General features: G+C 42.6%; 1 protein-coding gene and 2 long non-coding RNA genes across 4 annotated transcripts; 2 read left to right on the forward strand and 1 right to left on the reverse strand.

Annotated features, from left to right (window-relative positions):
* Positions 1–47,225: 47,225 nt before the first annotated feature.
* On the reverse strand, positions 47,226–73,919 carry LOC118021114. Its single transcript, XR_004682111.1, has 3 exons — positions 73,555–73,919; positions 47,846–48,474; positions 47,226–47,644 (listed from the first exon to the last, which is right to left on the reverse strand). It is a non-coding gene; the product is annotated as an uncharacterized LOC118021114 (long non-coding RNA).
* A 16-nt stretch (positions 73,920–73,935) lies between these two features.
* Positions 73,936–101,949, forward strand: BPGM (bisphosphoglycerate mutase). 2 transcript variants are annotated; one of them, XM_035021143.1, is made up of 4 exons: positions 73,936–74,051; positions 86,722–87,383; positions 99,818–100,001; positions 101,346–101,949. In XM_035021143.1, the coding sequence occupies exons 2-3, from the start codon at positions 86,783–86,785 to the stop codon at positions 99,997–99,999; spliced, it is 783 nt and encodes a 260-aa protein (XP_034877034.1). In that variant the 5' UTR covers positions 73,936–74,051; positions 86,722–86,782; the 3' UTR covers positions 100,000–100,001; positions 101,346–101,949. The 2 variants fall into 2 exon arrangements, with proteins under 2 accessions (XP_034877034.1, XP_034877033.1); XM_035021142.1 differs by lacking the exon at positions 101,346–101,949 and having other exon boundaries at positions 99,818–100,809.
* A 6,924-nt stretch (positions 101,950–108,873) lies between these two features.
* Positions 108,874–111,116, forward strand: LOC118021390. Its single transcript, XR_004682152.1, has 2 exons — positions 108,874–110,015; positions 110,254–111,116. It is a non-coding gene; the product is annotated as an uncharacterized LOC118021390 (long non-coding RNA).
* Positions 111,117–144,179: the final 33,063 nt, after the last annotated feature.

Raw genomic sequence — 144,179 nt, forward strand, 5'->3', positions numbered from 1 at the left:
GACCTCGGAGTTATTTTCACAAGAGACAAGAAAAAAGGACGTATGCTCAGGAGGCATCCCAAGGTATTCTGGGAGGCAGCCCCCTCTCTGCTGAGAACCACCAGAGTGGTGGCATTTTTCAGAGCCCAGCATGGTGAGCGACAGGAAGACTTGCTGGTGGGAGAGAAGGCACTGGAACCTCAGTGGTGCACACGCCGCCTCACACAGGGTCCCCAGGTCATGGCTCTGCACGACGAGGTGGCAAATCTCCTTCAAGGCGAGGATGGGTGACCAGTAGGGGCTTCCCCACATCCTGCCCAGTACCTCAGTTTGGCAAAAATGGCTTCTTGGTCAGAAGGAGGGGAGAAGGAAGTAGGGCAGCCCCTGCTAATGATTTTTAATACGAATCATCCTGGAATAACCCAACCGCGGCTGTCTGCAGGCTTCCTTTGTCAAGAACAATGCTTGTGATGACCACTGAGGAGCCCTGGGAACCTACCCTGGGAATTTTAGTCCCAGGGCTTTCCTTTAAGAGTTACTGTAGGAGACAGCAATGGAAGGGATCCGGAAAAAGGCCCTCTCCTTGTAAGTAATACACGCAATAGCCTTCCAGTCTCCGTCTTACAAGGGAGGTGACTTCATCTGCGATCCTAGGGTTTATGCAGGTAACCCAGTTACTAGGGAGACTGATCAGCAGGCTGCTATGGGGAGTATCAACTGGTTTTGGGAAAAGGATCAAAAAGAAAAGCACAAGACAACGTGGTTACTACTAGTCAAAGAGAAAAGAGGAGGGAAAAAAATGGATAGGTGGGGAAAAAATCCAAGAGGCCAATTCAGCTGTCTGTCCTTTACTGCCTACCCTTCTTTGAAATCATTTTACACCTTTGGGGCCTCTTTTACTCTACGGATCATGTCAGCATCCTTGCTACTAACCAGCTCCACGGCCAGACTCCTCTGGGGGCCTCACCAACACTAGGGGCAAATCATGCATAATATCACGAAGTACATTTCTTGTTTCCATAACACAGTTGAGGATAATCCCAGGCCTACCAGAATTAACTCTTAACAACTCATCCCACCTCCTGCACCCGCCCTCCATGCCACCCCAATCCATGGTCAAAGCCTTTTTACAACAAAGCAATCATTCCTAGTTTGACAGCATTTACTTGTCTCATGACATTGCCTTATCGGATGACATTGAAATGTACGTACAGATTTTTCCAGATTTTTTTTTTTAAGGTTTTATTTATTTATTCATGAGAGACACAGAGAGAGAGGCAGAGGGAGAAGCAGGCTCCCCGCTGAACAGGGAGCCCGATGCGGGGCTTGATCCAAGGACCTGGGATCATGACCTGAGCCGAGGGCAGACGCTCAAACATCTGAGCCACCCAGGGGCCCTCCAGACGTTTTCAATAGCCAGGGAGGGGTTGGTTTAGATTTAAACAGATAGCTAACGCATCCCATAATTCTGTCACAAACTATCTCATATTTTTGTAGTAACTTTACAAATCTTTTGCTTCCCTGCTCTATAGCTGTCTGCACCATATGCTATACATCTGTTGTGTAATTAAGAACCATAATCAATCACTAAGTAAATCTAAATCTTCAGGCCAAGTCTCTCCCATAGATACAACATCCTGCAGGGGCTTTAATTCAACCTCGCGATAAATCTGATCAACATCAGTATTATCATACGTTTTATCACCTTTAGCAACATTAATTTTTTTTTTAAAGATTTTATTTATTTACTTGAGAGAGAATGAGAGAGCGAGAGCACATGAGAGGGGGGAGGGTCAAAGGGAGAAGCAGACTCCCTGCGGAGCAGGGAGCCCGATGCGGGACTTGATCCAGGGACTCCAGGATCATGACCTGAGCCGAAGGCAGTCGCTTAACCAACTGAGCCACCCAGGCGCCCTAGCAACATTAATTTTATCTATGCTTCCTAAATTATAGCAAGCAGTACTCTGGACACACAGTTCCAATAGAAATCAGACATAAATACAGTATGGATACATAAACTGCTCTTTAAAAAACGTATCCATTTAGGGGCGCCTGGGTGGCTCAGTCAGTTAAGCGTCTGCCTTCGGCTCAGGTCATGATCCCAGGGTCCTGGGATTGAGCCCCGCGTCGGGCTCCTTGCTCAGCAGAGAGCCTGCTTCTCCCTCTGCATGCCGCTCCCCCTGCTTGTGTGCTCTCTCTCTCTCTCTCAATCTGACAAATAAATAAAATCTTTAAAAAAAGAAATTTACTGAAGCATATTTAAAGAACTGTCTATATATATATATATATATATGTTTTAAAGTGTAAACAATCCAAATATGGGGCGCCTGGGTGGCTCAGTTGGTTAAGCGACTGCCTTCGGCTCAGGTCATGATCCTGGAGTCCCAGGATCGAGTCCCGCATCGGGCTCCCTGCTCGGCAGGGAGTCTTGCTTCTCCCTCTGACCCTCCCGACCCTCCCCCCTCTCATGTGCTCTCTCTCTCAAATAAATAAAATCTTCAAAAAAAAAAAAATCCAAATGTGTATTGTTGGGATTAACCTTTGGCATGAGCAAATGCTGTACAAACGGAAATGGGTACACACGAGCTCCAATGGAGCTGGCCATGGTCCAGTTCAGTGGTTGGCCAGCTATAGCCCACTGGCCAAACGGGGCCTGCCACCTATTTTGTAAACAAAATGTTACATAGTCTTGTTTTGTTTTGTTTTGTTTTAAGATTTTATTTATTTATTTGTCAGAGAGAGAGAGAGCACAAGCAGAGGGCAAGGCAGGCTCTCCACTGAGCAGGGAGCCTGACGTGCGGCTCAATCCCAGGATCCTGGGATCATGACCCGAGCCTAAAGCGGACGCTGAACCGACTGAGCCACCCAGGCGCCCCTGTTACATAGTGTTTATATCCATTTCCATAATGTTTATAGCTGCTTTCATGCTACAACAGCAGAGTTGAATTTTTGTGACAGCCCACATGGTCTACGAAGAATAAAGCGATCCTTCATGTTCTTCTCACAGGACAGAGGGCAAAAATGGTCTGCTCTCTTGATTAGTTCTGGCTTTTTATTTTATTTATTTACCTCTTAAAGATTTATTTATTTATTTGAGAGACAGAGAGAGAGCGTGCAAGTGAGAGAGCACAAGCAGTAGGGGCAGTGGGAGGAGAGAGAATCTTACTCAAGTAGACTCCTCAGTGAGCGGGGAGCCTGACGTGGGGTTCGATCCCAGGACCCTGAGACCATGACCTGAGCCGAAGGCAGACGCTTAACGACCGAGCCACCCAGGCGCCCCTGTGTTTATTCTTTTGTAGGTATGAAATATGGTATAAATTTTAAAATTAAAATGTCAAAGAGTACTTTCTATTTCCATATTGCAAGATTCTAACTATGTAGTAAGAACCTTCTGGACTACTAGAACATAGCTTTTGAAAAATAAGTTTTCTTTAGTATTGTTTCTCACAGTGTGTTCTATAGCTTGAGGGTGATCTACTGACAAAGAAGGGTAAGAGTGAGAGGATAGCACTCCGTGATCAAAAAAGCTTAGAACAACCACGTATTATACCTCTACTTCAAGATTCATAATGCACATGCTTAGTGTATTAAAGGCTCTGACAAGTCCTGCAGAAAAGAAACCTATTTAAATTCAGTTAACCCAGAATTTTCCAAACTTTTTTGAATGCACCCATTGTTGTTGTTTTTTTTTTTTTTTTTTTTTTTGTCTTTTTCACATGACAGCTATTCCATGGACCACACTTTTGGAAGTCCTCTCACGCGATCTGATGGCAGTGGGTAAGAGGAAGAATGGGCCAAAGTGAAGCAAAAGGCCATAGCAATGGCCTTGGGTGATTCTATATGGTTTTGAATTGAAGTGGAGGCTGTGGGACAAAGGGTAGGGATTGAAATAGGAGACATTTTAAAGGAAGAGTCACCAATGCTAGAACTATATTTGGATATGAGGTAGGAAGCCGGTAGATAGAGCAGGATCATTGTACATATTTTCATATTGGAGTGACTGGGGTCGGCTAAAATAGGAAAGATCGTGGAGATCCCGTCTGGGCCAGTTCATAAGCTGCGTAGACCAAGGCAGACCCGACAAGACTGCCTACCTGTGTTCCTGCCATTCACGGAAAGGTAGGGAAGTAGCCGGCCTAGAATTGTCGTAGGTCAGTGGGAATTTATTGCAGAATGAAGCAACCTCTATTCTCTTCACGTAGAAGAGAAGGCAAAACTCATTTGTTCTTTTGATAAGCTTGTCATGAAATCTATCACCAAGCGTACACTGCTTTGCATCATGACATTTTATTGATCGGTTATGATCACATAATGGAGTGGCCAAAGAATTTCTCTTAAATGTCCCGTGTTTTATGTTGTGACCCAAGGTGAAGGTTGGTGTTTTATGCAAAATGTGTAATGAGGGGTTTGCATCTGCTAGGTTTTGTCCTTTGTATTTGAGCAGAATGTTGAAAGCGAGGCAACATTCTTTGATGATTGGACTTCAGCGTAGCCTTGACAATGTCAAGCAAGTCAGGTCCCCTGAGCAAGGTCAGGAGATAAGATAAGGACAAAACTATGAGAGAGAAGAAAGTAAATCTGGCGCTCTTGGATCTGGGAGGTGAGGAGAGGGGGCTGAGGATGCCCGTGGGGATGGCCCTTGGAAATTCCCTGACAGCATTGCCTCGGGGTCCAGGCCCCTCCTGCCCTTGGGATGATCAGGACAGTGGCCCAGTGCAGACTGGTGTCCTGAGGGCAGTCTACTCTCTCTTAACCCAGTCCACTTCACGTGATGCCCTCAAGGTCCATCCATGTAGAGCAGAGCCTGTGGCTTTCATTCAGTGAACTGTCTTTGTGAAGTTTTGGTAAGAGTGTCTCAATGAATTCTTGGGGGAAACTATGGAGCTTTTCTTTTTCTGTGGTCCTGGAAGTGTGAAAACGGGGCATTATTCATTTGTTGAAGGTTGGAAGTGAATTCACCTTTAAACCCCTTTGGACTTGCCGTGTTTTAGGAGCTCAGAGCAAAGGAGATACTGTTCTTGGACAAATTCCTCATTTTCTCCATAGTTATTTATAGGGTTAGGTTGTCTATTCCTTTTAAAGTACATTTTAGGGGGTGCCTGGGTGGCTCAGCCATTAAGCATCTGCCTTCAGCTCAGGTCATGATCCCAGGGTCCTGGGATCGAGCCCCGCATCTGGCCCCCTGCTTCTCCCTCTCCCACTCCCCCTGCTTGTGTTCCCTCTCTCGCTGTGTCAAATCTGCCAAATAAATAAAATAAAATCTTAAAAAAAAATAAAGTACATTTAGCAACCTATACATACATACATGTCATAATTTAAGATGGATTAGTATGGAATTATGTCAAATAATTTCAAAAATTGTAGAATTTCCTCTGTATTTCTAGTTATTTTTTGCTTATTTATTTCTACGTAGGAGTATTTGTCACTTCCTTGTTGTTTCTTTATTAATCTAGTGAAAGGTATTGCTCCTTTGTTTTTTTACTTTTTAAAAATTTTTTATTTTTTGAAAGATATTGCTCTGTGTTATCCTCGTTTGTCTCTTAAAAACATGTCATATAGATTTAGCTTTTTTACTGAATTTGATAGGCCTTGATCATGCACTGAATTAATCATATTTATTCAGTAAATATTTATTAAGCGTAATCCTGAAGGGACACCAGAGGGTCGTTTTGCCAGATTTAGTGTCTCACAAGCATTAACACAATTTCAGAATGATTATAAGCGCTCCATAAGGGTCAGTCTGGGTAATAATAAATGGTGAATAAGACAGGGTCCTTGCCCATAAAAACATGGCAGTTTACTTTGACTTTTAATAGGTAAATTCAAAATATTTATATCTATGATAATAAAGATAAGTTTTATCATGTATCTGTTATCTAACCTTATTTTCCTTTCATCATGCTTTCCTGACTTTTTCCAGATTGAAAAAGTTTCCTTTATATTCCTGATGGTTTCTCTTTCTATTGGCTCGAATATTCTACAATCCATTCATTCACTGAATATTTGCTTAAGGAGCAAAGGGAGTCTATGTGAAGGCGGCACTGTTGGATAGTTTTCACCTGCCATTTATTTAACTAAAGTGAGATTTTGCACGCTTGGGTAGCTGTTTGGCTTAAGGCACATTCTCAGACAGTCCTGTTTGAATGGGAGATTTGTCAAATACTGAGATCAAATGGGATGTCGTGACTTTTGCTTGGATACTCCCTCCTTCACCTTTTATCCCAAATTTCTCCTCCGGGAACTTTCTACTATGGGCCAGCCTGGAGAATAGCAGCTGTGTCCAAAGAAGAAATCGGGGCCCAAGCTTGGGGGGGGGGGGGGTAAGTAGTTCCCTCTGGTCATGGGGAAGATGACAAATACTAGATACTAGATACAAAGTAAGCAGATAGAGATAGCTATTGGTTACTTTTAAAAAAAGTGTACTGACTCAAACTTTTAGGTAATAGTTCAGGCTCTGGAGCCTACTCCCTTGAAGACTAAGACTTTCACTAACCTCATTCATTCCTTTGTTCATTCATTCATGAAGTACGTATTGAACACCTCCTATGGACCAGCTACTCTCTCAGGCAATGGGGTGATGGTGGTGAGCAAGACAGACAAGATTTCTTCCACATGGAGTTTTACATTTTGTGATGGGAGAAAGAAAGCAAAACGTGAACACACATTAACTCAGATTCTAATAAGCTGATGGGATAAATCCACTGAATGTGAGGTAGAGAGTTTTTGGGGGGAGAGGGTAGGCATGCCACTTCACTCGGGCTGATCAGGGAAGGAGGCCTATCAGTTCATAGGAGACATTTGAGCTAAGACCTGAAGAGAGAAGTCAGCCCTGCAGAGAGCCGGTACATGATTAAAGGCAGAGGGAAAAGCAAGTGCAAATGCCCTGGGACAGGAAAAAAAGCTTGGAATCTTTGAGAAATAGCAAGTCAGTGTGACACATGATAAGCAAAGGGAGTGTGGCCCAAGATGAGGTCAGAGAAGCAGTCAGGGGACAGAGAACAGAGGCCTTGGAGGCTCAGAAGTCTGTATTTTGCTGTAAGAGCAGTGGGAACTCATTGGTGGATTTTTAAGCAGGGGGAACGTGATCCGTTTTCACTGTGAGAAGTGTATAGTCTAGAGAATGATTTATAGCGGCGGTTTTCAGTCTCCAGCATGTGTCAGAACCAGTGGGGGGTCTGTGAAACCAGACTGCTGGGCCCCACATCCAGTGTTTCTAAATCAGTAGGTCTGGGGTGGGGCCTGAGAGTGTGCATTTCTAGCAAGCTCCTGGGTGCTCTGGTCTGAACCGTGTCCCTTCCAAATTCTGATGTAGAAGCCCTGACCTCCAAAGTGATGGTATTAGGGGCTGGGGCCTTTGGGAGGTAATTAGGTTTTGATGAGGTCCTAACGGTGTGGTCCTCAGGGTAGTATTAAGGTAATAAGAGACATCAGAGAGTGAGTGAGCTCTCACTTCTGTGCTGTTTAAGGACACAGTGAGAAACCAGTCACCTGCAAGCCAGGAAGTGAGCCTTCCCAGAACCCAGCCATGCTGGCACCTTGATCTTGGACTTCTAGCCTCCAGAGCTTTGAGAAATAATTTCTGTGATTTAAGCCCCCTGGTCTGTGGTATTTTGTTATGGCGGCCCCAGCTAAGACAGCAGGTGATGCTGGTCCGGGGCGGGGGTTCACACTTGGAGAACCACTGCTCCAGCGAGAACAGAGCAGGTCCACAGAGACCAGGTAGGAGCTATTTCAGAGGTCTGGGTGAAAACGGGCAGGCAATGCAGCATCAGTGGAAAGGGGACGGAGAGGGCGCCTGGGTGGCTCAGTCGGTTGGGCAGCTGCCTTTGGCTCAGGTCATGATCCCAGAGTCCTGGGATCGAGTCCCGCATCGGGCTCCCTGCTCTGCGGGGAGCCTGCTTCTCCCTCTCCCTCTGCCTACTTGTGTTCTCTCTCTATCTCTCTGTCAAATAAATAAATATAATCTTTAAAAAAAAATAGTTTAAAAAAATAAAAGAAAGGGGACGGAGAGAGAATCAGTCGGCTGATCTGTAAAAAGCATTTACGGTCAGACAAACCAGAAAAGTTAATACACTTCCTAACTAAATTTTACTCTAAAGTTGACAAAGAAATTCTCTCCACCTTGTTTAAACATTAGTCTATTTTTCTTCTAAGTATTTAAAAGTCACGAATTCAAAGGTTCGGATAAAGGGGTGAAACGGAGAACTGAACGTTTTCTCGGACTTTGGTGACAATTCTCAAAGCAGCATCGTGGAAGCATAGGACATCCCTCCTTCTGTCGTCCTTTGTGTGACAACAAATTAGGCATCCATCCATGCACAAGAATGCCAATGTGGCAGTTGTGGGATCCAGCACTATAAGCCACGGGCCCCCAAGTGGCCTCTTGCCCACCTGCGCATCTGGTAGTAGTCAGACCTCAGTTCTAGCTGTTGCCTTCTCCTGGCTGCGGCCCGGGGAGAAACCTGGAGAATGCTGACGTGGGCAAATACCCACGGATGAAAGAGAATTTGTACAAGTCCAGCCTTCCCGAGGGGAGATTCCAGCACGCCTTTGGAGCGGAAAAAAAAAAGTGTACACAGTGGAGAGGGAAAGCGGCACTTTGCCAGCACCAGCCCTCCCCAGGACAGCACAGTGTGCCACTGAGCTAGCCCCAGCTGTGCGGGAAGATGCTGGAGAAACCCATTTCTCTCCAGCAGCACCCAGAGTATTGGTGGGATCCTCCGTGACTAGGCGGGAGCAGGAGATGGGGAGAGGGGCAGCTAAAATACCAAAGCCCTGGCTGCACTCAGGACTCCAGCAGGAAGCCCACCCATGAGCTGCTGGGAGGACAATCTTACCTGGATTGCCCATGGGCCCCAGTCACCCCCAATGCCCTATGTAGTAAACACATATCCCCACTCAGCAGCGGGGTCCTTATGCATGCTCCCAAGTGCGAGGGCCAGGGAGAGTCCGGTAAAGGGGATGCTTTCAGAGAAACAGACCAGGATCTGCAGGCAAGGACAAAACCATGAGCTTGAGCTACGGTACCACCTTCTGAAAAGGGAAAGAGAGGTTTCCAGAGGCCAGCTGGTGAGTTTAAGAACCAGAGAAGACAGGGGCGCCTGGGTGGCTCAGTCGTTGGGCGTCTCCTTCGGCTCAGGTCATGATTCCAGGTCCTGGGATCGAGCCCCGCATCAGGTTCCCTGCTCCGCGGGAAGCCTGCTTCTCCCTCTCCCACTCCCCCTGCTTGTGTTCCCTCTCTCGCTGTGTCTCTCTCTGTCAAATAAATAAATAAAATCTTAAAAAAAAAAAAAAAAAAAAAGAACCAGAGAAGACATAAAAGCTTAAGAGCACTGCCCCAGGAGGGAGCAAGAGGTGTGGAGAGGTGGATTCATACAAAGTCAGAGAGAAAACCCCTGAGGTAACAGTATCCCCTATCTGAAGGCAACTAGTAAAGATTTTAGGAAGTTTCTGCTACTTCAATTGCAAAAGCAGCAATGCAAAACTGTAAGGAACACAAAGAATCAAGGAAACGCCCTCACCGAAAGATAATAATGATTCTCCAACAACCGAGCCCAAAGGCACAAAATCTTGCCATCTAGCTGATAAAGGATTAAAATGAGCTATTTTGAGGAAGCTCAATGAACACCAAGAAAACACAGAAAGACAATTCAGTGGTAGCTGGGGAAAAAAATATGAACAAAAAGAGAAATTTAACTAAGAAATATAAATCATATGGGCGCCTGGGTGGCTCAGTTGGTTAAGCGACTGCCTTCGGCTCAGGTCATGATCCTGGAGTCCCTGGATCGAGTCCCGCATCGGGCTCCCTGCTCGGCAGGGAGCCTGCTTCTCCCTCTGACCCTCCCCACTCTCATGTGCTCTCTCTCTCATTCTCTCTCTGTCAAATAAATAAATAAAATCTTAAAAAAAAAAAAAAGAAATATAAATCATAAAAAAGAACCAAACAAATTCTGGAGCTGAAGAATTCAAAGAATGAAATAAAAAATGCAGTTGAAAGCACCTGCTGCAGAGTAGATCGAATTCAAGACAGAATAAGTTATCTAGAGGACAGGAACTTTGAAATAATCCCTTCAGAGGAGAACAAAGCAAAAAGAATGAAAAGGAGTGAAGAAAGCCTACATGACCTATGGGACCCAATGAAGTGTACAAATATTAGAACAATTGGGTTTTCAGAAGGAGAAAAGAGGGAGAAGGGGACAGAAAGTTTATTTAAAGAAATCATAGCTGAGAACTTCCCTATTATACTATTATACAGGTAATCTGGGGGCTCTGTTACTTAACCCAGGTCTATTTGCAGAAACTTGACTGAATAGAAATAAAAAAATTTTCTTACTAAAATCTTATGTCCTCCCCGTTTCCATCAGCGTAAGAGCATGCACTGGAGGAACATAAAGATGCTGAGTAGTTAGAAGCCCCATGACTTGTCAGCAGGCTGGAGGAGAAAAGGAGGGTTGGGGTGGATGGGGCGCCCTCCCACGGTGCGAGCAAACACACACTTTTCAGAGACAAGTGCAGAGAAAATCACGTGGGTTTTTTGATACCTTACACAGGTGGGCTGGACGTGTAAAACATAAATGCAAGGTTTCAGAAGAAAAATGTTGTCAGAAAAAAACAAGAGCCGCTCTTGCCAGATGATCCAGTGATTATGCTTCTTTGTATTTATCCAAATGAGTTGAAAACTTGTGTCTATGCAAAAAACGTGAATGTGAATGTTGACACCAGCTTTATTTGTAATTGCCCAAACTTGGAAGCCACGGAGATGCCTTCCAATAGGTGAATGGAGAGGCAAACTGTGGTACATCCCTACAATGGATACAGCTCAGTGGGGGGTGGGGGGGTGGAGAGCTACCAAGCCATGAAAAGACGTGGAGGAAACTTAAAGGCATATCACTAAGTGCAAGAAGCCAATCTGAAAAGGCTATATACTGTATGATTCCTACTCTAAGACATTTTGGAAAAGGCAAAACTGCAGAGACCGTAAAGAGATCAGTGGTTGCCAGGGGCTGGGGAGGAGGGGGAGCCATGACAAGCACAGAGGATTTTCTGGGCAGTGAAAATATGTATGATATTTTAATGTTCGACACACATCATTATGTGTGTAAAACAGAAAAGGTACAACGCAAAGAGTGGAGCCTAATGCAAACTCTGGACGTTAGTTAATAATAATGCATCCATATTTTCTGTAAACCCAAAACTGCTCAAAAATTAAAGCCTATTCATGAAAAACAGGCCCTAAGACAAAGGCTGAGGCTGTCACACCTGGAAATGGGCTCCACGCAGGGCCCATCGGAAGCTCGGCAGATACCCCATCTATACCCATGATACTTCCAGAGACCCACAAAGATGTTTTCATTTCTTTCAAGCTCAGTAGAAAAACATGAATATGTTAACGAATATATCATCATAAATCCAGTCTTTATAGCAACGCAGTCATAAAATATGCTTTGGAATATTTTTATGGAAGAAGGAAGTGGCTAGGGCCATAAAAGACATAACGCTCGGCCCCTGCTGTGTGGGTGAAACATAACGGTCAGTGGACTTGGGTGTGGGCCTGCCCCCAAGCTGGGGCTCAGTTGGGAAGGCCTAAGGGCTTAGATGCAGAGCTGCTACGTTAGGAAGAGACGGGGCCCCGGGTGGGTTGTTCCAGGGGAAGCTTGGGCAAGCAGACTGCTGCTGGAAAAGAAGGAACACAAGTCGGAAACTGCACAAGCAGGAGTTGTACTGGCAGAAGCCAGAGTCCTTTCTGATCTGAATAAGATGCTGGGCTTGGAGGCAAACCAACGACCCAGGGAACAGCGAGGCGGGGGCTGGATTCTTACAGGCAGGGACCAGGTGAGAAAGAAGAGTCCTGTTCTCAGGGTGTGGGGACCCCAGAGGAAGAGACTGGACAGGACTGCACATGAGTTCTGGTGTTCGTGTTTCCCAAAGAAGCGGTCAGAAAGGCTTTCCTGGCAGAAACCCGGCGTGTGCTTTCCATCCATTCCTGATAAACTCGGGTCTTGACTTAAATCTGTCCCATGCCTCTCACTTCACGTAAGTAAATGAAACTTATGCTGTGCTGTCAGCCCCAGCGATAAGCAACCCAACAACAGAATGTTTTCTTGAGTTACAACCATTTATAAAAATATGCACATCCTCGTAGGTACCTTTGGGTGACTATATGTTCGCATTTCTGGTGGGTATTCACATGGGAATAGAATTGCTGAGTCCAAGGATTAAGAGTTTGTAAAAAAAAAAAAATTTTTTTTTAAAGATTTATTTATTTGAGAGAGAAAGCGAGAGTGCACACGAGCAGGGTGGGGGGAGGGGAAGGGAGGGAGAGAGAATCTCAAGCAGACTCCCCTCTGAGCTCCGAGCCTGATTCCAGGACCCTGAGATCATGACCTGAGCTGGACGCTCAAGCGACTAAGCCACCCAGGTGCCTTGAGTTTGTAAAAATTTTTAAACAGTCCCCATTCTTGTAGCAAGCTTTCAAAACTAATAATGCTTGAGAGTTGTTCTTACCCGTAAGTCCTCACTGAAGGCAAAAAACCATCGTTCCCTTCAGTGTCTGCATTTCATCAGTTTCAAAAGATCTTGGATTGAGAAGTATTATTGGGTGTGGATTGACTTCTTTGCAATGTGGCCTAATGCAGTTTTTCTTCAACTCTGGTATAAGATTCACCTTGGGGGAGGGGTGCCTGGGTGGCTCGGTCGGTTAAGGGTCTGCCTTCCGCTCAGGTCATGTCCCCCCGCCCCTTGCTCTCTTTCTCTTTCTCTCAGGGAAAAAAAAAAAGAATCACCTGGGGTGGGGGTGTGGTTGTTAACAGTGTAGATTCCCAAAGACCCCCTCCCCCCCCACACACCAATTCTGGTTTAGTAGATGCAGAAATCTGCCTTTCAAACAAGTGAGCTGGTGTGGGTGCTCCTGCAGAGTAGACAGTATTTTTTTTTTTTAAGATTTTATTTATTTATTTGACAGAGAGATAGAGAGAGAGAACAAGTAGGCAGAGAGGCAGGCAGAGGGAGAGGGAGTAGCAGGCTCCCCGCCGAGCAGGGAGCCCAATGCGGGGCTCTATCCCAGGACCCTGGGATCATGACCTGAGCCGAAGGCAGCTGCCCAACCAACTGAGCCACCCAGGCGCCCCCAGAGTAGACAGTATTATGAGAAACATCTGCATGGTGCTTGATATGCTCTCTAGTCTAGAGAAGGCTTTCTCAACTGTGGAGCGCCTTAGGATCCCCCAGGGATCTCTTCACAAATGCCAGAGCTTTACCCTTGGACTCAGCAATTCCACTCCCATGGAAATAGTCACCAGGAAGTCACCAGGAAGGTGAACATATATTCACCAAAAAAACGCATACGAGAATGTATATAGCATCACCACGTCTTAATAGCCCCAGACTGGAAAGATCCCTCATGCTTGCTCATCAAGAGTTGACTACAAATACTGTGGTCTTCTCATACAGTGGAGTGCTATACCACAATAGGAATAAACAAGCTACATCCACATTCGGCAGCCAGGAGCCTGGTGGTTCTAACGGGTCTGGGGAGTGACCGGGAGGGGGCATGAGGGGGCGCGAGGGGGCACAGGGGGCTCCTCTGTCTGGAGTGTTCGGTTTCCTGTTCCCAGTGTGGTTACATGGTAATGCTCACTGTGAAATTCATCAACCTATGCTTCCATTGGGAGCACTTGCCTGGGTGTATGTTGTAATTCAACAAAGTATCTACTGAAGACTTCAAAAAAGGTCGGTGTTTGGGCCCTAGCCCCGGCCACATAAATCTGAATCTCTTGTGTGGATGAGGGTGTGGGTAGGTGGGAGGACCCTGGCAACAAGGGTCAGCAGTTGCCCCACATGATGCTAATGTGCACATCCGCTGCATCAAAGCTCTTCCCCTTACTGGTCGTGTGACTTTCGGTCTTCTAGAGTCCAGAGGCTCCATGACTCACTCTTGGGCTACTCTACTCCCCTCCAGCCCTGTTTCCTGAGTTGCTTTCTTGATCCACAAATGTGGGATGACTGTACTCATTACAGCTAACATCCACTGAGGGTGAGCTCAGAAAGTGCTGACATCCTAAGCCCTTTGCGTGTGTCATCAACTCATCGAATGCTCACAACAGCCCCCAAACTGTTCTAGTGTTGTTCCCCCACCTCACGCTGTTGTGAGAATAAATGGGGGTGATACTTGAAGGCACTGAGCTCCATGCTTGGCACCAGGCTTATTGTTAGCTACCATTAGGAGTTCATTCCAGTGCCCTCAGCCCTGCTTCCTGCCCTCCTTCTTAGCACACTGTTCCAGGCAACTGGATGGAAGGTTGAGGTGGGGTCCCTTCTTGTATCCTTCCAGCACCTTGTGGGGAGTGGTCTGAGGGCACGCCAGAAAAGAATGCCTTCTAAACCAGAGTTCATGCCACATAGTCTCCTTTGTGCTTGTTTTCTCTGCAGGTTGTCTCGTTTGGAGGATTACCCCTTCTATACAGAATATTAAAGCCGAATCTCCTGATAAGATGACCCCATAGATTCTCTCTCTTCACTTTATTGAAGTGTAACTCTCTCTGCCAGAGTCTGACTTTTGCCAAGCTTATCTGAAATCACACTGAGCCTGGCCTGCCCCTAGGCCAGGATTTAGGCAGCGTTGTATCGAGATTGGTATGTTCAACCGGGAGCAGGTTATCACAGGGAGATCTGTCTTAGATAAGCAAATTACAAGGTTCCCACCCACCCCCGCCCCACCCCACTTATTTGATCCCATCACAGGGGAACTCTCAGAACACTGAGAATCCAAAGATAAAAAGAATAAAAAATTATAATAATAACCAAAATGGACTGAGAGTTCACTATGCACCAACGCTATTCAAAGTGCTTTTCTTTTTTTCTTTTTTTCAAAGTGCTTTTTGTATGTGTTAACTCCTTGAATCTTGCAACCATCACGTGTTTACAGAAAAGCAAATGCAGGAATGGAGAGGCCAAGGAACTTGTCCAAAGGCACCCGGGTTGTGAGTTACTGAACCAAGTTTCAAAGGCAAAAAGACAGGGAGAGCTCCCCGTGATTGGTCACCCCTGCTTCTCAAGCCTTTGGTACCTTCCCTCCTTGTCTTTCCCTACTCTTTTCCTTCCTCGTTCTCCCCCTCTGCCTTTACGATGCCCTCCTGCCCAAGAGTCAACTCCAGTGATCCTCAGAGCCTGTAAGACCCACAAAGGTGCCACTCTTCTTTGAAGAAGAGTCATGGCAAATCCTCGGGAGTGGAAGTGGAAAAGGAAGTGAGTCTGAACAAGTAAAATGTTTGTTATTGCCGTTAATCTGGAACTTTTTTTTCTATAATAATTTCTTCTGAAATATTCTAATTATGTAGAAATGCACAGAGTAACATAATGAGCATCTGGCCACTCACCTTATAAATTTAACAAATGCTAACGTTTGGCCATATTGGCTTCAAACTTTTTTTTTTATTATTATTAATGAAATAAATAGTTACCAGTATGGTTGAGGACCACTCTGTACCCTCCCCTCCCCATTCTCCTGACTCCCTTCCCAGAGGTCGTGCCCATCCTCAGGTTGGTGAGCGCCAACCCCCCACGCCCCCCACCCCACCCCTGGCTGCTCACTTGCCTGCTTGCTCCCAGCCCTTACCTCCTTCTATTCGTCATGGGGGTGAGGGGGTGAGGGGTGCCGATGGACTACATTTCCCAGGCTTCCCAGCCACTTTTGCTGGATTTGGTCAATAGGAGTTACGGTCAGGTGATTGGAGGGCTGGAGGAAAGGAGAAGCCAGGTGTTTCTCCTTCTTCTGCCTGGAGTGGCATCTCCAAAAGCAGTCCCATTTCTTCTGTGATCTCAACTCTTGCCAGGCAGCCTCCACTTTGATTCTCTCTCTCTCTCAGCAGAAGACCCTGCGGCTGGGATTAGGAGCATCACTTCCTCCTAGGTGCTCCATCCCAAGGACCGAGTCCTTTCATGCTGTTGTTAATTCCTGAGTCACCTCACGGGGCTCTTCTCCCATTTCATATCCCAGCTCTTCCATCCCTCAGGTAGCCAATTCTTTGAATTAAATATCTAATGTTCAACAAGCTTAGAGTGCATTCTGTTCTCCTGGCTGGACCCTGACTGATACACTTCACATCCACGTTTTGATATTTTCACTATTTATTTACACATCCATAAATAATCTATGGGATTGTTTTGTGTGCTTTTAAAATGGTATAAATATTTTTTCCTTCATGTGATTATGATTTCCTTGATTAAAAAGCTTAGGTTATAGGATAAAAAGATTAGATTCCTATTAATGATTTATATGACATTTTCATTTCACTTACATTTAACAAAGAGGTAAATAAGTATGTAAGAATTTTATGACATTTTCACTTCACTTATATTTTTAAAAAGAGGTAAATAAGTAAGCTGATACAGAGAAAAGAATGGATTCTACAAAAAGGAACTTCCTGGTTATTCCCGATTTTATTTTCCACATTTGCATCTCGAGGAATGAGAACTTTGCAGGCCTCAGGGTCCCTAATCTCACAATTCTGACAAATACAATGAATCCATCCTAAAATCTGTTCACTGTTCTTGGATGGCTGGAAATAAAGCCACTGCAGTCATCAACTAAACCTGTGTCCACCCTGATGGAGAGTCTTATGTATACACTAGAGGTGTGTATTAAATGAACTCTTCCTACTCCATGAGTGTGTAGAGAACTTGCCTTATCTTATGGAGAAAGAGGAAGGGGAGGAGCAGGGGAGGAAGGGATCCAAGGCAGGTGTGGAAAATGAAGGGAGCTTATCATGGAAAGTGGTGGGTCCTCATGTCCCGAGTATGTCTCTCCTCCATCCATTGTCTGGGATTGGGCTGGAAAACGGGGTACCAGCTAACCTGGAGTTCCAGGAGTCACTGCTGCTGTCCTGCAGTTCCCAGGAAGTCTTGGGACTTGACTTGACCCCTCAGTACGTGAGTGAGATCTAGCAAACGCCAGCCAGTGGATGCCAAACTACAGCTGGGACCCAGAGGGATTGGAGGTACTCAGACATATCCCATAATGCCCAACCGCCCAGGCCGGCTTCAGTCGTTCATTAAACTCATAATAACTGCATTTTACCCGATTAAAATTTTGGACCCTACCTATTGCATTATTGTGGGATTTCACTGAGCAAAAGTGGTACCGATTAGAGTCTCCAGTAGCAAATAAGTTTCAGTAAAATTCAAGACCCTCTGAGTTAACATTGTTGGAAATAAGTATTTTTTTGGCTGAAATACTGAGTATGCATGACTATAAAAATGCAAACTCTAAACAAAAACTATGCAAAAATAATGGGCAGTAATTTTGGAAAAAACCATTTATCATGAATGTGACGGAAAACGGATTCGTGATTTTTCTTATGATGAAAGAGCCTTTTCAAATCAGTAAGAAAAGTCTGAGAGAAAGCAAAGTGGATACACAAAACCTGGCCAATTAACCATGTGAAATGTTGTTCAGACCACTATGCAAAAATGCAAATTAAAACTAGCTGTTTTTTTTACTATCAAATCAACAAAGTTTAAAATAAAAGGAAAATATATCTAAAAAGATAGAAATGTAAACAGTTCTTTTTCCTACGTAGTCACAAGTGAATTTTGTTCTTGTTATGATTTTACATAATTTCAAGTTTTCTACAATGGGAAATTCATCTTTACAATCAGAGAATTATTAAGCCTTTGAAAAAATAACAAGGATTCAACTCAATTAAATATTTCATACACCTACACTGTTGCTTGAAATGATTTTCATTCAATTGGCCTTTCAACTTTAGAAAACAAATATTCTGAATGTACTATTCAGTGGAATTTTTTTTTTTTAAGATTTTATTTATTTATTCATGAGAGACAGAGAGAGAGAGAGGCAGAGGGAGAAGCAGACTTCCCGCAGAGCAGGGAGCCCGATGCGGGACTCAATCCCAGGACTCTGGGATCATGACCTGAGCCGAAGGCAGACGCTTAACCATCTGAGCCACCCAGGCGCCCTACACAGTGGAATTTGATCACATACTATTTTAATTCTACCCAGCTTGTTGTTCCCCCATTTGTTGTTGGCAGGGTGTTTTCCCAGAAATTCCAGGAAGTGTCTCACCCTTCAGCTTTATGGTGCTGTCTGCCAACACCTTTCATTGTTTCAAAGGGGCCAATCCCCAGGTAAATTGGGGAGAATTGATGGAGACCAAAAAAAGACCTTAAGAAGACCATCATTAAGAATAACACAAGATAGGTGGTTTGGGCTTACTTACCACTGTGTTTGTGCCCCAGGGCCTTTGCCCTTGCTATTCTCACTGCCTGGGATGTGTTCCCCTCAGATATGGGGGTGATTCTCCGCCTGATATTCTTCTGGTCCTTGCTCACTAACCATCTTCACAGCAAGGCCTTCCATCACCACCTTATTTAAAATTAATCCATTTCCTCTGGTACTCTTTCTCTTCTCTGTTTTCTTTCCCACCATACCATTTATTTATCTAATATATCACATGTAACATTTATTGTTGGTGTGCTTGCTCTATTTCTACCCAATAGAATGTAAGCTCGATGAGAGCAGGACTTCTGGTCTGTTTGTTGCTGTATCCTCTCTGTTCCTTAATGCTATCTCTTGAATAAATGGACCCCATTTATGCGCTTTCTTGAACAGAACTTACTTTTTGTATTAAACTGTTAGCCAAATAGCTAAAATAGGGGCACCTGGGTGGCTCAGTCGATTAAGTGTCTGCCTTCGGCTCAGGTCATGATCTCAGGGTCCTGGGATCGAGCCCCGCATCGAGTTCCCTGCTCCTCAGGGAGCCTGCTTCTCCCTCTCCCTCTGCCACTCCCCCTGTTTGTGCGCTCTCTCTCTCTCTGTCAAATAAATAAGTAAAATCTAAAAAAAAAAAAAGCTAAAATAGCCTCTCAGTGTCATCTGAGTCATATTTAGGCCAGTTTTTTCTTAACAGCCCGTTTGCTTCTGTACGTATCCGTTCTTGTGGCTCCCCACCTGTGTTACCTTACCCAAAGCGAAGCCTTCTCAGCGGGGTTTGTGAATGCTGGCAGCTTCCCCGGCACCATGCTTTTGCATTTGCCAGCTGCTGTTCTCTGACAGCAACCTTGTGCCTCCGGAAGACAGACACGAGCTGCTTCTGCCGAAGAACCCAGTTGCCTGAGGTGACTGAAAAGATTTGCCGGGCCTTTATCCATCTGGCCTACAAGGTATTTCCCTCTCCAGAGCCAGGCCCAGCAGGGGCCATGATAACACACTTAACGTGATAACAAACGAATTAAACCATTTCCTTGGGGGCTCTAGCCATTATCTATCTAAAGGTAGATGTCGAAGGCAGAATTTTAAGGCAGCCTTCAGTGACCCTCTCTCGGATCATCTCCTTCCCTGGAGTGTGGAACTTGTAAATATGATAAGATGGTACCAAAATACTGATGTGATATTGTATGGTAAAGGGGATTTTACAGCTGTAACTAAGGTCCCAAATCAGCTGACCTTAAGACAGGGAGATCGCTGGGATGGGCCTGACCTAATCACATGCGTTGAGTCCTTAACTTGTGGTACTTCTGTTTATTAGACGATCACTTGCACTGAAAATGATGTAGAAGAAAGGAAAAGACAGGGCAAACTGTAGTTCCTTTTCCTTTTAGGACATCCTTACTCATCTGTAAGCCAAATGTAGAGCCAAATGTGGGGAAAATGAGCACGTGTCAAGAAGTGAAATAAAAACAGTAGAGTTAGTTTTGTGCAATCTTCCCACTGTTGTGAGAACTACATATATATGTGTGTATGAGCTCCAAAATATAGTTGTGTAACACTGGTGATTTTGCATATGAGTTAAATGCTCTCATATTTACATTTAAAACTGATACCGCACAATATAAACAGTAAAATTCATACTAATAATTTCCAATTTAAATTTTCCTCTACTTAAAATGACATGAAATAGCAAAAAAAAAAAAAAAAACAAAAACCCACTACGGTTGAGAGAGGCCATGGAAAAAAAGAAGAAAAGAACTTTATTTTTTAGTACCTTTAACAGCATTTTTTCCTGCCAGGGGACAAGGGCTCTGCATTTTCATTTTTCCATTTGGTTCTGCAAATTATGTAGTCAGCCATGCAGTCAGGTTTCTCATTGTAAGAGGTTACAACTATGAAAAGACACAAAACTAGAATGAACTCCATGGAATTGGATTAGGATTAGTGTGGACTCATGGTTTTCCAAATAGGGTGGCATAGAAGATCCATATAGCTATAGATATATATGTGTCGTTCTCCATTAAAAAAAAACAAAACAACAAACTAGGTTACTTGGAGAACTGGCTGACTTCAGGGTAGCAGCAGGGCACAGATTTTTCCACCGGAAAGTGAGGGAGTGCTCAGTGAACGATGGGGTCCTGCCTAAAGGCACAGAGGCCAGCTCAATTAGAGCATAAAATTAATAATGACACTAATGGATTATGACCCACTGAATAAAAGAGGAATTCATGGGACCACACTGAAATGAATAAATGGGACCGAAAACTCTTCCTCACTGCATATTGTTAACTAATATGCGAAAGAAATAATGGACTTAGAAGACCACGATTTTATCAACTGTATTAATAATTAATCCATCCAAGAAATGTCGATTGATACTTAAACTAATAAGTGGGTAAATATTTGATGAGAAATTGGATATTTGTCTAGTCTTAAATCACTTCTTTACAAAATGCTTATTAATTACTATTATGGGTGTCCCCCCTCACGCCGCCCCAAATTCATATGTTGAAATCCTAACCCCCAATGTGGTGGTATTAGGAGGTGGGACCTTTGGGAGGTGATTAAGTCATGAAGGTAGAAGCCTTATGAATAGCATTAGTGCCCTTATAAGAAGAGATGGGAGAGCTTGCTTCCTTTCTCTGCTCCAGCCACATGAGGATACAATGACAAGATGGCCATCTGCAAACCAGGAAGTGGGCTCACCAGACAGCAGATCTGCCCTCACCTGGGTCTTGGACCTCCCAGCCTCCAGAACCGCTGTTCCCGGTAATTTCTATTGCAGCTCAAGCTAAGATAATTACTGGGAAAGAGTAACTTTACAGTCAAGAAACCTGGCAGATACCTCTTGTATCTGTATCTGTGTAACAAATTAACATAAACTTGACAGCTTGAAACATACCCGCTTATGATCTCATTGTTCTATAAGTCAGAAGTCCATGTGGGTTCAACTGGGTTCTCTGTTCGGGGTCCACCAAGGCTGAAATCAAGGTGTCTATCGGCCAGGCTAGACTCTTATCTGGAGGCACAGGGGAGGAATCTACCTTCTAAGCTCATTCAGGTTGGCAGGATTCAGTTTCTTGAAGCTTTAGGAGTGAGGTTCCCATTTCCTGGCTGGCTGTCGGCTGGGAGCCAGGAAAAGTCCCCCGAACCTGGAGGCTGATCACAGTTCTTTGCCCTGGGGCTTCTCTATCACATCAGGTAGACCTTCCTAGAGTTGAATCCCTGTCACCCTTCGAATGTCTCTGACTTCTGCTTCTGCTATCAGCCAGAGAAAACTCTGGTTTTAAAAGACTGATGTGATTGGGTCCACCTGGATAATCTCCCCTTTGCAGTATAACATAGCATAATCATGAGAGTACCACCACCGGCCAAGGTCATAGCACCATCCTAAAATTCTGCCTATCACCCCACCTTAATCAAGTGATGAATCTAATATTACCAGTTATATGACAAATGCAAGTTGTGTACCACCTGATAGGATGCAATAAGAAGAATCCAGCATCACATCTGTGATATTCCTGCCAATGCACAATTTAAATATAAACTTGAGGAAACATCAGACAATCCCACCGTGAGAGACATTTGACAAAAGGAGTGGTCTGTAATCTTTAGAATAGTCAAAGTCATGAAGGTCAGAAAAAGACTGAGAAATGATTGAGATTGAGAAATACAAAAAGACATAAGAAATAAATGTGATGTGTAATTCTGAACTGGATACTTTTGCTATAAAAGACATTACTGGGACAACTGTTAAATCTTGAATGGGGTCTGAAATTAAATGACATTAATAAATTACAGTTAATGTCCTCATTTTGATGGTTGTAATGTAATTATAGGTGTAAGTCCTTGTATGTAAGAATTGCACACTCAAGTATTCAAGGGTGATGGGGCATCATGTCAGAAAGGAAAGCTCTTCCTACTATTTCTGCAATTATTACTTAAATCATTTCAAAAGGGAAAAAAAAGAAATCATTAGTTACCTAATCAAGATAATAAGAAAAGCAGGGTGGATTTCCAACAGAATTTAAAATAAATGATTTTTTAAAAGATTTTATTTATTTATTTGTCAGAGAGCGAGTGAGAGCGAGTGTGCACAAACAGGGGGAATGGCAGGCAGAGGAAGAAGCAGACTCCCTGCTGAGCAAAGGAGCCCCATGTAGGACTCAATCCCAGGACCCTGGGATCATGACCTGAGCCAAAGGCAGATGCTTAACTGACTGAGCCACCCAGGCTTCCCTAAAATAAAAGATTTTGTTAAAATATCTCATATATTCTTTTTTAGAATCCATTTTGTTTTACTTTGGGTATTCAAAAAAATCAAATGAAAATCAAATGAAATGGTCTGCTCCCTTTAGGATATTTGTTTGTAAAAATGGAAAATTTGCTAACTGGGAGGAAATGGAATTGAATCAGAGTCAGTTACAAAACGGGTCTGAGGTTGTCAGACTAATCATGTATCGATATGGAAAAGCTGAAGCTCACAGGGACAGAAAAATGGAGTATTCGTTTCTCCAGTGTGTTGAGAAAGTAATTCACATTTTTAAAAAGATATTTATTTATTTATTTATTTATTTATTTAGTGCAAGCGGGGGAGGGGGGAGGGACAGAGCGGGGAGAGAGAGAGAGAGAGAACCTCAAACAGACTCTGTGCTGAGTGCAGAGCCCGTCGTGGGGCTCAATCTCATGACCTTGAGATCATGACCTGAGCTGAAATCAAGAGTCGGATACTTAACGGACTGAGCCACCCAGGCGCCCCAGTAATTCACATTTTTTTAAGTTGAGCCCTGAACAAGCCAGGTTTGAACTGTAGAGGTCCACTTACACATGGATTTTTTACAGTGAAGTGCTGCAAATGTATTTTCTCTTCCTTATGATTTTCCTAAGAACATTTTCTTTCCTCTGGCTTTCTTTGTTAGACTACAACGTATGATACATATAACGTACAAAATCTGTGTTCATTGACTATGTACGTTACTAATGAGGCTTCCCATCAACAGTGGGTTATTAGTAGTTAAGTTTTGGGGAAATCAAAAGGTATATGTGGATTTTCAACTGCTCAGGTGGTTGATGCCCCTAACCCCTGCACTGTTTAGGGGGTCAACTATGTACAGAAGTGCCAAGAGTTTTGTCACCGTCCTAGGCCACTCCTTGTGGTTACAGAAAGACAATGGCCTTCCTTTATGAAGCAATAAGCAGGGTTTATACTAGGCTTTTTTTTTTTTTTAAGATTTTATTTATTTGCTTGAGAGAGACAGAGATAGCGAGAGAGATTATGAGCAGGCGGAGGGGCAGAGGGAGAGGGACAAGTAGACTCCCCAGTGAGCAGGGAGCCTGATGTGGGGCTCAATCCCAGGACCCCAGGATCATGACCTGAGCCAAAGGCAGAAGCTTAACCGACTGAGCCTCCCAGGCACACCTATATTAGTTTTTTTTTTTTAAAGCAACTAGTATTTATTGATTATTTTTACATATATCTCCTAGAATTCAGCATGTGATAAATATATAGGGTCTACTCTTTTGTTTCTGTAAAAAAACAAAAACAAAAGACAAAAAACACCCTGGCTTCCCCCCCCACCCCCCCACCTTAGCAGCTCTGTTGTCTTCTGCATGTGTTGGTTTCTACACCCTGCACTACCACATCCAAATACAATCTTGCCCATTGTTAGGCTGTTGGCTGAGTTCCCCGACACCATGACTCTGCATATACATCTTCCTCACCCTGTCTTTAGATTTAGGGCTTTTGCCTTCTGTCTGCACAAGACATAGGGTTGTCACTCTCTCTCCCCCAAAAGGCGAGGGCTGTGGATCTCAGAGGGGGCAGGCTTCTGAAGATCGAAAATATCCACAGGCCCCCAGCTCATTCTTTCTCTTAACAACCTTTTTTTTCCTGCTATTAGTTATCGTAATAAAGCAACATACACATGATCCATACACTCTTCAGAATAAATCAAATACCACGTATTTTCTTAAAAGTCCAGAAACTGGTTGTAAACTAGTGAAGTTAGAATCCACAATTTTTTTTAAATTTAAATTTAATTTAGTTAACATATACTGTATTATTAGTTTCAGGGGTAGAATATAGTGATTCATCAGTTGCATGTAACACCCAGTGCTCATTACATCAAGTGTTCTCCTTACTGCCTATCCCCCAGTTACCCCATCCCTCCACCCACCTCCCCTCCAGCAATCCTCAGTTTGCTTCCTAGAGTTAAGAGTCTCTTATGGTTTGCCTCCCTCTCTGTTTTCATCTTATTTTATTTTTCCTTCCCTTCCCGTATGTTCATCTGTTTTGTTTCTTAGATTCCACATGTGAGTGAATTCATATGGTATTTGTCTTTCTCTGACTGACTTATTTCACTTAGCATAATACCCTTTAGTTCCATCCATGTTGTTGCAAATGACAAGATTTCATTCTTTTTGATGGCTGAGTAACGTTCCACTGTATATAGGTACCACATCTTCTTTATCCGTTCCTCTGTCGATGCACCTCTGGGCTCTTTCCATATTTTAGAACCCACAACTCTTGCTGAAGTATTATTTCCATATCCACCAAAATTAAGTTCCCTCTCTACTGCTTGCCTCGGATTATGTCATTCCAGAAAAGGCTCTTCCTGGACCCCGCACTCTCTACTTCCTGGCAACAATATGAAGCTAGTTGTAAAAGGCCCTAGAACCTGTGAATCAATTTCCTTAATTTTTGCTTGAGCTTTCAAAGGGGAACAAAACAAATGATCTCAGGAAAATGAATCCCTCTCCTCCTTTCTTCTTCGATCCCAGAACTTTAAGAGCGCAGTTTCTGTCTTTCAGCTTTGCTTGACTTATTTCTAAACCAACGGGTAATATTCTAAAGTGGGAAATCCTGCTGTCATTGTGTCCTAAGGCCTCCTACCTTAATTCAGTTCCACCTGGAAGCTGGAAGCCAAGAGTCCAGACGAGAATTTTAAACACTTGCCTTATCATAATGACCAGCCTTGCAACATCCTCCATTGAGAATCTACTAGAAGAAAAGCCGCACACTGGTGGCTACGAGCTCTGGGTGCGCTGATAACCGGGCAGGCGTGTGTCCCTGGAGCCACGTCCTGCCTCCGCGGAGAAGCCGAGCGAGGACTGGCAGCCGAGGGGGCCTCAAGGCTCTCGTACAGTTGTGCACTCTGGGCTGTGACAGAAATGACAGGGCTGATTTAGGAGATCACAGGCTATCAGGGTCGGCGGGGCCTTAGGGGCATTGAGGGTCTTCCAGATCTTCGACACCACAGGCTGGCCAGGGCCCAACCGCCTCTCGTGACCAGGAATTCGCTCTTCCCAATGGGTATCCAGAGAAATCTTGTGCTAGAAAGGTCTTTGTTATGCTAAGCGAAAATGTGCTTTCCTATATCTTCCACCTGTTGTTCTCAATTCTGTATGTTTGACCACACAGGACAGGTCTTATCCTAGTCCTCATGGAAACCCTGCTGAATGTTTGATAGAGCTGTTCTATTCCTATGTTATTATACCCAATTGTTTGTGGTAAACATCGTCAATCCATTGATACAGTTTAAACTAATTAAATTCATCTTAAACAATTCAATTTATGATCCCATAAATTAATTTATTGATGTTAGAGCAATGTGTTAATTAAACTCAGTGAATACAGTTTAACATGGACATGGCTTTAAGTTAAGAGTGGTAGCTTTAAGAGAAGGAGGCTCAGGCTGAACTTCAGAGGATGCCAGCCAGAATATTGGTGAGATCATTCTGAGGCCAAGGTCAAGTCTTCAGCACTGTAGATTTTAAAATTCATTCTTGTTAGTTCACTCAGGAGTGATCGGGGTGTGTGGGGGGGTGATCCATAATAATCTAGTTCATAACAAACTGATACATGTGATGGAATTCTCTTTACATCACTGTTCTACGAGATGTGCCCACCGAGCGGACTAGAACATGTGTGTATCTGCTGGCCACACGTTATGTTTTCATTAGATCAAAAGCCTTTGAAAACTACTTGAATATCAGGAGTGATTATAATAAAAAAGTTCAGCCCGAGGCACTTACTGTTTCATCTGAGCTCACAGCTGAGCACACCGACATATGCCTGCCAGCCAGAGAGCAGATTCTCTCTCTTTCCATAGTGCTGGAGGGTGACTCTGACAAATTCTGGATGAATGATTCCTCTTTTAAAATACTCTTTATCTGCCACAAAAATGCTGTATCAAACATTTCTGCATTTGGCAAGATGCAGTGGTTAGGAGAGCCGGCTCAAGTCAGTAAGTATTTATTAGCTGAATGACTGAATAAATGAATCAGAAATCATTGAATAGGACAAGCTCAGTTGAAATTTGCCAGAACAGGATATATTTTACGTCAGTGTGTTAATTTTTTAGTGAAGGGTTTGCAATCATTGCCTTTGCACATAAGATTTGTCAAAGCTGCCACCCCCGGCTTCTTCCTGTGAGTTAGGAAACACTCCAGTCATCAACATTTGTAACTGTCCTGGGCTCAACGTTGGTGCACCCACCACATTCATATGCTGAGACCCTAACCCCCAACGTGACGCTGTTTGGAGATGGAGCTTAGGCTAGTTCACAGGGTTAGGCCCTCCTGATGGGATCAGCAGCCTGATGAGAAGAGGAAGAGAGAGATACATGCCTGAGGAAAGACCCCTGTAAAGGCGTCAGAGAAGGTGGTTCTCTGCAAGCCAGGAAGGTGCTCACCAGCGACCAAATTGGCTGGCACCTTGATCTTGAACCTCCCAGGCCCCAGAACTGTGAGAAATGAATGCAGATTGTTTAAGCCAGCTGGGCTGCCCTGTTCTGTTATTGCAGCCTGAGCTAAAACAGTAAAGTATCTTTCAGAGAAGTACATTGATTCAGAGATGAGATGCAGGATATCTTTTTATTACTTCACATTGAAGAAGGTGGCATTTCTGACATCTTCCCAGCCACCTCTAGAAAGGTCCTGCAGAGGACTCTGTAGGTCCTGTGCTCGGTCTACAGTGGAGGGGGACTGCGGTGGAAGGATGGGACAGATGGTCTCAGTCCTTCAGATAAAGGGGGATGTGAGATTGGGGAGCTGAAATGTGGTATGGGAATTTCAGGGAGTGGAGCAGGATTAGAATTGGTTCCATGAGCAATGCCCAAAGGAGTTAACTAAGGACATATAGAAGAATGGTGAACAGCCTTGAGGTCACCACCGAGGTTATGTATTATGGATGGAGAGTCGAGTAATGTGGAGACCCTGCCAACTTTCTGTAGGAGCACCTGGCTGCCCAGAAGGAGAGAGACAAGAGAGCTGACTTTATTTATCATTGGGGATTGACAAGGCAGTTAAGAGCAAAGGATTCCTGGAGGCTTACTGGCATTAAGTAACAAACCCTTAAATAGAAAGTGCTTCAGAGAAGCAGAGCAGGGGCACCTGGGTGGCTCAGTTGGTTGGACATCTGCCTTAGGCTCAGGTCATGATCCCAGGGTCTGGGATCGAGCCCCACGTCGGGCTCCCTGCTCAGCGGGGAGTCTCCTTCTCCCTCTCCCTTTGCCTGCTGCTCCCCCTGCTTGTGCACGCTCTCTCTCTCTGTCAAATAAATAAATAAAATATTTTTAAAAAAGAAGCTGAGCAGTGAATGTTTCAAAGCAAGGGGAGACTACCCACATGGATAGGTATGAAATGTTTAGTCAATGAAACTGGGAGTGCCCTGCTGCCTCCCCCATTGCTCAGGTCTAGCCACTTCTCTGGTTTACATTTACATGGGGCTCAAGATCTTGTCTCCAGCTGACCAATCTCCCTGTATTCTTTATCTTTTGTTTAATTCCATTTTTGCCCTGCCCCTTCAAACTCAAGGTTCCTGTTATTAATACCAATGATCTTCATGCCCAAGCTGGTGGACAGTTTAGTCGAGACTCTGCTGCCATCTAGTGGTCCTGGGTCACTTCACGTGTCCACGGTATCCAGGCTAGGAAAGAGGCAAGTGAAATCAAGGCAGTTAGTTGAATGCTTGGATATGAATATTCAAGGAGTCTGGAGTTCATGCTGAGAGTAAAGAAAAAAAAAAAAAAATTAGGGGGTATGAGAATGACAGAAGAATGAGAGTTTGTGGCTAAGAGAACTTCAGAGTTTGAAATCTTGATGATGAAGGAATATCACGTGAGGATAATACCAAAGGAGTGGCTAAGGTTGTGTGCAACCGAAGGGGTCCTGAAGAAAGACATTTAAGTTGAAAGTCAAAGAATTGAGGGCCAGGTTGTTGCAAGGGCCCTTTGCATTCTCCACTCAGAGATGAATGTTCCTGTGTTAGAGTCCTTGTCTCAGTGATATTTTTCATCTCCCACACTTCCGGACACATTGTTTATAAAATCTTGTTGGAACGGACTTGAACATTGAAACATCGCTAATGGTGATCATAGAAGATGGAATGGAGATTTCAACCGTGAACTGGTTGGCCTGTACTTTTAGATATGATATCGTTTCAAATATTTGGCTTTCTCAAGCCAAGCGGCTGTTTTCCACCTTCCAGTGGATGTGCCAGTATATCTCCACTAGGCAGAGCTCCCCATACCTGGTACTTGCCAGCTTCATGTATATCTTCTAGGGCAGGAAAATATCCCGGGTGTTGTTGTGTGCTCGTGGTCTGAAGGGGACACCCCACTTTCAGCAATTCCCTCCTTACCTTCCCTGACATTTATTCTCCACTGTGAATTTTCTGTCAGCAAGATTTTCCTCGAGGGATTCTTAATCTGGGGTTCATGGATCCCAGGCTGTGGGGAGCCCCTGAAATCAAATGCAAAAATATATTTTGTGAACACTCATTTATTTTTATTTTATTTATTTATTTTTTAAAGATTTATTTATTTATTTGAGAGAGCGAGAATGAGAGTACATGAGAGGGGGGAGGGTCAGAGGGAGAAGCAGACTCCCCGCCGAGCAGGGAGCCCGATGCGGGACTTGATCCCGGGACTCCAGGATCATGACCTGAGCTGAAGGCAGTTGCTTAACCAACTGAGCCACCCAGGCACCCTTCTCATATTTTTTTTTAATTAAGTTCTTAAAGGAATGTGTGGCCCATGAAGGAAAAATACGACTTGCTTTGGGCAATTTGACTTGCTTTGATCTCAGGCAAGTTTCTGAACCTCCAAACTCCGTCAGCTTTCCCTCCTTTCTGAGTTTGTAAAAGTTTTTGAAAGTTCCTGGGAAGCCTGGGTGGCTCAGTTGGTTAAGCGTCTGCCTTTGGCTCGGGTCATGATCCCAGGGTCCTGGGATCGAGCCCCGCATCGGGCTCCTTGCTCAGCGGGGAGTCTGCTTCTCCCTCTCCCTCTGCCTACAGCTCCCCCTGCTTGTGTTCTCTCTCTATCAAATAAATAAATAAAATCTTCAAAAAGAAAAAAGAAGAAAGTTAGTTCTTCTACTTCGCCATACTTGTCCAAGGAAGTATGGAAATCCTGCATGTCTGCTTACTGGGTAATCTAGCTTCTGGTCACACTGTGATCCGCAAAGGGTAGAGGATTTCTAGACATTTTTTTCATTCCTCACCAAGTGGAGTCTACATTTCTTCCAACTGAGAGCTCACCCAAATCATACGCTTGACTCATTCCTGCTGACCCCCTGAATCTCCCGTGGGGCTCATTAGCTCTCGAGCTGAAACTTGCCGTGGTTCCCCAGGCGCCCAGTGCCTGAACGACTGAATACTGTCAGTCCTTTGAACACTTTGATGAATACTCTGGTTACCTCTTGATTCTTATGACATCTTTGCTAGCCAACATGTCTACCAGGTGGCTTCTTCGTCAGCTGTGGTAACAGATCTCATTTCTTTTTTCCAACTTCTTACTATGGAAAAATGTCAGTCATATACAAAATTAGAGAGAATAGTATATTGAATATAATGTACAGATCACTCAGCCTTCATCATTTCATGACCAATATTATTTCATCTGTGCCCCCTTGCTTTCCACTCCTCACTCGGATTATTTTGAAGCAAATCCCAACAGCATCCCCTATAAATATATCAGTATAAGAAATATATCAGTATAATAAGAATTAATACCACATCGGGGCGCCTGGGTGGCTCAGTCGTTGAGCGTCTGCCTTCGGCTCAGGTCATGATCCCAGGGTCCTGGGATCGAGCCTCATGTAGGGCTCCCTGCTCAGCAGGGAGTCTGCTTCTCCCTCTCCCTCTGCTTGTGTTCCCCTCTTTCACTGTGTCTCTGTCAAATAAATAAATAAAAATTTTTAAAAAAAAGAATTAATACCACATCACATCTAAAAATTAGCAAGAAATTTCCACATTTCATTTAGCGTTAAATAGTAGTGGTTCAAAGTAGCTCTTGTTCAGAAAAAAACCTCAATTTCAGTCTTGAGCTAAAAAAACCCACACACACACAATTAAACTTTACCACGACTAAGTCACCAAGTCAGGATATTTTACTTCTATTTCTGACAAAAATTCATAGAACTGAAGATAAGTGTAAGTCCATCAGAGTGACTAAAGTTCATTTTTGACACCATTGGTTCAATAACACAAAGATTCAAATATTTTCTGCAAAGGATCTGCTGATGAAGAATACAATAAATAATCACAGGCTTTAGCATCTTTTTTTTTGTTTTTTGTCACAAGCTTTGTGAAAATTTGTCCAATTAAGTTTTTTTCTGTTCCACGGAAGTTCTTACCACCAGGAGGTTGTTAGTACATCTTAGCAGATTCCACCTCAGGTTGTACCGCATTATCAATTTTCTCAACTTGTTGCTGTTCTACACAGACTATCCATAGGATCCAAGTCTCCAGTCACTTCAGACCTGGCATTGACACTTCAAGTAAGCAATAGTAAATGAACATTATCAGTGGCATCTGGTAACCCATCAAGATACAAGGGAAAATACTCAGAACCATTAGCCTTGGTTTTTTGGGGTTTTATTTGTTTGTTTTCTTTTAACTAACTGTTGGTGTTGTTCTCAATGTCTTCAATACTTGGACCTGCTGTTCTTACCAAAAGACTTGTTGTCTTCAGCAAGTTTTTTTTCTCTGGACACATTTTCTCAGCTTCTGCCGTCAAACACCATTTAATTGACTTACTTATGGTCAATGGCTTTCCTTGCTTACTACCAAATGGGCCATGTGAAAACTTTGGTTGCAACCTCGTTTCCAATTTTAATTCTTGGGAAGAAATTCTGCTATAATGAGATATGCCATTTTAAATTTCATAATATTTTTGACTGTTACTTTTCTGTGAATTGGGAATATTGTGATGGCTACTTAATCTGGTAATGCTGACATATATTGTGTTGTTTGAGCACAGTTATGGTGTCATTACATAATGAATATAATTCAGTAAAAAATAAACCACACTCTACAGTGACCAGAAAGTGCAACATTTGGAGTCCACTTTTCTTGTTTTGACATGAAGGATATGCAGTGGTACTATAAAATACAGTAAAATTAAATTAAATTAAATTAAACATTATGGTACAATGATATGCTTAGCACTCCTAACACTGTTTTGAGTGAGCTATGACCCCCTGAGCAGCAGTATGAAGTGATGAGAGTTCAACATATGGTCTCTGTTGCAACTTTTCAGCTCTATTGTTGACACTTGAATGTAGCCATAGATAACACGTAAATGGAAGAGTGTGGCTGTTTTGCGATAAAACAAAACAAAAAAATAGAAACTAATCTTTAATTTCAAGTATTTTTCACATCACAAAATACTATTATTCTTTTGATTTTTTTCAACCATTTAAAACTGTAAAACCATTCTTGGTTTGCAGACCATATAAAAACAGGCAGTGGGCCAGACTGGGCCCACCGGCCATAGTTTGCCAACCCCTGGTCTAGATCATTGTACCTCTAAAAATTCCACCAATGTGTCAGGTTCCTGAATCTTTTCATGGTATATTTCCTATCACCTCTTTCTTAGACATTCAAAGTTCTAGCCACTTTCTGCTACCAGGCCCTATTGGCATGGTGTCATCAGTGAGTAGACCAGTGACCAGAATGTCCAGATAACCAAGGTCCATCTAGTCCATGAGCTATATACTTTCAGCAAGGACCAGAGCAGTGAATTGAATGGGTCATCATCAAGAGTATCACTCTTGCATCCTTTGAGTGGCTGAGGGTGACACAAATCACTGCAGGATTCTCTGTTGCTGTCAACTTACTACCTTTGCCTAGGGATAGGGATCAGGGAGGACCTCTGGGATTTCCATTTAGCCTTTCCTACCATGAAGACTTAACTCCACAGAAAACCAATGTGACCATTCTTCCAGTTGCTAAGAATACCACAGCCCTCTGACTTGGGCTTGGACTCCATCTATCACTTGGCCTCTAAACATCTCTCTTGAGTAAGGATGCTGATGCTATTTTGGGCCACTTGGCATCCATGTCAGTCTATCCACAGCCCTCAAAATACCTGCATATTCACTTTCCCCAGTGTATAGTTAATCTGGTAAATGTCTATAGGCTCCTTGGAGGAAGGATTGTTCATCCTTCTGTACTATAACAACTTGCTATGGTGCTTCAGGGTCCTTCCTCAAGGGGACAATGGATTTTGAGACTGAAAACTGCCTGAACTCTTGAAACTAGATAAGAAACCATGATTTTCATTGAGGGTGTGGACCGACTCAAGTTTTTTTGGGATATAGAAATCAAGCAATACCCTCATTGCTTTCCTACATACCTTGCTCCTAGGTTACCATGTCTTATTAGTTTTTGCCACAGATTCCTAAGGGCCAAATCCTCCTGGTTGTCACTGTTGCCCATTAGGATAATTGCATCTACCTGGCTTATTGTGGGGGCAATTAACACAGCCGATTAATACCAGTAATCCCACCTTCACTCTGACAGTTTTGTGCTCTCAACTAGCTTCTGCTATTCCAGAACCCTATCATCCCCATTTTCCCGGCAGATCTCTTACCATCTGCCAACCCTGGCCTGCAGAAACAGACAATATTGAGTTTGTCAAGATGCTAGTGCCTCCCTTCCGAAGCATTCCTTTCTACTTTAGTGAAGAGTGTCTTCTGGGCCTTCCTGAGAACCACTGTCATCTGCTGGTTCCACGGTGTTGCACAGTAAGTCAGTTCTAACATGCCCATCTCCCTGAGCCTTTCACCCCTTCCTCAGCCAAGGAATTTCCAGCATCTCCGCCTCATTTTTTCCAAGCCTTATTTAAAAGATATTTTGAGGGAGCCTGGGTGGCTCAGTCGGTTAAGCGTCTGCCTTCGGCTCAGGTCGTGATCCCAGGTCCTGGGATCAAGTCCCACGTCAGGCTCCCTGCTCCGGGGGGAGACTGCTTCTCCCTCTCCCACTCCCCCAGCCCTCATGCTCTCTTGTGCACGCTCTCTCTCAAATAAATAAATAAAATCTTTTTTTAAAAAAGAGAGAGATTCTGGCAGTTTATTAACAATGGCTCCAGGTATGCTCGCAGGGCAAGCTGGAGGAAGAGAAAGCAGAGAACAAGAAAGTAAAAGAATAGGTCACATATCTTTTTTCCCACCAGTAAGTCCTCAAATCAAAAATCAGTTCTGAGCTGAGGGCAGGGAAACACTTTGCAATGGATGGCAATTTGAAGTTTTTAACTGAATAACACTTTCTAATACTTGAAAAGCCAAACTGTTTTAATACCCAAGAATAAATGGAAAGCAAATGGAGAGTCTTTGGATCTGCCCATGATATCTCCAAGGGACAGGGAAGGGAGAACCAACAGAACCAATCTCCAAGGACAGGGAAGGGAGAACCAGCAGGCAGAGGAAGAAGAAAAATGGAGCTGTTTCCTCATTGTACTATTGATGACTGATGGTTTATTTTATTTATTTATGTTTAAAAGATTTAATTTATTTATTTGAGAGAGAGAGAGAGCAGAAGCAGGGGGAGCAGCTGAGGGATAGGGAGAAGCAGACTCCCCGCTGAGCAGGGAGCCTGATGTGGGGCTCGATCCCCGGACTCTAGGACCATGACCTGAGCTGACGGCAGACGCTTAACCAACTGAGCCACCCATGCGCCCCTGACCAATGGTTTAAACAGCCAGTTACACAAGTGTTGAAGTGCAAAATGGTGCGGCTCCCTTCTAGTTCTCCAAGTTGTTTTTTTTTCCCATTTAGGAAGTGGGTTACAATGAGCCATTATGCAACGAGAAACCTCTAGACATTCCATTTTTATAGACACAGGGAACAAAATACATAAAATCTGCATGCCATGATATGTGAACTGGTCTCAGAGACTGGAAAGTAGCACCCTAGGTGCCCTACAAAAGTCTCAGCCATGTACCATGGAGCTCAGTGAAGGCGACATCTCATCCATGGTGCAGTGGTTGCGGATCAAAGAAGGTTTCACGAAGGAGATGATATTTAAAAGGAATTTGAAGTACTGAGTATGATGTTGAAAGACATAGAGAAAGAAGTCCTTCGAGGGAGATGGGACAACAGGGAAAGACATGTCAGAGTGATCTGAGGGATGAGAAATTCAATTTAGATGAAACAAAGAACCCACGTGGAGACGAAATAGAAAACGAAGACCGAAAAACATGTTTCATTTGTATGTGGAAAGTCCTGGACACCAGGGAGCAGGATTTATATGTCAGAGGGAGGCATAGGAGTGATTGATCGGAATCCTAATACTCTCCTTAGTATTTTTCAAATCATTACTTGGGATCTTCAAGTTCTTGTTTGTAAACTACACTTGAAGGTAGAGTAAGTGGAAGTAAGACTGTGCTAAGGAGCCAGCGGGCAGGGACTTGCTGAATCAGAGCGTTGACTGGGGGCAGCTATCCCAGACTGCTGCATGGCAGTGACCTGGAGAACAGGGAGAGCTCTAGAGTTCTCGTTCTGTCTACCAGCCAGCAGTAGCCCAGGCTGAAGGAGGCAGGTGACTGTTCCTTAGACACCGCTTCTGGTTTTGACCGCTTCCAGTGAATCCCTCTTTCCCGGAAGCCCATATACTGCCTCGCTCCAGTCTGGTCCTGGTCTGAATAAGGAAGAGGATGGCGTACAACTGTGTTGGACCCGATGAGCAAAGGGCCTTTTCCCTCTTAAGTTGATTGCTTTGTCTTCAAGGTGAACACTGGAGTCCAATATCAGTATTCTGTATTTACTCAAACAAGCTTATGCTTTCCCCTCGCTTGATCTTCAAAGGGAAGAGCGTTATTAGAACACTCCTAAGGTGCTAGAAACACACCTTGAACCCCTGTCCCCTGCCCAGGTAGTTGAAAACATATTACATCCCTCATCAATTATATTCCCCTTTCCTTTTCTTTTTTTTTTTTTATATTCCCCTTTCCTGCAGACATTCTTCATATTAGATGGCTCCGGACTTGCATCGTCCCAGCCCCTTCTTCTGGACCTCTACATTTTGATGTCCCTGGATAACGTGATACCCGGCAGAGTACTCAGTTCCCCAGGTACGGGCTGACAAGGGAAGGAGAAGTAAAAGCATTCTTTCACCTTAGCCAGCTACTAAAATTCTGTTTTTCCGGGTTAAGATTTCTTTAGGGTTTTGTTTTGTTTTGTTTTGTTTTGTTTTGTTTGGCAGCAACAACTTGCTGTTGACTCATATTTAGCTTCCAGCCAACGGAAACTGGAATCCTTTCTTTTTCCCTGGGTGATGCGATCCAGCCATCTCAACCCCACCCAGGTCTTGGGCAGTTTGTTTTTATAGACCTGAGTAAGGGACCTCTCGCGTCTGTTAAATTCCATCTTGTTAGGTTCATTTTCCCCATTCTAGCCTCTGGCACGTTAATTCTCCTGCCCTAGACTCACCCCATAAGAACCAGATACATATCTTCTTTAAATTCAATCAATTTTTCAGCGATGTCCTTTACTGAAACTTATTAAAAAGTTTAAACAAGAGCAGAAGCACCAAAAGGCAGCACAGAGCCCTGTGACCTGCCACCAGAAGTTTCCTCACAGATTGAAGGGGAATTCAGGAAATGCCACTCTTTGGGTATGGGCATTCAACTGGATATGAATGCACCTAATTGATCTAGAGTCCAGTTCACATTATTACACATTTTCTAAAATAAATCACAAGGGAACTTGCCAAGTGCCTTGTCCACAGGCACAATTTATGCTGTATTCTTTCCATCTTCCAGTCTAGAAATGCCACCAAAAATGAAATGAATCCACTGTTAAATGGCTTCCTCTTTGTGAACACTATATTTATCACTCTCTGGGGTGTTGCCCCTCCATCATCGCTCTTCCCTACACAACAGTGGTCTCTCAAATGTACTCCTTTTTTGTTTTTTACAGAGGCAGTGTAGCACTTGAAGATCGTGAGGAGTGTGAATCCAGGCTCGAATCCTGCCCCTCCCCCTCAATTACTGGCTGTGTGAACTTGGGCCCTTTGTCTCACCAAACTGTGCCTCAAGTTTTTCGTCAGTAAAATGGGGACAATGATAGAGCGCACATCATAAGGATGATTTGAGAATTGAACAACTTAACACTTGTAAAACATGTAGAACCATTTCTGGCACGTTAGTAAGCAATATGAAAATTCTTGTTAAATAAGTAAGTGGAAAAAAAATAAACCCAGTGCTTTGGTTTGGTGTCTGCTCTCTTTTTCCTTTGTCATATATGCTAAAGATTTGTCAATTTTGTTGATCTTTTCAAAGAACCAACTTTTTTTAAAAAGATCTTTATTTATTTGAGAGAGAAAGCATGCACATGAGTGGGGGAGGGGCTGAGGCAGAGGGAGAGAGAGAGCCCAATCTCACCACCCTGAGATCGTGACCTGAGCTGAAATCAAGAGTCAAAAGCTTAACTGACTGAGCCACCCAGGTGCCCCTCAAAGAACCAACTTTTGGCTTCATTGGTCCTCTTTATTGTTTTTATATTGTCATTCATTTATTTCTGCTCTAATCTTTATTAGTCCCTTCCTTTTGCTAGCTTTGGTTTAAGTTTACTTGCCTTTTTCTAAGGTATAAAGCTGGGTCATTGGTTTGAGATCTTTCTTCCTTTTTATTTATTTATTTTTAAAAAGGTCTTTATTTATTTTAGAGAGCGAGCACTGGTGAGTGGCGGGGGGCGGGGCACGGGGAGAGGGTCTGTGGGTGAGGGAGAGAGAACTCAAGCAGACACTGCGCTGAGCATGGAGCCTAATGCAGGATTCGATCTCATGACCCTGAGATCACAACCTGTGCTGAAACCAAGAGTTGGCCCTTAACTGACTGAGTCACCCAGGCACCCCCCTTTCTTCCTTTTTAATGTAAGTGTTTACTGCTATAAATTTCCCTCTGAGCATTGCTTTCACTGCATCCTACAGGTTTTAGTATGTTGTGTTTTCACTTTCACTCATCTCAAAGTATTTACTAATTTCTATTGCAATTTCTTATTTAACCCATTGGTTGTTTAAGAGTGTGTTGTTTGATTTCCATATATTTGTAATTTTATGCTACTTTAAATCATACTTCAAAATCTTGACCATAGTCAGAATGTCTATAATATGAAGAATCCATATTCTACCCTAATTTAGGACCTTACTTGAATCCTTACTAAACCTGTTGTCTTGTATTTATCATGCCATCTAGACAAATTGTTTTTGGATTCTGATTTTATCATTCAATATATTTGGCTTTGAAGTCTTTTATCAAATAAATGATAAAAATGTGGCATAGGATTGGCTAAGGATAAACCTATCTTCATAAAAGTTAACAGTAGCAGTTCATTGTATTAATTTTTTTTACCTTATGAAAAAGGGTTAGGATTAAAGATCCCAGCCTACCTTCTTCAGACTATAAATCCTTAATATAATTTATATACTACAAATATAATTTAATATGCTGTAATACTGCTGTAATGGTTAGTTTTATGTATCGATTCAGCTGTGCCACAGTGCCCAAATATTTGGTCAAACATCATTCTAGATGTTTCTGTGAAACTATTTTTTGGATATGATTAACATTTAAATAAGCAAACTTTGAGTAAAGCATACAATCCTTCACAAAGTGGATGGACCTCATTCAATCAGTTGAAGGCCTTATAGGAAAAGACTAGCCCTAGCAAGGACTCAAACTACACCATTTCCCTGAGGCTCCACTCCATCAGATTTTTGATTTGTCAAGCCTCCACAATCATGTAAGCCAATTGCCTTAAAATAAATCTCTCTTTATGCACATACATCCTGTTGTTTCTGTTTCTTTGGGAAAGCGACTGATAAACTTGCTATGAAGTATTATTCTGAAACTAAAATACTTTCTTTTAGCCCTATGATTTGTACTTTGTTTCCAGAGTAAGATTTTACTGCATATCCAATACATTCTCTCCTGTTGGATTCCATCATTCATTCATTTGACAAATATTTCTGAACATCTACAATGCACCATGCACTGAGCATGAGGCAGTGAACAAATAAGGAAATATATAGCATGTCAAATGGTGGTAAGTGTTATGGAAAACAATAAGGGGCAGGATGCAGGGGGAGTTTACCAGAAGGCAGCAGTGTTACCACATAGGGTAGTATGTTAGGTACCTTCCATTTGCTTCTCTAGGTCTGTTCCCCACCATTCTCTTCTCCATTATCTGTCATAGGAGGCTGACATGTATGCACTACACAATATGCTCTTTTGCACTTGGCTTTCAGTTGGGTTCAGCTAGTGGGAGCACTGGCAAGAGATCAGAGGAAGAGAAAAGAGTAGATTTGGGGTATTTCTTCTTCTGGCTCCTTTCCTACTGTATTACAATGGTTTGGCTATGTCTTTCTACTGAAGGTTTGTCTAATTGGATGGCCATCTCACCACACCTGTCTCTCCTAGGGTTCTAGGAGCTGCCCTTACCTAGTGGCAAGAATTGGGGCAATTCTTTACCCCAGGGGACATTTGGCAATGTGTAGAGAAATTTGGGTTGTCTCATTGGGGGGAATGCTACTGGCATCTTGTGGATAGAGGGCAGAGATTCTGCTACACATCCTTAAAATGTGCAGGACAGCCCTCCCCCCAACCACATAGAATTATCTGGCCAAAAATGTTGATAGTGCTGAGGTTGAGAAGCCCTGACTTGCCCCCTCAAGTCTGGGAGTTGTGCGAAATGGCTCCCAGCTGTTACTGGCCCAGAGTGACTACACCATCCCTTGTTGTTTTTCCAAAACCAAACCAACACTTATGTAAACAGTCCTTTTATTAAACTCTCCTCAAATTACAAATTTCCTTCTGGGACTGAAACTGATATAATCTGTCAAGTCAGAATCCAGTGAATACAACAGAAATAGGTCTGAAGAATAAAAAGAGAGGAATTTATTGGAAAGAATTGGGTACTAGAAGACTTGAAAGGCCAAATGATTAACATTAAAGAAACCTGGAAATCAGTAACGGCTGGAAGCCACTAGCATTCCTAGGCTAGAGGAACAAAGGAAATACATGGTGTTATCAGATTCCAGAGGCTAGAGTTGCCTGCCAGAGGCAAGAAGCTAGTTCCAGAGGGACTAGAGCCAGGGGCAGATTCACTGCCGCCTGGAGATGCAGCCTGAGATAGGACAAAATACCCCATCTCGCCTTCCCTCCTCCCACTCTCTAGTCTTTTGTTGGTGCTCCCACTGACTGAACCCAACCAGAAGCCAGCTGACGTAGGAGTCTGAGGAAAGCAGCCCACAGAAGAAAGCAAAAAGTTGGGCAAGGGAATGATCAGAGAACATGCAGGCTCATGCCCAACAAAGAAAGTCCTTCTAAATAAGATGACATTTCAGTAAGGACTTTAAAGAATGAAGAGGCAAACCATGTAGATATTTGGAATAAGAATGTTCTAAAACAAAACAAAACAAAGAATGTTCTAGGTTGCAGGAGAAAGTGCAAAGATCCTAGGTGGTAACACACTTAGTATATTAAGGGAAACATATTGCTAATGATCCTACAACAGAAAGAATGAGCAGGAGAGTGGTGGGAGATGAGATCAGAAGTTAAGACAGGCAGCAGACCATATGGGACTTTATTTGCCATGCTATGGACTTTGCTTTTGGCTCTGAGATGAAATCATCGACGAGTTTTGAGCAAAGGAGTGACATGATGTGACTATGGTTTAGAAGGATCCTTGTGGCTGCTGTGAGGAAAATAGACTTTAATGGAGCAAGAGATGAAGAGAGAGAACAGTTGGGAAATTATCTTAATAATCTAGGCAAGGTAGCTTGAGTGAGGAGGGCCCAAGAAGTAGATGAGGAGAGGTAGGATTTTGTACATCTGTTGAGGGTAAAGCCAACAGATTTTTTTGTTGTTGTCGGGTGATATATGGGTGTGAAAGAAAAGAGCGAAGTAAAAAATGACTTCAACTGGAAAAGGGCAGTTTGGAGGGAGAATCGGGAGCTCACCAGTGGTAACATGAAGTTTGAAATGGAGACTAAATCTCCATACAGAGCTGTGGGGGAGGGCCATTGGATATATGTTTCTGGAATTTGGGGGATGTTGGGGTGAGGGATGTAAATGTGGGCGTTACAACTGGCCATGTAAATAGTATTTGTCTTCATTTGGGTTCCCCTAAAGGCAGACCCTGACAAGAATTTGAGTGCAAGCAGTTTATTTGGAGGCGAGTCCAAGAATTACAGGCCGAGAAGAGAAGAAGTGAGACCGGAAAAGGAAGGAAGTCAATAAAATGTGCATTGTGAAGTAAGTTATTCTCATTGGCAACTGAAATTTGTTCCCATTGTGGAATTCTGGGAAAGAATGTAGAATAGGCCTCAAGGTATCCTGAGGGATCAGAAAGCTAGGTTGTTTATCCACCAGATGGCCATCCATCTTTGGTTGTGAGCTTGCTCTGAGGGACATGAACTCTCCAGCACTCCCAGGTTTTCCACAGGAGAGTCCAGTACTGCCCGGGCCAATAAAAGGCCCCAGGGCAGAAGGGCAGAAGTGAGGTTCCCAGTAACCAGCCCTCCATGTGCAGAGGTCTTGAAGGATAAAGTTGGGGCCCCCACAGCATGAGATGATCTAGCATCTCCCCAAGAGGGAGTGAGGTTAGAGAGAGAAGGCATCTTATCTCTAAAGCTCCATAACATTCCATCATTTAGAGGCCAAGGAAATGAGAAGGAACCAGCAAAGGGGACTGAGGAGAGGCCTGTGAAAAAGAGAGAGTGGAGTCCCAAAAGCCAAGTTCAGAAAGTGCTCCTAGCAGTTGGGAGAGATTAACTATCAAATGCTGCAGGAGGCTCACAGAAGTGAGGATTGAGGATGGACCATTGGATTTAGCAATCTGGAGGTCACTGATGACCTTGAGGGGATCAATTTTGGAGCTGTGGTTCAAGATAGGGAGTTCAACAGAAAAGAGAAATCAGAGACAACCTGTAGAGGCAACTTTTTAAAATAGTTTGGTGTAGGGCGCCTGGGTGGCTCAGTTGGTTAAGCGACTGCCTTCGGCTCAAGTCATGATCCTGGAGTCCTGGGATCAAGTCCCGCATCAGGCTCCCTGCTCGGCGGGGAGTCTGCTTCTCCCTCTGACCCTCCCCCCTTTCATGTGCTCTCTCTCTCTCTCTCTCATTCTCTCAAATAAATAAATAAAATCTTAATAAAAAAAAAGTAGTTTGGTGTAGAGAAATTGTAGCTAGCTGGCAGGAGATGTGTGGGTCAAAAGAGAGGGGTGTGTGTGTGTGTGTGTGTGTGTGTGTGTGTGTGTGTGTACGTGCATGTTTAAGATGGGAAATGTTGCAGCATGTTTGTTTGTTGATGAGACTAATCCAGGCAAGAGGGAAAAACTGATAATGCAGGAAAGAGACAGAAAGTCACAGAAGTGATATCCTTGGCACACAATAGGGAATGGGATCTGTGCACATCTAAACATAGCTCCCTTAGAGGAGCACAGATATTCATCGACGGTAACATAGTTTCGAAAGGCAGAGGGTAGGGCCATGGATGCGGATAGGTGGTGGAGTGTGTGGAAATTTTCTTCTGAATTGCAGTATTTTTCACAGAAGCAAGGAAATCCACTAACATTTGAGGATGGAGGAGAAGTAGTTGAAGATTGAGGAGAGAGAAGAGGTGTGAAATAGTCATTCAGGATTGGGAATACTGAGAGAAGAGGTTAACCCCTTTACCCTCGATAAATGCTGGGAGCTGGACTTCCTCTCTGGGCTTCTTGACTCTGGTGAGCTCTATTGCCACTGATGAAGGAGTCAGAACCCAACATCGTTTAACTGTGAGTTGTAAGTAATTTGCTCCAGTTTACAAGAGGCTGAGTATAGTAGTACAACCAGAGGGATTGTAAAAAGCAAGAAAGGTGTGTTTGAAGTAGTCCTACCTTCCTCTAGTAAAAATGTCTTAACTACTTTTTTAGGTAGAGCTCACATCTTTGATGAGCCTCTGGTCAAAGATTCTACTAAGAAAACCCTTGAGACCTGGAGCTGGATATTCTGGACTTTTGTCTTACCCCTGCCCAATAAGAGTTAAGATAATGTGTCTTTCTGTCCCAGTGTCAAGTTTCTGAACAATGTCAAACAGCCCATTTAGCAGCGCTCAGAAGACATCCATGGCCACACCAGATGTGGGCAACGGAAGGGCGGGCACAGGGGGTTGAATATCATACCCCCAAAAGATACGTCCAAGTTCTAACTCCTGGAGACTGTGAATGTGACCTTGTTTGAAAACAGGATCTTTGCAGATGTAATTAAGTTAAGGATCTTGAGATTAGATCATCCTGGGTATTGGGTGGGCCCCAAATCTAATGACTGGCATCCTTACAAGAGAGGGGAGAGGAATATTTGAGACACATAGAGACGCGGAGAAGGACAATGTGAATTTGGAGGCAGATATTGGCATGCAGCATCTACAAGAGCCACAGATTGCTGGAAACCACCAGAAGTGAGGAGAGAGGCATAGAATAGTGTCCCTCAGGGTCTCCAGAAGAAACCAACCCTGCTGTCACCTTGATTTCAGACTTCCAGCCTACTGAATTGGGAGAGGATAAATTTCTGTTGTGTTAAGCCACCAGGTATGTGGTGATTTGTTACAGCAGCTGTAAGAAACTGATGCAGAGAATGAACTTATATTTTGATAAAGTGAAAAGTGCAAGGTCAGGAAAATGACAATGAAGCATTCTTGGGACTAGGGAAGGAGGCTGGAACCACTTCCATTTCCTAAAACCTTGGGGGTGTTTCCTTTTATTTCCCTCTAGAAGAATGTGGCTCCTCCTCCGGAAATAATGTTTCCTGACAGTCTGGAAAGCCTGCAGTTAGATTCTGAGTCCACTGTCTCACTTCCATGAAAATGTTTGCAAGTATCTTGCTCCCCAGGAAGTCCTACCCTCATGATTTAACAAGCCTGCTTCTGCAGTCCTGAAATTTCTGCTTGCAGCAGGTCTGAGCTGAGAAATTTGCCCTTGGAGAGAGCAGCCTCCCAGACACCTGTCTCTCCCTGGATTCCTGCCTTGTCTCATCTGGACTGGAAAGAAGTTAGAGTTAGCACCGCACTTTGATGTGTTGGATTAGCCATTCCATTCTCTACTTTAAGTGCTCACACTCCATTTAGGGAGCTCCTGCCTCTCCTTCAGGACTTGCCCAAATGCCTTCTGCTCTGTGAAGGCCTCCCTGGAGCCACAGAATCAATTATATTTCCTTCTACGCCCCCATAGAATTTGGGCACCTCTGTTCAAGGACTTATTAAAGTTTATTACAGCTTATTTTTTACCTATCTGTCTTACCTGAAACACACCAGAGGAAGTGTTATTCACATCTGAATCACCAGCATTTAGTCTAGAAGCTAGGTCCACAAATGCTTTCTGTATAAAAAAAGGAAAGCAGGGCACCTGGGTGGCTCAGTTGGTTAAGTGACTGCCTTCGGATCAAGTCATGATCCTGGACTCCCAGGATCAAGTCCTGCATCAGGATCCCTGCTCAGCAGGGAGTCTGCTTCTCCCTCTGACCCTCCCCCCTCTCATGTGCTCTCTCTCATTCTCTCTCAAATAAATAAATACATAAAATCTTAAAAAAAAAAAAAAGGAAAGCAACATCTTAGAAAATCTGCAATAACCAAATTCAAAGCTTCTCAAAAATATGCAACTGCTGTTAATTAACTTCATCTATTTTGGATTTCAAGCCATTAGCATTTGGCAAAGGAACAAAGCAACATAGAAACTAGGATGTCCTATATGAGTAAAGAGTTCAGTGCAGAATTTTGGAGGTAACTGTTGGCTGCTTTGCCCATAACGATCAGAGGGAAACTTCTTTCCTACAGATAAAAAGGGCAATGTTACCCGATGGACGGCAACTTTCTTCAACCCGTGGGAGGTAGGTTCTTCCTATTTGGGATGAGAGTTTAGCAAAAACTTTCTGGAATCAACCACTGAAGAAGCACACTGAGCCACATTTCCTTCATCTGGCCACTGCAGAAGGCTGAAGTGTTTACAGCAGATGGTATTCAATGCGATGTTATCATACCATGGTTTACCCAAAAATCTCCTCTCATCATGTTTTGTTTGGAGTTATACCTGGAGTTTTATGTATTTGAAAACATTCAGGATGACTCCTCAGTTGTAGAAGAAAAATAGACTGTGCTCTAAGCTTATATGTGAATATGCTCCGTAGAAAAGATGAAACATCCAAGTGAACAAGCTGAGAGTATGAGAGGAAAGTTTGAGTAGGTAAGTGTGTATGTTCCCATGGGAATGCACAGCTGCTGCCAACAAAAACCATGGGAAAAGGCTACAGACTCCTTCTATGATTCAGACTAAAATCAAATTTGTAAAGGAGTCAAAATACACATGAATCATCTGCTCTTTCATCCGCCATGATCATTACTATCTCCAAGTCAAAAGTTGGCCAAGAGTCACAATGAAAACCAGCCAGTTGTGACGACTGGAGATTTTTGTACTAAAAAATCTCCCCACCAAGAAATTCCGACAGCTTCTAGCATCCACCACATTCCACTTAACTTCTTTGGCCTATGAAGACCCCCATATGCTGGTACTACAGTCTCTATCTCATCTAATTTGTGACCACTTCCCCATTTTGATCAAGATGGTCTTCTCACTAGTCCCTACACATTCATGTTCATTCCTAACTCCAAAACTTTACTCACACTCTTTGTCCATCTCCCAGTGCATTTTCCTTCTTCATCTATTCAAATCAATTTATTCTTAAATTCCAGTCCCAGTACCATCCTCTACTGCCACTTGAGACCTAGAATCCCAAGCTAATGCTTCTTTTGAAATCAATCCATCATTTATGGACACTCGTTGGGTTCACACACTGCTCGGAGCATAATGGAGATTTCTGGTTGATCTTCTAGCTATTGTCTTTGCTGTTCACCATTTTAAACAATTTGTTCCTTCCCAAAGATGACCAAGATAACTAAGGGCTTTTCTTCCTTTTAAACCCTATGCAAGAGAAACATTTCTCCCCCTTCTTAGGCAAGAAAGAACCAGGGTGCACTAAACTGGTGAAAACTATTGAACTCTTGACCTTTAACCCCTTCCAAATGGAATAAATCTCAGTTAAAGTACAAATCAGTTATTCATTGAGGAAACCCTATGCAGATAAAAAATTACTGGTTTTGGGTACCACTTGGGGTAAGTGCTCTGAATCCTAGTTTTTGGATATCTAGGCTGTGGAATCACTAATAGGCATATTCCACAGTCAGGATGCAGAATGAGAGTAATTTTGGGGGGATCTGAACCTTGCAGAGAAAAATAAATGAACAAGGCTAGATCCAGGTCTCAGAGTCTGGCAATCCCACTTTACTCACGAACAGATAACGGAATCTCTGTAGCATTTGCTTAACATCTAAAACCTCAAAATGCCTCTATTTCTAGGTCAGTATCATCTCTGTATCAAGAAACTGTTCCCGAACACTGAGAAATTTAGCCTGGTATTTTGAAAAGTCACCCTAGTTCAGCTGTGCTGAGAGGAAAACTGAAAAACAAAACAAAACACCAAAATTCTCCTCCCTTTAATTGAACAAACTGTAGCCTGCCCTTGAATGACTTTTCTGTAGCTTATCCACTGTGGTAGGTTACTGTCAAAAATATTTACCCATGGGACACCTGGGTGGCTCAGTTGGTTAAGCGTCTGCCTTCAGCTCAGGTCATTATCCCAGGGTCCTGGGATCGAGTCCCACATCGGGCTCCTTGCTCAGCGGGGAGCCTGCTTCTCCCTCTGCCTGCCTCTCCCCCTGCTTGTGCTCTGTCTCTCTCTGACAAATAAATAAAATCTTAAAAAAAAAAAAATTTACCCTTTTCCCCTTTTACCTCCATGAAAGGAATATTCTTCTTCTACTCCTTTACTTTGGTTTGGCCATGTGACGTTCTTCGGCAGATGGGACACAGACAGGGACTTGGAACGTGCTTGAGTGGTTGGGCTCGCCCTCTTGCACTTCTGTCATCATCACGAGAAGAGCATGTCTTGACTAGCCCCTGGTCCAAGGAGGGTGAAGACATAAAGAGCAGCTTCCCAGCTGACCTGCAGCTATGTGAGATGGAGTGATTGTCCAAGGAGGGTGAAGACACACAGAGCAGCCACCCAGCCGGCCCGTGGCTGTGTCAGATTGATTGTTATTTTAATGTGCTGAGTTCTGGGGAAAGTTTGTTACACAGTGTTTTTGTGGCAATAGCTAACTGAGGTACACGCCAATAATTTCACAGCCAGATTTTCTGGAGTTCTGTTTCAGTTCCCAGAAAATACCATTCTTGACCTTAAAGATGCAAACATAATATTTTCCTAGGGGCTTCTAGATCAAATGGCATAGTGCCCTTCAGACAAATGCTTATATTTTTTTCTTTTCTTTCTTTTTTTTTTAAATTTCTGACACTGTGAGTATTGTGAGTAGCTCACAGGGAAATGAGGTGTCTCTGTGTGCACAGGTACTTACTTGATTCCAGGCTCAGAGGAATCTGATTGTGATCCCTACATCTGTCACTGTGTCATGGACTGCCAGAAACTTGAAAGAAGGAGATCTATCAGTCAGGGGCTCAGCAAGAATCAGAGAGACACTCAGCTTTGTGGTGTAGAGGCTTTTTAAAAAAGATTTTATTTATTTATTTGAAAGAGGGAGACAGCGCTGAGAGTGAGAGCATGCAAGCAAGAGGAGGGGGGAGGGACAGAGGGAGAGGGAGAAGCGGACTCCCCACTGAGTAGAGCGAGCCTGACATGGGGGCTAGATCACAGGACCCCAGGATTATGACCCGAGCCGAAGGCAGATGCTTAACCGACTGAGTCACCCAGGTGCCCCATGTAGAGGCTTTTTAATAAAGGTAGGGTTAGAGGAAACCAGGAGGGAGGAACCAGAGACTAGACAGAGTGGGGGTCAGTTGCAATCCCCAGCCTGAACAGCAGGGGGACTCGACCCTGTTATCAGAGCCTGGTTGAGAGCTAAAGTCAAAGGGACTGCCCTATGGGAGTTTGGTGATAAGGCCATAGACAAAACACAGGGAAGCAGAGTGGGTGGGAGGGAATAAATGCCCTGGCATCTCTCTTCTCCCACATTCTGACCTCCGGCTGGCGACTCCTACTTGCTAGAAGGTGACACAGTCCATAGAAGCCAGCTTCCCAGGGCAAAGAACACAGCAGAGGAAAACAGAGCTGATCTGGGGAGAATCAAGGAACAATCAGAATACAGACATACCTCAGAGATATTGCAGATTCAGTTCCAGACTGTCACAATAAAGGGCATATTGCAATAATGTGAGTTAAATGAATTTTTTGGTTTCCTAGTGCATATAAAAGTTAGGTATACACTTGTCTATTAAGTGTACAATAATAGCATTCTGTCTAAAAAATGTACATACCTTAATTAAAAATACTTTATTGTTAAGAAGTGCTAATGATCATCTGAGCTTTTGGTGAGTCATCATCTCTTTGATAGTGGAGGGTCTTGCCTCAGTGTTGATGGCTGCTGACTGATCGGGATGGTGCTTGCCGAAGGTTGGGGTGGCTGTCAAAATTTCTCAAAATAACACGACGGAGTCTGCCACATCCATTGCCTCTTCCTTTTACAAATGATTCCTCTGTAGCATGCGATGCTGTCTGATACTATTTTACCCATGGTAGAACTTCTTTCACAATTGGGAGTCAAGCCTCTGCAACCCTGCCACTGCTTTATCGACTAAGTGCGTGTCACATTCTACATCCTCTGTTGTCATCTCAACAGTCTTCGTAGCATCTTCATCGGGAGTCAATTCCATCTCAAGAAACCACTTTCTTTGCTCATCCTTGAGAAGCAACTCATCTGTCAAAGTTTTATCATGAGTTTGCAGCAATTCAGATACAAGAACAATGAGAAAGTTTGAACTATTGGAAAGGATTATCACAAGATGAGCCAGAGACCCAAAAATGAACAAACATTGGGAAAATGGCGCCGATGAACTCGTGTGCCTCAGGGTTGCTGCAAACCTTCAGTTTGTAAAAAATGTGGTATCTGTGAAGCACATAAAACCAAGTATGATTGCAGAGGTTTATTAACACTGGACCCAGTTACCTCAGGAAAGAAAACATGGTGGGGAGAGAGAACAAGAAAGGGGTTATGTTTATAAGGATACTGGTTAGGGAAAGTGTACAGTCTTTCATTGTTAATTGATTAGCAAAAGATGGAGAATTAAATAATCTGTGATTGGGCCAGTAGGTTTCTTTGCACTGTACTATGTTGACTTCAAGAATTTCTCTAAAGGCATCACAAGATAAGCCCATGGCACTAGAGGGGATCAGTGAAATTAATATTAAAGCATCTGGAAGATAATTATTTTGAGGAGGGCTAGGGTACTAAGTTTCAGGCCTGAATTTATGGATTTGGAATTGGGATTTAAGAAGAAATATCTTGGGCGCCTGGGTGGCTCAGTTGGTTAAGCGACTGCCTTCGGCTCAGGTCATGATCCCAGGGTCCTGGGATCGAGTCCCACATCGGGCTCCTGGCTCAGCGGGAAGCCTGCTTCTCCCTCTCCCACTCCCCCTGCTTGTGTTCCTGCTCTCGCTGTCTCTGTCTCTGTCAAATAAATAAATAAAATCTTAAAAAAAAAAAAAAAAAAGAAGAAATACCTTAATGGATAGTGAAGCAAAACATATCTTGGTGCCAGAAGATTTCTAACACCTTTGAGCCATGAAACCCTGACACTGTTTCAATTTTGTGATACTCTTCTGATTCTTGGCCTATAAAAATATTATGTGGAGCTATTTACCAAACTTAACTCATGACATATCCATAAACCCACGCTTGCCAAAATATTTTAGGTGAGAGAAAGGAAGGCAAGTGATGCTGAGGACTCCTGGGTCCATATACATGCATGCCTATACATACACCAGCATCAGTGATCTTTCTTCAGCAAAATTACACTTCCTTTCCATCTTTGTTTCCAAAAATAGGCTAAAGTGAGTAAAACCCAAATATCAACACGTTGAGGATATCTTCTATTATACACAGAAGTATCTTAATATGCTGGGAAACAATATTATATATTGTACCAATTTGCCTTGAAAAATCAAGTAGCTGACTCTTCATCTGAACTCAAATAAGTGAGACACACTTCCTTGGTTTTGAGATTGTTCCTTAAACTAGATCTTTACCTCAGAAGAACTCTCGAACAATAATATTGTGGGGATAACGCTAGGTAAACTCAACGGAAGTGAATTCTAGGTCTTTAGGAATGCTGGATGTGAACCATTTCAAGTATCAGAAGATTTACTAACAATAGGTTCATACCAATATTTTATTAGTCAGTTTGCTTGATATTAAGCTAGCCTACATTGGGTTTCTTCAGAACAGACCCTGAGACTAGGGCCAAGGCTAGGAGTTTATTTGGAAGGCAATCTCAGGAAACATCGGTGGGGGGAGGGGGCAGTGAGACAGGGAAGGGAAGGAAGCCAGTAGATGAATTCATGAGTATGTTATAGCTGTGGGGAACTTGGGCTCATTTCTACTTCTACTGTGCAACTCTGGGAAGTGGTGTAGAGCAGACCCGAGAGTTGTCTCACCCAAAGGATGAGAAAGATGGAGGACTTAGCCACTAACTCCTATCTGTCATGAGTTTGAGGCTGGTCCCAGGGATGTCAACTCGCTGGCACCCAGAATGTTCCTGTGGTCAGATAACGCTCTCAGGCTAAGGGATGCAGGTATTGGCAACAGAAAGCTTATCAGCATGCATAGGAATGTTGAGTGACAAGGGGATATATAAATGGTGTGCCGAAAGTACCTACTCAGAGGCATAACCAATTATCAACACACTACTAAGGCCTCCTCTTAATGGGAGGAGACCAAAAGGCCAGCAACCAAGGCTGCCAAGATATGAGAAGCATAAACTGTAACCCTTCTAATAGCAGTCCTACTTTCTTCCCACATAGGATCCTTGCATGCTTCTCCTCGAGCCCCAGGCAGTCCCTAGAGGTCAGACTAAGGGAGGCCTGAGAATTGTAATCACCCTATTTCTCTACAGGCTTGAAAGCCACGGGATTACCCCTTTGAAGGGAAATACTGAATCCGAGGTGCTTACTGTTCTTCAGTAAGATGCCCAATCTTATTGGAAATTGGACATTTGGTTTCCTCCCATTAAGAGGAAGCTTTAGTAGTGTGCTGATAATCGGTTATGCCTCTGAGTAGGTACTTTTGGCACACCATTTATATATCCCCTTGTCACTCAACATTCCTATGCATGCTGATAAGCTTTCTATTGCCAATAATTGTACTTTCCTTTTAGATTTTATGGCATGTCCCTGTCTTAACATGAGTCCCAGCCCTACAAGCTTCTTGTACCTGGTAACGTCAAACTGAATGAGCGACTATGACTAAGGCTGTTTGTATTTCTGAAATTGGGGACTGGAGGAGGGTGCAGGAAAGGAGAGTTTCCCCTGCCCTAAGGTTCCAGGGTGCTGCAAAAAAGACAGTGGTTGATGCTGATTCTAGAAAACTGGTTCTCATGGATCTTTTAGGCTGATTTCCTCATCTCCTAACTTTATGGGAGGAAGGATTCCTTTCAACAAAGTGAGGACTAGATAAGGAGTAAGTAGTTAACTAGAAAGGCGTGGTAGGTAGTTAAGTGTTCTGGGCAAGGGAATCATGTGTAAAAAATACATTAGGCCAAAGGAATAAGCTCACAAAAACATGCTCAATATCTTTAGTCATTAGAGAAATGCAAGTTAACACTAAACTGAGATACTACTTCACACCCAATAGAACAGCTAAAATTTAAGACCGACAAATACCAAGTGTTGATGAAGAGCCAGAACAATTAGAACTCATATATACTGCTGGTGGGAGTCTAAAAATGTGGTAAAGGGTGTGGTAGTTTCTTATAAACATATACCCACCTTAAGATCCAGCAATTGTAGATCTAGGTCATTGTTCAAGATAAGTGGAAATACACTTTCACAAAAGGACTTGTATAAACAATGTTCATAGCAGTTTTATTCACAATAGCCCCAAACTGGAAACAATCCAAATGTCTCCTGACAAGAGGATGGGTAAACAAGTTGTGGTATTATATTACCACTCAGTATTAAAAAGGATGACTTATTATACTGATACCTGCAACAACATGACCGAATCTCACAAACCTAATGCTGAGAAAAGAAGCCAGACATAAAAGGAAATATAAATACTGTATGTTTCCACTTAGGTGAAGTGCTAGAATAGGCAAAACTCACCTAGGGTGAAAAAAACAATGGTTGCTTCTGGGGGATTCAGGGAATCACCTGGGAAGGGAGGAGGACTCTTTCTCATGAGATGGAACTCTGGTAAGATCGTAGGTACACAGGTGTACCTAGTTGTCAAAATGGTTCAATTAATTGTGCATTTCAATATATGTACATTTTACCATAAAAACTCTAAAAAGTAATGATAACCAAATAGAGGGGCTGGAGAGTGGGTGGTATAGATAAAACAAGAGTGGTAGAATATTCATGGTTGAAGTTGAGTGATGAGTAAGTGGGATTCATTACACAATTCTGTTTATCTATGTTAGAAATTTTCCACACACACACACACACAAAAGTAAAAAAACAAAACTAAACAAAACCCAATAAGCAAACATCATCAAAAAGCTTTCAGGAAACTGAAAACAGTGCAGAATGGCTGAAGTGGAGTGCCTTTTCCACTCGTTCATCTAGTAGGAATCTTCCAGACAGTGGTGGACTGAAGATACCAAATCTCTTAGTCACATCTCACTTGAGAGCATGGATGGTTACAATGATTAGCTCACACAAACAAAAAGCTGTGGTGGGAAAAACACATTTATACCCCATGTGTAAACATAACTTACCAAATATTGTTCCTTGACGTACCTTGCAGCAGTTGGAACAAGCATTTATACATGAGCCATTTAGCTACCATGGAACATGGACATACTTACTGGTTACAGGCTCAGAGCAGTATAATCCCCTTTCTTAACCTGGTAAAGCTCCTGAAGTTGCAGTAACTAAAATACACCACACCCAATCAATAACTAATTTTAAAAAAGCGATACCTGTCTTATAAATCAAAAATCATGTCTGGAAATACATAATATGGCCAATAAATCATCACCTCTCATCACTTCCTACTTTAAAATAGATTAATGCCGGGGCACCTGGGTGACTCAGTCGTTAAGCGTCTGCCTTTGGCTCAGGTCGTGATCCCAGGATCCTGGGATCGAGCCCCGCATCGGGCTCCCTACTCGGCGGGAAGCCTGCTTCTCCCTCTCCCACTCCCCCTGCTTGTGTTCCTGCTCTCGCTATCTCTCTCTGTCAAATAAATAAATAAAAATCTTTAAAAGGATAAAAAATAAAATAAAATAGATTAATGCCAATGTTTTGAATGTTTCATAAGTCTACGTTAAATTTCCTTCATCTTAATGCAATGCAGTTGTGTGTGAGAGAGAGAGAGAGGGAGGGAGGGAAAGGGAGAGAGAGAAATCAGGGGTTTCTGTAGACTTGTTAGAGTGAATTACAGATTTTAGGAAAAATTTAAAGTTCCCTTTAATTTTGCAGATGAGGGACTCGAAACCAGGACAAATGGAGTTACTTGTCCAGGATAACAAAAGTAAGACCATCACTCAGATCTTCTGATTTCTTCAAATTGAGACAGACTATTCTGCCTATGAATATGAATTTGAAATGAATATGAAATTCTTTCCATTAGCTGCATCCATATTGAATTACTCAAGAGAACTTTATCTTGGCAATTTACAGAACACTATACAAATTCAGAATTGTTCAAAATGTTTCCAGTGCCGTAGTAGAAATATACCTTTGCCCCATGGAGATTACCACACTGGAATACGGTGACATCTTCAGTATATGTGCTTCCGAAGCGAGCACAATACGGTGACATCTTCAAAAGATTGTGGAAAATACTGCCAATTCGCCATTTGCATTTGCTTGCTGACCCAGCATCAGAGTGGATATTGAACGATTCAAGAACTTTTCCTCTTTTTTTTTTTCTTGCCCACATCTTCACTTGGGTGCCATCACACACTCTTCATATCAGTTGTTGTTTTTTTTTTTTTAAGTAGCACGTTACAATCCATTATTAGTTTATGAAATAAACTAAATGGGACACAATCAGCATCTTTAAAATGAAATTAATTAGACTAGAAAATGGTGTACAACATACATAAGTTAGGGCAAGGACTATTTCGTGAAATTTTTGTCTTAGTCATATGCATATGTGTGTGCACTGGGTGACAATATGACATTTGTTACTGTCGATCACAGTCAAAAGCACTTGAGAGCCAATAGTTCTCAGAGGGTCTCGTAAGGACTTTAATGTTCTGATTACTCCTTTCTCAACTCACGTTTGTGTTGTCTACTATTTTAATTTTCATTTTTAGAACCACAGAAATCAGACATTATTATCATCATCACTTATATAATGTCTGGATTTAACTACATGTTTGCTAGTTTCTGTGCATCTGTGAAAAAAAATTTTTTTTGCAGAGAAGGGGAGAGAAAGCACGTGTGTGGGTGGGATAGCGGGAAGGGCAGGGGGAGAGAGGGAAAATCTTAAGTACCTTCCATGCCCAGCATGGAGCCTGATGCAGGGTTTGATCCCTGAGATCCTGACCTGAGCTGAAATCCAGAGCCGGACCCTTAACCAACTGAGCCACACAGGGGTCCCTGAACTTTTTTGTACTGTGGCAAAATTCACATAGCATAAAATTCACAATTTTAGCCATCTTAATGTGTATAATTCAGTGACAGTTCATTTACAACACTGTGCAACCATCACTTCTATCTGGTTCCAGAACATTTTTATCATCCCAAAAAGCAACTCCATACCAATTAAGCAGTCACTTCACATTCCTTCCTCTCCCCAGCCGTTGGCAACCAGTAATCTTCTGTTTCTATGGCTCTGCCTATTCTGGATATTTCAAATGGAATCATACAGTATGTGACCTTCTGTGTCTGGCTTCTTTCACTCAGCATAATGTGGTTATTGTCAATAGTGCCGCTATGGACATTTGTGTACAAGTATCTGTTTGAATACCTATTTTCAATTTGGGGGGGTAATATAACTAGAAATGGATTTGCTGCTTCATATGGTAATGCTATGTTTAACTTTTGAAGGAACCACCAAAATTTTTTCCATAGCAGCTACATTTAAAATTCCCACAAGCAATGTACAAGGGTTCTAATTTCCCTACATTCTCCCCAACACTTGTTATTTTCCATTAAAAAAAATCATAGCCATCCCACTGAGCATGAAGTGGGCATTTCATTGCAGTTTTGATTTGCATTTCTCTAAGGACTAATGATGTTGCACATCTTTTCATATGTGTGCTGGCCATTTGTGTATCTTCTTTAGAAAATGTCTATTCAAGTCTTTGCCCACACTTTTTTTTTTAATTTTTTAAAAGATTTTATTTATTTATTTATTTGTCAGGGGGAGAGAGAGAAAGAGAGCACAAGCAGCGGGAGGGACAGAGGGAGAAACAGGCCCCCTGCCGAGCAGGGAGCCTGATGTGGGCTCTATCCCAGGACCCTGGGATCATGACCTGAGCAGAAGGCAAACGCTTAACCGACTAAGCCACCCAGGCGCTCCTTTGCCTGCACTTTTTAACTGAGTTGTCTTTTCATTATTGAGTTGTTTAAGTTCTTTCTAAATTCTGAATACTAAACACATGATTTATATAATTAACAAATAATAGCTCCCATTCTGTAGGTTCTTTCATTTTTGATCATGTCCTTTGATGCACAAAATCTTCAATTTTGAAGTCCAGTATTTTTGTTGTTGTTGTTGCTTGTGCTCTTGGTGTCATATCTAAGAAACCATCCCCAAATCCAAGATCATGGAGATTTACCCCTATGTTTTCTCCCAAGGGTATTATGGTTTTAGCTCTCACATTTAGGTCTTTGATCCATTTTGGGATAATTTTTGTGTACTTCATTCTTCTGCATGTGGGTATCTTGAACATGCTTTTAGAACCATTTTTCTTTTTAAAGTACACTTTTTTTTTTTAAGATTTATTTATTATTTGAGAGCAGGAGGAAGGGGCAGAGGGAGAGCGAAGAGAGTCTTAAGCAGACCCCATGCTCAGCTCAGAGCTCAATCTCACAAACTTGAGATCACAACCTGAGCCAAAACCAAGAGTAGATGCTTAACTGACTGAGCCACCCAGGCGCCTCAAAGAACATTCTTTAAAAATTCCTGTACATAAGGTTTCTTGGTTGCAAATGTAATCTATGTTTATCTGAAAGTGTCTTTATTGCCTTTGTCCTTGAAAAATAGTTGTGCTAAATCCACGAATCTAGCTCGACAGTCATTTTCTCTTCAGAACTCTGAAGATATTATTCTGCTGTGTTCTGGTTTCCGTTGTTGCTATTGAGAAACTGATATCTACTTGTCCACCTTTATAAGTTATCTACCTTTTTTCTTCTGCCTACTTTTAAGATCTTCTCTTCATCTTTGATATTCTTAACATATATCTGGGTGTGACTTTCTTTTTATTTATCTATTCTATTTTGGACTTTTGTTTCCTCTATCTGTGGATTCATGTCCTTTCGGCAGTTTTGGGAAAATCTCAGCCTTTATGTCTTCAAATATTGCCTTTTTTTCTATTTCCTCCTTCTGTAACTCAAATTAGATATGTTATACTTATTCATTATACCCTCCATGTAGCTTAACATTTTTTCCATATTTAGTGCCTTCTTTATGTGTTATAGCCTGAGTATTTCCTTCAGATTTAACTCTCTTCAGCTACATATATTCTGCTGTTTAACCCATCCACTAAATCATTAATTTTAATAATTATATGTTATCTATAAATGTTCTAAGTGTTAAATGTGCCTGGTATCTTTATTAGAATTATATTTTGACCCTTTTTCAGTTTTTATTCCATCTTTTTTTTTTTTCCTAAGATTTTTTTATTTATTCATTTGAGACACAGAGAGAGCATGAGCAGGGGGACAGGCAGAGGGAGAGGGAGAAGCAGACTCCCCACTGAGCAGGGAGCCGGATGTGAGGCTCGATCCCAGGACCCCAGGATCATGACCCGAGCCAAAGGCAGACGCCCAACCATTTGAGCCACCCAGGCGCCCCCCATCTTTAATTTCTTGAAACACTGATCCATAATTACTTTATACTCTCTGTTTCATAATTTCAGTATCTAAATTCTCAGGAACTTCAATGTGTTGTTTTCTCCTGATTTTCACTCATGGTAGGTTTGTTAATTTCTTATTATATTTGATTGCATTTAATTTTAACAAATCAGGAGGCTTCAACTATATTTGTTCCTTCATGGATCCGGGGTGGGGACCACTCTAGGCCCCTTCAAAGACTTTGGCTTAAGGGAAGAGTCTCACTCTCCACTTCACAGAAAGCCCACAACTTTAAAGGTCACATAATTAAATAACATCTTAAATTTACAGACAAGTAACTTCGATTACAGTTTTAAGCAATTTATCCCAAGGTCACACAGCTAGTATAATAAATCGTGGGAGCAGACCCAAAGTCTCCTGACTCCAAGCCATGCTTATGTATTACACCACACTCTACAATTGATTTGACTTGATACAAATTGTTCAAGTATGTGACATTGCATACCAAAAAGAAGAGGGGGGGAATGCTCTCTTTGAACTAGTTGTTTTCTTCCTTGCCTTTTACAGAACTGATGACTTCATACATAATCTTGTTTGCTGAAAGAAGCACATATTCTTGATGAATATAAATCCTCTATTGTGTTTTTTTTTTTTAAATAATTTGTGCTATAAGGACAAAAATCTTTTCTTTCTTTCTTCTTCTTCTTTTTTATTTTGGTGACAGTTCAACTCCTAAGTTCAGTAGATAAGGATGGATACTGCCCAACAGTAAATGAGAAACGCAGTTCTAGTTAGAGCCCAGGAAAAAGCTGATTGGTGCATCAGAGTCAAGATCTCAGAGATATAAATAGAAAATGTCTGATGAATGAGGTTAAGAGGGAAAGGAAGAAGTGTACATGTATGGAGTGGGGCAGGGTGAAATTTGAAATTCCAGAAGATGTATATGCTTAGCTGATTTGGGGTAGGTTTTAAAGGGGTAAAGACTCAATGCACATTAATGTCTACTTTTCTACCTCCCTTCAGGGTGAGGCTGAGTAGAACTGGACTGGAGTTTCTTTAGTGATTTGCTTAGTGAAAGGCTGCTACGTGGTTGAGCCTGTAGCACTAATAGACTCCCATTTGGTCATCAGGGGCTATAGCTGTTTCCTACAATGCTGGGAATCCAGAATAATATATAGAGTTTCCTCCCTAGTAACAGAGGTGAGCTATGGAGGCAGAGTGGGGAGGCAGAATGTATAAGATAGATGTAGCTAGGCTGGGTAGAGCAGGGAGCAGTGAAGGATAGGCATGTGTAAACATACAGGTGAGGAGAGAGAGAGACAGAAGTTACCTACAATGGTAACCCTCCATACCCAAGAATGGCACAAGACTGTCCCATAGCTCACAGCTGGGATTAGTAACAGACTAGCTAGGAAGACACTACACATGTTTCACTACTTAAATAGCCTTCTCTGATGTGTCGCTTGTCATTTAAGGTCTGATAGCTCTTTTTGGCCCACTGATGGGTATAGCAGGAAATGACAAAATATGGGGTAGATGCCTAGTAGGTGGTTAGAGTGAATATGGGAGATGAGTCAGGAGGTTATGCAGCCAAAGAGAAATGAGGGCAACTTGATTAAGAAAAGGATTATTAGTACAATCCAAAAAGAGATTTGAAATTTATAAGAGAACACTACATAAAATTTTGCCATAAACTGGAAAATCTACATGAAATAGATGATTATATAGAAAATACAAATTACCAAAAGTAATTAAAGAAGAGATAGAAAAATGTACATAGACCAAGTAGCACCAGGTGGGAGGTGGGGTTGAGGGAGTAAAAAGCGTGTAAAAATGTCTACCCTCTAAAAAATCCCCAAGCTAAGATGATTTACCAAGAGAACTCTAGCAAACATTCAGAGTACAGGTATTATCTATGATAGTCACATTTTTCCGAAGTATCAGAAAAGAAGGAGTTTTCCCAATTCATCTTATAAAGTTGTAATAACCCAGGACCAAAACCTTGTCAAGAATTACTCAAAACTGGGCGCCTGGGTGGCTCAGTTCGTTAAGCGACTGCCTTCGGCTCAGGTCATGATCCTGGAGTCCCAGGATCGAGTCCCGCATCGGGCTCCCTGCTCAGCAGGGAGTCTGCTTCTCCCTCTGACCTTCCTCCTTCTCTCTCATTCTCTCTCTCTCAAATAAATAAATAAAATCTTAAAAAAAAAAAAAAGAATTATTCAAAACTGAAGACCAGCCTCTCTAAATAAATAAATAATCATAAAATATATAATAATTCATTCTAACAGTATATTTATAAAATATACTGTGCCAAAGTAGGTTTTAGTTCAGAAATTAAAGGATTGTACTGAATACTAGAATAACTATAAAGTGATCCATTAATGAATTTTATTAATAGAACAAAAGATTTAAAAAGCAAAAGAGCAAGAGCAAGTAATTACAGCAGAAGTCAGAGGCTGAAGAAGCTGCCTACTTGAAGTCTAGTCAAAATGCAGTGAAGATGGGGTGCCTGGGTGGCTCAGTCGATTAAGCATCTGCCTTTGGCTCAGGTCGTGATCTCAGGGTCCTGGGATGTCCTCCTGAGTCGAGCTCCCTGCTCAGTGGGGAGCCTGCTCCTGCCACTCCCCCTGCTTGTGCGCATGCTGTCAAATAAATAAATAAAATCTTTAAAAAAAAAAGAGGGGCGCCTGGGTGGCTCAGTCGTTAAGCGTCTGCCTTCGACTCAGGTCATGATCTCAGGGTCCTGGGATGGAGCCCCACATCGGGCTCCCTGCTCGGCAGGAGGCCTGCTTCTCCCTCTCCACTCCCCCTGCTTGTGTTCCCTCTCTCGCTGTATCTCTCTCTGTCAAATAAATAAAAAATCTTTAAAAAAAAAAAAAAAAAAGAAAAAGAAAAAATGCAGTGAAGATGATTATTGTAAGCAAAGAACAGGGACAAAGAGAAAATAAAGTATAGGGACTGAGTCTGTAATTTAGACGTGTTTGGTGATCTTTCCTGTCATTTTTTTCCCTTTGGGGCCCTTCTACTATAGTAGGAAGATCCTTTCTCACACAAATAATTCAAGCTATTTAGTATCCCAAGAGGTTCCCAGTAGTGTACTACCACCAAAGCTGGAATTAAAAATATACTTATTAAAAATATCTAGATTGGGCGCCTGGGTGGCTCAGTCGTTAAGCGTCTGCCTTCGGCTCAAGTCATGATCCCAGGGTCCTGGGATCGAGTCCCACATCGGGCTCCCTGCTCGGCGGGAAGCCTGCTTCTCCCTCTCCCACTCCCCCTGCTTGTGTTCCTGCTCTTGCTGTCTCTCTCTGTGTCAAATAAATAAATAAAATCTTTAAAAAAAAAAATCTAGATTTATCTGTGAAGTTGGCTGATGATGAAGAGTCCTATCAGCCTACTGTTCACACCTGCGAGATGTTAGGACCTCTGAGATTTCAGTCGGTCAACAGACATTTGGGGTAGATGCTGAGTGTGGATTATGGCTGCGGTTAGCCCTGAGGAGGACATATCTGCTCTTGTCACTCACTTGGTGACCTTGGGTCATTTATTTCAACTCTTCAAGGCCCTATTCTCATCTGTAAAATGGGGATAATACGAACGTATCTCATAGGGTCGTTATGAGAATGAAAATGAGATCACAAAGATGAAGAAGCACAGAGCCTGGCTATGGGAAGGCCCAGGAGCCCTTAGCTGAAATGGATCACTACTGTGTTCTTTCAGAAAGGCCCCGTTGCCAACCCCTTCACACGTGCTCGCTCCTCTGAGCGCCACGCAGCGCATCAACGTTGCCCTTCCCAAGTGACGGCCCCTCTGAAGTTCTGCAGCCTGACACCTCAGAATTGCTCTGATTATACTGCTCTTCTGTGAATTTTGTCAGAGCAAACCAACATTCAACAGACGTAAGCGTTAATATCTGCTTTCCTCCTTATGTTAATTGAGCAAGGAGTCAGCAGGATGTAAACTAAATAGCCCTTGAATATGGACTTATACATAAATATTGAGATACACTAGGTTTCTGGCATTAGGAAGCAAGCTAATTTGCGGTATTAATTTTCTTTTTCTTTTATATTTTAGAACACTTTGCTACTTTTTTGAAGTACTATTCTACGGGTACAAATATTTCATTCTGTCCTCACAATAACACTGGGAAATACACAGGGTAAAGTACATTTTTCCCATTTAACTGGTGTGAAAACTGAGGCTCAGAGAAGTGTAGTGATTCATCCAATGCCAAACAGATATTTGGTGTCAGAATTTGAACTACCACCAACTAGATCCTAAGACACCATATACAGGAGTGCTTTTTTGTTTATCTTTCCTTCCCTCCATCCTTCCCTGTCTCCTTCCATCCCTTCTTTTCTTCCTCTTTTTCCTTCCTTCCCTACCTCCAGGTCCTCCCTCCCTTCATTATGCAATATTTCACAAATATATATTCCTGCCTAAGTGAGTGTCTATTAACCCATCTTTCAGCTTAAGAAATGTTATTACCCATACCTCTGAAGCCCACTGCATCCCACTCCCTACCTAACCACTATCCTGGATTTTGTAGTTATCATTCCCTTGTCTTTCTAGCTTTATCATCTTATCATTTGTGCATCCCTACAAATGTCTATATTATTTCATTTTGCATGTGGATGGATTTTAAGTAAATGGAATCATACTGCAGATATTCATCTCTGTGTAATATTCTATGTCTGAGATTCATTCATGTTGGTGTGTGTAGCTGTAGTTCATTTCCATTGCTTTAGAGGGTTCCACTTTATGAATATACCACACTCTATTCACCTTTTCGCCGACTGATGGGCATTGGGTTCAGTTCTGTGCTACTCTGAACAAAGTTGTGCATACTCCTGTCGCACACGGGCAAGAGCTTTTCCAGTGGAAATACTGGTTCATGGAATGCACCTACCTACAACTTTACTAGCTAATGCCAAATTGTTTTCCAAACCAATTGTACCAACTCCCATAAGCATATGAATTCCAAGGACTCTGAATTTTCATCGACTTGAAATTGTCAGAAATTTTAGCCAGATCTTGGTTTCCAAACACCACTCTAAGACAGACACCAGAGCTCCTTGGAGAAATAGTTGATTCCAGGGCCAAGGCAGGTAATATGTGAGATGAACCTGGAATGTCTTGTGGTCCCAGAAAGTAAGAACATGCTCCAAAACAAAACAGGACTGGGGACCAAACTGAATTAGCTCTTAAGTGCCACAGTTGGAACAATTCGAGCAGCAAGATAAATAATCACAGTGTTAGATTCTAATCCATAAATATAATAAATATCCATGAGTCCATACTGAAAAAAGTAATTAATTAAATAAGTAAGCGGGGGAGATGGGACAACTCTTCCTTACAGTAGAATTTGAGTGAATAAGTGTAAAAGGAAAGAGAAAAATAGAAAATTACCACAAAATACCACAATAATAATGCTTGCAGACAAGCTCCATCAATAGATGATAAAATTAGTGGGTCAGAGTTTGTGGAGAAATAAAGTTCACATCATTTCAAAATATCTGCCCCAAGATATTTATTAGTTACAAAGGGAAATTCAGTAATTTTAAGCGGGGAAACTTGGCAGAAACCACCTTAAACCAAGTGATCAAAGTTAATACCACCAATTATAAGATACGTCAACATCATGAACCCCGTTATAGGAGGCAGTATGAAGAACACAGTACTCCGTGGTAATCTCACCAAACGTACATCACCTCAGGTCAATTATGAGAAAACATCTGGCAAACTCAAACTGAGAGACATTTGACAAAATCATCTGTACTCTTCAAAAATATCAAGGTTGTGAAAGACAAGGAATGACTGAGGAGCGATTACACACTGCAGGGGACTAAGGGCAACTGCCAACTTCTTGGCACCCCCAGAGCCTCCCCTACACACATTTAAGTGTCCCCTAGCCTTCCACCAAAACACTGCCTTCCACCAAACCATCTCAATAATTGCACTGGCATTATATTTGTTGGGCTGTAATCAACAATTCATGAGTTGGGTCTCTTTCCTATTGGGCCATGCTCCTTAAGGACACGGAAAATACTTCACTTCTCTTGCTCCTAGCACAGTTCATGGTAGGCACTAAAAGTATTGTTAATTCAATTTATTCAAAATTCCTACCACGATTTCTTTTAACTTTTTAAAAAATACTTATTTATTTTTGAGAGGGAGAGAGTAAGAGAGGGAGAGCACAAGTGGAGAAGCAGACGCCCCGCTGAGTAGGGAGCCCGATGTGATATGGGACTCCATCCTAGGACCCTGGGATCATGACCTGAGCAGAAGGCAAATGCTTAACCGACTGAGCCACCCAGGCACCCCCTGCCACAATTTCTTATGTTAGGAGACATTTAATGAATAATTGGTTACTTTTGGGTTTGATTTGCTGGTTGAGACCAGATTCTGTGCATTTCTGAAGATTTTACTATTTTTTTATTCTTCCTTTTCCTTTTTTGCTCTTCTTTCTCCTCCATTTTTAGAGAAGGTAGAGATGCTATAAAGCATAAGGAAATATACAAGTTTAAGCAAAGAGGAATACATATATATATTTATATATTATATACCTAATACAATAAATTATGTATATATTTCTTAAATTTACCCTTTTTTGGAGATAAAAATGTAACTTTTTCCCTAATACTTTATTAAAAGTTGGCCTGTTATTAATATTTTGCCTAATATTATTGGGCTTGGAGCTGAGAACACAGGTTTTTTCCTACTGGTCTTAAAAATACTTTTCAGGGGGGCACTTGGTAGCTCAGTGTTAAGCATCCCACTCTTGATTTTGGCTCAACTCGTGATCTCAGGGTTGTATGATCGAGCCCGGGTTGAGCTCTATGCTGGGCATGAAGCTTGTTTGGGATTCTCTCCCTCTGCCCCTCCCCACTCCCACCCTGCTCTTGCATGAGTGCTCTCTCGCTCTCTCTAAAAAAAAAAATAATAATAATAATAAATAATTTTCAACACAAGGGAAGTTTTAGCAAGATATGGCTGCCTGGCCTTTATACACTTGCTTAGGGTTCCAAAGATGAAGAAATGTAGGTCATGTGGCACTGTAGTTCTCTGCTTCAACGGTCACTGAGTAATCATGGATCACAGTAATCAGAGTTTCAGCACGTCATTCAGCATGTCAGGAATCATCAGCATTGATGCCTTTGCCACTACTCACCTTATAAATCATAACTAGTTTACAGAATAACCTTTTTTTGCTAACTTTTACATCCTGTGGTTACCAACAGGTGATTTCCCTGTTTCTCTTATCTGACATCTCACTGAAAGATGATGTCAGGGACTAGTTAGGATACTCAACTGGCATAAAAAGACAATGCTCAGTTGCTGGTACTGGCTGATGGTTACAAAACTGGTAACACGTTGCTTATTCTCATTATTCTGTACATGATAAATGAAGCCAGTCAAGCTATTTTCTAAATTTAATTAGTAAAGATTCTGTGAAGATTCAAATGGGAAACGTGAACAGCTTCTTCTCACTCGTGTGACTCGAGTCACAGACCTATAGGTAAAGTAGCTTCTCTCTGGACACAAAACAGCACTTAGAAGTAGCTATAGAAGGGGTGCCTGGGTGGCTCAGTAGGCTAAGCGTTTGCCTTCAGCTCAGGTCATGATCCCAGGGTCCTGGGATGGAGCCCCACATCAGGCTCCCTGCTCAGCGGGGAGTCTGCTTCTCCCTCTCCCTCTGCTCCTCCCCTCTGCTCCTGCTCTCTGTCTCAAATAAATAAATAAAATCTTAAAAAAAAAAAAAGAAGAAGAAGTAGGTATAGGAATGACAGCTCTGGAGGCCACCAGAAAACATTCTGTTAAAAAATTCTGGGACCTCAGGTAGCCTCAAAAATGTCTATTACATTTGACAAAATACAGCATCCTTTCCTGATTAAAACTCTTCAGAGTGTAGGGATAGAGGGAATGTTCCTCAATTTCACAAAAAGCCATCTATGAAAAGCCCACAGTGAATATCATCCTCAATGGGGAAAAGCTGAAAGCCTTTCCCTTAAGATCAGGAACATGACAAGGATGCCCACTCTCGCCACTATTGTTCAACATAGTACTAGAAGTCCTAGCATCAGCAATCAGACAACAAAAAGGAATAAAAGGTATTCAAATTGGCAAAGAAGAAGTCAAACTCTTTCTCTTTGCAGATGACATAATACTTTATGTGGAATATCCAAAAGACTCTACCGCAAATTACTAGAACTCATCCAGCAATTCAGTAATGTGGCAGGATACAAAATCAATGCACGGAAATCGGTTGCTTTTCTATACACTAACAATGTAACTGTAGAAAGAGAAATTAGGAATCGATTCCATTTACAATAGCACCAAAAACCATAAGATACCTAGGAATAAACCTAACCAAAGAAGTAAAGGATCCATACTCTAGAAACTACAGAACACTTATGAAAGAAATTGAAGAAGACACAAAAAGATGGAAAAACATTCCATGCTCATGGATTGTAAGAATAAACATTGTTAAAATGTCTATGCTGCCCTGAGCAATCTACACTTTCAACGCCATCCCTATTAAAATACCATTGGCGTTTTTCAAAGAGCTGAAACAAATAATCCTAAAATTTGTATGGAACCAGAAAAGACCCCGAATCACCAAGGAAATGTTGAAAAAGAAAAACAAAGCTGGGGGCATCATGTTGCCTGATTTCATGCTATATTGCAAAGCTGTGATCACCAAGACAGCATGATATTGGCACAAAAACAGACACATAGATCAATGGAACAGAATAGAGTCTCCAGGAATCGACCCTCAACTCTATGGTCAACTAATCTTCGACAAATCAGGAAAAAATATCCAATGGAAAAAAGTCTCTTCAATAAATGGTGCTGGGAAAATTGGACAGCTATATAGAGAAGAATGAAACTCGACCACTGTCTTACACTATACACAAAGATAAACTCAAAATGGATGAAAGACTTCAATGTGAGACAGGAATCCATCAAAATCCTAGAGGAGAACATAGGCAGTGACCTCTTCGACATCGGCCACAGCAACTTCTTTGATGACATGTCTCCAAAGGCAATGGAAACAAAAGCAAAAATGAACTTTTGGGACTTAAGATAAAAAGCTTCACACAGTAAAGGAAACAGTTAACAAAACTAAAAGGCAACCCACAGAATGGGAGAATTTGCAAATGACATTACAGATAAAGGGCTGGGATCCAAGATCTATAAAGAACTTCTCAAACTCAACACCCAAAAAGCAAATAATCAAGTCAAAAAATGGGCAGAAGACATGAACAGGCACTTCTCCAAAGAAAACATACAAATGGCTAACAGACACATGAAAAAATGTTCAACATCATTAGCCATCAGGGAAATTCAAATCAAAACCACATTAAGATATCACCTTACACCAGTTAGAATGGCAAAAATTAACAAGGCAGGAGACAACAAATGTTGGAGAGGATGTGGAGAAAGGGGAACCCTCTTTTTTTTTTATTTTAAAGATTTTATTTATTTATTTGACAGAGAGAAAGACATAGCGAGAGAGGGAACACAAGCAGGGGGAGTGGGAGAGGGAGAAGCAGGCTTCCTGCGCGGAGCAGGGAGCCCGATGCGGGGCTCGATCCCAGGACCCTGGGATCATGACCTGAGCTGAAGGCAGACGCTTAATGACTGAGCCACCCAGGCACCCCGAAAGGGGAACCCTCTTATACTGTTGGTGGGAATGCAGGCTGGCACAGCCACTTTGGAAAACAGTAGGGTGGTTCCTCAAAAATTTAAAAATAGAGCTACCCTATGACCCAGCAATTGCACTACTGGGTATTTACCCCAAAGATACAGATGTAGTAAAAAGAGGGGGCACATGCACCCCAATGTTCATAGCAGCAATGTCCACAATAGCCAAACTATGGAAGGAGCCGAGATGCCCTTCAACAGATGAATGGATAAAGAAGATGTGGTTCATATATACAATGGAATATTACTCAGGCATCAGAAAGGATGAATAGCCACCATTTGCATCGACATGGATGGAACTGGAGGGGATTATGCTAAGTGAAATAAGTCAAGCAGAGAAAGACAATTATCATATGGTTTCACTCATATGTGGAACATAAGGAATAGCACGGAGGACATTAGGGGAAGGAAGGGAAAATGGAAGGGGGGAAATCAGAGTGGGGAGACGAACCATGAGAGACTATGGACTCCAGGAAACAATCTGAGGGTTTCAGAGGGGAGGGGGGTGGGGGGAAAGGGTAGCCTGGTGATGGGTATTACGGAGGGCACGTGTTGTAATGAGCACTGGGTGTTATACGCAAACAATGAATCATGGATCACTACATCAAAAACTAATGATGTACTGTATGGTGACTAACATAACATAATGTCTGTTACACAGGGAAAAGATACTTTACATAACAAGGCTTGGTTTAGAAGCTTATGATAATTTCCTTTGTAAATAGGTTGTCTTTTGTTTGCTGTTGTGATTTCTTTATACCATTTTAGATTTCTTTAGTATTTCCCCCCCTCTGTATTTTTAAAAATGACTAGGCTTCCTGTTATCTCAACACATTAGCATCTGTGGCCTGGTCCTTGTTTTTATAAGTAATCACATGCCTTACCCTCCGTAGTGCAGCCCCTGCAACCTTATCTGCTAAGACCAGCCTTCTCCTGCCCGAGGAGGGCCTCCCATTTGCTTGCTGTATCTGTTTTTCTCCAGAAGAAAACAAGAGAATATCAACAAGGTTGATTTTATTCTATACATAAGAAATAATATTGGGTCCTTAATCTATCGTGGAGACTTTTTAAAATGAAAACTTCTTGGGCTCCTTTCCATGTGCTAACTTATTTAAATAATACAACTTTATAAGGTAGGTACCTTTACTGTGCTCATTATACAAGAGAAGAAATAAGGCAAGGATGCTCAACAAGTTGCCCAAGTTTGCATGGTTAGTACAGAAGACAGTCAGGATTGGAACGCAGGCGAACTGGCTCCAAGCCCACACTCTTACACTTCTTTTGAACCTCCAAATCATATTTTCTTCCTGCTGGATAATTATTAGTCCCCAGTAATATACCTGCATTAGAGAGTCAGCCTAGGAGTTAGGAAACTTGGATTATTGTTCTGTGCTTTAACTTGGGAGGAAACAGCGTTCTAGGGAGGGAAGTGCATGTACAAAGGCCTAGAGGTTGTAGGGAGGAAGAAGTAAGACCAACATTAGGAACAATGGGAAACCACTGCAGTGTTTTTTGTTTTGTTTTGTTTTAAAGGTTTATTTATTTATTTTAGAGGGGGTTAGGGGCAGAGGGACAGGGAAAGAGAGAATCTCAAGCAGACTCCCTGCTGAGTACGGAGCCTGCCATGGGGCTCAGGCTCTATCTGACGACCCCAAGATCATGATCTGAACAGAAATCAAGAGCCGGAGGCTTAATGGACGGAGCCACTCAGGCGCCCTCTTCCAGTAAAGATTTATTTACCATCGCAGTGTTTTAAGCTGGAGGGGCTGGGAGGTTAGTTGTCATATGACTACAAAGATACTCCACCCAGATCACCTTGGCTGCGTAAAAGAGAGCAACAGTGGATTCAGGAAAATTTGGTTAGGAGTCTACTGAGAAACTCCAGGCAGGAGGTTATGGTAGCTTGGGTTAGGGTGTTGAGAGCGTATGGGAGGAAGAGGAGGAATGGAAAAAAGGTATTTTAAAACAGGTACCCTTGATTGAAACTGATTTTGATTAGATTGTATAAAAAACCTTAACAAAACATTCTAGTAATTATACTTCCAAATAAGGATTACTGGCTTAAAAGTGTCATATTGGGATGTTATACACCCATTTCAAGAATGCTTCATGGCTCTAAACAATTCTGGAAAACCTTTTTTAGAATTTCCTCCAGAGGGCGCCTGGGTGGCTCAGTCGTTAAGCGTCTGCCTTCCGCTCAGGTCATGGTCCCAGTGTCCTGGGGTCGAGTCCCGCATAGGGCTCCCCGCTCCGCGGAGAGCCTGCTTCTCCCTCTCCCGCTCCCCCTGCTTGTGTTCCCTCTCTCGCTGTGTCTCTGTCAAATAAATAAATAAAATCTTAAAAAAAAAAAAAAGAGGGCGCCTGGGTGGCTCAGATGGTTGGGCATCTGCCTTCGGCTCAGGTCATGATCCCGGGGTCCTGGGATTGAGTCCCGCATCGGGCTCTCTGCTCCTTGGGAGCCTGCTTCTCCCTCTGCCTCTCTCTCTCTGTCTCTCATGAATAAATAAATAAAAATCTTAAAAAAAATAAAAAATAAAGAATTTCCTCCAGAAACAGTTTGAGCCAAACCAGAAAAATAGGCTTATTGTTATATACATCTTCATGTCATATATATCATACTTCAAGTCACATTTCATACCATATATACAAATATACATATATATATATACAAGCATACATACATACATTCATACATATACACAAACACACACATACAGTCATACTTCATAACTCCCAAAAGCTAAGGAAACTATGTGTAATATTGTTAAATTGTTGCAGGGTTTTAAGAGCTTCCTTTTATGACTCTGAACTTCCAATATATACAGTAAGATCACTTATGTAAGAAAATAAGCAAAAATATGTAGGAAAAAAGCTAAGTCATCTGACTGTTCATCAAAAACTGAAGATAGGGGCCCCTGGATGGCTCAGTTGGTTAAGCATCCGACTCTTGGTTTCCACTCAGGTCATGATCTCAGGGTCGTGGGATCGAGCCCCATGTTGGGCTCTGTGCTCAGCACGGAGTCTGCATGTCCCTCTCCCTCTGCTCCTCCTCCCTTCCCCTTGCTTGTGCTCGTTCTCTCTCTCAAGTAAATAAATAAATAAAATCTATAAAAAAAAACCCTGAAGATATATTCTTGAGGCAAAGAGTGAGCCAACTCGGAAAACCCACAGATGGAAGGAAGTCTTTTTTTTTTTTTTTTTAGATTTTTTATTTATTTATTTGACAGAGAGAGAGAGAGAGACAGAGAGAGAGAGCATAAGCAGGTGGAGCGGCAGGCAGAGAGAGAGGGAGAAGCAAGCTCCAGGAGAAGCAGGCTCCCTGAGAAACAGGGAGCCTGATGCGGGGCTCGATCCCAGGACCCCGGGATCATGACCTGAGCCGAAGGCAGTCGCTTAACCAACTGAGCCACCCAGGTGCCCCAGGAATTCTTGGACAGTAGGGGATTTGTTTTTTTTTTTAGTGAGTAGATAACAAATATATCCTAGAAGATTGACAACAAATTCCTCACAGAAAAAGAATCAGCTTTTAGGAATAGTGGGAAGCTTGGTGGGAAGGGTCCAAATTTCAGAACCAAGCGTAGGAGTCAATGTCTGGTTCTCTAACTAGCTCTGCAGGCTTGGACAAATTCTCTGAGCCTTACTCTCCTCATCTATAAAATGAACATATAAATGCCAGGAGTCTGGTGAGGTTCTGTTAATGGAGCCCTGACTTCCACCCCCTCTCCCCATTTTCTGTCACCTAAACTCCTTTACTTCAGGTTAAAGAACCAGAAACGCTGAGGGAAGCAGTAAAAGGGCAACCCTCCTTCCTGGAGCTTTCAGGCTTACATGGCTTCAGCATTCAGGCTCTGCTATACCCCGCACAGAGAAAAAAATTACTGGCCACCTTTATCATCAGCCTTGTCAAAAAAGAACTGTGGCAAGTAGGCAGTGCCTTCGGTTCAAAAGACATTCCCAGAGCACCCTGTCATTAGGGGACAGAAGCAGCCCATTTAAATCCCTGAATCTTTTCAACAAACTGAAATCCCCTCAATGTCCGAGAGTAGCAGATGAGTTGAAGAGTGAGACATAATACTTGAAGGCAGGTGGAATTACATCTTGAAAAAGAGTATTAAATGACAGGGGGACATGTTCATGATAAATGAAGTAAATGTTGCTGTAAAATAGTATATACATTATAGATTCCTGGTTTTTTTTTTAAATAATTGATTTATAGGGAAAAACAGAAGGAAATAAAAATTGTCAATGATAAATTCTGAGTGGTAAGGTTATGGGGGCTTTAAATTTTTTTTCTAAGCCTTATACGATAAATGTAATATTTTTTTAATATAGAGTTATAATATGTAAATATGATACAGCTTTTAAACAACTCCACCAGGCAGAAATTGTGACTTTTTGTTCATCACCACAGAAAAACAAGCATTTTAAAGAAATGTGGCCTTTTTCTCAGCGTGAGGTAAAGAATTTGTATAGGGGCAAAGTGTCTCTTGATTTTCTATAAGTTTCCTCCCTTTCTCCCTTGTCCCACCTTTCAAAGAGTTTTGGGTCCCCACCCACCTGAATTGAGTGTGGAAAAAAAGAAAAAAATCTTTTCCTGCCTGAAGATGCTCAATGTTGAGACTTAGAATAGGGAAATTGCACATTGTTCAGATTTCCCAGTACTGGTGGCTCCTGGCCGAGCTGGTGCATCTGTACCTTCTCCACCTTTGGCTCCTGACGGTCGACTCCTGTATCCTCTGCAGGAGTTCAGGTCTCTGCTTGAGAGCAGGAAAGGAGGGGAAAGCACAAGGCCCAAACTTTCTTGAGTTCTTAAAGTAAGAGTACTTCTAAGTAGCTAGGACACTTTACATTTATCATTACTGTGATTGTTAAGAGTAACTACCATTTATTGAATCCTTTTCATAGACACTGTATTATTGCATTGAATTTTCACATTAGTCACTTAGGGCTTCTCCCCATTTCATGGATAAAGACGTAGGCTGTGGTCAAGTGGCATGCCTAAGTTCCCAGTGCTAGAAAATGGCAGACGTCAGGCGCTTCACAGATTGCAAAATTATTTATTGCCTGTTATTCTTCACACTACTCTGTGAGATGAAGATTCTACGTTTTCACTTGTGAAATGAAGGGACGGATGCCTTTAAAGTCCGTTCTGTGGGTCTACATGACTGATCCCTGAGAACATTTCCAACTTTTGGTTTCACTGGAGGAGACCTGTACTTAATAGGGCAATGATGGGAGCCAAACATAAGCCTACTAGCCTATTCAAATTTTAATCTGAATCTGAAGAAGGTAGGGTGGGGTGGGACACTAGATACTAGCAGTGAACAACCAGATTATGATGTGACCTCATACCGTGAAGACAAGGAGACAGTTGTACATTGGCTATAGGGCCACAGAATTCTGGAATTTGCTGGTGGGAGGGTGTGGGGCAGGAAACCAATAGCTCTACCAGGGTAGAAAAAGGCAGAATAGCCTAGGTCGGTGGATGCTTTGATGCTTGGTGGATGGGCTCAACCCTACCTCAAAGGTAGGGGCTCTGTACAAATAGCTGTGAAGTTATTTGGGCCAAGTATGTATGCGATTATAAAAGTATTTTATTCAGGTCCTGAATAAGACAATCTGCTACCAATCTTTAAAGTACCACATGTGTTAACATTGACTTTTCAATACACGTAACAGAAAAACAAAGAGACAACACAGCTATAATAATTTATGCATTTTCATTTCTTGCTTGGATGAAAGTGGGACTACACCAAAAGTTGCTGGAAGTAAAGTAGTGAACTGAGACACTGGGTTATTTTCGTATCTATACTGCTTGCTGTATCAGAATTAAATTTCTCCTAATTGGCCTTAATGGAAGCTAATTTTAACATCAGTAATCTTGATTTAAAAAAAAAAAACTATTGTTTTTTTGGAAGGTGGGACGAGGCAGCAAAAGAGGAAACATTTTCTCAGAATTGTGAATTGGCAACCTTGGATCCTCACAGCTCTGCCCTCAACGAGCTATGTAACTGTGAATAAATCTAAATTTCAAATTGCTCACCTGTACAATGAGATTCTAAAAGGCAGGTGATGTTTGATATTGTTAATGTTCTATGTGACAAGCTAGCATTCCATGGGTATCCACAACAGTAAAACCAAATCCAATGAGCAGGTGCCCTTAAGTCCTACGTAAGTATCCCTAAATGTCAAGGGCTCTAAGACTGACACATGTAAATGGTTGTCTTTATCCTCCAGAGTAGGGATGGTGGGCACTGAGTAGGGACCTTTGATGTTACACTACAGTAGGAAAGTTTTTCCCCTCACTTTGTCCCCATGTGATATGGAGAAGAGGAAAAACAAGTGAGTAAGAGTACAGGATTTGGAAGCTGCATTCCTGGGAGTCGAGACTTGAAGCTGCTTCCTCCAGTTGCTCTGACCTGACTCCAGTCGATCTTGTGCAAGTTAAAAATTCCAAGTATCACAAGGTGGGACCGATCACCTGCTGGGACCTGTCAAGCCTTGGATCTGTGTTCTTCCAGAAGTGAAGGTATGTTTTTTAAGATCCCAGGAGGAACTGTTACACTCTAAGACAGATAAATAGGATGTAGAACTAACTACAAACACTTAAGCATTAATGAAGTCAATACATAGTATGCCACAGAGTTTAAAACGTGGAAAGATTATCTTTTCAAAATTATAATTTATGTTTATCCTTGGCGGTCACAAACCTACTGAACTTGTTATGGGGATGAAATAGGAAAAACTCAAAAGAAGACACTAAACACTAGGTAGAACGGCTTCTAGAAATCAAGAAGGGCGATTTCCCATGTGGTCAGACAAACATATCATTCCTTATCGTTCTCACCCACCCAAGAGTTCTGACACTTGGCGTCAAAGTTTTGTGGAGTAGTTCAAGCCTACTTCGATGCTTAAAGGACCTCGTCCCAGGCTTTGGGTATTTTCATGGATTTCTTTTGTTCAGTAATTGTGGCCTCCAAGTTTTTATAATTCTCCTCCTCATTCCATTCCATCCTCCTTTCAAACTGTTTGTGAGCTTTTAGTGCAATCCGCTTATCACTTTTCTTCCCCAACCAAAATAGTGTCAGGGAATTGCCTAAGGGGAGTCCCTATAGAAGTACTAAGAGAAAGGGGGGGATAAGTTACTGCCTATAAAACTGGCACTTTAAAAAGCTTTCGCTTTCATGACGATTTAAGACTGACACCATAAGGAAAGCAGGAGCTTTCATCCGCGCGAACTCCCACCTTCATCCCCAGGTTGAACTTTCCCATGAATAAAAGAAGGTATCACCTCATCACTTCCTGGATTCCGCGGACACTTCTCTATACTGACAGGTACTTCCTTTGCGACCCGAAACGCTTTCTAGCACTTCAACGACTTAAACTCTCCCCACGCCTGAGGTTGCTCTATCGCCTGGGCGACGCTCCCGGCTTTGTTTTTTTTTCTACTTCCTCAAGCCCAAGCCCGCCCACCAGCGTCGACGTCAGCTCTTTACTGGTCCTAGAGTGTGTTCGTCTCCTCAGAGAGCCAATCAGAGCCTCGCCGTCCACCCCAGGGATTTGGGAAACGGAAAAGACCCCGACCTGTTCCCGGGAGTGGGGCGGGGCCTTACGTGAGTGACAGATCGGCCCTCCAATAGGCAGAGCGCTAGGACCTCCCCCTTCGGGCTCCAGAGCTAGAAAAGAGCGTCGATGCCGGCGGCAGTGATGAGTTGTAGGAGGAGCTGGGTGCTTGGCGTTGCTGAGGAGCGGCTGCTGCTCCTGCTGCTGCTGGTGGCCTCTTTACAGGTGAGTGGTTTTGTTTTAGAATTTTGCTCTTGCGAACCTTTCTGTTTTTAAGTGATGTGGTGTTTTAATTTGGAGTGCAGGAAGGCCAGTTCTTGACTCCCCCGATTCCGTCTTTGGAGGGAATCTGGTGCCCGCTCGCCTGCCCCTCGAGCTCCCACCCTCACTTACTCCCCAGGTCCCTCTCAGGTCCCTTTCTCAGAATAAGCCTTCCTGGGACGCACGGATCTGTCAGCTGAAAGGAGGACTCCGCCTTGGTCGTGGTGCCTTGACGGCAAGAGTAAACAGGAGTTGGAGGGAGTGATGAACTCAACTCTCCTGGACGTATGAGGCGCAGTGTGGCAGAGGAGGGGTCCTGGAAGCAAGCTAGGGGTGTTTTGAGGGCCACGCCACTCTATTTAGGGCGATGGCAGACCTGGCCCTAAACGTCTAAGTAGATAGAAAAAAACCTGCATGCCAGGGAAGGAGAAAGAGGTGAATATCTGCAATGGTTTCACGTAGCTCTCACATCGAGCTAAATCACAGGTTCTTAGAACCACTAAAAATTAAAAAAAATAATAGTAAGTGTATTTCTCCTCTGTTCAAAGGGATGGGGGCTGCATTACTAGAGAAGGACAGGAGAAATGCATAATGGAAGTAAAGTTCACAGTTTCTTTGAAAAAGTAAAGTTAAAGGATAATTAGTTGTTTGCCAACTTATTATACTCCTCTTCCCCTACCACCTCCCTTCCAAATTATGGAGGCTTTACAGCTTGTGAGTGGTACCAGAATGCGAACTGACTGAATGCAGACTTTTGGGGAAAAAAAATCAAATAGCATCTTTCACCAGGAGGTACTACAGTTTTCTGTGATGAAAGCAGAACACATGTCAGCTTGTACTTTGCTTTAAAACTCTCTCCCCTGAGGCGAGGGACTGGGTTTTATCCATCTTTGTTTTCCTGGAGCACCTCACACACCATAGATGCCCCTCATATGGTAGTGGGCCTTCTTTTATTTTAAGTTTTTATTTTTAATTCTAGTTAGTTAACATGCAGTGTTATGTTCGTTTCAGGGGTACGATGTAGTGATTCAACACTTGCATGTATCACCCGGTGCTCATCACAAGTGCACTCCTTAATCCCCAGGTGGTGGACTTTAGAGAAGTGTAATTCAAGCAAATGGTGTAGTGGAAGGAGCTCTGAGTTGGAAGTCAGAACCCCTAGGTTTTAGTGTTGAAGCTGATGCTATTTGTGTAATCTTAAACAAATCATTTCAACCCTCTGGCTTAATTTTTGCATCTTTAAAAAAGCGGATGTTGTCGCAGATTATTTCGGAGGGTCATGCCTGTGTTAAAAGTCTGTTTTATTATTTTTTTTTAAGATTTTATTTGTTTATTTGACAGAGAGAGCAAGAGAGCACAAGCTGGGGGAACAGTAGAGGGTGAGGGAGAAGCAGGCTCCCCGCCAAGCAGGGAACCCAATGCGGGGCTCGATTCCAGGACCCTGGGATCATGACCCGAGCCAAAGGCAGACGCTTAACCATCTGAGCCACCCAGGCACCCCTAAAAGTCTGTTTTAAAATAAAGATGATTAGACATTTTCCACCACAAGTACATAAGCAAAAATGTCATAGTGGTAAATTCTGGGCCAATCTGTTAGCAAATAAAAGTTCCCATCAACAAAGGATAGTACTTGTTCTTTTGTGCCCCTCTTTAAACCAAACCCAATGGATCATTGTAGAAAATTTGGTCATTGTACAGAATAACCATTGTACAGAGTATAATGTGGCAAAAAATGTCATCCTTTATTCCATCACTCAGAGGTAACCACTGTTAGTGTTTGGGCAGATCTTCCAGTCTCTCTTCCTCTTTTGCCTTCTACGGTTGGTTGAGATTAAGTGGCATATTTCATTTTAATAATGACTGGTACATCTAAATTCAGCTGTGCCTTCATTTTTGTGGGTCTGGTGCTCAGAGGACACAAGTATTTGAACCAACAGGTCTCTTGAACATCCTTGGAATGAAATCTGGTGTGAGAGAATGTTTACATGGAGAAATAAGACCGAAAGTATTACTCTTTCATGGAAATTTGGCCACAAAAACTGAAAAATGTACTTTATAAAATGTAGAGAAAATGTTAGCCACTTGATTAAAGCATTTGGATTGTAGAATACTGCTTAATATTTGGTATGCTTTTAGAGCTTTGTCTTACCATCAACTCCCCACACCCCCAACACACACAACATTCGACTGCATTTCTCCTTCCACTACCTAATTTAACCTTTTCTCTTCATCCCCATCCTCATTTTACTTTGTTCCCAGCTTTTACTTCCACACATACCTCAGCAAGGTAGGATCACTTTCAGGGGCCTGAGGTCTGGGCGAGTTTTCATTAGTCTGATCCGTTCAACCCAGAACACCTCTCACTCTTTGGCAGAGTGCTTCACCATAATCTCATTTAGTCTCCGTAATAGCCCCTTGAGAACAGCAATTATCCCTGTCTTTATGGATAAGGAACCTGAGGTCCAGAAAGTTTGAATCACTCGGTCCATATCACACCATCAGTAAGTAGCAGAGCTGGGACTAATGTCGGGGTTTCTTGACTCCAGACTTCTGGGATTTGGTGGCAATAGTTTGTGTTGACAAAAGCTATTATCCTGGGGGAATAAGTAACCAAAGTTAGGAAGGAGGTGTCAGGAGTGGGTGTTGCACTCATCAGTGATGCTGCACAGGCTGGAACAAGCAACATGCCCTGGGCAAACACTCATCTCATGACCCAGGTAGATCTCTTCCCTGTGAATAGGGGTCTACCTGCTATGGTTTGCTACCTGTGTAACAAGTGATCGGTAGAGGCTGCTGGTAGCGGTAAAGTTGGAGAATGACCGGGGTTACAGTGCCTGGAAAACACCAGGAAGTGATAGCATTGGCTCCTGGTAAAGAGGTGCTCTTAGGGCGCAAGTGGAAAAGTTACCATAAAGCTTTAGGAAGTAATAGATGGTGGAATGCAAGGTACTTTTAGGTACGGTCATGTTTGAACTTTTAATATCGAGCTTGATTTTGAGGAAAGCATATTTTGTTAAGATTTAAGGAACTGTGCTCTGGATTTCATTTCCCTTAAGAACCGTTCCTTTTTTAATTTATCTGAAACATGATTAACCTCTCTTTTTTTCTATCCTCGAATATGCCAGCCTATCTTTTACAGAATTAGATTCCTCTAGAGGTAGATTAAGAGTTGTTCAAAGCCATGCAATGGGGATTTGGACTAGGGAAAACATCCGAGTGGTGAAGGGTAGCATTTGACTATCTAATATTTAAGGGGAAGCTTTTGATCACAGCAACTCTGGCTCTGTATCTCTTATTTTATGTTACTTCAACATTATATCATTGATCACACTTCTTACTCAGTTTTTAGAAGCAGAAAACTAAGTTTTTATTTTTAGACTGGCCCTTATCCTATAATTTTCCTCACCCGTTCATGAGTTGTTAATACTAGAGCGTTAGATATTACATTTCAGACACCCGGGGAAGGGAAGCAGCAATGTCTCAGGAGCATTAGTTTGGAAGACAGGACGAACCTCAGTTATGGTGGGGGGCGGGCAAGGTATGTGAAAGTATATGGTTTAATGAGGGGCAGGAGTGGGAGGCAGCAGTAAGATCGTCTAGTGCTACATTTGTTGAAACTACCTAGAGGTCCTGGAAATATTGTAGAAGTAACCTCAGTAAATGCAATGCTGTGTATTTGCACCAGTCCCCTACCTACCTACTGCCTCCAGCCCTGCCTTGCCAAAAGGATGTGCTAATTCTAAAAAAAACATAACTTCAGTTTTATGGTGGCATTTATGGAAAGAATAACTTTTGCTCTGTAGGCAATTGAGATGGAATTTCTATACATAGACATAGCGAGAAGTCTTTGAAAATATGTCACCTGCATAGTGTGTTTCCTTGGAATCACTTGTCTCTTTACTGCTAAGCCAGTTGTTCAACTTGTATGCCCGAGCAAGTCTACATTCTCCTGAAGTGTGAGGCACGGTGACAATTTATGAAGATGGTGTCTGAGAGAAGTAAAGCATGTCAGAATGACATATTTTTGAAGTTGGTTAACAGCATGAATACTTTTTCTCTGTAATTTTACCTTGAACCCATTATTAAATCAATTAAGCAGAAGTAAACAGACTGATTTGAATACGTTCAGTATTGTCTTCTGCGAGGAAGAAAAACAATTATGAATGGGATTCCATTACTCAAGGTACTTGCAGTTCTGGCCAAGAATAAAATCAGGTGATTTAATAATTCTGAGATTATCCCACGACAGGATGCTTAAAGGTTCAAAATGCTGATGTGATTAGTAGATCTGAGTATGGTATCCAGCTAGGCCATGGTTTGGCAAAATAAGGCCTGCTGGTCTACTACCTCTTTTTGTACAGCCTACAAGCTATGATTGGTTTTTATGTTTTGTTTTTTTGTTTTTTGTTTTTTGTTTTTACTGGTTGAAATACATCAAAGAATGACAGTACTTCATGGGCATGAAAATTATATGAAATTCTAATTTCAATGTCCATACATAAAGTTTTGTTGAAATAAAGCTTCATTTATTCATTTATGTACTGTCTGTGGCTGCTTTCAGCTGCAATGGTAGAACTGAGCAACTGTAACAGAGACCATAGAGCCTAAAAAATTTACTGTTTGGCCAACACCAAATACAGAAAAAATTGCCAACATCTCAGCTAAGCTGTAGTGTCTTTCATATCCATCTCCTGCATCCCATCTCAGTAGCCATTATCCTGGTCCAGTCCAGGTCCATTGCAAAAGCCTCTCACGTATTCATATCAGTAGTTTTCCCCATCTCATTCTGTGTTTGTAAGTGTTGCCTGATCCTCCTAAAATACACATTATTAAATCTTCAGTGATGTCCCAATACTTATAGAAGAATCTATCTTCTTTGGCACAAGGCCTTTCTGGGGCCACTATTCAATCTTATCTTTCTAGGCTTGTCTCCTCCCACTTCCTTGATATACTCTGTACTTAGGATAGGGATCATATAATTTTCCAAATGGGACACTCACGGGTGAAAGGGGCCCTATAATAATTATGTTGGGGCAATAGGCCTAAAGCAAGACTGTTCTAGGCAAACGTGGAAATGTGGTCACCCTTTTTGTACTCCAGCCAGTTTGAATGGCTCACCATTCTCCATATACACCTGTTCCCTTGCCTCTACTCACTATTCCTTTAGGCTAGAATTCTTTTTCCTTTTTCTATAAATCTAAGTCTTGAACATCTTTCCAAACCCAGCTTAAATAGTACCATGTCCATGAAGCCTTACTCAGAAATAATCTCCCCTTTTTCATCTCCTTTATGAATGAAGTGCTTTCTCATTGTGTGGATTACTTTCTGTTTTAGTGATAACACACACACACATCCCTTTCCCCTATCAGTTCTTTGAAGACATAATCTGTGTTGGATTCTGTACTTCTCACAGTCCTGTGTTATGCCCTGCTCAAATGGGGTTTGCAACACATGTTTAAAGAATGAGTTAATTGACTAGACTAGGGAGACTGATGAATATTTGGGGCTGTCAATTTATAAATCATCCATTTTAATGTAAGTAAAGTAGTGAGAAAAGTTTCCAAGGACTGAGGACAGAGCCTTGGGTGCCAGTGTGCTGATGTAGCAGAGTGGTTCAAGGCCTAAGGATAGGCTTAGGGGGTCCAGCCTGCCTGAGACTGAACTCCAGCTCCCGCCATTTGCAATGTGTCACCTTGGACAAGTCGACCTTTCCTTCTAAGTTCCTGCATCTGTAAAAGGGGAGTAACCATAGAACCTTCTCCATAGAATGGTTGTTGAAGATTCAAACAGTCCCAAACACATGATGAGCCCTCCATGAATATTGCCTGCTATGACTTCATATGCTGTCTTCATCATCACAGATAGTACTGTTAGTGGTGGGTAGGAAAATATGGAGACCCAACACCAGGATGTAACAATAGAAGAGCTGAGAGAAACACAGCACCGGAATCTTAGAATAATTCTAACCCCTCTATTGAGGTAGTCAGCTTCAGAGGGATCAAAGAGATGCGAGTCCTGAGAGAAGGTGGTCTTCACTTAGTAAGAAATAACTAATTGGTAGTCTTTTGAGAGACTATTTCAGCAGAGTGGTCAAGGCTCAGGTTAGGTGTCAGAAGACTAAAGAAGTAATGGCCAGAAGGAGGGGAAAACAGCAAAGAGGAAGGGGTGAGAAGATGAGACACAGAGTCATATAAAAGATATGTTTGTTTAGTAAATTTTTTCTTTGAGCAATACCATACTTTAAAAAGGAAGAAACCCTGGGGCGCCTGGGTGGCTCAGTCCATTAAATGTCCAACTCTTGATTTCTGTTCAGGTTTTGATCTCAGGGTCATGAGATTGAGTCCTGCGTTGGGCTCCATGCTCAGCAGGGGAGTCTGTTCTAGATTCTCTTCCTCTCCCTCTGCCCCTGCTCCCCCCCCCCAAAAGCTCTCTCTCTCTTTGAAATAAATAAATACATCTTTAAAAAAAAAAAAAAGGAAGAAACCCTGGGGTATGCTAATTCAGTGACCTGTGTGGCCCTTTTTAGTATGAAGTAAATCATTGACTAAAATTAGTGCTTAATTCAGGTGCTGGTAACCCTTGCCAAGGGATAAACAAGGAATCTTGAGAACCAACTCCAGAGTGGTGAGCTTTACCAAAACAACACAAAAAACAAAGGTTGCCTTTAAAAAAAAATAGTTTTTAATTTAAGGGTGGGGAGTGTATATTTGTAGTATGGTACCTCTTTGTAAATTGCCCACTTGACTTTGTGCCTTAAGGTTTTTCTCCAGAGCAGTCATAAGCTGAGCCCTCCTTTATACTCACCTTGTTTGTATGCATTTTATGAAATGACTGCCTGGGTTTGGAAGGACAAGTTGTGACTGGAGATGCTCCTGTGAAGTGAAGCCAAGTGAGCCTAGATACTCAAACCCAGACTCTGAAGTCTCCATGGGGAGGAGGAAGAGCACAGGTATTGGAGGCCAATGTGGATTGCAGTTCCAATTTGCCACTTAGTGGCTCTATGTGTTTTGTTTGTTTGTTTGTTTGTTTTTTGGGGTTTTTGTTGTTGTTTCAAGTTTTATTTAAATTCTAGTTAGTTAACATATAGTGTAAAGTTGTCAGTCGGAGTCTCTTTTCTCTGTGCAGATTACGGCCATTCGTGAATATGCTAAACCTTGAAGGATACGGAAATGTAATGGATGATTGTGATTGGCTCTGGCTTTGCCATTAGATACACTGCGATTCTTGAATTAAGACTTCCTAACCCCTCGGGCCTGCAGTTACCACTCAAACTGTCAAGCCTTAGGCTCATTCGCACAATGTAATCACTTCCGTTGACCTCAGTTCAGTGAACACACCTTCCTACTAAGTGCCCAGCGTGTGTCACGTGTCACGCTAGGTTTTAGAGATCGGGCAGTGAGTGAGGCCTGCCGTGATGCAGCTGACAGTCTAACAGGGCACATAGAACATGAGCAAGTAATCCGTACAAGCGACCCATCACAATTCTACCCAGTGTTGTAGAGCGGGGTTCTTCAAGAGTGTCTGCCAAGCAGGACTGACTACTTCCCCGGGGGTAAGAAGGAAGGGCAGAGGGGCGCCTGGGTGGCTCAGTCGGTTGAGCGACTGCCTTCGGCTCAGGTCATGATCCTGGAGTCCCGGAATCGAGTCCCGCATCGGGCTCCCTGCTCGGCGGGGAGTCTGCTTCTCCCTCTGACCCTCCCCCCTCTCATGCTCTCTCTCTCTCATTCTCTCTCTCAAATAAATAAAATCTTTAAAAAAAAAGAAGGAAGGGCAGAGATGTTGGCCTCGAGCCGAGGTGGTTGAAACCAGCAGTATCTCAGCATCACCTGGGAGCGTGTTAGAAATCCAGATTCTCAGATTCTCAGGCCTGTACTCAGACGTACTCAGTCGGGCCTTGGAAGTGAGGCCCAGCACTGTTGTAACCACTTCTCTTGGTGATTCTGATGTACGTTCAAGTTTGAGAACCACCGGCCTAGAAGAAATAACCTTAAAACTCAGCTGTAAAGCTGTTCCAATCAACATGGTAGCTACTGGTCACATGAGCCTTTGAAATGCGGCTGGTCCAAGTTGAGCTGTGCTTTAAGTCTAAAATATCCGTAAGGTTTCAAAGACTTACTATGAAAAAAAGAATGTGAAATACCCCATGAAGAATTTTATATAGATCATAGGTCAGAATAACATTTTGAACCTCTAAGGTTAAATAAAATATATTATGAAAATTAATTTTATTTGTTTCTTTTCCCTTTTTAATATGGCTTTTAGAAAAATCTAAAATTACAGGTGCGCCTGGGTGGCTCAGTCGTTAAGCATCTGCCTTCGGCTCAGGTCATGATCTCAGGGTCCTGGGGTAGAGCCCCGCATCAGGCTCCCTGTTCAGCAGAGAGCCTATTCTCCCTCTCCCTCTGCTGCTCCCCCTGCTTATGCTCTCTCTGTTTCTGTCTCTCTGTCAAATAAATAAATAAAATCTTTTAAAAAAAAATCTAAAATTACATATGTGGCTTACAGTATATTTTGATTGGACACAGCTATTTTTTTTTAAAGATTTTATTTATTCATAAGAGACAGAGAGAGAGGCAGAGGGAGAAGCAGGCTCCCCGCTGAGCAGGGAGCCCGATGCAGGACTCCATCCCAAGACCCTGGGGTCATGACCTGAGCCGAAGGCAGACACTTAACCATCTGAGCCACCCAGGCGCCCTGGACACAGCTGTTCTAAAGGATGACTAGAGGTTACCTAAAGCTGGGTGGGACCGAGGTGGCTGTGGAGGGGAGGGGAAGGTGGGCGAGGGTTCTGGGTACAGTGTGTGCAGAGGTCCTGAAGCAAGAAAGAACACGGCATGCTCAAGGAAATAGAAGAAAACCAAAGCCTCGCAGTTCACATTAAGAATTTTGAACTTTATCCTAAGACCAACAGGAAGTGATTGAGGATTTTAAATTAGAGTGCTCACTTTTCAGGACTTTTGCAGCTAACCAGTGAGGGCATGAGAGCTACATCTGAATATAGCAAGACTCTCAGAATCCAAGCTTCTTCCCTCCCTCAAAAGATGGTGGGGGTTGGAGGCATTTGGTCAGGACCGAGAGGGAGCAGGACCCTGCCCATCACCGGCCTGTGCCCTAGGATCCGAGGCACAAACACCCCTGACAAAAGGGAGAAGCAGACACCTGGGAGAGGTAGTTTTGCTTTCAGCTCGGAGCTGGCAGAAGCATTCCCGGAAGAGTCCAAAGTTGAGTGGAAGTTTGATTACAGAGCTGGGGCTCTGCAGGGAGCTGGCCAAGGGTTTGGCGAAGGAGGGTCAGGGACAAGGAGGCCAGCAGGTGTGGAGGTTAGAGAGTGTTGAACAAAGCAGGGGAAGCCAGGATTGGAGCCTGGAGGCTGGGAGTCTGACCATCTCCCAGGGTAAGGTGGCCTCTTCTTTCGTCTGTGGCCTGGAGGAGATTCTTTGTAAGTCATGGACTCAATCTAGCCTCCAGACATATTTCATTGAGCTTACATTTTTCAAATGTATTTAAATTAGTTAGCAGTATTAGTATTAGATGTCGCATAAAAAAATGTGCATTTCTGGTGTTTTTGAACATTGGAAGATCCAGGAACCCCAGTTCTAAGCCTCATAGAGAAATGGGGGAGCTAAGTAGTCACTACTCCTTTTAGTTTTATATGAACTTTTAGGAGCTGAAATGACAATTTTTATGTTTTTTAAAGAAGACTTTTTTTTACCCCGAAGGCAAAATTGAGTTCATGGGTCTCTGTGGTCTCACTCGAAGTCTTACATTCTCTCCAATGTTTGCTTTGAGGAGTCCCATCTTCTGTTTGTTCTCCAGAAAGGTTCTAAGAATGGGAGCCTTAGTTCAGTGAGACCAGGTTATACAAAAGCTCTGTCCACTGACACAGGAATCGCGTCCATCAGAGAAGCACGCGTGGTCCCCAAAAGTTCTCCACGGTTCCCATCACCCCTGTGGCCCAGCATCGCTGCTCTTCACCTCAGTCTGGCCCCTGGGACATGTGAGTTTGCAGCCCCTACCTGAAACTTTAAATGAGACTGACTGCACTACTGTGTGTTTGTTGGCAAAAACTTGGTATACCAGCTCCCATGGTGATTAAAATCTTAAAGATTGCAGACTCTAAACCTCAACAGCTCCTCTGTAAATATTCAGCAGTTAATTAAGTAGGAAGTCAGTTGATAGCAAGGAGGAGAGAAGGAAGTAACTTTGTTTACGCAAGACAGATGCACTAGTCTAGTACCTTATCCTGTATTCACCACTGTATGCTGGAGTGAGGGAAGGGTGTGTATTTGTGTAGTCTTCTGGCTGTGGTACTGTTTCTCTGCTCCAGTGTATGTAATTGGACGGCGGCGGGGGGGCTGGAAACAGAGAAATTGTTCTATTTCTTAAACAAAGTAAGCAAACAGCAGATTCAAATACTGCCAAGTTTGGCAGTAAGTGCCTGGGTGTTCATGATGTTATTCCTCTCTGTATATATTTTGTTCTCTTGATATAATTCAAAATCAAAGACAAGGGAGAAGTGCTTCTGCCTACAGAATTTGTTTATCATACCCTTTTCCATTTGAAGGGAAAATAGCTTCATTAGCATAAGGAAGCTTCTTGCTTGACAAGACAAAGTAAGGGTTGAGGTGGCTTCTCTTTTCTCCATCCCCCTTCACCAGCAGCAAAAAACAAAACAATAAATGTTACAAGGGGGTGGATCTAGTTTTTGATTGGTCAGAAGCTTCTACTACTTGGTGAATTGGGGCTCTTTAAAAAAACAATACAAAAATGTCTTTCTTTTGCAAATTAAACACACACATACATGCACGCATGCATGCATGTATGCACCCGTGAGCGCGCACACACACACACACATGCGTGTGCATTCGTTATTTGGTTTCTCCCAGTGCCTTAGAAGGAGTTTGTTCAAGGGAAGGAGCCTGAAGCTTGAGCTTCATTAGCTTCATAATTATTCTGCTTCTGGGCACCAGTAATCATTCAGCAAAACGCTGCGCAGATGTCTTTCATCCTGTTCTCTGTTCTTCCGCCACCCCAAAGGAGTGCTGAGGGAGGGCAGAGGCATCGCTCTCCCTACAGAAATTCTCAGCTCTGTGAGCTGCCTTCGCCTGAGCCCATCTCTTCCAGATGCTTTCCGTTTCCTGTGCAGTGAAGCTTCAGAACTGATGCTTGACAAGAAAGGGAAGTCCTAAACCTAATCACCCTCATCTTTCACCTACTTCCAGACTACCTCAGTCTGCTTCCTCCCTCAGGTCCTCCTCTGTTTGCCTTCACCTGAAATAAGATGAAGCCTTATTTTAAAGGCTTTTTGTCCCCCCTTCAGAATCTCTAGGAATTACTAAAAAAAGGAAGAAACTCGATACCCAGATTCCAGTTAACTTTGTCACTGATTGTTATGTAACTGTGGATGAATCACAGGTTAAGTGGGACAGAAAATCTCCAGTGAACGGGGCTTGCCAAGAATGGCAGAGGACCAGGCCCCGATGTTCCTATCATCTTTATTCCCCAGTGTGGAAAACCCTGGGGTGGAAATGGAGAGCGCTAGGCAAGCAAAGTGAGTGGCATTTGTCAGTGTAAGTACGTCCACTGCAGGGAGAGTGGGGGCAGCCTAAGGCAGCCAGAATTTAGCTAGAACCTAAGGCAGCAGACTCTCCAGGGGACAGAATGGGCCCAGCAGACCTTTGGGCCAGCAGCTTAACTTGGGGAATTCAGAAACACCTGAAGGTTGTCTGTCCCACTCTACCAGATTCTTCTCCTGCTGAGATGTGGCTGGTTTGTGTAGGACAGTTTAAAGGTCGGGGAGGAGGAGACAGGGCCTTCTTATCAGCGTGCTTCCTCTCACTCCTCCAGACCTGCTCCTGCTAATCTGTTTCCACAGGCAGCATCTCTTAGCTGCTTGCAATTGATAGCTTGTTTGGCATACGGATTTATGCCTGCCAAAAGCTCTACCTTGAGGCAGGTGAGATTATTTCGGTGCGTACCGCGTTCAGTGTTAATGTTGCTTTAAATCACTTTTAGTGTTGTTTGAATGTTGCACCTTAGATTTTCTTATAGATCATGGAGCCTATTGCACTGGAGAGCGAGCTGCCCCCACTTAGTGATTTACATACCGGATAAATGTGCTGGGTCACTGAATGAACATGTTTAACTTCTATAATAAAATGAGACTGGTAAATATTTCTCTTTTCACCAGAGGAAAAACAAAGTGAGGAGGATGCCTTCAACCCGGAGTCAGCTGGTAGGAGCTGGGAGTTCCCAGCTACTAGTCATCCTTTTAGACATCTATAACTCATTCCACTAAATCCTCTCTTTTGTAAGCACGGACTGTCTTTTTATCTGGCGGAAATGCAGCGTGCCATTAGAATGACGTGGTCTGTTAGTGTACCTCATACAATTAACATACTGTCCAGCCGTCAGAAAATTTAAGTCGACGAGGTTCCCTGTAATGAATTATTTGTAGAATATGCCATTATGTGCCATGATGCATAAGGTGTCTGGTGTCTTGATGTCAAATCTGGTCAAAGGAATGCCTCCAATTTAGTTTCAGACACCGACTATTGTAAAGTTGTGCTTCCATTCCCAGGAGTCAGTTGAATGAAGAATATAACAATACACTTTTTGTTCCTTCTCTTTCTAGATGTATTGCTGTCATTGAATATTGGCCCATTTGAAAGTGCTAGGGAAGCTCAATCATCAGGATGTCCAAGTACAAACTGATTATGTTAAGACATGGAGAGGGCGCTTGGAATAAAGAGAATCGTTTTTGTAGCTGGGTGGATCAGAAACTTAACAGTGAAGGATTGGAGGAAGCTCGGAACTGTGGAAAGCAACTCAAAGCACTAAACTTGGAGTTTGATCTCGTATTCACATCCATCCTGAATCGGTCCATCCACACAGCCTGGCTGATCCTGGAAGAGCTGGGCCAGGAGTGGGTTCCGGTGGAAAGCTCCTGGCGTCTAAATGAGCGTCACTATGGAGCTTTGATCGGTCTCAACAGGGAGCAGATGGCTTTGAATCACGGTGAAGAACAAGTGAGGCTCTGGAGAAGAAGCTACAATGTGACCCCACCACCCATTGAGGAATCTCACCCTTTCTACCATGAAATCTACAATGACCGGAGGTATAAAGTGTGCGACGTACCTGTGGATCAGCTGCCCCGATCTGAAAGCTTAAAGGATGTTCTGGAGAGACTCCTTCCCTTTTGGAACGAAAGGATTGCTCCTGAAGTATTAAGTGGCAAAACCGTTCTGATATCCGCTCATGGAAATAGCAGTAGGGCTCTCCTGAAGCATCTGGAAGGTACCATCTTTATGCTACTACTTCCTAGAGGTTGTGAGTGTTATACTTGGGCCTTAATCTAGAAAGGACATGGTTTCTGAGCTAATAATGCCCAACTGGCATGATAGATTTTCTTTCCCGTTCCTTTTTGCCACTTTAGTCTTTTAAGAATCATTTTGTTCTATAAATGAAAAACCCTGTGCCTTTTACATTCATATTATAGACAGAAGTGATTCTAAAACTTTAGCAAGCATCAGAATTACCTGGAGGGAGAGTTTGATCTACTACAGATTGCTGGCCCCACCTTTGGAGTTTCTGAATTCGTAGGCCCCGGGTGTGGCTGGAGAATTTGCATTTCTAAGACGTTTTATGGTAATGCCCATACTGCTGCTTGGGGTTCTCCACTTTGAGAACCTTTGATATAAAAGATTATATGGCTTTTGTTGTAGTAAGGGTAAGGGAGGCTAGGAAGGGTATACATTTCTATAGAAATGGTATGCAAAGCGCACTTACTTATTTGAGTCTTTCCAGATAAATAAAATGATCTAGACTGGTTTTGCCCATGCTCTTCCAACTTTAAACAGTTATTCCGGTGTTTCAGACCTGGCCTTCCTGAACAATTCCTTCGTTCCGATCCTCTTTCCAGACCAGCCTGAGTCATTGCTTGGGAGAAAGTTAGGGGGACAGAAAAGGAAAGTATGGCTTTTTGGAGATAACCGGTTGCCTCCATTTAACTCAAGCATTTAACTGCTTGATGTTGTATTCTAAATGTATTCTGAAATGTACACTATTGTTATCTTCCTCTTAAGTAACGTGAACTAAATGAACTCTTGAGGACTCGAGCTCACCAGTTTGGAGCGTCAGTGATGGCCCTGTGGCACCTTCAGGAGGGTCTCTCCTTCCCCTTTCTCCCTTCACTAAGTAATCCTAAGGAGTTGTGCGTTTTGAGTGATCTGCTCCATCCACTGTTTCCCTGTCTGTTAGCACTCTTAGCAGTTAGCCCATGATACTAGAATGCATTTCTCCAACATTCCCTTCCCATTCTGCTTTACTTTTCTCTAAGAGCCTGTGAGAAATGAAAAGGTTGACATTGCATGTGAAATAAGTGAAAATAGGTTATTGGTAACAAAACAAAGTGATCTTTATGAGATTTTATTGTAAACTTTTTAGCATGTGTTTTTACCCCTGATTTTTATATAACATGGCCGGGAGCCAAATCATTACTCCTATACCTGCATCCATTAGTTGTGCAGAGATCTAAACTCTACAGATTTTATTGGCTATTAAAAATGTTACTGGCTAGACATGGCGCTCAATCTGTTGGTGTATGTTTGTGTATATATCTTATTTACTCAACTATATAAAGGGTTCTATTCTTCCTCTTTCAGAATAGTCAGATACTGGATTAAATGATAAATAACATCATCGTTATTGGACTGTAGTACTTTATTGTTTGAAGAAGAGTTGAGCCTTCTCTTAGGACAACGACAAACTGAAATGGAGAATTTCGAAGTTTCTGCCAAAAGATGTATTCTGTCCCACGACGCCAGTTCCTTTTTTCCAGAGACAGGGCTTAGACCTCCTTGTGGCCAAGCTCCCTTCCCTAAAGAAAATGCCATCACCTCCTTCAGGATCCTCTTTTCTTCCCTGTCTTAGCTAGGAAATCCTCCCTTTAAAAACGATTTCTTGCTGTTGAATACCATTTATTCTTCAACTGTCTTCAGGTTTAGATGTCTTTAAGATTATTCTGCATCCCCAACCACAGCTCATCTTAGATACCCTCTTCTTTTAGTGCGTCAGTGACTTCCTGATTTCTTACTGTTCTTTTTTTGAAGGGAATAGGAAGGTTTACAGATGGTGGTGAGGACGACTACCACCGTGGTGGGAGTGGAGGCAGACCTGCCTGTGGAGGGCAAGGTTACCCACAGAAAGCTTACTTTCTGCATTTGAAGCAGGTTTTGAAAGCACTAATAATTTATTTAAAAAACAGTCATTTGGGATAGCTGCTGTGGAAAACAATCTGGCAGCTTCTCGATAGATTAAACACGCAGTTCCCATATGAGCCACCAATTGTACCCCTAGGTATTTACCTGTATTCATTTCCTAGTGCTACTGTGACAAAGTACCAATCACTGCATGGCTTAAAACAACAGATACTAGTTTTCTCACAGTTCTGGGGCCTGGAAGTCCTAAATTAAAGTGTTCGCAGGGTCATATTCTCTCTGAAGTCTCAAGGCGAGAATCCTTTCTTGCCTCTCCTAGCTTCTTGTGTTCGTTGGAAATCTTGGGCATTCCCTGGCTTGTAGATGCATCATTGCGGCCCTCAGTCTTCACTTGGTGTTTTCCCCATGTGTCTCTCTCTTCCTTGTCCAAATGTTCCCTTTTTGTAAGAACACAAATAATAGTAGAGTAGGGCCAAAGACCTCCTCTTAACTTGATTACCTTGATAAAGACCCTATTTCCAAATAAGGTCACATTCTCAGGTTAGGACTTCAGTGTATCTTTTTGGAGGGATACAGTTCAACCCGTAACAGTACTTAAGAGAAATGAAAACATATGTCCACAGGAAAACTTGTATACAAACCTTCATAGCAGTATTAGTCATAAGAGCCAAAACATGGGAGCATCCCAGATGCCCATCACGTAGTGACTAGATAAATTAAATTTGGTATATCCATACAATAGAATATTATTTGGCAATGAAAACAGATGGAATAGTCTTCTGTGCTATAACACGGATGAACTTTGAAATCGTTGTTACCTGAAAGAAACCAGTCACAAAGGAGCATATATTGTACAATTCTACTTAAATGAAATGTCAGCATGGCCAAATCTTTAGAGACAGAGAAGATTGTTTCCTAGGCCTGGGGTGGAGGTGGTGGGGGTGTGGATTGAAGAGTGACTGCAGTTAGGTATCGGCTTTCTTGTTGGGGTGGTGAAAATGTGCTAAAATTGATTGTGATGATGGTCACACAAGTCTGAGTGTACTAAAAGCCATTGACCTGGACACTTTATGTGGGGAAATGGTATGGTATGGGAATTATCTAATTAAAGCTGCAAAAATAGCTTAATCGATGGGATTGAAAGATGAAAGGATTTGACATTGGCCTAGAAAAAAATATTTCAGGGCAAATACATAGAAATGCTATCAAAGTAGACATGCATGGATGTGGAGTACAGAATAAGGAAAAAATAAAATAAAATACAACTTTGACCTCTAGGGCAGAAGTGGATTTATAGGGATTGCTGAGAAATTAGCAGACATTAGTTCTCAGGCTTTATTTAAACTTTCTTCTGAAGGTCTTTTTTTAAATGTTGGATGTATAGAACTAAATTACCTTTCAGAGCTTACTGAAGTTGAAGCAATCTTGAATTATAATTCCTATCCCTATCACTATAAATAGGCCTTAGACACAATGTGTTTATTTGTGAGATAGTTTAAAACAGCGGTATTCATGCTGGAAGAGGTAAATAGTACAAGGAGACTCGAGTCAGAAGTTATGTGAAAGTGGAAGAGGTGTGGAGTTGGCCCATGTCTGCAGCAGAGGACGAGGGAGGTGTAGATGAGGGAGACAGGGACTGGAGACGGGAGGGTAGGTGACCAGGGAGGATGGCAGACATTCAGGGGGAAAAAATGGCTGAAAATCCAGAATATGCCATTGGCACAAGCCCACAGGTGGGGAAAACAAATGGAGTGGGTGGGAAGATTGGGATCTGTCCATAGAAGACACAAGGCTGGTATGTAATCTTGGCTCACCCATCCTGGGTAGGGGAACAACTTTGTTCCTTTTTGGCCTGTAGTACCCCCTGGTGGTGCTGCTGTTAAGATTCACAGAGCTCTTTGATGTCGCTGTGATTTCCTGTAATGACTTCCATGCCTAACATGGAAGAAATTATTTCATGTGCATGAAATGGACTAAACTAGATTTTAGGATCACTTGATAAATTAGTTATCATGTCTTATTTTAGGAGTTCTCTAAGTACCAATCTCCACTAAGAAATTTCTCTTACAGTGTATACTGAAAAATAAGATGCAAGTATTCTATGTCACAGCTCTAAGAATTAAGTATAAGTGACTTTCCCAAGATCAGAAGAAATCGTGTGCTATTTCTTCCATGTCATTTCTGTTAATGAGATTTTAGGTTTTTTAAAATTTATTCTGGATGTATATGGTCACCGGAATAGGAATCCCAACATGAGTCCTCTTACCTCACATGTCTGACCTTCAGGAGCTCAAGTTATAGGGCTTTATGTGGTACTTGATAAATTCCCAACCTAAAAGAAAACATTCCTTTGAATTTGGATGCTAACTTTTTAAGACTCAAATATTAGGTCAATCTCCCTTACTTTAGGGGGAAAAATAGAGATTTTTATCTGATAGTAAGGACTACTTGCAATTTATTTGTGATTATATGTGTTTGGTGTGTTAAAAACATATCATAAAATTTACCATCTTAATTGCCAATTTATTCTTACTGTAAAGTTACATGACTATACATACCACCATTAGCCATTTTCTGGTTAATACCTATTGTCCCAGTGCAATTATTTATTTATTTATTTATTTTTTAAAGATTTTATTTATTTATTTGAGACAGAGAGAATGAGAGAGAGAGAGCACATGAGAGGGGGGAGGGTCAGAGGCAGAAGCAGGCTCCCTGCCGAGCAGGGAGCCCGATGCGGGACTCCATCCAGGGACTCCAGGATCATGACCTGAGCCGAAGGCAGTCGCTTAACCAACTGAGCCACCCAGGCGCCCCGTCCCAGTGCAATTATTAATAGCCTCTCCTTTCACTTTCAAAAGTGCCCCACTTGAATGATAAATCATGTGGTCATCTTACTATAAAGATGTTAGCCTTCACTAGTATTAAGAATGAATCCTTGGGGTGCCTGGGTGGCTCAGTTGTTAAGCATCTGCCTTCGGCTCAGGTCATGATCCCAGGGTCCTGGGATCGAGCCTCATGTAGGGCTCCCTGCTCAGCAGGGAGTCTGCTTCTCCCTCTCCCTCTGTCTCCTCCCCCCCACTCGTGCTCTCCCTCTCTCTGTCAAATAAATAAATAAAAATCTTAAAAAAAAAAAATTAATCCTTGAAATGGCATGGCTGTGACCAGATTCCATACTGCCTGTAAACATAAAAGTTGCTAAATTCTTTGCATTGATTACAAAAATAAGAATGCTTGTGTCTATAGATTCATCTGATTCCTAGTCATACTTTCTAGATGTTTATATAAAATTCTCCTCTATAAACAGGATCTTTCAAGGAACTGGGTGATGTTTCCCTGTATTGTGCTTATATTGTTTGACAGACTTAAAACTGTTACTTCCTGCTGAGGAAGAGTGTGGTAGCTGATAGAATCCAATGACTGCATACTGTCATATCATAAAAATACTTTATTGTTTAAAGACTAGAACTTGGGGTAGGAAGGATGATGACCCTGTTAAATAACTACTTAGAATACTGGTTTACCCTGAAATCTCAAAGTGTCTTATGATCTTTTTACTTAGAAAGTATACTCGTGTTCCACATCTGCTCTACATTGTATATACCTCAACAATGAAGAGTGTTGGTTCTTAAGACATTATTTTGTTTCTCAGCTATTTGGTGCTATGACTTTACCCTATAAGCAGTCAAGTCCTGACTGACACGTCTTCCATTTGTGAAAAAGAAGACAGGTGCTGTAGGAGGAAAATGAAACCCAGACAGACCTCAGATGACTTAGCCAATGATCATGATAATTAGTTGGAGTCGTGAACTCCACCCAAACCCAGTTCACTGAGTCTCCACACATGATTACCACCTGGGCTTTTTTGTTTTAATTTTTTTCTGAAAAGTAGCCCTTCCCTTGATCTATTTTTTGTTTGGAGTACTAAGTTTTAAGAAGCTGAGTCAAGAGTATCCTTGGCAGGTAAACCATTAAAAGTTGATTTGATGCAACTAACTGAGTTCCCAATTATTATTGCTGTTACCCTAACATTGTGGCTTGTGTGTGGTGTTCCTGGGTACAGTTATACGAGGTGGCCTTATTTTGAGTGCATGCTATGTGCTAAGCGCAGTTCTAGACATTTTACCTCATATGCTGTTTAAAATAGGAACTAGTGCAAGGTTCTGAACTGGCTGGAAAGCTGTGTTTCAACCGTGTGTTTTACTCTGCTGTTTAGTGTATCTAGGTCATATTTTTAAATTTCATTTGACCAATCATTGATCACTAAGCTATTTTGCTTAAAGAAACTGCTTTAATAAAAAGGAACAGCCTAAAAAAAAAAAAAAAAAAGGAACAGACTACTGATATACCTAACATCCTGGGTGAATCTCAGCTGCATTATGCTAAGTGAAAGACACTGAATTTAAAAAGCTATATGTTGTACATTCCTGTTGAAGTCTTAGCCCTCAGTAGTTCAGATTAGGACTGTATTTGGGCATAGGGTCTTTAAAGGGGCAATTAAGGTAAAATGAGGCCATTAGGGTGGCCCCTAACCTAACATGATGGGTGTCCTCATAAAAGATCAGGACACAGACACAGAGGGAAGACCATGTGAAGACACAGGGAAATGGCAGCCATCTACAAACCAAGGAGAGAGGCCTCAGACATCAGATATCTGCACAACTGTGAGAAAATAAATTTCTGTTATTTATTTTTTTTTTAAGCAACAAACAAACAAACTAGGCATTGTATGACTATTTGCCATTCAGGAAAAGGCAATACTGTCGGGTCAGAAAACAGATCAGTGGAGGAAGGGTAGGCTGCAAAGTGGTAGAAGGAAATTTGGGGGATTTATAGAACTATTCTGTACACTCAAAAGGGTGAATTTTACTGTATATAAATCATACGTCAATTGAAACAGTCTTGCTTTTATCCAGCAAAATGACCAATGCCCTAATGGGGACCATGCCTTTTGTTGCACAAAATAATAGGCTGGATTAGTTTGATTGTCAAATAGTAGAATTAAAGGAAGAGTGCTGCATACACCTACCTTTGCCTTTGAAAACTAACCTGGAGGGCACTGCTGTGCTTTCTCAGGAGTAATCGGTGCTGTCTCTAAGCACCCAAACCATGGACAGCGTAGGGAATCGCCAGTCAAAGCCCATCTTCGTGAATTACCTATAAGCTGCGGGAGCACAAAGCTTTGTACCTGGAGGTTGTAAGCTCCTCCAGTAAAGGTTTTTCTGCCTCAGAATGATTTCTCCTCACTAACCACCGAATTCTCTGACTTGTTTTCCTTCTCACAACCAGCCAGCCCAGGAGTAGGTCAAACCCAGGAGAACAAACAGTACAGAGAGGCAAGTGTTACTGATTCAGAGCAACACTCTTGTACAGGCATTGCAAACCCAGGACCCACGTGTCAGCACCCAGAATATGCTTCTTGCCTGCTCGGGGCGGCCTCTACCCTGTCACTTACTTACTCAATATCTCTGCTTTTCAATTGTAGATCACTGGGGGGGTTGCATTACCTTTAACTTGAGAGTAGCTCTTAATACTTTCAGAAGAAAGAAGACTTCAGACACACCTAGGAGATATTGTATAGTAGGAAGATGCCCTACCTAAGAGAGGCTTTACCTATTTCTAGCAGCCTAAACGATTATCAGTGCTGTGCTAGTAAGTCCAGGCCAAAGAATTCCGACCCATTTCTCCCAGAGCAGCACCATATGAAAGCTCCTAACGCAGGCTTAGTATCTAAGAGCATCCTGTTCTGTAGCGTTCCAGACAGGCGTGTGATTCTTTCTCTGTGGTTGGCATAGTCACTTCCTGTTTGTTTCCTGCTGGCCCACACTGAAGGAAAAGCCAGGGACTGAACGGGAGCGTTGGATGTAGTCTGCATCTTGCCAGCGGAAGTGGATTGTTTAGTCTGGGTTCAAGCACAGGACTAGGCAGTTTCAAGTTTGGAATCAGAGTGGCATGCAGGAGGCTCATGAACAACGGGCTTGATCCCGGAAGAACAGCGTGCAGCGGCGTGAGAAGCCTTGAGGCAGCGTGAGAGAGCCAGGGAGGGCAGGTCAGCCGGGGCCAGCCGTGGGGGCGGGGCTGCGGAGTGCATCACCTTTGACATTTTAGTGGGATATTTTCAGAAGCGGCAAATTCAGGCCTCCCTCCGGCGAAGCAAATGCTTGTCCAGTGGTGCGGTTACGTTTTCTCTCATTAGAAGTATCCTTGATTTATAAAAACCTTTACTTTTAAAAGTTGTAGGCTATTTTAACTGTAAAATTCAACGTGGAGTGGATTCTGTTCTCTGCCTTATTCTAAATTAGAGGCTGTGATCCTATCATCATGTTACAATATTCAAATAACCCCTTTCCAGTTGCTCCCCAGCCTATCTTTAAGTTGCACATAATAGCATCCGAACCTTAAGGAATTCTAATTAAAGATAGGTAGATCATCTGTGAAATTGAGGGTCTCTTGGGTCAGCTCTTATTTTTGCAATAGAATACAGACCTCTCCCCACGAATCGCCCATCGGTGGGGTTTGAATTGTGACTTACTTGCCTGGGAGAGGTACGTGGGGCCTGCGTGGCACCTCACGGTCCAACAAACTGATCAAAGTGGTTTCCCTCTTTTCTTAGATTCCAAAAATATGCACTGCAGATTTGGGGTTTGCTCTCGTCCTGTGACAGATCTGTCTCCCTGGACATCTTCTCTCCTGTTTCCCGAGATTCAAGGATTTTGAGCAAACCCTTTGGAGGAAATCAAAGAAAATATACGGAGGACAAATTTAGTTTGAATTGCTTATTAGCGCTAAATATAAACAACCTTTTCTTCAAGGCTAAGAGCCTTCTCAACTCTCTTCTTGGTAAGGTTTTTAAAGGAAACCTAATCTTTCATGAAGGTTTTAAGAGTACAAGACTAGGGCGCCTGGGTGGCTCAGTTGGTTAAGCGACTGCCTTCGGCTCAGGTCATGATCCTGGAGTCCCGGGATCGAGTCCCGCATCGGGCTCCCTGCTCGGCAGGGAGTCTGCTTCTCCCTCTGACCCTCCCCCCTCTCATGTGCTCTCTCTCTCCTCTCATCCTCTCTCTCAAATAAATAAATAAAAAATCTTTAAAAAAAAAAAAAAGAGTACAAGACTAGATGTAATTGGCCCAGAGAGTTCAGGTTTATTCATTTCAGCTATGTGCTGAGGGCCTGTCAATTCAGGTACTGTTCTTGGTGCAGGATACAGCCTCTAGAACTGGACACACGAAATCTTTACTTTTGAGGAGCTTATGTCTCCATTTTGATCTCTTTCTGAAATTTGGCCAAGACCGTACCTCTGGCAAAGTCTTCAGAGTGTTTTCGTGTATAGGCTTTATGCATTAGAATTTTTAGTTAATGTTTTATTCTTTATTGCTTGTCTTTATATGTGAGAAGTAGATTTATATAATATATACAGTTGTAATAGTGGATCATATAGCTAAATGATTTCTGGATCCTGGAAGCCAACACATAACAGGGTTCTTTACAGTTGAACAAACCATTTTCTAAATTCCCACAGTGGCTAAGGCACTGTTCTAAGATATAGGTGACACAGGGATGGATGAGACATGGTCCTGTTCTCAAGGAGTTTGTAATCCTGGCGGGAGAAGCAACCATTTGCGCAGCCATTTCTAAGGCCAAGTGTGAGTGCCGTAGTATATGTACGGTGATCTTGATATCTGTCTCTGGTTCCTGTTCCTGCTGTATTGACTTGGAGGCTGGGGCTCAGAGGTGCAGATTTGACTTCTTTTTTTTTTTTTTTTAAGATTTTATTTATTTGACAGAGGGAGGACAAGCAGAGGGAGAGAGAGAGAGAAGCAGGGTCCCTGCTGAGCAAGGAGCCCGATGTGGGACTTGATCCCAGGACCCTGGGATCATGACCCAGGCCAAAGGCAGCCGCTTAACCGACTGAGCCACCCAGGCGTCCCCAGATTTGACTTCTTGAACTTAATCCTGTATGCAGAAAATGAAGTTGTTTGAATTTCTCCCCATATTGGCATCGAGTTACCCCTTTGACTTACCATAAACTTTCATTATTTCTTACTTAGAAATTTTCTTACATTTAGACTGATTGCAGTTAACTCCTAGATGCTCCTATGTGAAGGTTCAAGGATTAAAGACAGGGGCACCTCGCTGGCTCAGTCGGCTAAGTTTCTGACTCTTGACTTCAGCACAGGTCTTGATCTCAGGGTCATGAGTTCAAGCCCTACCTTGGGCTCCATGCTGGGCTCCATATCTGTGGAGCCTACTTAAAAAAAAAAAAAAAAAAAGAGGGCCTCTGGGTGGCTCAGTTGGTTAAGCGACTGCCTTCAGCTCATTTCATGATCCTGGAGTCCCGGGATCAGGTCCCACATCGGGCTCCCTGCTCGGTGGGGAGTCTGCTTCTCCCTCTGACCCTACCCACTCTTGTGCTCTCTCTCTCACTCTCTTTCTCTCTCAAATAAATAAATAAAATAAAATCTTAAAAAAAAAAAAAAGACAATGGTTGGGAGTTCAAGAAGGGGTGGCTGTGGAGGGGGAGTGACAGAGAGGGGTAGTTGCAGGGTGAGGACTGCATTCTTGGATGCCAGATAAAAAAATCTAAGCCCGTTATCAGACAGGGCACGTGCTGTTCACTCATTTTAACCTTCATATGATGTTCCAGTTAATGAATTTATAATACAGTATTGCATAACGTAGTATTGATTCAGTTTGGCTTAATTCAGTGCAGATGCATTATTCTAGCCTTAGGACCTCTTCTTGCTTAAGTTTCTCAGGACGAAGAATGGCTTAAGCCAAAATCGGGTAATGAGTAATAGCTTCACTGTGGTTTTTCCTAATTTGCTATTTTAAAATTTCAGTCTCTTAAGTCTCACTGACTGATTATTAACCAGTCTAGGTATTTTAAATATGTGTAAGTAATTAGTCTGCCATGTGAATGATTTGAGTAGTCATTAAAGTGGAATGTCAACTTTAATTTATTTATTGGAAATGTTTCTATTTCTGTTGAGCTCTCTTTCCTTTGTAGGGGAAATATTCTAGTTCTTGTGGCTTTTGTTTAGTTGTCTCTTTGATTTGGTCCCACAAAAAAGTGGGTTGTTATCTAAGCCATAGGCGTGAGCTTGAGGGTGGTGCTACTAAAGAGAGGACCTGTCAAGGTCTGGTTAGATCTGGGGCCATGGTCAAACAAGAGAGTCCCATGTGTGCTCCAGCCCCTTGCCAGAGGCCTAGAACTCTTTTCTAAGGTCACAGACTACAACCCCTAAACCTGGCCCATCGTGATCCCAGTGTGTTAGCTGTTTCAAAGAGCTCAGACGACTCTGTTCATGCCCTTTACCAATCCCAAAAACAGTTAGTTCCCAGCCCTTCACAAGGGCACAGCAGGGATGCAGAGATTCTCCTCTCTCCCTAGACTGCCGTGGAGGTAGCCTTGGACAGACAACCAGGGTTGAAGTCCTGGGATTTGGGAATAAAAAACCCAGGTCCAATTTTATTGCCTTAACAGTCTTGAGATTTGAGAAGCTTTATTTAACTTTTCTGGATCTGTTTAGTATTTTTTAACAGCCCTATTGAGATATCATTTATATAATATACAGTTCACTCATTTAAAGAGTACAATTCAGTGGCTTTTTGTATGTGTACAGAATTGTCCATCTATCACCATGGTCAATTTTGGAACAATTTCATTATTCCCAAAAGTAACCCTATACCTAGCTGTCACTTCCAACTTTCTCCATTCCCTCTAGCAGTAGGCAACCACTAATCTCTTTGTTTCACTCTGGATTTTCCTATATAAATGCAGTCATCCAACATGCAGTCCGTGGTGACTGGCTTCTTTTCATTAGCATAGTGTTTCCAGGGTTCAACGATGTTTGGCATGTATCAGCACTCAACTTCTTTTTCATTATGAAATAATATTCCACTGTATGGCTCCGCCGCAGCTACCACAGTTAATTTATCCCTTCATCACTTGAGGGACATTTAGGCTGCTTCCACTTTTTGCTGTTATGACTAATGCTACTATGGAAGTTCACATATGAGATTTAGATAGGAAACATGAAGGAACAACAGGTTGCCCCAAAGGGTATCTGCTATCCTAAAATTTGATGTGATGCAAATCTCTAAGGTTTTTTTTTAACTTCTGGGAAGTTTTTTCCTTCCAGGAACTATAGCTAGAATCCCTCCCAGGATCTGGCATGGTTCCAGATACACAGCTAATATGGGACTCAATAAATGTGCAGTGGGGAACCTGGGTGGCTCAGTTGGTTAAGCGTCCAGCTTTTGATTTCAGCTCAGGTCGTGGTCTCAGGGTCCTGGGATCGAACCCCACATCAGGCTCCGTGCTCAGTGTGGAGTCTGCTTGAGATCCTCTCCCTCTGTCCCTCACTCCGCTCACTCTCTTTCTCCCTCTCTCTCAAATAAATAAGTAAATAAATAAAACCTTTTAAAAAATAAACATGCAGTTACACAACTGAACGGAACTTCCTCTTACACTGTCTTCAATGTCTTGTTCGTTCCTCTCCTGATCTACAGGTATCTCCGATGAAGACATTATCAACATTACTCTTCCCACTGGAGTCCCCATTCTCCTGGAACTGGATGAGAACCTGCATGCTGTTGGGCCCCACCAGTTCCTGGGTGACCAAGAAGCTATCCAAGCCGCCATTAAGAAAATAGATGATCAAGGAAAAGTGAAAAAACAAGCTGAAAAATGAAGGTTTTCCCATTTGCTGGCTAGGAATAGCTGAAAAAAAAAGTGGCATGCAGTGTTTTATGGGTGCTGATCTCTCTCTTTCTTTCCCCCCCCCCCCCGATTTTTCCAGAACTGGGCTATGGGGTAGAGTTTATATAGGTAATTAGGGAACTTATGTTGCCCAGGTAAAGGCTTTAGGATGCCTGAGGACTTTGTCATGTCTTATGAATGAACTCTCCTGCTAGTCCTGTTTGAATTAGTCATTTGTGGGGCTAATTAGTAACAGTGGTGGTTAATCAATGTCCTAAATATCTAAGGAGAGTAACAAGTAGAGGTGAAGTTTAAGGTATTTGTCATTCAATAAATCATTATTGAGTCACTGTGGACAGGCACTACTTATTCTAATAAGTAGTTCACTTTTATATTTACTAAGACTTTCTGGGATGATAGTAAGCTATCTTAGATAATATACTCTAATTAAGTATTTATTACTAGGCTTCTCCTCTAGGCAAAGGGATGCTTTGCCAGTTCAAACCAGAGGCCCATTAAATGGGGGAAATCATAGATGGGTTTCCCCAAGAAAGCCACCAACAAACAGTAAGGCCCTTTGCCTTGTCTCTAGTCCAGAGACATCCTTTCTTTGACATTTGGTAGGAATGCCCTTTGGCTGCTAAAATTAGCAGCATAGAGACAGCCCTAGCTGTTGGTGTTCTCCTTTTGTTTTGTTCTGTTGAACTTCAATCTTTGGGTACTTAAAATTGGTTTAAAAATAAAGGTCTGTGACCGAAAAATGAATATCCCCAAAGCATCTCCATGTAAGTGCTAAACATTAGGTAAAGGCTTCTGAACTAGTCTTTGGCTCCGAATCTTCCTGTAACACTCGAAAAGTTGCATGGACACTCCTGATTCTCTACAAATTGAACATCGGGGTTGGGGGGAAGGGAGAATATAGTGCATGTAATTTTATTCACGTGAGCAGGGAAAACATGGTACGTTGGGGCTTGTCATATACATGTATTGTTCATCCGCTGAGAGCAAATGATTATAGTACATACTGTAGAGCAGCATGGGTAGGCCGTGGGCAGACATGATTACTTCTCAGTCTCAGTGACAGTTTTCCAGATCGTATTTTTAAATGTCATGGGTACGTAAGTCCTCATTTCTTTAAACTCTTGCCTTATTTCAAGGCAGGTGACCTGTAGTTCAGTGATAAAGTCATGGGGAAAAAATTGTAGCTATTTATCAGTTTTTCATGGTTTTTCCATTGGCAGATTAATCTGTTTGTATCCATTTGATGATAAATGGCAATAGAAGAAGACTAATTTAAACCCTTGCTACTGCTTGGTCTTCATTTGGTCCTTACCGTAGGGTTCTGGCTGCACTGGTGATGAAGATGGCTGGGAAGGAGAGCTGACGTTGGTGTGCTCACAGCTGACCACATCTGTGACGCATAAGGACGTGGAATGTGGGTGCTTTACATTTCTGACCAACTCGTGGTGTAGCCCTTCTGTAGGCCTTCATTTTAGTCCAGCTGCTTAACCAAATGATAACTCTTTAGAATTCAGAGATCAGATCTTCCTAGAATTCTAACCCTATGGTGAGGCCGTACCTCAGACCATTCTTTAACAGTTTCATCTCTGGAATTGACCTCTGCGTTTTCTGACCTGAGCGGTGACCCTATCTTAATGCAGCTCAAGATCCTAGAGTTGGAGTCTTCCCTTGTCCTGCATCTGGATGTTCACTCCCAGGGTACTCCCCGGCCGAATGATGTGCTTCTACACACAAAGCTACACTGACAACCAGACACTTTGGAATCTTGCAGATTTCCTAAGATAGGGTTAATTTTTGCTGACACTTTCTGATATAATTTGGTTTATTGTTTTTGAGATCTTGGCTGAAATAAATGAGACATTTATGAAAAACCTCATGTAAAATTATTTTTTTTTAAAGATTCTATTTTTTAAGTAATCTCTACACCCAGTATGGGACTCGAACTCACAACCCTGAGATCAAGAGTTGCACACTCTACTGACTGAGCCAGCCGGGTGTCTCATTTTTTTTTTTTAAGACATGTAAAATTATTTCTAACAACTCCAACAGTTCAACCTTAGATCACCTAATGTACCTGTTTTTTTTTTTTCACATGGCTTACAAGATATCCAGAATTTTTGATGTAGAAATCTTTTTTTTTTTGAAGATTTTATTTATTTATTTATTTGAGAGAGAGAGAGTGAGAGAGAGCATGAGAGGGGAGAGGGTCAGAGGGAGAAGCAGACTCCCCACCGCGGGGAGCCCAATGTGGGACTCCAGGATCATGACCTGAGCTGAAGGCAGTCGTTTAACCAACTGAGCCACCCAGGCGCCCTGATGTAGAAATCTTGAAGGCTGACTAAACTGCATCCTAATCTTGGCATCCTTCTGTTCTCTGTGAGGCTGGGACGAAAAGAAGAGAAATTTTTTTTTTTTTAAGATTTTATTTATTTGAGAGAGAGAGCACATGAGAGGGGGGAGGGTCAGAGGGAGAAGCAGGCTCCCTGCCGAGCAGGGAGCCCAATGCGGGACTCGATCCAGGGACTCCAGGATCATGACCTGAGCCAAAGGCAGTCGCTTAACCAACTGAGCCACCCAGGCGCCCCGGGAAATTTTTTTTAAAGAAAAGGTAGACAGCCTGTTTAGAAATTTGGCCATTAGAGAAGGCAACCCGTCCTGCTGCCAGGTTGGGCTAGTCCCAGAGCCAGTGAGAAATGTCTCCTCTGCCCAGGCTGAAGTAGTTGTCCCAGTGTGGAAAGAGTGTGGTAAGATGAAGGCGAGAGCAAGATGCTCCTCCTAGAGTTTTAATTTTTAAATATCTCAGTTGAGTGCTGTATCCTAGTACACCAAGAATTTATTTTGCCAGAAGAGCAGAAGTTCTGCTTCAGAAAAATGAAGGTTTGCGCATCATCTAATACTATTTTGAGCCCCGACAACAAAGCATCCCTGGATAAGAATACATTCTATCATGCATTTTTCTTTGCTAAGATGTGCAAGAAAGATTTCTAAATGCAATCTGGTTATTTCCAGGCTCGACGAGATTGTTTCGCCCCAGATTTGTAGGTTATTTCTCATCTTGGAGCATGATCGCTTTTATCTAAATGCTGTTCCTACACATGCACAGGAATGGCCATGATTATTTGTCTTCCAGTCTGGGATGCCTCCCCGTGTTCTATAGCTTTTTTTTTGCGGCTGGGGGGGTGGGGGGTGTTGTTATTTATTTATTTTTTTTGGTCAGTGCATGCATCTGTTAAAACCAATCCCCAAGGGGCAGCACTTGGCCAGCTTGGTGGCCAAACGCGGAAACCTAACTGGTCATGTTGCCACCCCAAGAAAAGAGAGAAGAGAGGGGTCAAATATTTCCCCACTCCTTTCGTGTAGTTATAGTTCTTTATTTTCCTGGCCCCTCACCGCTTTTGACAGAATGGGCTAGGGAAAGCAGTTTTACTAGACAGGCATTTCATCATCCCCTGGTGTCATTTTTATTCCTTTGCTTGCATTTGCAAGCAACAGTCTCTTTTCAAATTTCAGCTTCCCTGTTACCTGGAAAGCCTTTCATATGTTGTTCTTCCCTCAGAAACATACCAAAATTGCCTCAACATTACAGTTCCTGATTACATTTCCTCCTTTTGTGTTTTGCATAATTGGATTTTGCAAATTTTTGGCTGACTCTTATAACACCGTTTGTAGTATTAAATCATGCCTTGCCTCACAGCAGATCCGGCTGTGGCCTGAGCGTTTTCCACATTGGACTATGAAGGGAATTAAAACCACCAAATCCAAGGGGAAAATGAAACATCCAAAATAGAAGAATATTGTAATCCTTCTATCTCCCTCTTACGACAAAGTTAGTTGGCCAACTGATAGGCAGAATGAAAGTCACTCTTTTTCCACGATTGGTCGTGTTTTATTTATTGGAGGGTAACCTGGCTATATAGCCTTTAAGACACTGGGACGTTAAGTTGCCAAAAAAAAAGTAAGTTCCTTTGACAATTTTCTAGAGGTAAGCTAGAGTGTCACCATCTCTTCCTACGTATACATATTAAGGCCACATATTTCTTACTTGTTTTTAAGTCAGAGCAGGCCACTTAAGTTTACATTTACTCTGATTTGACAGGAATACGTTTTTAAAAATCTTTTTATTATAAAAAGCTTTAAGCGGCCACAAAAGCAGAGAGTATAAATAGCACAAAGAACACTCCTATGCCCGCCTGCCACCCAACTGCCACCTCATTCGCTTACGGCCACTGTTCTGTATATCTCCCCTCTCTCTTCCCCAGCCCCCACTGGATTATTCTGGAATAAATGCCAAACATCAAACGGGATAAATTCTGAAAAGGGAAATAGCTTAAATAGTGTCTGCACGGTTAAAGTGGAAGCCATCAATATTCCGTTTTGAACTTTGTCTTTTTCTCGGTACTTTAGAGACATCTCACGGCAGCCTTTGCTAAGTTGTCCAATTTGAGTCTTGGCTCGCATACAGTTTGTATTACCTCTGGTTGCTGTCTAGAGACCTGTTAGTCTGTTATGTGTGATTTCTGCTGAATACTGTGGGATGATTTGGCGACTCTGATGTTAAATTCAACTGTTTTAAAGATGAAAATGTTCCTGAGACTATTTTAAATAATTCTGAAACCAATTGCATAGGTTTAAGAAATGAGCAAATTTGTTGATGTTCTTGTAAATCAGGTTACTCACTATGGGAGAGGGGAGATAGAACATGGAAGCAGATAAAGAAGAACGCGGTTTTATTGGTTTGGAACTGGAGATATTTATATGAGTGTGTGTGTGTGTGCGTGCACGCGCTTTCTCTCCCTAACACCACCTTCTCTCACCCCCAGCTCTGTTCCTGTTCCCTGAAAGGACCTGAAACAATAACCTAGTAATGATGAACTTACCTACAGCCCTGAGCTTGCTTTCTAATTACTCTTCCACAGAACCAGGGGTGTTTGGGAAAATGGTCAATTCCAGGTTTGGGACAGATAAAATATAAGGGGAACTTGGAACAGCTTGAGTCAGAAAAGAAGAAAACGCCCAAAGACTGATGGGACACAAAAATTGGCTTCAAGGGGCGCCTGGGTGGCTCAGTTGGTTGGGCGACTGCCTTCGGCTCAGGTCATGGTCCTGGAGTCCCGGGATCGAGTCCCGCATCGGGCTCCCTGCTCGGTGGGGAGTCTGCTTCTCCCTCTGACCCTCCTCCCTCTCATGCTCTCTGTCTCTCATTCTCTCTGTCTCAAATAAATAAATAAAATCTTAAAAAAAAAAATTGGTTTCAAGTGCCAAATTTGGGACAATTTGAGATTAAAGACAAGAGTGATGATCATGGATTATGGAACATTTGTCTCAGTCTGCTCAAGCTGCTGTAACAAAAAACCACAGACAAGGTGGCTTTAACAACAAACATTTGTCACAGTGTTGGAGACTGGGCCATCAAAGATTAAGGAACTAGCAGATTTGGTGCCGATGAGGGCCCTCCTGGTTGTCAGACAGATGTCTTCTTGCTCTCCTCTTGTGGAGGGCGGAGGGGAGGGCACTGGTCTCTTCCTCTTACGAAGACACTAATCTCATCATGGGTGGGGGGGCCTACCCTCAAGACCTCATGTAAATCTAAGTACCTCCTAAAGGCCGTCCCTCCAAAAACCATCACGTTGGGGATTAGGGCCTCAATATTCGAACTCTAATTGGATATTTTAATTAAAAGTTATAAAGGACATTTGGGGGCTGAAGAATTTAAAGGTGATGTGTCATGTCTTTAACTCACATTCAAATAGTTCGGCCAACACAATGTCCCTGTATATTTAGCGAGCGACAGAAAGCAAATGCAGTGAATATTGTAACTGATAAACTGAGGAAAGAATGTACTCTTCTTCCAGCTTTTCTGTAGGTTTGAAATTTTTCAAAATGAGACCAGGAAAACTAAAGTGACAGGAGGAAAAAAAAAAACGCACAAAGAAGCAACTAAAACAACCTCTCTATAGTGACTTGGATAAAGGTACCTGCTTTCTGTGCCGTTTCACTCTTCCTGAAATCTCAGTCCTTGTTAGGTGAGAGAAGAACTCCTCACGCCTGTATTGTCAAGAAACAAGTACCCTCATTTTATTTCAGTTACGCTTGGTGCTGCAGTTATAGGCATTACACCAACACTTAGCTTTTCTGCTGAGAGAGCAAATCAGGAACGGGGTTACGATTGCCATTACCTTGTAGCTGAACAAATGGGAAATGGAATTTCTTTCTCCTGGTGCAAAACTTTCTGTTTAATCTCCTTTACTGCCTTAGGGTGGCATTCCTTCTCACTGTCACCATTTGGCTCCGAAACCTTATGTAATGTCTGGGCCTAGGGTTCCTTGAATTTGAGCTCGCTGCAGTGGCAGGCTTGCAAATGTTCCTCGTGTCACTCATCTCAGGGTCCTAGCCCCCACCCGAATCCATGTGACTCTGAAGCAGCCTTGGTTTCTGCTCTTCCTCCGTGCATCCTTCTGCTAAGACTGCTGAGGGTCAGAGGCCTGCAGTGACTGGCTCTCACTGCCCCAAACAACAGGCAAATGGACCGTGTTAGTACTAAAGATTTGCCTTTTATTTATGCTGTGATTGACCATGTAAGCCTTCAGTCTAGTCTCGCTTAAAAAACAAAGTTTGTGAAAAAGATCCCATTTTCGTGAAGGAAGCTCTACCTCTCAAGACAGTTTTATTGCTCAACCTGTTCATTTAATTCTCTGCAAAGCCAAGTTTTTTTAGACTTCAGCATAGCCCAGTAAACACAAACGCAACTCCAAAGAACCAGCGCCTAGTTTCCAGTGTGCAGAAGATAGATGCCTACTGATAGTAACTTTAGCAACCGTTGGCCAAGATGTCAGATGGTCACTTTCTCACTTTCTCAATAAGGCAACTGCAGCGCTGAGTTTACTCAAGGATTTTTCATGAATTCACCCGAGCCTCACAGCTACTGCAAAGGGAATGTCCACCAACCATATTGTTTTGCCTCCACTCGAGAGGAAACTTCATTTGACATAATGCTGACCTCGGTGAGGAATCAGAGGGTTATTAGTGAAATTCATTGCATAAAATCTACCCTGTTAGTGAGAAGACTCTTGGGACTAATTGAAACTGGACCTTGGAACAAAGAGGGTAAAGTCCATCACATAGTTATGTGCCCACCGGCCACTTGGATTGAGGCCCTTAATCCATTCTGACACTTGTTCTATAGAATATCCATCAGAGTTCCCCAGGCAGTCCTTGGCTATAGGTTAGCTAGTCAGCATTTTAATTTCTTAAGCACACTAGGATTCTGAACTGGACTGTAGGGAATGGGATTTGTAGCTGGAATTCCACATACTTTCCCAGGAGTCTTGGTATTTTATAATCTTTATTTTTTAATCCTTATTTAATCTTATTTCTACACCCAGACACTGGGGGTCAGTATTTGTTCATAAATGCCTCTGGATTTGCCTGCAAACCTGGTTCTGACTATTTACAAGAGGTCATGGCCAAAGAGGCCTGAAATCGGTTGTGGGATTTCTTTCCCTGATTATGTAACTGTAGAGCTCAGCCGATGTAAACATAGAATGTAAATAGAGACCTCATGGATCCCCATGGAATTGTAACCTGGGAAAGAGGCAGACATGAATAAATATAAATTTAGATTTTCAATCTAAAATATAAACTCATACCAAGTCCTTGCTGGTTTCTGGAGTCTTGCTGGTGTCTGGCAACAGGGGTCCTACCAATGCACTCGGATGCTCAGCCAGCATCCTGGCTGTCACCGTGACTTCCTTCTGATCAGTTACAGAGTCCTGTTGATTTTCTTTCCTTGTTCCTTTCAAATCCATCTCCTCTCTATCCTCCACGCTCAGGCCCTGGGTCACATCCTCAGCTTTGCTCTCTTTAAACATTTCAAACATTGGTCTCCCTCCTTCTACTTTTACTCTTCTCCAGTCCTCTCCAAAAATTTGTCGGGTGACTTTTCAAAAGCTCTGCCACACAGAACTTGATGCAGACTTTCAGGGACACCAACACGTTTTTAAGGATCTGCCTTTGCCCTCATCGTCTATCACCTGCTCCTTACCTGCCTAGTATCTGCTCATCCCTCAGGACTCGTAGGCTCCCTTAGAGTCCCTGGCTTACCTATGCCAGACCTCACTTGTCACCTTGTCCCTTCTCTTTGCTGGCAGGAGAATTGAACAAATCCCAAGTCCTCCACCTCATGAAGCTGAGTGCCAGACAAGATCATGCAGATTTACTCTCCAAAATTTCAAAAATGTATCCCCCTTGAGCCCTGGACTGTTCATTTTTATTGATTCTTTAAAGTAGTTCTCGTCTAGCAGATATTTGATCTTAATCTGTACTGTGCTCTCTGGCTATCTTCCCATCAGTCCACACAGATGTGGAAACCCTGCTGCTGATAGACAGAGAGCCAAGTGAAGCCAAGTGGCCTGACAGCTCAGAGCATTTCTCCATGGGCAGCTGCCATCATGGTGTGCAAACAGGTTAATGACTTGTGTTCTTGCTTTTTATTCAAATTACAGAGTTAAATGTAGCAGTATAAATATTTTGAAAACAAGTAGAGAAGGGGCGCCTGGGTGGCTCAGATGGTTAAGTGTCTGCCTTCGGCTCAGGTCATGATCCCAGGGTCCTGGGATCGAGCCCCACATCGGGCTCCTGGCTCAGCGAGGAGCCTGCTTCTCCCTCTCCCTCTGCCTCTCTCCCTGTTCATGCTTTCTCCCTCCCTCTCTCTGTATCTCTGTGTCTCAAATGAATAAATAAAATCTTAAAAAAAAAAAATTAAAGTTTAAAAGAAAAGAAAATAAGTAGAGAAGATTCCTTAATCCTATTATCCTGAGAACTATTTCATTTATTTCTTCCTATATGCATTTTTCATAGATATATTCTTAATTTACATTCCATTGTGTGTTTTTTAATCATAAATATTTCTCCGTGGTTCATGGGCTTCAAACAATCTTAATATATGGGTAAATATTGGCCCATCATTTGGATAGAACTTAAATGTCCCAACAGGGAAAAAAAAAATTAGATGCTTTCAATATTCTGCTATAATAACTAATTCTGTTTCTATAACTTCCTTACAGGCCCATCTTGAATGTGTGTGAGGTTCAGTACAAGAGCACAATGGCGGCCCACATGCTACTTGTCTAAATATTTTAAACTACCAATCAAGCTAACAAACTTACATAAAAGGTTTTGTATGTTTTATGTAACCTGACAAATACACCTTCAAAACAAAAAGTATTTTAAAATATGTAGACATTTTCTATGACTGAAAGCCAGCAAACATCAAGAATGGTTATGGAAGTCTTCTCTGAAAAGATTTCATATATACTAAACCTTGAATGATACAACCCATGTGTCAGGGTGTGCACTTGTGCATATGCGTGTGTGAATGCTAAGGCAGAAAAGGGGTATTTAAGAAGTAGGTAATAGCTAAAGTCAGGGTAGCTTGGGCACAGTAATGAGCAGTGAAGCATCATGGGATGGGATTAGAGAAGTAGACAGAAGCTACATTGGGCTATGTGAGAGGGATGGAAGATATGAGGAAGGTCTTCTCAGCAGAAGAGTGGTCCAGTGGTCCAAGCCCTTCTGGCCACAAAGAGCTTCAGCCATTTGAGCATAGTCTCCCCAAGGCAACATTTTACTTTCCATTGTTGTGAAATCTAATCCCTATGAGAATCATAGATCCTATCATCTTTAAAGAGAGATTAAGCCTCCCAAATATATGAATCACTGAGAGAACTGAAAGGAGAAATGGACAGCAATACAATAATAGTAGGAGACTTTAATACCTCCCCTTCAGTTAGGCTAGAACTACTAGACAGAAGATCAACAGGGAAACAGAGGACTTGAACAACACGATGGAACCAATTGGACCTAAGAGACATATATAAAACACTGCACCCCAAAACAGCAGAATACACATTCTTCTCAAATGCACATAGAACATTCACCAAGATAGATCACATGCTAAGTCACAAAGTAAGTCTTAACAAAGTTAAGAAGGTTGAACTCAGGGGCACCTGGGTGGCTCAGTTGGTTAAGCGACTGCCTTCGGCTCAGGTCATGGTCCCAGGGTCCTGGGATCGAGTCCCGCATCGGGCTCCCTGCTCGGCGGGGAGTCTGCTTCTCCCTCTCCCCCTGCTTGTGTTCCTGCTCTCGCTATCTCTGTCTCTGTCAAATAAATAAATAAAATCTTTAAAAAAAAAAAATAAATAAAATAAAATAAAAAAATAAAAAGAAGGTTGAACTCATACAAAGTATCTTCTTTGACCACATGAAATGAAACTAGGATTCAATAGCAGAAAGAAAACAAAAATCAGCTAAAATATGGAAATACATAATTCACTTTTGAAACAATAAGTCAAAGAAGAAATCACAAGGGAATTTAGAAGAAATCTGGAGGTAAAATGAAAATACAACATTCCAAAATATATGGAACAGTAAAAGCAGTACTAAGAAGAAAGTTTATAGTGACAAATGCTTACATTAAGAAGAAAGGTCTCAAATCAACAATCTAATTTTGCATCTCAAGGAATTACAAAAGGAAGAGCAAACTAAACCAAAAGTTAGCAGAGAGAAGGAAATAATAAAGATTAGAGCACAGATTAATGGAAGAGAGACTAGAAGCAATAGAAAAATTAACAAGACCAAGAATTGGTTTTTTGAAAATATCAACAAAATTGGCATATCCTTAGCTAGACTCAGAAAAAGAGATGAAACTCAAAAATTAAAATTAGAAATGAAAGAAGGGACATTACAACTGATGTCACAGGAGTAAAATGATTATAACAGACTACCATGAACAATTATATGCCAACAAGCTGGATAACCTAGAAGAAATGGGTACATTCCTGGAAACATCAACCTACCAACACTGACCCGTAAGAAATAAAAACAAAAAAAAATCAGAATAGACTTATAACTAATAAAGAGATTAAAGCAGTAATCAAAAGCCTCCCAACAAAGGAAAGTCCAGGACCAGAGGCTTCACTGGAAAATTCTACCAAATATTTAAAGAAGAATTAATACCAATCCTTCTAAAACTTTTCCAAAGAACTGAAGATGAGGGAACATTTTCAAACTCATTCTATGAGGCCAGAATTACTCTGATGCCAAAAAAGAAAGAAAAGCCACTCAAATTGGAAAGAAAAAAGTAAAATTATATCTGTTTCACAGATGACATAATTTTATATGAGAAAACCCTAGGGATTACACAAAAAAACTGTCAAAATGAAATTATTTTAACAAAGTTACAGGCTAGAAAATCACACAAAAATCAACTATGTTTCTATACACTAACAATGACCAATCTGGAAAGAAAATTAAGACAACAAACTCATTTACTATAAAATCAAAAAGAATAAAATACTTAGGAATAAACTTAATCAAGATGAAAATCTTGTACACCGAATGCTACAGAACATTGCTAAAAGAAATTAAAGAAGATACAAATATATGGAAAGACATTCTGTCTCATGGATTGGAAGACTTAACGTTGTTAAAATGTCCATACTAGCCAAAGTTATCTACAGATTCAGCACAATCCCTATCAAAATCCCAATGGCATTCTTTGCGGGGATAGAACTAAATATCCTAAAAAGGAATCTCCAGAGACCTGCAATACCCAAAGCAATCTTGAGGCCTCACACTGCCTGATTTCAGAACATACTACAAAGCAACAAGACTGTGTAGGACTGCCATAAAAACAGGTATATAAACCAATAGAACAGAACAGAGATCCCAGGAATAAAGTTTTGCATGATATGGTCAAATGATTTTTGATAAACATGCCAAAACTACACAGTGGGGAAAGAACAGTCTCTTCAAATGGTATTGGGAAAACTGGATATCCATATGCAAAAGAACTAAGTTGGACCTTACCTTACACCACACATAAAAATCAACTCAAAATGGTTTAAAAACTTATCCACAAGACCTAAAAATATGAAACTCCCAGAGAAAATTTAGGGAGAAAGATTCAGGACACTGGATTTGGCAATGATTTCAAAAGCACAGGCAATGAAAGCAAAAATAGGCAAATGGAACTATATCAAATGTAAAAACTTCTGTGCATCAAAGGAAACTTTGAACAGAGTGAAAAGACAACCTACAGAATGGGAGAAAATATTTGCAAATCATATATATAAGAGGTTATATCCAAAATATGTAAGGAATTTCTACAACTCAACAACAACAAAAAACAACCCAATTTAAAAATGCGCAAGGGACTTGAATAGACAATTCTCCAAAGAGAATAAACAAATGGACTACACACATATGAAAAGATGTTCAACATCATTTATTATAAGAGAAATGCAAATCAAGGGGCACCTGGGCGGTTCAGTTGGTTAAGCGTCTGACTCTTGATTTTGGCTCAGGTCATCATCTCAGAGTTGTGAAATTGAGCCCCACCATCAGGCTCCGTGATTCTCTCTCTGCCTCTGCCCCTCCAACCCCTCTCTCCTCCTCTTTAAAAAAAAAGAAAAAATGAAAAATGCAAATCAAAACTACATTGAGACATCACTTCACATCCCTTAGAATGGCCATTATCAAAAGAACAGAAAATAACAAGTGTTGGCAAGGATGCAAAGAACTCTTTGGCACTGTTGGTGGGGATGTAAAATGGTGCTGCCATTATGAAAAACAGTATAGAAGTTCCTCAAAAAATTAAAAATAGCATTACCATAAGATCCAGAAATCCCACTTCTAGGTATATATCCAAGAATTCAAACCAGGATATTGAAGAGATATTTATATACCTGTCAATTACAACATTATTCACAACAGCCAAGAGATGGAAGCAACCCAAATGTCCACTGACAAATGAATGGATAAAGAAAACGTGATATATACATACAGTGGAATATTATGTAGACTTAAAAAAGAAGGAAATTCTCTCACCTGCTACAACATGGATGAACCTTGAGGACATTCTGCTAAGTGAAATAAGCCAGTCAGAAAAGGGGAAATACTGTATGATTCCATTCATATGAAGTATCTAAAGTAGCCAAAATCATACAAGCAGAAATTAGAAAGGTGATTGCCAAGGCCTAGGGGGAGAGGGGACTAGTAGTTAATGGTTATAGAGTTTCAGTTTTGCAAGTTGAAAAAGTTCCAGGGATCCTGCTGCACAACAGTGTGAACATATTTAATTAAACTGTCCACTTAGGGCGCCTGGATGGCTCAGTTGGTTAAGCGACTGCCTTCGGCTCAGGTCATGATCCTGGAGTCCCAGGATCGAGTCCCGCATCGGACTCCCTGCTCAGCAGGGAGTCTGCTTCTCCCTCTGACCCTCCTCCCTCTCATGCTCTCTCTCTCTCATTCTCTCTCTCAAATAAATAAATAAAATCTTTAAAAAAAATTTTTTAACTGTCCACTTAAAAATGCTTACATTGGTAAATTTAATGTCATGTGTTCTTATGATAATATAGAAAAGAGATTAAGAGAAAGATGTCTATACTTTTTTTTAAAGATTTATTTATTTTAGAGAGAGTGTGTGTGTGTGGAAGTGGGGAGAGGAGCAGAGGGAGAGAATCTCAAGTAGACTCCCCACGGAGCGTGGAGCCCAATGCGGGGCTGGATGCCACGACCCTGAGATCACAACCTGAGCTGAAATCAAGAGTCAGACACTCAACTCTCTGAGCCACCCAGGCGTTCCAAGACTTCCACACTTCTAAATGCACCACTGCTGGAAATGATGTCATGACAAGCATCAAAATGAAACGAAAACGACGATGACTATTTTTATGACTGTCAAAGTCATGCAAAAGTACTATATTTGAAATCTTGATTTTAACTTTTACCATACAGGTGTCATGAATTACTCCCAAAGATGATTCTCTGATGCAAAGTAAGCCTGTCTTAGATCTCGTTAAATCCTCACAGCAATACTACGAGGATGCATTCTCACCTGACAGAGGAGCCTCAGAGAAGCTGAGTAACTGGCCCAAAGTCACAAAGCTAATATAGGGCTGCCTCAGGATTCAAATCCAGGGCTCTCTAACTCCACAGCCCATGCCCTTGGCCACTACACCATACTGCTTTTAGTTTGAAAAAAAAATTTTAAATTGAGATGTCCGTTTAAAATTGGCCAAAGATTATCCAATGAAGCTACAGTGAGCAAATCCCATTTTCATTCTCTTACAAACTAATATGGTGCCACATAAGTCCAACAGAACACTGAGTGGAGCTAGAGAGCTTAGATTTTTCACACAAAATTTAAGTGTTTGCTTTTCTCCATGAGACAAATAGAGTTTGCTTTCCTTCTTTTCTCAAACCATCTGCTTTGATATTTGGGGAGTCCTGAGCTTATGTGTTAAAGCCTCGCTGGATTATATGAATACATACATAGGAATAGGTGAGCTGAACATTTTACTTGCCAAAAAGTAAAACAAACATTGTGCCTTCTTCAGTATGCGGTATTTAAAGCCACAGCGCTCCAGCCTTGGAAAACTATCAGTGCCAGGATCCCCAGTCAGAAACAGTAGAAACCACTCTCGCTAGTCTAAACAAAACAGGAGTTTGTTAAAGGATATCAAGTGCCTCACAAACTTCTTGGGAAGGCCAGAGAATTGAGCTTGGAAGGCCACTCTGCTGAGAATAACACCCAAAGCACGGAGTGGGGATGACTCCAGCAAGGACTCCAATGCCCCCGCCATTGGGCACAGACACTGTAGCTCCCAGCGATGACTTTGGGCACTGTGCTAGAACATCTGCTGCTGCTATCCCAATTGGCAACGGTCTAGTAGATTGCAAAAACAGCCATAAATTCTTCTTTTCTCCTGTATCCATCCATCCATGCTCCTTTACCAGGAAACTTTGAATGACCTCCCACCTGATTCTGGGCTCAGCCAACGGGATGTCAGGAAAGAGACACTAGCAGAGACTTGAGAAGCCTGCGCACTATGGAGCTTGTCTTCTTTTGGAACCCTGATGCTGCCACGTAGAGAAACCCAAGTTGACCTGCGGGATGATGAGATATACACGGCACAGTCACTCCTGCTACCCAAACCTACAGCTTGTCAACCACCAGACATGGAATTTGAGGCCATCCTAGATCTCCCATCTCTTAGGCAACCTGCCAGTTCACCATGGACACATGAGTGAGCCCAGCAATGATCAACGAAGCTGGCACAGACCACACAGTCTGGCCAACCCACAAAATCACAAGCTAAATAAATGGTGGTTATTGTAAGTCACTATGTTTGGGGTATCAGCAGCAAAAGGTACCTGATATTAGTTTACTAAATTCTTTCACATACCTTATCTCACTCTCCTCTACTCACAACTCTCTACGGCAGGAGAAGCAGATATATTATCCACATGTTCCAAGGGGAGGAAATTAAGCCCCACAGAAGCTTAATGACTTGCCAAATGTCAAAGTGCTAATAAATAAAAAAGGTGGATTTAGAATGGAGGTTACCTTGACCCCCTAGTCAAAATATACACATCAACCATATTGTTTTGTTTGAGCCAAAGCAGTAGCGCAATATGGCTTCAGCTTAGCCAATGGTTCTGCCAACATAGTCCTATCTCCTCTGATTGCCATCTGAACTCTTAAAATTCAAGAGGGGATCCCTCTGTCAAAATCTGTTCCATCACTTAGAGGCAACTCTCAAGTAGCCAGACTGGGCTAGAGTTTCAGGTGATCGTAGGGAATAAGCAGGCAAATATCTCCTGTGAAGAGCATACTTTGGAAGAAGTCAACATTTCTTCATCTCTATGGATCTCTGCTCTGGTCTCCCACTTGCTGATAAACTCTTACAGATGCTAGCATAGGTAAGAGGATTGAACGTGTTATAGGCAAATATATTAGGATGGAATTTGGGGTCAGTACTAATATGAAGGCAAGCTCTTCGTTCTATTAAGGAGCTTAACTCAAGTTTGTTGTTAGCTATGGTTCTAGGAGGAATGTGCATGGTTGTTATGAAGTGGGAATGATAAAATACTGTTGGTGTTCATTAGCAGGGTTCACAAAAGCTTTCATGGGGAATATAGCATTGAAGCTGGGATTACAGCAGAAGAATGGGAGGACAGGGAGGTGAACAAGTCTGGCAGGAGGCTGGCTAGAAGGGGTCTGAGAAAATGGGAAGACCCAAATAGACTAAGGTAGGTTTTAAGCAGAAATGACCAGAAATAACCTTAACTGAAAAAGAGAAGTGGTTCATAAATGCACCAATTCTAGGATTTGCTGGCAATAAGAAATCAATGAAACAGGTACTAGCTTATAGTCTGAAGAAGAAAGAAAGGGGCTGGTGTAGGGAAACATAATGAGTTTCATTTTGAATATGTTGGGCTTAAAGTATCAGTAGATTATCTTTATGGGCATGTCTGTGACCAGTAAAAAACATAGCCCTGGACCACAAAAGAGAAGCCAATGGGTTCAGCTGTGATTCCCACCTTGTAGAGTTTTGTGAGAACGAAATAGGAAAATATATCTACATGTCTAGTGGAGTGCTTAGCCACAGAAGAAAGTTTAAATTACCGTTCAGTTCCTAGAATAAACAGTTTCCTTACCCCACTTTTTCCTTCTCCCTTGGCAGTGGGGAATCCTGACTTTGAATGTTTCCTAGGATCTGCCAAGACTACCTGAAAGACCTTTGCCAAGTGCCCATCATCAAGAATGGTTTGGGAACCCTGTTCTAGAGAAAACAGTATGGTGGTTTTTTAAAAAATTAAAAATAGGATCACAGTATGATTCTGCAATTCTACTTCTGAGCATATGGCCAAGATAATTGAAAGTAGGGTCCTGAAAAGATATTTGTATACCCATGTTCTCAGCAGCATTGTTCAAAATAGCTAAAACAAGGAAACCACCCAAATGTCCATTGACAGTTGAATGGATAAACAAAATGTGGTATGTACATACAACACAGTATTACTCAGCCTTAAGAAAGAAGGAAAGTCTGGGGCGCCTGGGTGGCTCAGTCATTAAGCGGCTGCCTTCGGCTCAGGTCATGATCCCAGAGTCCTGGGATCGAGCCCCGCATCGGGCTCTCTGCTCAGCGGGAAGCCTGCTTCTTCCTCTCCCGCTCCCCCTGCTTGTGTTCCTGCTCTCTCTCTGTCTCTGTCAAATAAATAAATAAAATCTTTAGAAAAAAAAGAAGAAAGAAGGAAATTCTAACATGGGCTACAACACAGATAAACTTTGAAGATATTATGCCAAGTGAAATAAGCTAGTCACAAAAAGACAAATACTATATGATCCCACTTGTATGAGAATTTAGAGTAGTCAAATTGTAGAGACAGAAAATAGAATAGTGTTCGCCAGGAGCTGGGGGAAATGGGGAGTTAATGTTTAATGGGCAGAGTTTAAGTTTTGCAAGATGCAAAGGTTTGGAGGTGGATGTTGGGGATGGCGGCAAAGCACTATGAATGGATTTAATCCTACTGAACTGTACCCTTGAAAATGGTTAAGATAGCAAATTTCTGTTCTGTGTATTTTACCACAATAACTAAAAAAAAAAAAAAATCACATGACCTGGAGAGCTTGGTAAAATACAGATTCCTGGGCCTCACCCACCAGGGTGCAGGCTCAATAGCTCTGAAGTGGGGCCTATGGTTTGAAATTTCTTTTTCTTTTTCTTTTTTTTTAAGAAATACATATTTTATTTATTTATTTTTAAAGATTTATTTATGTATTTTTATACTTATTTTTTTAATTATGTGACGTTAGTTTCTAACAAGCTTTCAGGTGATGCTGATGCTGCCCATGCCTGGGCCATACTTTGAATAGCACTGCCCTAGGGGAAAACAGATTAACAATAGGGAAGGAATTTGAGTCACGACAGGATCTTCTGTACCAGGGAAGACAGAAATCAACTCTCTTAAGCCAGTGTCCGTGCAATGTATGCCTTCGTCATCCGGTACTCAGTAATTGCTTGTTGGGGACGCCTGGGTGGCTCAGGGGGTTAAGCGTCTGCTTTGGGCTCAGGTAGTGATCTCAGGGTCCTGGGATCAAGTCCCAGGTCGGGCTCCCTGCTCTCCCTGCCCCTCTGCAGTGAGAAACCCCGACTGCTCCCCTACACCAGGCCATGGGCTCCAAGAGCAGACACTGCACATACCAGTCCTCCGTGCAGGTCAGACCGCCCCCTTCCCCTACACCTCCAGCTACCACCCTTTCCCAGAGTTAAAGGGCGACTTATCTCTCAGGGCACGATGAGGGCACAGGCTTGCTGAGGGAGCTCGATTCCAAGTCCATGAGCTGAAGAGACTCATGGGCAACGTCAGACTGGGGAGGCACTGCCGTGGTGGGAAAGAACGCTGCTGGTGACCACTTCCTTCTCTTTATTCTGCAGAGCAGTTAAATGCTGGCCTTGCCCGAATATCATGCTGAGACCTGGACCTCAGTAAGTCCAAAACACACACCCTTTTCAGAAATGTGTAATGTCATCATTTATTGACCAAAGGACTCCAACCACAGAGAGGCACACATTTTCCACTGGGATTTATTCTGCTGCTCCCTTTTGGTGGGTATACTCTTTCCGTCCTGCTTTTGAAACCCCAATTCATTATATGAAGTATAGGTTTTCCAAACGGATTTTAAAGTAGCTTGTTATTAAATATACATATCTCGTCCCTCTGTCTTTCTCACTCCACTTTATGGATTTGAGGACTGAGACATAGAACAGCCAATGGCTTAGAAAACCTAAATTTGCTTTTTATTTGGACCATGGACCATCATCTGGACTTTGAAGTCTAAAGATCTAGGATTACTGGCCCTTTCCCCAACCCTCAGTATGGCGAGACCCTGATGCAAAAAGCCAGGAACCTCATTCCCCAAGTACAAGCAACCCAAGACTTCCAGTTTCTGGTTGCAGTTGAAGGCTAGTAAATTTGGAGAACAGAATGGAACTGTTTCTTGCACAGGCAAACAATTTGTAATCATTAAGAAGTATGAAGCTAATGAAAAGCAATTAGCCCAACGGCAAGCCTTGCCATAAATTTTATTCTCAAAGTGAACGCATGATATAGGCACGATTCTTGATTTCAGATAAAGTAGAAAATGTGGAGCTATTATTAAATACAAAGTAAAACGACATGAAAAAAAAAAATGCCAGAAGACAGAAGGAATGCAAGCAGGAGCCCTGGGGCGGATGGAGGGAAGGGCTGGCGAAGGCAGGCGGATGTGTGGGGAGGGCGAGGGGTGAGGGGCACCGTGGAGCCGTGCCAAGTTGAGTCAGTCTCCAGGCTGGCGATGCTGAGGGGGGCCAGGGACAGAGCCAGCTCCCCTCCCCGCCCCCCAGGAGTCCTGTGTTTGGATCTCTGCACCTCTGGCTGAGCCACTCGCCCTCCCCACCCTGCTGCCCCTTCCACAGGGAGTCACATGGTGCCCTCCCCTTATGGAGCAAGAAATAAAGAATGACTCCTCATTTCCTGGAACACTTGAGACCACAGGGGAGTTGGCAGAGGCAGGGGAAAGTGAAGATTTTTGGTGGAATGGGGGCAGGGAGAGGGGCACTGAAACCACCTCTGTATCTCTCCCTACCAGACGGAATTCTAGCAAAATGCGTGCGACGGCTTTGGAGATAGCCTGTGGTTGAAAAATCAGCCCGGGGTGCTTTACGTTCTACTCAGAGAACCAGACTGCCAGGGAGGGATTTCTTCCTTTGAAAGAGCAGAATATAATTTGCCCTGAGGCCACCTTAAGTGTACCTTGAATGAATACCTAATATGATCACAAAAATCTTTTCAGCCGCTAAGAAAAAGGGTCTTCCCCTTTTTCCATCCCAGATGCCTGAAATTCCTTTAATACAGGACAAAAAAGATCTTTATGAAATCATTAAAGATAACATTTTAAAAGCAAATACCACCAAGGAACAGAGCATACCGAAGACACTCATCTGCAAGGAAAAGGCAGTCAGGAAATTGAACAACAGGTGGAAATTACTGGCAGCAGATTTCCCCGTTTTGATAGAAGAAAGGGGCGCTAAAGGAGAGGGGGGATTTATGTTGAAGAAAGACCCAGAAAACAAAGAAAGTTACCGACTAGCCGATTGTTCTGAGGGTTGGCCTTGTTTATCTTCAGCTGGTGTGGAGGAGAGAGCAGCACCCTTTCCAGCCTTGTTCCATGGGGTTGTTGACAATAGATAATCTTTTGTATGCTTTATGGAGATTTGGGCACTTTCTTTCTTTCTTTCTTTCTTTTATTTTATTCTTATGTTAATCCCCATACATTACATCATTAGTTTTAGATGAAGTGTTCCATGATTCATTGTTTGTGCACAACACCCAGTGCTCCATGCAGAATGTGCCCTCTTCAATACCCACCACCAGGCTAACCCATCCTCCCACCCCCCTCCCCTCTAGAACCCTCAGTTTGTTTTTCAGAGTCTATCATCTCTCATGGTTCGTCTACCCCTCCGATTTCCCCCGCTTCATTCTTCCCCTCCCGCTACCTTCTTCTTCTTCTTTTTTTTTTTTCTTAACATATATTGCATTATTTGTTTCAGAGGTACAGATCTGAGATTCAACAGTCTTGCACAATTCACAGTGCTTACCAGAGCACATACCCTCCCCAGTGTCTATCACCCAGTCACCCCATCCCTCCCACCCCACCCCCCACTCCAACAACACTCAGTTTGTTTCCTGCGATTAAGAATTCCTCATATCAGTGAGATCATATGATACATGTCTTTCTCTGATTGACTTATTTCGCTCAGCATAATACCCTCCAGTTACATCCACATCATTGCAAATGGCAAGATTTCATTCCTTTTGATGGCTGCACAATATTCCATTGCATATATATACCACATCTTCTTTATCCATTCATCTGTCGATGGACATCTTGGCTCTTTCCACAGTTTGGCTATTGTGGACATTGCTGCTATAAACATCGGGGTGCACGTACCCCTTCGGATCCCTCCGTTTGTATCTTTGGGGTAAATACCCAGTAGTGCAATTGCTGGATCATATGGTAGCTCTATTTTCAACTTTTTGAGGAACCTCCATACTGTTTTCCAGAGTGGCTGCACCAGCTTGCATTCCCACCAACAGTGTAGGAGGGTTCCCCTTTCTCCGCATCCCCGCCAACATCTGTCGTTTCCTGACTTGTTAATTTTAGCCATTCTGACTGGTGTGAGGTGGTATCTCATTGAGGTTTTGATTTGGATTTCCCTGATGCTGAGCGATATTGAGCACTTTTTCATGTGTCTGTTGGCCATTTGGATGTCTTCTTTGGAAAAATGTCTGTTCATGTCTTCTGCCCATTTCTTGATTGGATTCTTTGTTCTTTGGGTGTTGTGTTTGATGAGTTCTTTATAGATTTTGGATACTAGCCCTTTATCTGATATGTCATTTGCAAATATCTTCTCCCATTCTGTCGGTTGTCTTTTGGTTTTGTTGACTGTTTCCTTTGCTTTGCAAAAGCTTTTTATCTTGATCAAGTCCCAATAGTTCATTTTTGGGCACTTTCTTTCTTAATGCTTTCTCAAAAGCATTATTGGAGCGTTCCGTAGCATCATTATTTGAGATATATATGTACACGACACAGTTGGTTGCACAGCACAGTGAGATGCAAAGGGTCTGGCACTGGAAGCCCAAGATTTGTGTTCTACCCCAGGCCCTTGCCACCAGCTAACTGAATGACCTGGGACCAGTCACTTCCTCCCTGATGCTTCATTTTCTCAGTGAGCGTCCCAGATCAGGGTTTCCTTCTTTCCAAACTGAGATGCCTTCTTTGAAAGCAGAGCTGCCCCAGTGGAAGTAGAGGAAGGGTCCCAGAACCCTGCCCACCCAGCTCCCCGTTTCCTCACCCACCTGTGAGGCTCCTCATCAGAACCCCGGAGAGTGTGAACTACACTGCCTGAGGCAGTGGCTAATGTCTCCAGGGGCTTATCAGAGAATAGCTTCTGCCGGAGGAGTGTTACAGACAGGCTTGGAGAATCTGGCAATCCTGTTCTAGAACAAGGCATGTGTTCTAGGAGCCCTTTTCTGCTCACGGGTTGTGCATGGGAGTCAGAGGAAGCTGCTGTTAGTGGGCCTTGGGATGCCCCCCAAAAGGTAGATAACCTCTGTCTTAGCTGCACGGGCTGTCAGAATATAGGGAGGGTCTGGGAATTTTTTTATTAATAATCCTTTTGTTCAGGGGTGCCCGGGTGGCTCAGTCGGTTAAGCATCTGCCTTCAGCTCAGGTCATGATCCCGGGGTCCTGGGATCAAGGCCTGCATCGGGCTCCCTGCTCAGCGGGAAGCCTGCTTCTCCCTTTCCCTCTCCCCCTGCTTGTGTTCCCTCTTTCGCTGTCTCTCTCTTTGGCAAATAAATAAATAAATAAAATATTTTTAAAAAAGAAAAATCCTTTTGTTCAGAACAGCTCTACGCATTAACAGTTCTGTAATCTGCCTTCCAGTTCAGCTCTTCCTTGCTAGCCCAGGTTGCCTCTTGTCTTTTTTCATCTCAGCCATCCTGCTGGAGCGTGATAAATGTCCCACCATGTGTCGTGGAGGACTTACATGGTTCGAACGACATACTTCCTGTCTTACCTGACATCCATCCACACAGCCCACTCCCACCAGACACAGAGGAAACAGAGAGGAGGGCTGTGCCCTTGTCCTGAAAATTACTAAGCCCTGGAGGAAATAAGGAGTGACATAAAAACTGAGAAGCGATGGAACTGGTTCTTTACGTCTCGCTGCAAATCAAAGGCACATCCAAAGCCACATCACATATAGGAGAGAAGCCCTGTAGATCCCTGGACATTGGAGTGGGGTGAGAGAAAATTGTATTTGAGAGAAACTACTCTGGCAAAGAGATGGTAAGGGGACCAGAGCAGGGAAAATTCACAACGGGGAGTCAGACGGCGGCCGGAATCCAGACCCTGGGTGTGGTGCGGGTCTGTGCTGGGAATGACAGCCGTCCTCTCTCTGAGAGCAGCGCCAGGTGGTGCGGAGAACTTAGTCTGGGATGCGACACAGGGTCCCAGGGGCAGGGCTGCCAAGAGTCCTGCCCTCAACTTGTCAATGAGAGGCTTTTCAAATAAGGAGGGGTGTCCCCATAGTCTATGAGGACCTCCCTGCACTCTTCGGTCTATGGCTCTCGCCTAAGTCAGCCTTTGTGACCCAGAAAGTCGCTAGGCATGTTTCCCTGCATTCTCTGCATGTATCTTAGCTTGTCCCCAGATCCTTCGAGAACCTTCCATGCTGGTAGCTGAAAGTCCCGCCTAGAAAAATTATGTAATAGTACCTAGCATTTGTGTGGAACTTGTTCCAGGCAAGCCTTGCTCAGTTGCGTTATATATTAGCATATGAAGTGCATACTATTATCATTCTGATTTTATAGGTAAGGAAACAGAGGAACAGAGCAGTTAAGTGAGTTGCTCAAGGTCACACAGCTGTCCGTGGTAGAGCTGGGCTTTAAACCTAGGCAGTTGGGCTCTGGAGCCCGTGTGTTAAACAACCACCTGCACTGCCTCTCGGTTATAAAACGGACAATAATAGCAGCGATACAGTAACATATGTGCGAACTTCTTGACCACGCTGAACAAGGAGAGTTTTGAGCCCTTAGGAGAAAGCCAGTGCAACCAGGAGGGGTGCAGAGAGGGGGCTTGGGACATCTCAGAGTGTGCTAAGGGGCTTTGGAGGATGTCGCAGCTACTGTGTATATACCCTGCTGCCACTGTATCTGCTTCTCTCTGAAAATTAACAGCAACAAAGAAACACGATCATTTGCCACTTGAAAAAGGAGCTAGCAGCTACACGAATCTGGAAATAATATCCCCTAACTCAAAGGACTGATGCAGTGGTTTAAAAGGGGTTGACTTTAAAGCTGGTATGTGAGTTTACTGGGGCCATTGGCAGGGATGCTAACAATTTATGGAACGCATTTTTGGAAAGGATTAGGGGGAAAAAAAAACATGTCGTGTCTTACGAACCCAGAGTTCGGCGTACAGCTCCAAGGGCTGAGCATGAAATAGCAAGCTTTCGGTATGCAGAGTTTTTAAGGGAATAGGTTTGCCTTCTTTCTTCTCCTTCTTTGCTTTTTCAGATCTTACCCAAAGGATCAGAGTCGGGCCGTACCGGATGTGCCCGAATCATTCCCAGCTGACGCCCAGGACAGCCCAGGAGGCCTGGCCTTGGGGGGCAGCTCCCTGCGAGGGACCCAAACAGAACCACGTCACTTGTTTCTGTTGGGGCTGACAGGCTCGCTGGTTTTCTTCTGTCAGCTGAGTTTTCCAGATGGCCTGCTATTTACATCCTGGCCATGGAGTCACCTGGGGGAAAAGAAGCCCTTCATTCCTGTTCTGTTTCCCTCCCAACTTCTCCCTCCCCACCATCTGATGACAGGCTTCCAGCAAAGCAGGGGTTATTTCCAAAGATGGGTAAACCAAGGCACAGAGCAGTCAACAGATGTGCCCCGGCTTGGCTTAATTCTTATGTAACAAAGAAAGGGACGTCTCTATGCCCAGAACAGAACCTTTGGAAGCAACGAGAGTGTTAGTTAAATCGAAAGCAAGACACCAGACTTTGTAAAGAATCCCTCTGTTGCTCTTTCTGGGAATTCTGCTTGGAACCCACCTGCCCAGCCCCAGATTTTCACTGCTCCCCAAGACACAGTATTTAGTATTTAGTTCTGTATTCACCTCTGCATGGACTAGGCATGATCCGACAAAATACACCTGTCAGAAAGGGTTTCAAGCTGCTTCTGAAGGGCAGCAGGGTTTGCCTCAAGGATGGAAGTCAGACAAGCTAGTGTTGCACAGGGAGGCAGTGCCTAAACTGAAATGAGACAAGGAGATGTGACCGGCAGCCCAAGGCCCTGGGCCAGGCCTGCACAGGACCTCTGTCTCTGCTGGCTTGATCTATCACAGACAGCGGTCCGACCCCAGCCCTCTAGTTTGTTGTTTAAAAAGACTATTTTTTAAGGGTAGTTTTAGGCTCATAACAAAACTGAGAGAAAGGTGCAGAGATTTCCCTTATACACCCTGTCCCCATACATGCCCCCCATTATTTACACCATTCACCAGAGAGATATATTTGTTACCAAGGATGGACCTACACTGACACTTCATTATCACCCAAAGTCTAAGAACCCAAAGTCTTAGGCTTCGCTCTTGGTATCGTACATTCTATAGGTTTGGACAACATATAATGACATATATCTATCAGTATAATATCACACGGAGTATTTTCACTGCCCTAAAAATCTTCTGTGCTCTGCCTAATCATCCCTCCTTCCCTACCCGCCCCCCCAACCCCTGGCAATCACAGATTTGTTTACTATCATCATAGTTTTGCTTTTTCCAGAATGGTATATGGTTGGAATCACAGATCGTGTAGCCTTTTCAAGTTGGCTTCTTTCACTTAGTAATATGCATTTAAGGTTCCACCGTGTCTTTTCACAGCTTCATGGCTCATTTCTTTTTTAGTGCTGAGTAATAGTCCACAGTCTGGATGTACCGCAGTTTATTTTCGCATTTACCTACTGAAGGGCATCGTGGTTGCTTCCGAGTCTTGGCAGTTATGAATAAAGCTGCTGTAAGCATCTGTGTGCAGGTTTTTGTGTGGACATGTTTTCAACTCCTTTGGGTAAATACCAGGAAGAGTGATTGCTGGAGCATGTGGTGAGAGTATATTTAGTTTTATAAGCAACTGCCAAGCCGTCTTCCGAAGTGGCTGTACCATTTTGCATTCCCACCAGCGATGAATGAGAGTTCCTGATGCTCCACATGCTCACCAGCATCTGGTGTTGTCAGCGTTCTGGGTTTTGGTCAATCTAATAGGTATATAGTAGTATCTCATTTGCATTTCCCTGATGACATATGATATGGAGCATCTTTCCATATGCTTATTTGCCATCTGTATATCTTCTTTGGTGAGGTGACTGGTCAGGTCTTTGGCCCATTTTTAAACTGGGTTGTGTGGTTTCTTTACTTGATTTTTAAGAGTTCTTTGTCTATTTTGGATAATAGTCCTTTATCAGCTGTGTCTTCTGTAAGTATTTTCTCTCCGTCTGTGGCTTGTCTCCTAATTCTTTTGACAGGGTCTTTCATGGAGCAGAAGTTTTTAATTTTAATGAAATCCAGCTTATCAATGATTTTTTTTGTGGGCTGTGACTTTGACATTGTGTCTAGAAAGGCATCACGATTCCCAAGGTCATCTAGGTTTTCTCCTCTGTTATCTTGTTGGGAGTTTTATAGTCTTGCATTTTACCTTTAGTTCTTTGATCCATTTCGAGTGTAAAGAATTTTTGTGAAGGATGTGAGGTCTGTGTCTAGAGTCATTTTTTCACATGGGGATGTGTAGCTGTTCCAGAACAATTTGCTGAAGAAACTGTCTTTGCTCCATCCTATTGCCTTTACTCCTTTGTCAAAGATCAGTTGACTGTATTTATGGGGGTCCATTTCTGGGCTCTCTGTTCTATTCCATTGATCTATTTATCTATTCTTTTGCCATTACCACACTTTGGTGTTGACTACTATAGCTTTATAGTAAGTCTCGACGTTAGATAGCGTCAATCCTCCAACTTTGTTCTTCTCCTCCAATATTGTGTTGGCTATTCTGGGTCTTTTACCTCACCATATAAACTTTAAAATCAGTAATTGTCCTTGCCTTGTACCTGATCTTGGTGGGAAAGTTCCAAGTTTTTCACCATGATGTGTGATGTTAGCTGTAGGATTTATGTAGATGGTATTTATCAAGTTGAGAAAACTCCCTTCTATTCCTAGTTCTGATCATCAACAGGGGTTGGGTTTTGTCAAATATATTTTCTATTGCCAAATGTATTTTGGCAATTTTTTTCTGCATCTATGGATGTGATCATATGATTTTTCTTTTTTAGTCCATCAATGTGATAAGCTATTTTTAATATAAAATTTTAATACTATGAAAAATGTTATTTTTAAGAATAAAATATTTTGGGGGCGCCTGGGTGGCTCAGTCAGTTAAGCATCTGCCTTCAGCTCAGGTCATGATCTCAGGGTCCTGGGATTGAGACCCACATCGGGTTCCCTGCTCAGTGTCGAGTCTGCTTCTCCCTCTCCCTCTGCCTCTCCCCTCCACTCCTCTCTCTCTCTCTCTCAAATAAATAAATAAAATCTTAAAAAAAGAATAAAATACTTCCATCATCTCAAATTCTTTGTTTTTGCTATTTAAATTGAGAGACTTTATAGAGAGATATCTGTTTTTCATGCTACACAGAACAATCTGCTCGATACTGGTCACATTTCCTTTACTAAACAAATAAGTCACATCAAAAAAACATTTACTGAGCATCACTTCTGTGCAAAACGCAGTGCCTGACATCAAATAGCAAATCCTCACAGTCGTATTTAAACTTTCTGCTTTGAAATCATTTTAGAGGTTTCAAAGGAGTTGCAGAATTAGTGCAGAGTGTTGCTGTGTACCCTTTATCCTGCTTTCCCCAGTGATAACATCATATACAACCGTAATAGATTATTGAAACTGGAAACAACCCCCTAGTTTTATGGGTGAGAAAAAGAGAAAAAAAGGAAGCTTGGGAAGGCTGGGTGACCTGCCCAAAGGCACAGGGTGAGTGACGTAATTTGGTGCCCCCCAGCAGGTACATTCCACTGGGGCAGACAAAGGGCAGTTGGCCACCTCGAGGTTCTGTTTGAGTCCAGCCTCTGTGACTTATGAGCTGGGTGACTTCAGACAAATTCCTTAAATTCTGTAAGCATCAGCGTTCTTATCTGTATGACTGAAATAATAAGAGTACCTAACTTAAGGGATTTTTCTAGGGACTGGGTGAAGGGTCTGCAAAACGCTTGGGACAGTGCCGGACATACACTAAGAATCTGTGTTCATTGAAGGCTTCTCTGTTCCTGGCACTGTTCTAGTGCTTTCCACGCTACATTATTTGATCCTTATATCAACGCTAGAATACTTCACCACCATTATCTTATAAATGAGGAAATGAGGCACAAGGAGGTCATAGATCTAGTGATGGACAGGGCTGGCACTCAAAATTAGGCAGTCTGGGCAGAGGCTTCTTGCTTCCAGCCTCCCAGAGTTAAGACTTAAAGGGCAATTGCTATTCCAGCGCACTGCTGCCCACCTGGACCCTCTGGCTGGCCGTGCTGGCTTCCATGAGCCACTCACTGATGTCACCTGTGTATGAACTTGAGGCCAGGCACAGAAGCAATCCCAAGGCACTCATCATTGGGCCATCATAAGCCTAGTAGTTAACGAGCTGCTGGATTGACTTTACTAAGCTCTTGGGCTTCAAAGGAGCTCAGCAATCATCCAACCCAAGGCTCCCCGCATTTCCATTAGCAGAGATTCCTTCATTACCTCCTTCCTTTCCTCCACCCCTTGGGTAACCTTTGTCTCAAAAGACTTTGCCGTTGGGGCGCCTGGGTGGCTCAGTTGGTTGAGCGACTGCCTTCGGCTCGGGTCATGATCCCGGAGTCCTGGGATCGAGTCCCGCATCGGGCTCCCAGCTCGGCGGGGAGTCTGCTTCTCCCTCTGACCCTCCCCCCTCTCATGTGCTTTCTCTCTCTCACTCTCTCAAATAAATAAATAAAATCTTAAAAAAAAAAAACAAAAAAAAGACTTCGCCGTCAAAATCTTATATTTATTAATTGGCAGAGCTATTTTTCATTTTAAGAAATGAATCAAAGATATGTGCAATTACCAAACTGAGATACTGAGCAAAAAAGGTAACCACTGTCATCACACCGGGCTAATAAAAGTCTGTCCCAAAGAAAACAAAATTTGACATTTTAATGAGCCTATGCAGGCTTTGCAGGTAGGGGCAGGACTTCAACGTGACTTTTAAAAATACCGAAAATAGTAGGAGGACTCCTAAGGGTTTAGGAATCCCAGGGACTTAATCCAGTCCCAAAAGATCCTAAAGATTTCAGAAAATCCCCTATAAAATGTAATTACACTTTGTTATGTGTGCTCTATGGTGGCCTCAATCCCTTTTTCGACACCTTAATCCCATTCTACCTTAAATTTTGATATTTACATGGGAATCTCTAAAATTTAAGGATATCCAGTTGCATTAAAATGTTTCTATGCACATATGGTACCCAGGTGCAAAATAAATGTAGGAATAATTGTTTTTAAAATAGTGGCACATAGTTTTTTTTCCATTTCTGTCTACCGACTCACATATTACCAGCCATTTTCCCTTTCCTAGCCAACCGTCAGCCCCACTTGCCATATTCCTTTCTTTGCTATTAAGTTGTAGTCCCATAAACTCTTAATAAACATGTACTATATTAGGGTTCTCCAGAGAAACAGAACCCATGGCGTGTGTATATATACACAGAGACAGAAACAGAGAGAAATAGATTTGTTTGAAGAAGTACGTTTACATGATGCGGAGGGGGGATGGCGGACAAGTCCAAGATTTGCAGGACAGACTGGCAGCCTGGAAGCTCCAAGAGCTGACGTTAGCAGCTGGAAGTCTGAAGGCATTCTGGAGGCAGAAGTCCTTTCTCTTCCAGGGACTTCAGTCTTTTCTCTTAAGACCTTCAACTGATTGCATAAGGCCCACCCACAGATGGAAAAAACTAAAATAAAAACGAGCCAAACACAAAATCTTCCTTCCTCCCTTCTTCTCCCAAGTGGCTCCTTCACCATGAACTTAAGTTGCCTCTTCCATAGTAACACCAAGTAGGAAGCAATAACATCAAAGGAATGGTCAACTACAACAATGAATGTTTTCAGTCCTGGATAGGGAAATTGACGTTTAAGTAAAAACAATGTATATGGCGGGGCACCTGGGTGGCTCAGTCAGTTAAGCGTCTGCCTTCGGCTCAGGTCATGATCTCAGGGTCCTGGGATCGAGCCTCATGTAGGGCTCCCTGCTCAGCAGGGAGTCTGCTTCTCCCTCTCCCTCTGCCTCTTCCCCCCCGCTCGTGTTCTCCCTCTCTCTGTCAAATAAATAAATAAAATATTTTTTAAAAATAACGTATAGGGGCGCCTGGGTGGCTCAGTTGTTAAGCGTCTGCCTTCGGCTCAGGTCATGATCCCAGGGTCCTGGGATCGAGTCCCACATCGGGCTCCCTGCTCAGCAGGAAGCCTGCTTCTCCCTCTCCTGCTCCCCCTGCTTGTATTCCCTCTCTCGCTGTCTCTCTTGCTGTCAAATAAATAAATAAAATCTTTTAAAAAAAATAATGTATATGGCAAATTGTGAAAAAAAGTTTTCAGAAAATAATTTTTACTCTCTTGAAATATTAGAAAAGCAGAAGAATAAAGGTGCCCTATCCAAAAAGATAAGCTTCTTAAATCAACAGTGAGAGAAAGGTACAGGATCAGGGAGAGCTGGGAGAACATGAGTGATCATCCAGCCCACAGATGAGGATCCTGGCTCAGGGCTGTGTTTCCAAAGGTCACACACCTAACAGGTAAAAATTAAGAGAAAAGCTTATTCTCTCGACAAGCGCTTGTGCCTCTACATAATGTTGCCATTTAGATTTTTGGACACTGTTTATCCATTTCGGAAGCTTAATCACCAACATAATGGAATTTTCTGGAATCCATACAGCAAAAAATGAGCCAACTTCATTCAATTTTCCATTCACTTGTTTTGGTGGAATGTACAGGCAGTTCACCCCCAGACATCATTGCAGAGAAGGGAACAAAGGAGATTTTTGGGTTCAACCTCTCAGGACAGGAAAGCACTGCAATCACCCTTATACACCGGTCTGGCTGAATTATTGGGAGTTTTATGTGTGTTATGAGATTTGGGGCATGAACAGAGATAAAGGAATAATTGCAAGGAATGGATGCTTTTTGGAGACAAGAGCTCTGGGGTGAGACACAACTGCATTGAATTCTGATCTGCTTCCCTTCTTGTAAGGCAAATACCATCAGTTGGTTACTTTTGCGAGGAAAAACAAACAAACAAACATGTTCTAGCTAAAAGAGGAACATAACCGGTTTGTTGAACTCAATGACCTTGCCCTAGACTGAATGTTGGCATCCGCCCAAAGTTCATATGTTCAATCCTAATCTCCAATGGGATGGTGTTAGGAGGCGGGGCCTTTGGGAGGTGATGAGGTCATGAAGGTGGAGCCCTCATGAATGGGATTAGTGCCCTTATTAAAAGCAGCCCCAGAGAACTTCTCACCCCTTCTGTCACCCAGCAAAAGGACAGCCATCGAAGAACAGGAAGTGGGCTCTCCCCAGACCCTGAAGTTGCCGGCACCCTGATCTTGGACCTCCAGAACTGTGAGAAATACATTTCTGTTGTTTTCTAGCCACCTCGTCTCTGGCATTTTTTTCAGCCTGAACGGACGAAGACAACTCTTAGCGAAAGCATGTCGTGACCGGCCCCACAGGCAAGAGGGAAATAGCTGGGTTATACAGAAAGCTTTTGCATATTTACAGTGCCTTCTACTTCCAAACTCTGCCTCCTATTTCAGTTTGAGCACTCAAATTTTACCTGTTTTTTATACAATGTTGAAGCAGAATTTTGCCTGGACATGAGCATAGTGAGAGCACAGAAGAAATAGGAAGTGTTCCTTCCTTTGGAGCAAATGAGTTAAAGGTTCTAGACAGACTCAGCCATTGACAGGGATCTTCCTAACTCCTCCCTCCCCCACCTCATTACAGAATCAATATTAGCATTTCAAATGACATGGGGGTAGTACAGGAGCTTGAGAAAACTTAAGGCACAGCCTCTCTTTTTGGTTTTCCTTTTGAATAATTATGCTGAAATTCACCACGTTGGAGCCAGTGGTGGGGTCTGGGCCACCGAATTAAGCCAAGCTCATTGGCCCATCCAGAGATCAAAACATTTAGCCCACATTCTGACCGCTGAATTAGACATCAGAGGTCCAAAGTTCTGAGACTGGCTTCCAACAACCCTGTGCCTCAGGCAGCACAGCTTCCAGAACATTCCAGGAGGATGGGTGTTTCACTTTCACAAGGACGAGTGTTATGTGATGAAATGTCTGACCAGCCATGTCTCCTATGTGGCAGTCCATGCGCATCTCCTCTCACAGAGTCATCACCAAACATCATCGTGGAGCCTATTTGGCAGCTTTATGAAACCGGGATGGAACGGAGGATGGGAAACACGGACATTGCAGAAGAGATGGAATTGACCAGCTGTTGGTGATGAAGGCGTGGTTTGTCACAGGTAGGGACAGGGGGATACTTTCAAGAAGTTGAACCCTCTGTTTTATCGAGGCAGCCCAGAGGCACCCCAGACACCCCAAGCAAGAAGCAAAATGACCGACGCTTTGCCTGCAGCCAGATATCTGCGGGCGCCAGGAGGAGCAGCTTCACAAGAGTCGGGCGGATAGACTGTCTTCTCGTCTCGTCCCCGTGAGACCACAGGGGCACAGGGCCACCCGGACCTGCTGTTGAATCCTGGAGCCCCCTAAACTCTAGGGTGGCTCCCTGGAGAGGAGGAGAGAGGGAGGAGCTCAGCAGAGGGGCAGCTTTCTCCTGCGCCTGGGGGTCCCCAGGTGACCCTGGCCCTGTGCACAGCCACTCAGCAATATTTACTAAATACCTGTCATTGAGAGAATACTGTTCCAGAACCTGAGGAGAGTTACCAGGGCTGCAAAGGGTCTCCCCATTCATTAGGGTGAAGGTATGAATCAACACAAAACCAGTCAGTAGAAATGCGAGGGACAAAGACATTTGCCCTCAACTTCAGGGGCACAGAGATCTACACAAACACCCCTTCCAGTGCCTTGGTGGGACACACAACCAACCTTAGCACCGGCTGCTCGCTGTCCTGCCCACACTGCCTGCCTCTCCCGGAGTGTTAGAGCGGAGTCAAGTGATACGGGCCAGATAATCCAACACTCTGGGTTTGAATCCATCCCCTCGCCCGTGTAAGCACCCAATTCGGTGTTTCCAAAGTGTCCCCCCAGCACGTGGGGTGGCCTCTCTGGCTGCCCACAGAATGACAGAAGAACACAATTATGACAACAGCACGAGGGCAGCCCTGCCCCCAGACTCTGCGTGCGTCTTCCCAACGCAGTTCTGCCAGCCTGCCTGGGTTCAAGTCCCACCATGGCGGCTGCGGGCTCTATGACCTTGGGCAAGACCCTGCCCCTCTTTGATCCTTTAGTTTCCTTACCTGGAAAGTCAGGGCGTAGAAACAGGTTCTCTCGAAGGTGCCGCTTAGCCCTGATAGGCTTGTGCTTCTCTTTATTTAAAAACTTAAGAAGAGGAGGGGATGGATGGGGGGGGGGGTGGGCAGTGGTGGGAGAAAGATAGTTCAAGACTTTCCACTCAGCTGAAAATCAGCTTCTCTTCTTTGTCTTTGCCTTGCTTGTGGGGTGTCCCTGGCCGCCGAGGCAGAACAGGGAACTCGGAGCTATTGTTACTGAGGAAGACTGTGTGCGGGGTCAGGACTTGGGTGGCAAGCAGAGGAGGGGGTTTGCTAAGGGTTTGAGGAAGGCTGGCTTTGTGGCCCCCGCCTGGGAAGAAAGGGCATCGGTGAAGTCGAGCACCTAGCATGTATCCGCGGGGGTGGGCTGAGTGATCACCAGGCTTACCCCCAGGCACCAGGCTGGAAGCCATCTGCAGGGGCACTGGAACGGATGACCTGGAATCGCTGGGAATGGGGCCCAAACGGGGCTGTTCCAGAAGCTGCTGCTCCTTCAGCTCCCCCTCCCCTGCAGCCCCAGCAGAGTTCTAACTGGTCACGAAAGCGGTTTCCCTGAGGTCAAGGACTGAGAACAAACGGCAGATAAAAACATCAGTCTTCTTTGCAGCTGACTCACTCAAGGCCACCCCAGCGAGCGGTCAAACCACTGTATAAGGCAGGAACGGCTTGATTTGGGGGCATGTATAAATTAGGAAGTGTGTAGTACTGAATGAAAAAATAATAGGTAGTTTTATTTGCAGAGCCAACAGACAAATTTGGCATTCTGTGCACTTGGACTTTCAAATATTTACAACCAACAACCTACCAGAGCAGTGTTTCCTCAGAGACCTTTTTGATAGAGTATTGCAGACTTCCAAGAGCCCTTTGCTGACTTTTGCTGCAAACCCATTTAGCAGCATTTTTGTAAATAATGAGTAAATTTTCCTGGGTCACCTCAGTAAAATACTGTCTGGTGATGCTTTGAATGCTGCCAGAGATCCAGGGGCCTTGGGGTATACCCCAAGTGCAGGGTTAACTACCCAGCAAAGAGGTCTCTTTGCTAATAAGCAGGTGGAGGTGCTGAACCTAATACAATTTAACACCAAGAACCCATAGAACCTCCTCCCTGATGCATTTCACTTGAAGCGGGCCCTGGACACCCATTTTGGAAATGAGTCTTACCACACTGCGGTATATGATCAGTGCCATGGGGACATGTTCAAGTAAGTATGAAACTAATATGCTTTTCGTTGTTGAGGAGTGCTTTGCCAAACATCAGATTTCTTATCTGCGAATCCGGGCTGCTAACACCCACTCAGAGAGTTGTCATGAGTCCCGAATGTGATAACATGTGTGTGTTGAGCACCCACTATTTTTTCTCAAACATGGAAAACTCATAAAATGTGAGAGCTCTTATTTTTATTGTGTTTGGGGAGTGGAAACAAATGGGTTAGTGGAAGTGTGCACATCACTTTCTATGACCCAACACAGAGACCAGTCTGTGATCTTTGGGAATTCAAGTGTCACCAATTGTCTCCCTATCCAATATGGACTTGGCGAATCTTCAAACCAACCGACCTACAAAATTGGGGGTATTTGAGGATGAACAGGATAATGTATAAATAGCACAATACATGGTATCATTATTTAGTATTGTCATGCAAAGAGATGTCCCTAGCCTATGACAATAATTTCACAAAAAGCTTTCTGAAAATGTTTGAATGCACAGAAGTTAATTGGAATAAGTTTCTGTCTTCACAAAGTGGACAGTTCTCATTTGCTGCATTAGTCCTGGAATGTTAGTCAAAAACCTAGTCACACCATTATAATTTGAGGCATTAATAAAATGGGTGAAAATTTGACAAGATTTTTGCAATTCCTAGCTTTTTCTTGGCCATTTGCAAAGCACAGGAATGCTATTGAGACTGAAATGAGGAGGGAGGTAGAGATTTACATGGAAAGTACCATGACGGGGAATCTGAAGTTCCTGTTGGATTAGGCTCTGATTAAAGAATGGAAAATATTTTTGCAATGAAAATTCTTGTCATTAGGCCAAACACCTTTGTTGGATTAGGTTCCTCTTGGGAGAGCTGAAGCTCCCTCCTGGGCAAGGCACCTTATCTCTTTAGGGGCTGACGTCCCATCTGTAACTAATAATCTCAATATGGATCTGTCTGAGACCAGTATTTATAGGATTTGACTTTTAAAAATAGATTCGTGTGGGATTAAATGGCCCAGAAAGAGTTAAATATCTAAATGTCTTCATAGTTGCCCTGTTTTTTAATCAAAAGTACAATATTTTGTACATTTCTACAAAATATGTTTATTTGTAGAAAATTTAGAAAATGCAAGAAAGCATAAAGAATAAAATAAAAATCACCAGTTAGGGCGCCTGGGTGGCTCAGATGGTTAAGCGTCTGCCTTCGGCTCAGGTCATGATCTCAGGGTCCTGGGATCGAGTCCCGCATCGGGCTCCCTGCTCCTTGGGAGCCTGCTTCTCCCTCTGCCTTTCTCTCTCGCTCTGTCTCTCATGAATTAAAAAAAAAAAAAAATCTTTAAAAAAAAAAAAAAAACCACCAGTTATCCTGCTTCATCGTGAGCTTATCTTTTTAGTCTTTCTTCTACGTATCTACACGCGTATATACACCTATATATATGTTATATATGTATAATGTGTGCAATACACACTCTTAAGGAGCTTATGTTTACAAACTGCTAGGAACTGGCTTTTTAATTTCATTTATCATGAACATTTGCCTGCGTCGTTTAACATTCTCCTACTGAAGGATTATAAATGGTTGGAGCGTAGCCCATGGCAGTGGGGCTGGGTACGGTCTGGCCACAGGGTTCAGGGAGCGTTTCTCTGCCCCTCTTGCTCTAGAGGAACCCGCGTTCTGGTGACAACACGCCTTGGGGGCGTGATCTGGCCTCCTCCGCTGTACCCACCATCATGCTCCCTGGGCTTTCCCGTGGGGTTCAGCTGAACCGGCAGCACGGGCCTCTGATCCCTGAAGACCCTGACAATCTGGAACTGCCCCTTGAAGGGTCAGAGGAGGGAAGGATGCCTTTGGCTGTGGCCATCTCGCATAGTAAGGGAGGCAGCCCAGCCAGGAGCTCAGGCCCCACGCTCCAGGGTCAGGCTGACTGGCCTCAAATCCCTGCCCCACGATGCACCAGCTGTAGGGGCTTGGGTAAGGTGTCTAACCACTCTGGGTAAGAGAAGAGCATAATAATAGTGTCTACTTCACAGAGCTGTTGTGAGAACTAAGTAAGAATTTAGGCAAAGCTCGGCACCCTATGTGCCAAACGGTTAGAGTTCAGTAGATGTTAGTTGCTTCAGTGTTCCATGAATGTGGGGAAGTCTGATTGGGAACAAGGTGGGATAAAGTACAGAGAAGAATCACAAGAAGAAAAAATCTGGGGAGGATCCCGGCGATAGTGGTAGGAAGGGCTATTTGATGGCGAATTTTATGTCAAATAGGTTATGCCATGGTAACCAGATCCCTGGTCAAGTGCTAGTCTAGATGTCACTGTGAAGGTGTTTTTTAGATGTGATTAACACTGAAATCAGTAGACGGTGAGGGATGTGGGTGGGCCTGATCTAATCAGTTGAAGGCCTTAAGAGAAGAAAGACTGACCTCCGCCAAGGAAGGGGGAATTCTGCCTCTAGACATGAGCTTCAATTAATTCTTTTCTGGATCTTCAGTCTGCCAGCTTGCCCTGCAGATTTTGGACTTACCAGCTCCTAATCACATGACCGGATTCCTAAACATCTCTCTCAAAAGGAAAAAAAATAAATAAATAAAAATAAATAAATATATATATATATACACACACATACACACACACATATATATCTTACTGGTTTATTGATAATATACACATACACACACGCACATATATGTATGTATATGTGCGTGTGTGTATGTGTATATTATCAATATATTAATTAGGGTTCTCTGGGGAACCCTAACTAATACAAGCTATTATGTAAAGTACAGGAAACAAAGAAAAAGGTAAAATGGAAGTGAATGTTCAGGTAGGGTCAGTGAAGGACAGAGAGAGGGGGTTATGAGATATATTCAGAGCAGGAACCAAGTGCTATTTATCTTTGTAGCCTTCACACAGTCCCTGGTGTATTATCAAATTAAAAAGGAGAAAGAAAGGAGGGAGGCGGGAGGGAGAGAAGGAGGAAGGAAAGTAAGAAGAAGGGAGGAGAGAAAGGAGAGTAGGCAGGAGGGAAAAAGAGGGAAAAAAGGGAAGCCCCCCAGGCTCCAGGCAAGACTGTTCTAGCTGTCTTTTTCTCTTTTTAATCCTTGACCCCATGCCTGAAGCATTCCTTTTCCACAGGTTTTAAAATCAAGCAACAAGCACAAATCCTTCCCATTTCTCCCCAAATCTTTTGCTACAGCAGACACCTCTTTCACCTCTACCACTTGGAGGTCTAACCAGTAACATCTTCTTTTTAGAGTACTATTTAGAGTACTGAGCCGGGGATCCTTCTTGGTACAGCCACAACGCTCTTTGGTGGTTCTACTTAATGCCTGCCTGGAACCTACACCCGGCAGTCGATTTCCACTCCAGTCCAGACTTACCTGCCCTAGGTCCCAGTCATTCTCCCCTGGAAAACAACAACAGTAGACAATTTCCTTTTGGCTGACAATGTGACTGGCTCCCCCCACATCCAACTCCCCCAGGACTATGGAGATGCTTATGAATGATATACTATACGTGGGACAGAGAGCGGAGGCCTCCAGGGGATAGGGTATTTCTCTGACCGCATTTTGTGGAGCGGGAGTTTCGGGAGATATTTGCAGGTACCCTATGAAAGAATTTTTTTTTTTTTTAATCGAATGAGTGTGGGGAATATGACATAGTTTAATCTCCCTTGGAAATTCCCAAGGAACATTAGCATAGTAAAGGCTTGATATCCTGCAGTAAAGAAACTCATTGAATTTAGTTTAATTTAATAATAATCCCAGGTGGAAATTTTTTTTTTTCCCCTACGGAATGATGGTCCCCAGAACACTGGTTTGGAAAACACACTCCCAAGCTAATGAAGTAGAAATGGAGAGATTTCAGATGACTCCAAATAGCGGAGAGAAGAAATGTCCTAAACCAGAGAGGGCTGGTTTGGAGGAGGTTCCAGCTCCATGACATGGAACCGCACAACCACGGGGATGGCTATTCAGTGTCTCCCTTCATCTCTTGGCTGACTTTCCCTCCTCTGGAAGGATCTTGCCAGTGCTTTCGGGTCCCTCCTCTTCCAGTCTCTATCCACTTCTCACTCAGAGAAGATTCTGCAGAGATCTCACTCCATCCTAGCTGCTCCTTTCTGCAGACCATTTCTTCTCTGCCCCTCCACATGCTGGTCCCAGCTGTGGTTTCATGTTTGCCTAGTGAGGGGAGGGGGTTTCATTTTTCTGATTGTTTGGCTCACTTCCATCCCTGCATTGTCATATGTTACCGATGGAGTAAGGCTATGCCTTGCTGCAAAGATTCTGTAAGTAAAGAACTCTAGCTTCGTTTTCAAATATAATACTTCCACTATTTAAAAAAGAAACTAGGATAATAAACACATTCTCTAATTTGACATGCACCAGATTTTAACGTCTTAGAGACCACCACTACAGCGACTTGTACTGCTGGGTGAGCTTGGTTTAGTTTAGACCTGGAAATAGCATTTCTCTTGATGTCTCTCTGTGCATATTTGAATGTCTTATAGATGTGCCTTTGAATAGGGCTTGTAGCTCTGCCCCGATCTGTTCCTGAATTCAGGCCTGTGCATGTCCCTTAGGGTAAATTATTGGTAAATTATTGCAAGTGTGTACCCTCCATTTACAAGGGGGTGATCATGCTCCATTAAATGCTGGGCAAAGCTTGGGTGCATATGTGCAGCATGTGCTCTCCTCATGGGGTGGAAATCAGTTGTTCAATAACAAGTGGACATGTGATGCATTGCATGACGGTAGTATCGTATTATGGCGGTTTTAGTGAATTAAGTTTTCTGTGCTTCTGACCTTCACATTAATAAGTGTGATACATGTGTATATGTGCACGAGAGATCATTTATATGCATGAGAGATCATTTATGTTTGTATTTATATTTATCGCCTCCCTTCATGGGATGAGATAATTGTACTTATAACAAGAAAAGAATCAAGATAATGAAGACAAAGCTGACCAAATGAAGCACCTGTCCACAACACGAAGGCCATGTGTGGAAAACACTCTCATAAAGTCTTGCAGACAAGAAGAATGGTAATAATTATTTGTCACTGGGGTTCACCTTTTATGGTGCTAAAAGTTACTGGATGTACTTCATGCAGTAAAAATTTGCAAAATAGTTCTATGACTCCTGCCAAGTTACAATGGTATCTTGAAACAGAATATAGTGAGAATAAAAATAAGGCTATTGACATCTTACCTCTTACAGTCTTGAGATTACTGTTCCTAGAAAACTGAATATGAACTAAAATTAAATCTGACAATGAAAATTCACATGCAGCCTCATTCAAAGTAGATGTGCTCTGTGAGAGAAAATGGAATGTTCCACCAGGGAAAACACTGTTAAATGTTCTGTTATTAACAATGCAACTGGCTACTATAAAAATTCAACCACAAAAAAAAAAAGAAAGAAAGAAAGAAAGAAAGAAAGAAAGAAAAGAAAAGAAAAAGAAAAAAAATTCAACCACTACCACTGTGTGACAAGAACACGGTGTGGATTGCAAGAATTATCACCCAATGTGCTTGATGAATTAATTCAGAGGCTGAGATTTTATTACATCTTCATAGATCTAGTGAATGAGAATCTGCTTTGTTTGCCTTTGTGTTAGAAGTTTATATGAAACAAATATGAAAAAGATTTATTAGTTTCTAAAACTTTTGACATGTGCACAACAGAAGAAATTTTTAGGTGTTTAGATCAGTTTTTAACACACCATCAAATAAATTGGCAAAAATATAAGCTGGTTGTATGAACAGTATGAAAACAATGGCAGGGGGAAGTCAGAAGGAATCGTTCATTTCAAAACCATTACCAGAGTTAATTTACATGTTCACTGTACATTGACTGGATGTGCACTAGCTATTGATTAGATGACAAATTCTTTCAAAACTACGTTGAATATCAGGGCACCAGGATGGCTCAGTTGGTTGAGCACTCGACTCTTCATTTCCACTTGGGTCATGGTCTCAGGGTCGTGAGATCCGGCCCCACATCGGCCTCTGCGCTCAGCGCGGAGTCTACTTGAGATTCTCTCCCTCTCCCACTGCCCCTCCCCATGCTCATGCTCTCTCTCTCTCAAAATAAAATAAATAAAATCTTTAAAAAAATACATTGAATTTGTGCCATATAGATTGTCAATTCTATTAAGAAATAGTATTTACATTGTACACTTTCATGTTTGATGGGAACGATGTGAATAATAAGTTCTAGAATTTACTTTTTTACACCAAAGATCAATGAAAAATGAGATATAAAAAAAAATCACTGGTGTTTATTTGTGGTTATTTTGGTTGGTTAAGAAACTCTGTTACCACACCATCTCTCAAATATAACAAGGTTGGACCACTATAGTTTTAAAAAATATATATGTATAATAAATTTTACTTTTTAAAGCAGGTACAGGTTTAGAGAAAAACTGAGCAGAATGTACAGACTTCCCACATACTCCTTCCTCCAACCCCCAACAATTTCCCCTACATTGCATTAGTGTGGTGCCCTTGTTAGGACTAATGAACCGAGATGGATATACTACTGGTAATTAAAGACCATAGTTTATGTCAGGGTTCACTCTTTGTGTTGTACAAGTCTGTGGATTTTTTTTTTTAAGATTTTATTTATTTATTTGAGAGAGAGAGAATGAGAGAGAGAACATGAGAGGGGGGAGGGTCAGAGGGAGAAGCAGACTCCCTGCCGAGCAGGGAGCCCGATGCGGGACTCGATCCAGGGACTCCAGGATAATGACCTGAGCCGAAGGCAGTCACTTAACCAACTGAGCCACCCAGGCGCCCCACAAGTCTGTGGATTTTGACCAATGTATGATGTCATGTATCTGCCATTAAGTGTCAAACAGAAGTATCATCACTGTAAGGATCACTGGGGTTTTAAGAAGCTGAAAGAGCCCAATTGGGGTATCAGAGTAACGCCGTTACCTTGCCTCCAAGTGCAGAGAAAGCACTAGCAACTAAGATGAAACACCTTTCATTTCCGCTCAACACATCTCATTCAACACCTTTCACGCGGTACCAACTAAATTTACCTGTTTGGGTCCTGAGGATGAAGAAAGAGGAAGGGGATTGAAAGTGGGGCGGGGGGCAGAAGGAAAGGTATGATAGAGAGTGGCAGACATCCCTGGAACCCAGCTTCTAACTCTGCCACTCACTGCCTGGGGGATTCTCCTGCCGCAGCTGGCTCTGTTTCCTGGTCCACAAGGTGAGTGGTTTGATGCCCTGATCGCAAACGCCCTCCCACCTCCAACTGAAAGAGGATCACAAATAATTACAACCAGGGCTAGTGTGTGTTTAGTGGATTGAATAACATTTTCTTGGAGCCTCAGGATTTCTTGTGCTGATTGCCTTTGGAGAATTCAAGAATTTAAAAAAAAGACTAAAAACATAAATAGAAAGATTTCTGTTTGGGATTTTACCAATTTCATCATTAAATGGCATGTTTGGGCTATGGCTAAAAGAAAAAGAAAATAATAATAACTCAGCTTATTTCTAGATGAGAATCTATAAGTGGGACTCTCCTCATCTCCCCTTTAGTACATGAAAAAAGTCAATACAGGAACGTTTTTCTTGGAATAGAAAAAAAACTTGATACTATGAGTTCTCAGAGAAGGTAGACCTTTTATTTGGTGCCAATTTGTCTTTCTTCATATTTACACAGAACCAAACTAAAGTTTGTTGGTGGTAAGAAGCAGAAAAGTGGGACAGTAGTTTTGCTTATAAGTGCCTGTGGCTTTATTATGAAATCCTAGGTTCTAGACTGAAGACATTTTTAAAAGTCTTCCACTTAGGGAAGAACACTCCATCCAAAGGATTGGTGTGAATATTCACTATTAAAAATAGCTGACGTTTATTTTAAGCCTGACATTGTTCTAAGCACCTTACATGGATTATAACATTTTACCCACTCATCAATCTTATGAAGTAAACACTATTATAATCTCCATTTCGCTGAACCAGAAATAAAGCACAAAAAAGTTGAATAATTTGCCCAAGGTAACTCTATATGGTTATGTTGAGATTTGAACCTAGGCAGGCTGACTCCCGAGCCTGAGTTCTTAACCCCTATCATATACTGCTATAAATTATGTATTTATATATTTTGGGAAAGGAAGGAAGATTTAATATAACAATATATCTAAGACAGGAGCTAAGATAAGTGGCCAAATATAATCTGTAACACTTGTCCTGTACTTAGGAATGTATAAATCTTAAATTGTAGTAAATTACTGTTCAAACTGGTGTTGCATTGGAAGACGAATCTTCCATCCTTTGATATAGATATAGTTACAATGCCGATGGACCTAACAGACTTGAACTTGCGTTCAAATTTTAAACGTTCTGCCCATCTGTTGCTAGGATTATGCTCTTGCTTGGCAAACAATATGGTCTTGTTGGGAGACAATTCTCCAGGTCTCTTGCATTCCTGGGTGTCCTGCAAGAAGAGGCACTGACTTTCTTCTAGACTATCTTCTCAAGGGTGTTCATATAGTAAATAGCCTTGGAAGATAGAGATGGTGTCTGGTCCTGGAGCCCACAGCAGGCATGCTTTACTGACCATTGTAAAATGTTCAGGTTCCCTAAGCTCAGGGTTCCTGTCCTCTAACCACTGATTATGTGTGCAGGTCTCACCTGGCCCTCTTCATGTCGCTCTGTGGGGACTGTGGTTCGGGAAACTGGCATGAAAAAAATGCCAAAACATTTTGACTACTGGTATTGCTATGAATAACAAAGTCCTTTGTCTCTGACCCAGGAGTCTCATGTCTTCGCCGGCATTCATGCAGCTATACCGTACTATCTTGCTAGTTTGCAGGAAGGGTAAAACCTCAGACCTTTCATAGTTCTTGACACCTATATCTAAATTTTTTAACTTATGAAAATACCATCACCATTCCCTAGATCAATAACACTTGCCAACTGAATCTTTGAGCTAAGTGGAACAAATGAATCACTTTTTAGTGAGAACCTACCGGAGGTTTTCCCCCCTTGCTAGCCTCATAATAGCTCTGTCCAGTATAGACTATTATCCTCATTTTTCAAATGAGGAAACTGATGTGTAGGGACATGGAGTATTTCCCCCAATATCTTTCAACTAGTAAATGTTAGAACTAAAGCTTGAAATGAGTCCAATGTTCTTTCTGCCACTATTGCCTCTTGAAACATTTTAGCTGTAGAAATGTTAATTTTCGAACTAATTTATAAAGGCCACTGGGAAAGGAAAAATGATTGTTTAAAGAGAAAATGTGAGTTTTAAACTAGAAGGAAGGGGAGAGGTGAAGAAAGAGTGAGTATGAAAGAAACTAGAGGAGAGAGAGAAAGGATGAAAACTGTCCAACTACCTTTTAGTGCAAATGGTGCGGTAAGGTCCCTAAAACAAGGGTTGGGTTTAGGAGGGGATTATGGGTCTGACTAAGGGGAAGTGGTGTTAAGCCATGGAGAATCTCAAACATAGTGCCCAGAGTAAGATCTAGAAGGAGCCAATAGTCAAGTAAGCAAGCAAATGGGGCATTCATCAGAGACAGAGAAGGATATCAAGGTCTTGGTAGTTGGAGAGAGAAGATAGGGGAGATTTCTCACTGGATTATTGTGATGGGGGCAGTCTTTTGTCACTGTAGGGTGTTTGTCTGCTTTGAGTTTTTTTGGACACCAATGGCCTTGCCTTTGTGCAGAAGGAAACTGTTAAGGACCCCAATCTGGCTTGGACAAAACAACAGCAACCACCATTTACCTTGGCTGGCCCTTAGGGGAGTGAACTCTGTAAGACACCTGTTCAAAAGCCAAAATGGTTGGAGTCAGTCATCAAAGATACCTGCAGTGAGTTTTTTGTGCCCTTGTTTTGACTAGTTTCAACTGAGTTGTGCTTTGAGCCATGAAGAGCCTTGAAAATAATGAAGGTTGCTATTCCTTTTTACCCCC

This window comes from Mirounga leonina, unplaced genomic scaffold (genome assembly GCF_011800145.1).
Source record: "Mirounga leonina isolate KUSES-001 unplaced genomic scaffold, KU_Mleo_1.0 Mir_174, whole genome shotgun sequence".
NCBI lineage: Eukaryota > Metazoa > Chordata > Mammalia > Carnivora > Phocidae > Mirounga > Mirounga leonina.

Bases quoted from the DNA above. Each gene is read 5' to 3' on its own strand.
- BPGM (XM_035021143.1), top strand. From the start codon at position 86,783: ATGTCCAAGTACAAACTGATTATGTTAAGACATGGAGAGGGCGCTTGG. The intron at 87,384-99,817 runs GTACCATCTTTA...CCTGATCTACAG, and splicing joins TCTCCTGAAGCATCTGGAAG to GTATCTCCGATGAAGACATT.